We start from the raw sequence: 125000 nt of genomic DNA, 5'->3' as shown, positions 1-125000 counted from the left end.
GTTAGGGTCGCAGGTGTGAGGGGGAGGGTAACAGGTGTGAGGGTGGCAGGTGTGAGGGGGAGGGTAACAGGTGTGAGGGTGGCAGGTGTGAGGAGGGAGGGTAATAGGTGTGAGGGTGCCAGGTGTGAGGAGGGAGGGTAACAGGTGTGAGGGGGGAGGGTAACAGGTGTGACGGTGGCAGGTGTGACGGTGGCAGGTGTGAGGGGGAGGGTAACAGGTGTCAGGGTGGCAGGTGTGAGGGGGAGGGTAACAGGTGTCAGGGTGGCAGGTGTGAGGGGGAGGGTAACAGGTGTGAGGGTGTCAGGTGTGAGGGGGGAGGGTAACAGGTTTGAGGGTGGCAGGTGTGTGGGAGGAGGGTAACAGGTGTGAGGGTGGCAGGTGAGAGGGGGAGGGTAACAGGTGTGAGGGTGGCAGGTGTGAGGGGGGAGGGTAAGGTGTGAGGGTGGCAGGTGTGAGGGGGAGGGTAACAGGTATGAGGGTGTCAGGTGTGAGGGAGGAGGGTAACAGGTGTGAGGGTGGCAGGTGTGAGGGGGAGGGTAACAGGTGAGAGGGTGGCAGGTGTGAGGGGGAGGGTAACAGGTTTGAGGGTGGCAGGTGTGTGGGAGGAGGGTAACAGGTGTGAGGGTGGCAGGTGTGAGGGTGGCAGGTGTGAGGGGGAGGGTAAGAGGTGTGAGGGTTGCAGGTGTGAGGGGGAGGGTAACAGGTGTGAGGATGGCAGGTGTGAGGGGGAGGGTAACAGATGTGAGGGTGGCAGGTGTGAGTGGGGAGGGTAACAGGTGTGAGGGTGGCAGGTGTGAAGGGGGAGGGTAACAAGTGTGAGGGTGGCAGGTGTGAGGGGGGAGGGTAACAGGTGTGAGGGTGGCAGGTGTGAGGGGGGAGGGTAACAGGTGCGAGGGCGGCAGGTGTGAGGGGGAGAGTAACAGGTGTGAGGGTGGCAGGTGTGAAGGGGGAGGGTAACAGGTGTGAGGGAGTGGCAGGTGTGAGGGGGTGGCAGGTGTGAGAAGGGGCAGGTGTGAGGAGGAGGGTAAGAGGTGTGAGGGTGGCAGGTGTGAGGGGGGTAACAGGTGTGAGGGTGGCAGGTGTGAGGGGGAGGGTAACAGGTGTGAGGGTGGCAGGTGTGAGGGGGGAGGGTAACAGGTGTGAGGGTGGCAGGTGTGAGGGTGGCAGGTGTGAAGGGGGAGGGTAACAGGTGTGAGGGTGGCAGGTGTGAGGAGGAGGGTAAGAGGTGTGAGGGTGGCAGGTGTGAGGGGGGTAACAGGTGTGAGGGTGGCAGGTGTGAGGGGGAGGGTAACAGGTGTGAGGGTGGCAGGTGTGAGAGAGGGTGGCAGGTGTCAGGGTGGCAGGTGTCAGGGTGGCAGGTGTCAGGGTGGCAGGTGTCAGGGTGGCAGGTGTGAGGGTGGCAGGTGTGAGGGTGGCAGGTGTGAGGGTGGCAGGTGTGAGGGTGGCAGGTGTGAGGGTGGCAGGTGTGAGGGTGGCAGGTGTGAGGGTGGCAGGTGTGAGGGTGGCAGGTGTGAGGGTGGCAGGCGTGAGGGTGGCAGGCGTGAGGGTGGCAGGCGTGAGGGTGGCAGGCGTGAGGGTGGCAGGTGTGAGGGTGGCAGGTCTGAGAAACTCACCCACACACTCCCCTTATATATATATAATTTCTTCCACATTCCATTTTTTCTGACTTAATTTCCACCATTCTGAAGACTTTTTATATTACATTGATCTTTGTGTTAACTTTCAATCTTTCTGAACCCTCCTACACCAGCCTCCCACCAACCTCCCACCAGCCTCCCACCAGCCTCCCACCAGCCTCCCACCAGCCTCCCACCAGCCTCCCACCAGCCTCCCACAAGCTGTATCATCAACAAAGAAAAACCGTGACAATTTCCACCTTATATCAGATTTCATGTTTACAACATCATGGAGAGCCCCGTCCATAAAGACGTCACATATGTCTGTTTTTGACTAAATCCTACTGGAAAGCATTTCTTTTCTCTCTTTCATACCCTAACTGTAGCCTCACTGTCACTTCCACATATATGCAACACCTGCCACATCTCTTCCTTATCCACCTTACAGTACGTATTTTACTAAATCCATAGCTGTAAAAAGGTGAATACTTATTCTGATCTCATTGCTGGTGCCTAATTTGTTGTAGTGCAAACACTTGACATACACATACCCCTCTCTTCCTAAATCCATCTTGTTCGTTTGTAATCCGGCTTTTTGGTCTTTCCCGTAACTTCGGAGAATATTTTTTTGCTGTACACTTTAGCCAGTATACGTAGCAGATTTGCTCATTTTCTCAAAGTGTTGTCTCTGTGTCTGATAGCCGATATGCAAAACAACCACAGGGAAAGTTGAATGATAGTTTTAGGCCTTTCGTGTTGCAATCAACATATCAAGAGGTTGTAATGTTGTAGAAATGAGTAGGAAGACCATGCAGATCCGTTCAGGGGAACGTTTTTGCTCGAAACGTTCATCTACCCCTGTCGTTGTTTTGCATCTTGTATCGCTTGTTACTGATTATTGCATAGCTGATATACACCAGCTATGTTCAAAGGATTTTAATAATTCGTTTCAGTAATTTGTCCTCTAACTGCTGTTTCCCCTCCAAGTCTTTCTCTTCCTTACCATTCTTTCTTCCCTCATGTAACCCCTTCCCTCTTATTCACCTTCTGGAAGATCTTAAGATGCGTCTGAAGTTCGGCCATTTCTTGTTCCATCTGATCTTGTAGCTGTCGCTTCTCCTCCTCGCTCTCCTGCCTCGCCTGCTGCTTCGCCTTCTGCTCCACCTTCGCCACCTGGTCTTCGATCTCGTTTTCTAAACTCTTAAGGGCAGTTGCATGGTGCTCTCTCTCCCTGAGTGTACAAAAATACGCGATTAACACGCCATCTGTGTTCACTTCCTTGTATAAGGAAACACCAAGATACTAAAGACTACCTCGTGTCATCATGCAATCAGAATACATGTTAACTGTGCTAGAAACTCACTGAACAGAGGTTCAGAATCATTGTAAGCCAGTTCTAACATTAGCAGAACAGCGCGATATCCACTGCACTAAAAACTTAATTTCGTACTTGTCAGTAATTTTTTTTATCAGGAGAAAACTGGAACACGGAATGAAATACAGAAATAGCATATGATGTATAACTCCTACGAATAAAACTGGAACTGAAATAGAGTGATAAAAAGTCACATGAGCTATACTCTGAATCTTCGAAATATGAAATAAAATATTTTAGCACATTTTTCTTATTGTTTTTAATGTTTCACCAGTGTTATATTCGTCTGCAATCGAACTGAAGAAGCCTGCGGAGCAGGCGAAATGTTTCGACAATAAAAATACCCGAGCGTTACACATGTGTCATATTTATCAACTTGTAGGTAATTGTACCATTATATTACGAAATGGAGTGAGGTAGGCGGTGTGTGGCTGTGGTTCCAGGACTTACTTCTTGTAGAGAGTCTCGAGACTGTGATGGTGGGACTGCAGCTGCTGGATCTCTGCCAGCAGTGTTGAGAGCACCGTGCTCACACGACTTGCAACATCAATGGGTGCTGGGGAAGCCTCCAGGTCCTGCAGAAGCTCACGGATCTGAACACCGCTGAGGACACAATTTAGTTCGGTGGATCATGACCTGTCGACTGCAAGTAACCTGTACACTAGTATTAAGAATATTAGCGTACCTGATTACCTTTTACTGTCTTCACTCGCCCACTCAGAGCCCACTTAGAGCCCACTCTTTGCTTGAACCACTTAGAACTGAAATAAATCATTTCAATTCTTATACTCTTAATAACATGTGATTGAAAAACGGACCCCTTACAACATTTATGCAATTAAAAACATGGAACTGAAGCAAGCCTTTACAATACATGTAATTTTAGGTCAGTTTAAAGTGTTTATAGCACATGACGTTGTCCATATCGAGTCTCATTTCATTATAAACACTGAGTAGACATCTGTCTTCGGGGAAGAGAAATAGGACAAGGATATTGCGAACAAGTAAGGACAGCATACGGCAGAACAAAGTCATATAACAGGTAAGGACGATCTGTGGTAGAACAAAGTCACGAATGCCAATTAAGAACCTGCTATAGTAGAACAGACATATAAAAGGTATGGACGACCTGTAGTAAAACAAAGTCACATATAGGTAAGAACGACCTATGGTAGAATAGTCACATATACCAGGTAAGTCCGACCTATAGTGGAACACAGTAACATATAGCAGGTAAGGACGACCTGTGGCGGAACACAGTAACATGCAGCAGGAAAGGACGACCTATGACCACAGCTATATAGACAGTGAATCTGGGGCGAATCTAAACACTTCCACAGGTGTGTTCTCTTTCATGTCAAGGACTCTCCTGTGTGACGCTCAGACGTCATTCTACCAGAGATTTATAAATCTGGATGAGTAACACTATTTCTGGGTTGCTGCTAGATTTTTTATTACATATGAACGTATATATAGTAAGATTTACTTCAAGTGTTCAGAGTTCAGACGGCAGATGAGAGGAAAATATATCAAAGAAAGATTTTGTCATATAATGAGGCATGCTAGCGTGTATATCAGCTTGCGCGCATTCATTCTTGTCTTCCTAAATACACTTATTTTCTCTTACATAAATACATATGTAGATGTACTCTTCTATACATTCAGGCATACACTGGTTTCTATGAATTTTTTTTAATTTATCCTTGTATTGGCCTATTTTCTTGCACTCGCGCTCACCAGTCATACACAAGTAAGCATGTATATATATAGATATATATATATATATATATATATATATATATATATATATATATATATATATATATATATATATATATATGTCGTGCCGAATAGGCAGAACTTGCGATCTTGGCTTAAATAGCAACGCTCATCTTGCCATATAGGACAAGTTAAAATTTGTGTATGCAATAATTTCGCCAAAATCATTCTGAACCTGACGAAAAAAATATATTTCACTGTGTTTGTTTAGTATTAAATTATTGTAAACAAATCTAAAATATATTTCGTTGGGTTAGGCTTAAATAAATTGTTCTTGTTATAATAAGGTTAGGTAAGTTTTCTAAGTTCCTTTTGGTTGAAAATTATAAATTTTTACATCAACATTAATGAAAAAAATATATCTTTGAACGTATAAGAGAAAATTTTAGAAAAGATTTAATTTTAAATGAGTTCTTGCTAATTGACCAGTTTTACATATTCGGCACGACATATACATATATATATATATATATACATATATATATATATATATATATATATATATATATATACATATATATATATATATATATATATGTCGTGCCGAATAGGCAGAACTTGCGATCTTGGCTTAAATAGCAACGCTCATCTTGCCATATAAGACAAGTGAAAATTTGTGTATGCAATAATTTCGCCAAAATCACTCTGAACCTAACGTAAAAAATATATTTCACTGTGTTTGTTTAGTATTAAATTATTGTAAACAAATCTAAAATATATTTAGTTGGCTTAGGTTGAAATAAATTGCGCTTGTTATAATAAGGTTAGGTAAGTTTTCTAAGTTCCTTTTGGTGCAAAATTATAAATTTTTACATCAACATTAATGAAAAAAATATATCTTTAAACGTATAAGAGAAAATTTTAGAAAGGACTTAATTTTAAATGAGTTACTGCTAATTGACCAGTTTTACATATTCGGCACGACATATATACATATATATATATATATTATATATATATATATATATATATATATATATATATATATATATATATATATATATATATATATATATATATATATATATATATATATATATACGCAGATATTGAAAGTGTATCGAATAGGTGATAGGTTACTGAAAGTAATTAAGAGTTTTTACGAAGATATTGAGGCTCAGGTTAGAGTATGTAATAGAGAGGGAGATTATTGCCCATGTAAAGGTAGGCCTTAGACAGGGATGCATAGTGTTACAATGGTTGTTCAATATATTTATAGATGGGGTTGTAAGAGAAGTGAACGCTCGGGTGTTAGCAAGAGGTGTGGGATTAAGAGATAAAGAATCTAACACTAAGTGGAAGTTGTCACAGGTGCTTTTTGCTGATGACAATGTGCTTTCGGGACATTCTGAAGAGAAGTCGCAGTGGTTGATGTACGAATTTGGAAGGGTACGTAACAGAAGGATATTAAAAGTGAACACAGGAAAGAGTAAGATAAGGATAACAAAAAAAATTTGGTAATGAAAGATTGGATATCAAACTGGAGGGAGAAAGTATGGAGTAAGTGAATGTATTCAGATATTTGGGAGTGGACTTGTCAGCAGATGGATCTATCAAAGAGGAGGTGAATCATAGAATTGATGAGAGGGAAAAGATGAGTGGAGCACTGAGGAGTCTATGGAGACGAAGAATGTTATCCATGGAAATAAAGAAGGGAATGTATCATAGTTTAGTGGTACCAACACTTTATAAGGGTATGAAGCATAGGTGATGAATGTTGCATCAAGGAGAAGGCTGGAGGCAGTGTAGATGTCGTGTATGAGGGCAATGTGTGGTGTGAATAGCATGTAGAGAATCCATAGCTTGGAGATTATAAGGATGTGTTTCTAAAATTATTATCCAGAGGACTGAGGAGCGGTTTTTAATGTGGTCCGAACATTTACAAAGGATGGAGCGAAATAGAATGACTAGGAGGGAGTATAAATTTGTAGTGGAAGAAAGGCGGGGTAAGGGTAAAGGAGGTTTTGTGTGCGAGGGGCTTGAACTTCCAGCAAGCGTGCGTGAGCGTGCTAGATAAGAGCATTTGGAGGCAAATGGTTTTTTATGACTTGACGTGCTGTTGGAGTGTGAGCAAAGTAACATTTATGAAGGAATTCAGAAAAACCGGTTAGTCGGGTATGAGTCCTGGTGGTGGAGAGTACAGTGCCTCGCTCTGAAGGGCGGGGTGGAGATATGATAGCTTTATAATTGTAGTACAGACATGCCTCCGCCAAGACAGTGATGGAGTGAATGATGATGAAAGTTTATTCTTTGTCAGGTCACACTGACTTGGTAGGAAGAGGCCGATGTCTTAATAAAAATGTCATTTTAATATTAAATAAATTTAAACTGAGCTATGACATATTTAGTAGAATTTGGCTAAAAAAAATACTAAGTTTAAATTAGGTTAAGTGAAGTTTCTAAGTTTAGTTTGCTCATAACAAGAAAAGGAAAAATATTACATCATTCTTAATTAAATTTTTTCTATCAATCTGTAAATTTTGGAAGAAAAGGATTTATTTATAAGGACGTTCGGCCTATTCGGCGCGATATATATATATATATATATATATATATATTATATATATATATATATATATATATATATATATATATATATATATATATATATATATATATGTTTATATTGCCAAACAATATCATATTCCTTATCACTGTCAACTGCCTCAAATGTTCTATTGAAGAACGTCAGTAAGTTTGTCAGGCAGGAACGACCTCTCGTGAATCCATGCTGAGATTCATTTATCAAGTTATGCTCTTCAAGGTGACTTCTGATAATTTGCAAGAGGCGTGGAGTTAAAAGATAAAGAATCACACACAAAGTGGGAGTTGTCACAGCTGCTCTTTGCTGATGACACTGTGCTCTTGGGAGATTCTGAAGAGAAGTTGCAGAGATTGGTGGATGAATTTGGTAGGGTGTGCAAAAGAAGAAAATTAAAGGTGAATACAGGAAAGAGTAAGGTTATGAGGATAACAAAAAGATTAGGTGATGAAAGATTGAATATCAGATTGGAGGGAGAGAGTATGGAGGAGGTGAACGTATTCAGATATTTGGGAGTGGACGTGTCAGCGGATGGGTCTATGAAAGATGAGGTGAATCATAGAATTGATGAGGGAAAAAGAGTGAGTGGTGCACTTAGGAGTCTGTGGAGACAAAGAACTTTGTCCTTGGAGGCAAAGAGGGGAATGTATGAGAGTATAGTTTTACCAACGCTCTTATATGGGTGTGAAGCGTGGGTGATGAATGTTGCAGCGAGGAGAAGGCTGGAGGCAGTGGAGATGTCATGTCTGAGGGCAATGTGTGGTGTGAATATAATGCAGAGAATTCGTAGTTTGGAAGTTAGGAGGAGGTGCGGGATTACCAAAACTGTTGTCCAGAGGGCTGAGGAAGGGTTGTTGAGGTGGTTCGGACATGTAGAGAGAATGGAGCGAAACAGAATGACTTCAAGAGTGTATCAGTCTGTAGTGGAAGGAAGGCGGGGTAGGGGTCGGCCTAGGAAGGGTTGGAGGGAGGGGATAAAGGAGGTTTTGTGTGCGAGGGGCTTGGACTTCCAGCAGGCATGCGTGAGCGTGTTTGATAGGAGTGGATGGAGACAAATGGTTTTTAATACTTGACGTGCTGTTGGAGTGTGAGCAAAGTAACATTTATGAAGGGATTCAGGGAAACCGGCAGGCCGGACTTGAGTCCTGGAGATGGGAAGTACAGTGCTTGCACTCTGAAGGAGGGGTGTTAATGTTGCAGTTTAAAAACTGTAGTGTAAAGCACCCTTCTGGCAAGACAATGATGGAGTGAATGATGGTGAAAGTTTTTCTTTTTCGGGCCACCCTGCCTTGGTGGGAATCGGCCAGTGTGATAATAAAAAATAAAAAAATATATATATATATATATACGTATATATATATATTTATCGTGATGAATAGGTTAAATTGGTCAATTATCAAGAAATCATTTAAAATTAAGTCCTTTCTAAAATTTTCTCTAATACGTTTTAAGATATATATTTTTCATTTATGTTAATGTAAAAATTAATAATTTTGTACCAAAAGAACCTTAGAAAACTTACCTAACCTTATTATAACAAACGCAATTTAATTTAGCCTAATCTAACTAAATATATTTTAGACAAGTTTACAATAATTTAATAATAAACAAACACAATGAAATATATTTTCTCGTTAGATTCAGAATGATTTTTGCGAAATTATTGCATGCACAAATTTTTGCTTGCCTTATTCGGCAAGGATAGCGTTGCTATTTAAGAGTCTACCTGAAGGTTATTCCTTGGATCAACGCCCCGCGGCCCGGTCCACGACCAGGCCTCCCGGTGGATCAGGGCCTGATCAACTAGGCTGTTACTGCTGGCCGCACGCAGTCCAACGTACGAACCACAGCCCGGCTGATCCGGCACTGACTTTAGGTATCTGTCCAGCTCTCTTGAAGGCAGCCAGGGGTTTATTGGTAATTCCTCTTATGCTTGGTGGGAGGCTGTTGAACAGTCTTGGGCCCCGGACACTCATGGTGTTTTCTCTTAGTGTACCAATGGCGCCCCTACTTTTAATTGGGGGTATTTTACATCGCCTGCCCAGTCTTTTACTTTCGTGGGGAGTGATTTCTGTGTGCAGATTCGGGACCATTTCTTCCAGGATTTTCCAAGTGTAGATTATGATTTATCTCTCTGTCCTGCGTTCCAACGAGTACAAGTCAAGTGCTTCCAAGTGTTCCCAGTAGTTAAGGTGCTTGACAGAACTTATACGTCAGTAAAAGTTCTCTGTATACTCTCTAGATCTGCAATTTCACCTGCTTTGAATGGAGATGTTAATGTAGAGCAGTATTCCAGCCTAGAGAGAACAAGTGATTTGAAAAGGATCATCATTGGCTTGGCATCTCTCACTTTGAACGTTCTCATTATCCATCCTATAATTTTCTTTGCACTTGTGATCGTGGCACTGTTGTGATCCTTGAAAGTGAGATCCTCAGACATTACCACTCCCAGGTCCCTTACATTATTTTTCCGCTTTATTGTATGGCCAGTGTTTGTAGTACACTCTGTTCTAGTTATTATCCCCTCCAGTTTTCCATAACGGAGTAGTTGGAATTTGTCCTCATTGAACATGATGTTTTTATCCGTTGCTCACTGGAAAACTTTGTTAATATCTTCTTGGAGGTTAACCGGGTCCTCAATAGATGACAGTCTCGTGCAGATCCTAGTATCGTCTGCGAAGGATGATACGGTGCTGTGGGTTACATCTCTGTCTATGTCTGATATGAGGATGAAGAACAGGATGGGGGCGAGTACTCTGCCTTGTGGAACAGAGCTCTTCACTATGGCAGCCTCCGATTTAACTCTGTTGACCACTACTCTTTGTGTTCGATTGGTTAGGAAGTTGAAGATCCATCTCCCCACTTTGCCAGTTATTCCTTTAGCACGTATTTTGTGTGTTATTACGCCATGATCGCATGTTGCCCTGGATTGTGCAGTTTTGAGGAATCAAGGTGGTTTGCAATCCTGCTTCTTAGCACTCTTTCAATGATTTTTATGATGTGGGACGTTAGAGCTATTGGTCTATAGTTCTTAGCTAATGCTTTGCTGCCACCCTTATGGAGTGGGGCTATATCTGCTGTTTAAGCCAAAATCCCACGTTTGACCTATTGGGCAAGAATGAATATATATATATATATATATATATATATATATATATATATATATATATATATATATATATATATATATATATATATATATAATCCTAGGTAGTAGGTTGGTAAACAGCAACCACCCAGGGAGGTACTACCGTCCTGCCAAGTGAGTGTACAACGAAAACCTGTAATTGTTTTACATGATGGTAGGATTGCTGGTGTCTTTTGTCTGTCTCATAAACATGCAAGATTTCAGGTATGTTATGCTACTTCTACTTACACTTAGGTCGCACTACACATACATGTACAAACATATATATACACACCCCTCTGGGTATTCTTCTATTTTCTTTCTAGTTCTTGTTCTTGTTTATTTCCTCTTATCTCCATGAGGAAGTGGAACAGAATTCTTCCTCCGTAAGCCATGAGTGTTGTAAGAGGCGACTAAAATGCCGGGAGCAAGGGGCTAGTAACCCCTTCTCCCGTATAAATTACTAAATTTAAAAGAGAAACTTTCGTTTTTCTTTTTGGGCCACCCTGCCTTGGTGGGATATGGCCGGTGTGTTAAAAGTTGAATAATCACAAAAATACACACATGTACATGACATTAATGTACACTCATGTACAAAAACATAAATGAGCTCACTGACACATACACACTGACACATACACACGGACACATACACACTGATACACACACACACACATACACGCACACACGCACGCACACACACACACACACACACACACACACACACACACACACACACACACACACACACAGAGCTTCACACCCTCCTACGTAATCCATTGTATAACTGCTACCCTGCAATTTGCGTTTTTATTATTCAGATTACTCCCCGTCCGCTTCCCCACTGTTACTCAGGTACCAGGTTCACTCATTCAATCTGCCTTATACTACCACCTTGTTCACTCTTCCTTGAATACCAGCCCCCAACCTGTTTTGTACTACCATTCCCTGAATACCAACCTTACTCCCTCAACCTGTCTTGTACTACCATTCCCTGAGTACCAACCTCACTCCCTCAACCTGTCTTGTACTATCATTCCCCGAGTACCAACCTCACTCCCCCAACCTGTCTTGTACTACCATTCCCCGAGTACCGTGTACCAACCTCACTCCTCCAACCTGTCTTGTACTACCATTCCCCGAGTACCGAGTACCAACCTCACTCCTCCAACCTGTCTTGTACTACCATTCCCCGAGTACCAACCTCACTCCTCCAACCTGTCTTGTACTACCATTCCCCGAGTACCAACCTCACTCCCCCAACCTGTCTTGTACTACCATTCCCCGAGTACCAACCTCACTCCTCCAACCTGTCTTGTACTACCATTCCCCGAATACCAACCTCACTCCTCCAACCTTCCTTATACCTGTGTTCAGGGTGTCCTAACCACACACACACTGCTGCTCTGGTTACAGTGTTAACTTTCATTTAATGCTTCAGTCTCAGAGTTAATCGGGGTTACCTGCCTGAAACCATGATCAATAGATAGAGAGAGAGAGAGAGAGAGAGAGAGAGAGAGAGAGAGAGAGAGAGAGAGAGAGAGAGAGAGAGAGAGAGAGAAAGAAAGAGAGAGAGAAATGAGTTAATTATTGATTAAAAAATTTAGATTTGGCATTAGAAAGTTCCACTTCTCGATAATAATAATAATAATAATAATAATAATCATAATAATAATAATAATAATTATTATTATAATTTCCAAAATGTACATAACAATGGGAATTTTTTTTTACCTTTCAGAACCAAAATAATTATTCAGAGTATTTTCGACAAACGTCATGTCATGCAGATTCACGACCTCCGCATAATGAAATTCTTACAAGGATGTAAGACCAGTTACAAGCTCCTCTCCGTGTGGAACACCTGTGTACAATGTGGCGTAACCTCTTATGTGGACATAATTGAAAAATTTACTGAAGAACATGTATGTATGTAGTATGTATGTAAATGTCATGCTGGATAGGTAAAACTTGCGATTTTCGCTTAAGTAGCAACGTTCTTCTTGTCGAATAAGGCAAGTGAAAATTTGTGTATGCAATGATTTCGCAAAATTCATTCTTTTTGTAGACTAATATAAAATATATTTAGTTAGATAAGGGTAAATTAAATTGCGCTTGTTATAATAAAGTTAGGGAAGTTTTCTAAGGTTCTTTTGGTACAAAATTATTAATTTTTACATTAACATAATTGAAAAAAAAGTATTTTTAAACGTACAAGAGAAAAATTTAGAAAGGACTTAATTTTGAACGAGTTCTTTCTAATTGACCAATTTTACCTATTCGGCACGACAGTAACATTATTGAAAGTTTGTTCTATCTTTGTGCCTATAAATTAATCTTTCTTGTCTTCCTTCTTCTTTCATCTCTCACTCAACCAGTATCCACTCGCTCATTATCTTCTGTTTCCTTACAATCTTTATTTCTTCTATCCACACTTACTTCCCTCCCTCCCTCCCTCCCTCCCTCCCTCCCTCCTCGCCATCATAACCTGAGCCCCCATGTAGAGCATTAATTAACATACCTGGAGGTCGAAGCTACACAGGTGAGAATGACAAACTCTTACAACAATATACAAACAATGATTTTTCTCTGTTACGGTAGATGGCGTTGGAATAAATATTTAATCATAAAAGCATTGAAATTATTTAAAACACACGCACACACACACACACACACACACACACACACACACACACACACACACACACACACACACACACACACACACACACACACACACACACACACATCCTATCCTCTTCTTATATTTCCCTCTGCACTTCAGTTCACCATTCTCTCTGTCTCCTTGTTTCAACTCGGTGGTTCCTGTGTTTCTTGGACTTCTCTGACGATCCCTGTGTGTGGGGGGGAGTGGTCGGGGAGTATAGATGTATGCAGGCATGTACAGGTGTGTACAGGTGTGTACACAGATGTTACATCATGTTTGGCTTAACCTACATACCTACTCTCTTATCACCACCATGTTTGTGTTGTTGTGTCTTTCCCTCCGCAAAACAATTATCTCTTCCTGTGTTTCCTTGATGTTTAGTGTTATGTATGTTTGTGTTTCTATTTGTCTTGTGTGTTTTCTTATTCTTGGGTTCTGTTATTGTGTTCATTCGTGTTCTTCTGTGTTATCGTGTTCGTGTGTTTTCAGTGTTCTTGAGTTCTTCCGTTTTCTAGTATTTTCTCTGTCTTTCTCTGTCTCTTTTTTTTTTCACAGGGTTTGACAAGGTTAAGGATCCCTAGCTTTATTGACAAGCTATTTACAGGTTAAGGATCCCTAACTTTATTGACAAGCTAAGAGCTGTTACCTACATCAGCTCATTTGAAAGCATTTTTATTGTTATGAAACATACAAGTAGGGAACAGGATGAAGTTGGAGCCATCTGTGGGCCAGCATTTTCATTTGATCAACTGACTTTATCTCGTTGACATCATTATGCTGTACGAATGTGTTCCATACTCGAGTCATCCTGGGTATGTATGATCTCAGATGGAGTGATGTTCTCTGTCTCTCTCTCTCTCTCTCTCTCTCTCTCTCTCTCTCTCTCTCTCTCTCTCTCTCTCTCCCTATCTATCTCTCTATCTCTCTTTCTCTATCTATCTATCTATATTACTCCTCTCTCACCTCTCAGCAGCTACTGAGGTGTTTGTGAGCTGAGCAAGACTGGAGGTGAGACAGCTCCATGCTTGATACACACTCTCTCTCCTCCTCAGTTCCTCCTCATCTACTCTTCTCTCCACTTCCTCCTCATCTTCCTCCTCCGCCGCCGATCCTGTGCTGTTATGACAAAAGGAAATTTGTGTAAATTTAAGTATATAGAAGCGTGTGTTTGTGAAGTCACTTATTTGTAGTTGCAGGGGGTCGAATCTCCGCTCCTGATCCTACCCCGTGACAATAGTGTGTGTGTGTGTGTGTAGCAGAACTTTTTTCTGAAATTAATGATGGGGGTTGTGGTTGATGGGGGGGGGGAGGTTAACTCACCCTATGGAGAACCGCCTGTTGGCTCTGGCCTCTGTGTCGGGGTTGAGGAACTCGCTGAAGCCCTTGGAGAACTCCCAGTAACTGATCTTCCCGTCCTGGTCCTCGTCCAGGTCACTGAAGATCACGTCCGAATCCTCAGCTGTGATGCCTAGCCCCAGACACAGCTCCCTCAGCTCCTGCTCCACGATGTAGCCCTTGCCTGTGCTCCATGCAAGGAATCGCATAGTTACTTCTCTTATATTTTTGATCTTTGATTAAAGTAGAAGGGGAAGAATCTTGGAAGGCAAAGGAGTCTTGTTAATTATTGTGAAATTATTGATAGAGGTGTGGATGGGAGGGAGGTGGGTGTTGATGTAGATGGGATGGAGGTTCGTCTCCGAGATGTGTGATGGGTTTTAAGTAGGGTCTTAAAAATGAACTCTGACCGACTACCAAAGACTTCATGTATGAGGAAGTACTGCGCCACTAAGGGAGGATCAGTGTAAGCATGGGAACATGATGCTCATATGATTCAACCTTGAACCTTACAAAACTGTTACAAGATATCATTGTCGAAATTTTAAAGAAGACTAAAACCCCTCAGGATTAACCTTATGCTGACCTTGGCAGGAACGAGTGGACTTAGTGGCCATAGTTCATATGAGAAAATCCGTAACTTGTGGAAGAAATAAACGAATATGAAAAATGGAAAATGGCAGAAAAGTTAAAAAAAAAAGAAAAAGAATGTAGAGAATACATTTTTTTAAAGAAATGGTTATGTTTACGCCTCTTTTATTCATTCATTAGTTTGTTTTCGAAAACTGAGAAATTTGTTTTAAGGCGTGATGGGATCTGTCGTTACTTTTATGAAATTAAGAGAGGGGTAAAAGGCCCAACGGATCATTAATGGAGGTGAAACAGGCACACCAGATCATCAACAAAGGTTAAACTGTACAGTGTAAAATATGTTTTTACTTCGCGGATAAAGGAGACATTGGGAAATCTGAATACAAGGGACTGGGACAAGTGAAGGAGGAAAAATGTAGCTTTAAAATGTGTTCTGTCTGCATGAAACTGGCACGAATATCTGATTCCAGTAGACCCGCTGGTTTGACCGTCTGAATCCACTACCTCAGCTGGTCCTAACGTCTGAGTCCACTACCTCAGCTGGTCCTACCGACTGAGTCCACTACCTCAGCTGGTCCTACCGTCTGAGTCCACTACATCAGCTGGTCCTACTGGCAAAGTCCACTATCTCAGCTGATCATACATACCAAAGCCACAAGCCTGGCTGACTCACCTTCCTTGTCGCATGTCCTGAAGAGCTGCTGGAGTTGGCTGCCAGCGCCGTTCTGGCCAGCGCTTGGAACACCATTCATGGTGATCACCTCGGTGTTCCGTCACACCTGAGTGTTCTCTCTCACCCAGAAGGAAGTTTATGTGGTGTGTGCTCTCACCATGTAGACACAAGGTGTGTGTAAGCAACTGGTTAAAATTAACACCGGGGCACGAACCTCACACAATATTGGCCGATCACACGTTAAACTGTAATTCTTATCTTCAGTAAAACGTCAGCAGGTTTAAACGTGGAGAGTTTATATACACAAATGAAATCACTGAGTCAGATCAACTGCTTATCAATGTTGCTCTCTATGTATATTATTTTCACCACTGTCTGTTATACACACTAATTTTCATAGATTTTTTAATACAAATTTTAATTTTTTTCTAGTATGATTTAAACCTAAATTTTTTTTCGAGAGTTTTTAATTTTATTTACCCTCATAACGAAGGAGGTTCAAGTCAAGATAATTTAGCGTCGTACAGAGTAACACGTGAGTTTTTCTCGAAATGTTAATCATATTAATTATCTGCAATAAATAATAGCGGTTAAAAGAGGGTTAGCACATAAAATATCCAATAGGTAGATATCCCCACAGGTAGAGGACCAGGGCCAGGAGCTGAAACTCGGCCCCTGCATCCAAATATAGGTAAGTTGATATTGGTAAGCACAGGGAGAGAGAGAGAGAGAGAGAGAGAGAGAGAGAGAGAGAGAGAGTGGTGAAATATATTTATTTCAATTTCCAATTTGTGGGTTAGTTGTTAATTCATCAATATTACTAACAACGTTAAAATTTGCTAAGTCAGTATTACTAAAAACATCAGTATTAACAAGTCACTCCCCTTCCCTGGAATGCCAACCACCACAGCCTACTGGCACATAGGTACCTACTTCCTGCTAGGTGTACAGGGGCAGCAGGTATAAGGAAACATGTCCAGCTTTAATACTCATACCGGAGATCGAACTTATAGGAATCTCAACACTCACTGCACGATAATAGGGAATTCTTGGGAAGCAGTGGATAGCGTCCCCCGGTACATGAAGATGTCAGGTTATATCATGCACTGGAGGTCCTGACGCCGACAACCAGGTGACCTTCTTGAAATCCAATTTGGTTAACACGCAGGTGATGGTTGAGTTGAGAGGCGTCAATTGTCACACACACACACATACACACACACACACACACACACACACACACACACACACACACACACACACACACACACACACACACACACACACACTCGTGGAGGAGTCACGCGGTTTGAGCTCGTGTTTTGGTGGTAATTTCTGACTGTGCCATAAGGAATAGAGTGTGGGATATAGGCGTGTGCACGCATAAGAGTGCATATAATCACTTAAGCCCCGAAAAAAGGAAATATAAGTGATCACAGAAAAGAAAACAAAGGAAATAGTGATTAAGTGTCTAGTGGGGGCCGGGGTGTTGCTATAATAATGCAGTGGGGTATTTTGAAGAATAAGTGCGACTCAAGACCAGGGAGATAAGAGATATGTATAGATGTGTCAGTAAATACAGTGAGTGAGTGAAAAAATTAGGTGAGCTAGAGACTATAGTGCATACAGGAAGTTAGTGGAAAAATTACCGAGAAGCATCAAGCATCTTCAACTACTGAGACACAGGACAGACCCGCAACGTTACTCCACTGCCAGCCGCAAGTAATATTCACCTAGTTTGAGTTGCATGGGGTCAGTAGTACCTGTCTCTAGCTGGAATTGGGGGTCACTCTCCTCGAGCTATCAGAATTAGAATAAGCATCATTTAATGGCATTTAATAGAATTTAGAGGTAGCGGCATACAGGCGACGCCTAGTGTATTTATTTTTGAACGTAATTTTAAACACAAGACAGTACAGTGGGAACCAAGAGATCGGGTACATATGCAATACAAATGTAGTACATACGTGGGAAATAAGGACTGCTTACATAAACATATGCACACACACTAGGTGAGAACAGCCTCTGCTGTTAGGCACTTGAATAGCTGCAGCATGCACACACACACACACACACACACACACACACACACACACACACACACACACACACACACAGACACACACACACACACACACATGCACACACACATGCACACACACACACACATACAGACACACACAAATACAGGATTTCACACCTTCCTGTGAAGTGACCCTCTAACCCTTCCTTCCCCCCCCTATCTCTCTCCCTTTCTCTCATCCTCTCTCTCTTCCTCTCTTCCTCTCTCTCTTCCTCTCTCTCTTCCTCTCACTCTTTCTCTCTCTCTTCCTCTCTCTCTCTTCCTCTCTCTCTCCCTCTCCCTCTCTCTCTTCCTCTCTTCCTCTCTTACTCTCTCTCTCTCTTCCTCTCTCTCTCTTCCTCTTCTCTCTCTCTCTCTCTCTCTCTCTCTCTCTGTCTCTCTCTCTTCCCTTGTCAATCCCCCCTCTCTCTTACTTTTTCCCTCTCTCTTACTTTCTCCCCATTTTCCCTTCTTTTCTCCTCTCTCCTTCTACCTCCCCTTCTCTCTCTCCCTCTCTCTCACTCTGTCCCCTTTTTTCTTTTTCTCTTTCTCTCTCTCTTTCACTCAAAAAAAAAAAAAACGGTTGGGACTCGCAGGAATCAGGGATCAGATGACAATGGGACTGGTAGGGAGGAATGGATGGAGGAGCAGTGGAAAAGGATAGAGCAAGAATGGGAGAGAAAATTAGAAGAGCTTTCTGAAAAAATGGAGAAAGAGCTCTCTGTGAAATGGGAAAAGAGGTTGGAGAAGGAGACGAAGAATTTTGAGGCACAAGTCGAAACTGCAGTAGCCATGGTAAAGGTCCTAGAATTTGAGGTAAACAGGCTGAAGCAAGTCTCAGGGGTAGTGACCAGAGAAGACACAACATACGAAGCTGAGAGGCTGAACAGGAAGGAAGGAGATATGAATTATGCTAAGGTCATATCAGCCTGCAAAGAAGGGCCAGGGAGTGGAAGGGAAGAGCAGATGAGTGCAGATGGAGAGAGACATAGGTCGAATGCTGAGGCACAACCATGCTACCAAGAGCCACTGGAAAAATCAAGGGAGAAAATGACCACATAGAGACAGGAACCAGAGTCACAGAGGGAGAGGCAATGGGAGGAGGAAAGGGGAAAATCAGTGTTTATCCATGGGCTTCGGGAGAGAGAGGAAAGGACACACACTGAAAGACGGCAGGAAGAAAGAAAGGAGATTGAGAAAATCATCACAGAAATAGGGGGAGAAGACATGGACGAGATTGTAAATTTTCAGAGAATAGGGGGGTACTTGAAGGGGAGAAACCGACCGATCAAGCTGATTCTCAGAACAGAAACAGTGCGGAACAGGATCCTCCAATAGAAGCCACGGTTGAAAAGCTTGGAAGAGTACAAGAAGGTGTTCCTAGACAGAGACAGAACACAGAGAGACAGCAGCTGAGGGAGAGGACAAAAAAGCGAAAGGAGCTAGGAAAGGAGACAAGGATGGAACCAGCAGAGGTCAGTCAGAGCAGAACAGAGCAGCAAGGGAAAGAACACACACAACTATCCTCAGAACCCCACAACCTATCACACCATCCCAACACACAATACAATCCATACCCACAGCTTCCACCCAACCCCCAACCATAGAATCCCACAGTATGCTACCAGGTCTCCCACCCCCACAGGCCCCCAAACCACAGTGTTGGAAAGGAAACTGAAGGTATGGTACACAAACGCTGATGGAATAACAAACAAGTGGGAGGAGTGTCACGAAAGAGTCAAAGAGGCATCACCAGACATCATAGCGATCACAGAAACCAAGCTTACAGGTATGATAACAGATGCCATCTTTCCAACGGGATACCAGATCCTGAGGAAAGACAGAAGGAACAGAGGGGGTGGAGGAGTGGCATTGCTGATCAAACACCGATGGAATTTTGATGAGCTGGAGAGAGGAGACAGCGGAGAAGAAAGTGAATGCATAGTGGGAACGCTTCACTCTGGAAGTCCCAAGGTGATAATTGCAGTGATGTGTAACCCACCACAGAACAGCAGGAGGCCAAGGCAAGAGTATGACGAGAGCAATAGAGCGGTGGTTGACACACTGGCTGCAGTGGCCAGAAGAGCTCATGAATGCAGGGCAAAGCTCCTGATCATGGGCGACTTAAACCACAAGGAGATAGAATGGGAGAACTTGGAGCCATATGGGGGACAAGAAACATGGATGGCAAACTTCATGTACCAACACTTCATGTACCAACACGTAAGGGACACTACAAGAGAGAGAGGAGAGGATGAACCAGCAAGACTGGACTTAGTATTCACCTTGAGTAGTGCAGATATTGAGGACATCACATATGAAAGACCCCTTGAGGCCAGCGATCATATGGTTTTGAGCTTCGAATACACAGTAGAGCTACAAGTGGAGGGGGAAGCAGGAAGGCCAGGACAAATGAAACCAAACTACAGGAAAGGGGACTACGCAGGAATGAGGAACTTCCTGAATGAGGTTCAGTTTGACAGAGAACTGGAAGGGAAGCCAGTTAATGAGATAATGGAATATGTAGCAACAATGTGCAAGGAGGCTGAGGAGAGGTTTGTACCCATGGGTAACAGGAATAATGAAAAAGCCAGGATGAGCCCATGGTTCACCCAAAGATGCAAGGAGGCAAAAACCAAGTGTGCTAGGGAATGGAAGAAATATAAAAGGCAAAGGACCCAGGAGAATAAGGAGAGCAGTCGTAGAGCCAGGAACGAATATGCACAGATAAGAAGGGAGGCCCAACGTCAATATGAAAACGACATAGCAGCGAAAGCCAAATCTGACCCGAAGCTGTTATACAGCCACATCAGGAAGAAAACAACCGTCAAGGACCAGGTAATCAGGCTAAGGAAGGAAGGAGGAGAGACAACAATAAATGACCATGAAGTAAGTGAGGAACTCAACAAGAGATTCAAAGAAGTGTTCACAGAGGAGACAGAAGGGGCTCCAGAAAGACGGAGAGGTGGGGTACACCACCATGTGCTGGGCACAGTACACACATCCGAGGAAGAAGTGAAGAGGCTTCTGAGTGAGCTAGATACCTCAAAGGCAATGGGGCCAGATAACATCTATCCATGGGTCCTGAGAGAGGGAGCAGAGGCGCTATGTATACCCCTAACAACAATATTCAATACATCTATCGAAACAGGGAGATTGCCTGAGGCATGGAAGACAGCAAATGTGGTCCCAGTCTTTAAAAAAGGAGACAGACATGAAGCACTAAACTACAGACCAGTGTCACTGACATGTATAGCATGCAAAATCATGGAAAAGATTGTCAGGAGAAGAATGGTGGAACATCTAGAAAAGAATGATCTCATCAACAGCAGCCAACATGGTTTCAGAGACGGGAAATCCTGTGTCACAAACCTACTGGAGTTCTATGACATGGTGACAGCAGTAAGACAAGAGAGAGAGGGGTGGGTGGATTACATTTTCTTGGACTGCAAGAAGGCGTTTAACAAGAGATTAGTGCAAAAACTGGAGGACCAAGCAGGGATAACAGGGAAGGCACTGCAATGGATCAGGGAATACTTGTCAGGGAGACAGCAGCGAGTAATGGTACGTGGCGAGGTGTCAGAGTGGGCACCTGTGACCAGCGGGGTCCCACAGGGGTCAGTCCTAGGACCAGTGCTGTTTCTGGTACTTGTGAACGACATGACGGAAGGAATAAACTCCGAGGTGTCCCTGTTTGCAGATGACGTGAAGTTGATGAGAAGAATTCATTCGATCGAAGACCAGGCAGAAATACAAAGGGATCTGGACAGGCTGCAGACCTGGTCCAGCAACTGGCTCCTGGAGTTCAATCCCACCAAGTGCAAAGTCATGAGGATTGGGGAAGGGAAAAGAAGACCGCAGACGGAGTACAGTCTAGTGGGCCAGAGACTACAAACATCACTCAAGGAAAAAGATCTTGGGGTGAGAATAACACCAGGCACATCTCCTGAAGCGCACATCAACCAAATAACTGCTGCAGCATATGAGCGCCTGGCAAACCTCAGAACAGCATTCCGACATCTTAATAAGGAATCGTTCAGGACCCTGTACACCGTGTACGTTAGTCCCATATTGGATTATGCGGCACCAGTTTGGAACCCACACCTAGCCAAGCACGTAAAGAAACTAGAGAAAGTGCAAAGGTTTGCAACAATACCAGTCCCAGAGTTAAGAGGTATGTCCTATGACGAGAGGTTAAGGGAAATCAACCTGACGACACTGGAGGACAGGAGAGATAGGGGGGACATGATAACGACTTACAAAATACTGAGAGGAATTGACAAGGTGGACAAAGACAGGATGTTCCAGAGACTGGACACAGCAACACGGGGATGCAGTTGGAAGCTGAAGACACAGATGAATCAAAGGGATGTTAGGAAGTATTTCTTCAGCCACAGAGTAGTCAGGAAGTGGAATAGTTTGGGAAGCGATGTAGTGGAGGCAGGATCCATACATAGCTTTAAGCAGAGGTACGATAAAGCTCATGGTTCAGGGAGAGTGACCTAGTAGCGACCAGTGAAGAGGAGGGGCCAGGAGCTTGGACTCGACCCCTGCAACCTCAACTAGGTGAGAACAACTTGGTGAGTACATACACACACACACACACACACACACACACACACACACACACACACACACACACACTAACACACACACACATACACACACACACACACACACACACACACACACACACACACACATCAGTATCTATAACTGTAATTACAGATCTCTATGATATGTTACTAATATTAATTATATTAATTATAAGGTAATTTCTTTTGGAATTATCAATAATTACTTTCCGTAGATCATCTGTTTTAATGCGCACTGACGATTATATTGACTGAAAATGATACCTATAATTATTAAATGCTATAATATTTTAATATTCCACAGACTAATACATCACAGCATAGTGTATTATGTCACATATAATGCACCGATACAGTACATTGTAACACTAGACAAAATAATTGAATATGACATAATATATCACAGATTACGGTGTGTAACAGCGTATAATTAAGAATCGCGATTGTCGCCAGAATTGCAGTGTAGCCAGGAAAAAATTACCAGCGAACACGAGAGTCACTGTTGCCACAGCCGCCACCTGTACTCAGCTGTGGAGCAGCGTAGCCAGATCAATCCTGTCGTAAATGTAAAGGGTGGTGTTATAGTTTTACGACTATCATTACCCACTAGCACACTTATTATAACTGCGGCCAACAGTAACAGCCTGGTTGATCAGGCCCTGATTCACCGCGAGGTCTGGTCACAGACTGGGCCGCGGGGGCGTTCACCACCCCCCCCGCGAAACCCTTTCCAGGTATCATCACCACAATCACCACCTCTACCATCACCATCACCAATCACCACCATTATCGCCACTGCTACCAGCACTAACCACCACTACCACTGACGCTTCCACCGCCATCAGTTGCCTATGATACAACACAGGTGAGTCACTCTGGTTGATCAGGTGGTTGGTGCTCTACTTCGTAAACATCTAGGTGAAGGCCAGAGCAGGTGAGGTTTCCTGGGTGTCGGGGAGGGCAAGCGAGTGCATCAGAGTACATGGGAGTTCCCGAGCACATATGGGAGTGCATGAGAGCATATAAAGTTCCATGGAAGTACATGAAGTTGATGAATGTAGATGAGAGTGATGAGAATTAATGATAATTCATGGGAAGACATGAAAACACATGGACTTACAATGAGTACATTGAGTGTGTAGTGAAGTATAAGAGTACATGGGATCACAAAAATATTAGAGTATAATGGCGTGCATGGGAGCACGCGAGTACTAGGGCGTAAATAATTCATGGAGCACATGAGCACAGAGGCGTACATGAGGGTACAGGGTCAAGTCAGAGAGAAGCATCCTTCAGGAATGTGAACAAGGAGACAGTCAGTTTACAAGAGAGACATAAGTCAGAGCCCCAACTGAAGGTCGGAGTCACCAAAATAATTCTCGTCACATGACGTATAAAGCGAAAGTTTGATAATCTTAAAGACTTGCTACAAAACTTATCCCTGAACCACGAGGGATAGAATATGAAGGCCAAAGAGTGAGAGGAGACATGATCGCGACTTACAAGATACTCAGAGAAAATGAGGAAACAAAACTGTAAAAGCTGAAAATTGTAAAAACACAAAAACAGAGGAACATTAGGATTAACAGTAATGTCTTCGGAGTTAGTGGCCCCAGCGGAATGCACCGGGAAGAAATGGACTGGAGACCATCTCATTACAAAGATTCACAACAAGGAATGACAGAGGCTGCAGGAGGGCGGAGGGTAAACTACACCAGATGACTCAAGTTTAAAGGCGAGAAGCGTCAGCAAGAATTCAAACCCCAGAGATACAAATATGTGAATACAACTGGGTAAATACAGTAACAGCTTTAACACATTTAGTCCTAACACCTTTCACACAAACACCTTTCGCCCTGACACCTTTCACCCTGACACCATTCACACTAACACGTGTTATCCTAGGACCTTCCACTCTAACACCATTGCCACTAACACCTCTCACCTTAACATATTTTATACAATCACATGACTGTCACTTCTTCTTACTGATAAATTACACTGAAGTATTTCTTAACGCACCTCACACACACTCTTCAGGGCGCCTGAACACCTTCATTTTCTTGAGAGGTTAACCAACTGTAAGATGTCATCAACACCTGGAGACAAGACGCTGCAACCCAACTCTCTCTCTCTCTCTCACTCCCTCTCTCTCTCACTCTCTCTCTCTCTCTCTCTCTCTCTCTCTCTCTCTCTCTCTCTCTCTCTCTCTCTCTCTCTCTCTCTCTCTCTCTCTCTCTCTCTCTCTCTCTTTTACACAGGGTTTGACAAGGTTAAGGATCCCTAGCTTTATTGACAAGCTATTTACAGGTTAAGGATTCCTAACTTTATTGGCAAGCTAAGAGCTGTTACCTACATCAGCTCATTTGAAAGCATTTTTATTGTTATGAGACATACAAGAATGGAACAGGATGAAGTTGGAGCCATCTGTGGGCCAGCATTTTCATTTGATCAACTGACTTTATCTCGTTGACATCATTATGCTGTGCAAATGTGTTCCATACTCGAGTCATCCTTGGTGTATATGATCTCAGATGGAGTGATGTTCTGGAGAAGGGTACAGCCAGAGTGAAGTTGCTGCTTTCTGCCCGTCTTGTGGCATAAAAGCTTGTTTCACAATGTCCTCGAAGTGGATCCAAGTGTGGCACTTTGACAATATTGGCCTTGTACATAACAGTAAGGCCACCCACATCCCTCCTGTGTTGAAGGCTCTGCTGAAATGCCAGATCTATCCAGGATGGGTCCAGGCGAGAGATGAGACGTCTTGCTCTGTTCTCTGCTCTGTCAAGCAGTCGCAGATGAGAGGGGGGGGGGCAGGCAAACCAAGAAAGTGGAGCATATTCAAGGTGTGAGCGTACTTGTGCCTCATACAGAATCTTGCAACCCCTACTGTCAAGCAGATGCGAGATACGGTGAAGTGCTGTAAGCTTCCTGGCTGTCTTGTTTGCAAGATTTACAACATGGTTCTTCATGGTTAGTTTGGAGTCAAATTTCACCCCAAGGATATCAACTTCTTCTCCAGGTGCCAACACCCTCCCATTCATCCTTACTACTGCACCAGCATTACCATCATGGTGCCTAGAGACGATCATCATTTGCGTTTTCTCAGGTGCAAATGTTACTTTCCATCTATTTCCCCAAGCTGGTATAGCTCTTAGCTGGTGATTGGTGTAGCTTAGAACAGCTGGCATTTCTTCTCTTGGATAAGTGAATGTCAGTGTACAGTCTTCTACATATGCATGTGATTCTGGGATGAGATGAAGAAGGTCGTTGAAGTAGACATTCTATAACAATGATTCCAGCACGCTTCCTTGTGAAACACTTGCCCCAATAGGATGTCTTGCTGATTCCGTTCCATTGAGAACTACACTTAGAGATCTACCATGAAGGTAATCACTGAGGAGACATAGTGTAGAGCCTGCAATTCTCAGTGCTTGAAGTGTTGCTAAGAGGCCCTGGTGCCACACCCGGTCGAAAGCGCCAGCAATGTCCAGTACTACCACACAGCTGACTTTGGATTCATCCAGTGACTGGTGCCACTTAGTGGAGAGGTTTAACAACAGATCAACAGCAGAGTAACCTTTCCTGAAGCCATATTGACGATCACAAAGTAGTGAGTGGTAGTCAAAAAACTCTGTCATTTGTCTTGAGATTGTTGTCTCAAGGATCTTACCAGTGATTGACAGGAGTGACACTGGTCTGTAGTTGATGATTTCTGCTCTGCTCTTCTTTTTGTGAACAGGGACTACTTTTGCCTCTTTCCACAAAGAGGGCCATTTACACTGTACTAGGCAGTGCTGAAAGATGCGAGTTAGAGGTGCTACTAGCTGGTCTGCACATCTTCTCAGCAATCTTGGGCTCAACTTGTCTGGGTCCACAGCCTTTTCTTGGTCAAGCGATTTAAGAAGGAAATGCACCTCCTCCTGCCTTATTGTCACCACTAACAGTTTTGACAGTTCTTGCAGCTAGCCAAGGAGGGTCTCTTGCTGGATCAGGAACTTGCATTTTGGTAGCAAAGTGTTCAGCAAAGAGGTCCGCCTTCTCTTGACTACTAGTAAAGGTGGTCCCATCCTGTCGATTTAGAGGTGGAATGAGTTCATCAGGCAGATAACCTTGTCTGTCTTTGACCAGGGACCACCAGGTTTTGGAGCTTACCCTACCTGATGCTAGCTTTCTTTTAGTGTCCACCTTCCATTTAGCAATGACCCACTTTTGAACGTCACCCATATGCCTACAGGCTTGCCTGTGCAAGCTCCTGTTATAGGTGGTAGGATGTCTCTTATACCTTCGCCATGCTTTGTACTTAGTAGTAGCAGCCTCTCTACAACGAAAGCCAAACCAAGGCTGATCTGTAGGCTTCGTCACATATTGCCGGTGATGAATGTGTTCTTGTTGTAGATTAAGGATGTGTCCAGTGAAGGCTTTCACTTGGTTGTCAACATCCCCTTGGAGAAGAGCATTCCAATCGGTGGTGGCGAGCTCAGAGCAAAGGGCTGGCCAATTACCTCTTTCCCATAGCCAGGTTGTGCGTGTGGACTCCTCACCTCGTTCTGTTGGGATCTTAAGTGTCGTAAAAACAGCCTTGTGGTCAGACGATCCAACGTAGTCGAGGGGTTGACAAGTGGCTATGCGTTCTGCCAGATCACTCACTACTGGGTCAAGGGAGGAGCCAGAGATGTGAGTAGGGAAATCAACAAAGTTTCTCATATCAAATACTGCAAGAAGGTCATCAAAGTCCCTCTGTATAAGGTGTTGGTTGAGGTCACCAACAATTATGATATGTTGACAGTTGTGTTGTAGCAGAAGGGAGTCAATATTTTCCATTAGGAAGTTGATGGGGTCTGCATGTTGCCACTGAGGTCTGTACATTGCACATGCTAGTACAGAAGTACTAGTGTTTATACAGAGCTTGAAGAACATCATTTCAAGATGTGTAGGGGTGGCAACATCAATGTGCTGGGCATGAACACTTTTAGAGAAGCACACAGCAACACCTCCTCCTTGCCCTTGCCTGTCTCTTCTCGTCCATGAGGTGTAGCCAGCAATTCTTGCAAAATTTTCTGGAGTCCTGTCATCCAAAAATGTTTCAACAACAGCTATCATGTCGGGACGTCGAGTGTTCACAAAACTATGTGTGAGCTCTCCAACATTAGTAATGAAACCTCTAAAGTTGGCCGACAGGATGCTGATAGACTGGCTCCTCATGATGTGGTCAGCTTGAGGTGATGGGTGTGTAGGGCATGTAAGGAGCCTGCCCTTGAGAGAGGTAGGGTACAGAGGCAGCTGCAGGGATGTAGGTCTGTGGTCTTGTATAAGGCGCAATACCACCTGCTGGGCTGAGATAGGAGTAGCTGAGTGGGTGACGTGTGAGAGTGTTCACCAATTCAGAGATCCTGCTGGTTTGTTCTGAGAACAGGTCTCTAAACAGGTGGTCCTGTCTGTCAAGTTCCTTTTTCTTCCGACACTGGTCCTCCTGATGTCCTTTCTTGTAGCAGTAATTGCACCTGGTATCTCGCAGGCAGTTGTTGGCGGTGTGCCCCTTCCGGTGACAGCGAGAGCACAGTCTAGGTGCCTGGGAGGGTGAACTATGATTTGTTGCACCTCCTGTGTTTTGCAGATTTGTCCTCAGGTTCTGCCGCTGGAACTGTGTTAGTGGAGGGTGAGACGGCTGTAGATGTCTTCCTCTTCCACGTCCTCTGCCCCGTCCTCTACCAGTTCTGACAGATGTGTCCCTGCTGTTAGTACTTTGGCGCAGTAGGTGATCAGGTGAAGTGATAGTTCCCTGATTATTAACTGCACCAATCTCTGGTGGAGAAACTCCTGGCTCAGAACTTGCTGATGAAGCACTGCTGCCAGATTCTGGAATAGTGTCGGCAGGTGTGCTGACAGGTGTAGGATCAGAGATGGTATGTGCACTGTCAAGTGGACTAGCAGTGGCTGAAGCAGAGATGTCAGGTGTAGGAGAATTAACAGATCCAAGGCTTCCTTCGTTGCTGGGAAGAGGATTTGTTCCCTCTGTGGTGGTCAGAGGGAACAAATTCCCAAAGGTAGTGTTTTGAACTCTGTCAGTCTGTGGGACCTTAGCGATGACAGAATTCCACCAGTTATTTACCCCTGAGTTAAGCTCAGTGTGAGACTTCCAGTCTTTGTCAATAGTTTCACCATCAGCTGAGCAGCTTACGTCACTTGATGTAGGCTTGCACTGGCCTTCTACAATAGCTTGAAGGTTATCTAATGATTTGAGGAGCTCATGAAGAGCTTCCCTGTGATGGATCATCTTAGCTGCAACTTTACAACACAGCCCAAGAGGGTAGTCTTGATCTTTGGACAGAAGTCCCTGAGGTAGGACTTTTGAACCTTCCTCCTGTAGCTCCAGGCTTGTATCCGCATACACCACAGGATTATGGATATCCTTCAATTTTCTGAAATTTTCAACCTGGCTGCAACAAAATTCTTCTTCTGGAATGCAATCTGTGTGGCAGTAGTTGGAACAAGTAGGTTCCTTACATCTAGGAAGAATTTTGTCCCTTGTGGTATATCCACAAACACTGCAGTAACTACTGGGACAATAGCCAGATAGCGCAGATATTCTTGCTATTTTGCGATGTGGAGTCATCCCAGAGGAGGCTTGTAGGTTTGTAATGAAGTTCACAGGAGAAAGAGAGTGGGTGGTGGTATCGTGGGTGGGGTGGAGTATCCTGGGTGGGGGTGTTTATTGCGGGGTGGGTAGTGAGGGTAGGCAGTGGCCGACGAGCTGGAAGTGTTGCCTTCTCACTATCACTTAATAAACACTTCATAAACTCTCTCTCTCTCTCTCTCTCTCTCTCTCTCTCTCTCTCTCTCTCTCTCTCTCTCTCTCTCTCTCTCTCTCTCTCTCTCTCTCTCTCTCTCTCTCTCTTCGCCTATACATACCTGGTCTCTTCTCATTGCTTTGTATCTTTTGAAGAGAATCTCATATATAGGATTTCCTTTCTCTCTCTCTCTCTCTCTCTCTCTCTCTCTCTCTCTCTCTCTCTCTCTCTCTCTCTCTCTCTCTCTCTCTCACTCTATATATATATATATATATATATATATATATATATATATATATATATATATATATATATATAAAATATTTATATATATATATATATTAATATATATACACGTGTATATATATATACATATATATATATATATATATATATATATATATAATATATATATATATATATATATATATATATATATATATATATATATATATTAAATGTATATACATGTAAATGTATATACACGTATATATATATATATATATATATATATATATATATATAATATATATATATATATATATATATATATATATATATATATTAAATATATAGAAAGAGAGAGAAAAAGGAAATACCTATTCGTGCCGAATAGGTAAAAATTGGTCAATTAGCAAGAACTCATTTAAAATTAAGTCTTTCTAAAGTTTTCTCTTGTACGTTTAAAGGTATATTTTTTCCATTTATGTTAATGTAAAATTAATAATTTTGTACCAAAAGAACCTTAGGAAACTAACCTAACCTTAATATAATAAGCGCAATTTAATTTAGCCTAATCCAACTAAATATAGTATAGATAAGGTTACAATAATATAATAATAAACAGAAGGATTTTTTTTTGCGACATTCTTGAATATATATAAATTTTTGCTTGCCATATTTGGCAAGAAGAGCGTTGCTATTTAAGCCAAAATCGCAAGTTTTACCTATTCGGCACGACAGACATATATATATATATATATATATATATATATATATATATATATATATATAGATATATATATATATATATGTCGTGCCGAATAGGCAGAACGTGCGATCTTGGCTTAAATAGCAACGCTCATCTTGCCATATAGGACAAGTGAAAATTTGTGTATGCAATAATTTCCGCCAAAATCATTCTGAACGTAACGAAAAAAATATATTTCACTGTGTTTGTTTAGTATTAAATTATTGTAAACAAATCTAAAATATATTTAGTTGGGTTAGGCTAAAATAAATTGTTCTTGTTATAATAAGGTTAGGTAAGTTTTCTAAGATTCTTTTGGTGCAAAAAAAAAATTTTTACATTAACATTAATGAAAAAAATATATCTTTAAACGTATAAGAGAAAATTTCAGAAAGGACTTAATTTTAAATGAGTTCTTGCTAATTATTCATTTATATTCATTTTGACATATATATATATATATATATATATATATATATATATATATATATATATATATATATATATATATATATATATATATATATATATATATATATACAGAAAGAGATGGACGTGCATTTTTTATAAAGCCGACACAGTCTTCCTAAATCACTTTGAACATTAATATATTACTATGATGGACATGAGTTCTTATTGTTGTTGGTTCACTGGTTAAGAAAAACCTGGTAGGATGATGCCATGAATGATGTTCTAGTGTTGAAGAGCCTGCGAGCAGCTCCTTTTATGTCTCATCACAAAAATACTGTTCAGCTTTGTTTTCTCTTGTTATACGTTATAGATTAGCCATATGTATCATAGTTTTCATTTTATGGATTGTTAAAAGTGAATCCAAACAGTCGTTATTTCAACTTAAGAGCGATTAAGAACCACCTGCTCCCAAATCTGCAGCAACACTGTTTAGCATCTCATTTTCTCACGTCTTCTGAGTAGCAGTTAGGGTTATCTGATTAGTTACTTGAGGATGATAGTGAGTTTCCCTATTGGTCAGAGACACTTCCAATAATTCCAACTGTCCATTTTGGGCTATTTTACCTTTCCAAATGTGGGACCCTGACCAACCAGCGAGGAAGAAGAAGGATGAGCTGTGTAAGGTTTAAAGGACCCGCACAAAAGTGGGACAGCCAGTAGTCAACAAAATATTGAGATTTCAAGAAATTTTTCCCTTAAAATTGAGCTCCGAGAGCGAAGTTCATTAAAAATTATGATAATACGTTTGTGTGTGCCTACGAAAACGTTAGTATATTATTAAATGCAGATTGAATCAACCAGTGCAGATATTTCAAAGAGTAGTGCAAACCGTGCTGCATTGCAAAATCATGAGGAGTGTTATTTAGAATGAATAAGATACATGCATAACACTTAGGTGTATATGCTGCCTTTCTGCAATATACACATGTGTTTGCAATCGTGACATTACGATTTCATGGGTCATACACCAGTAATATAAGGATTAAATATGATTAGAGGCTTCTATGGGTCTCTGAGAACGCTTTTGACACTTCCTCGTATCACTGATTTCACTTAGCATTTCTACACTTATCACAGATATAATATATCTTTTTGTCAAACTTACACACCGTCGCTACAGAAACAAAAAATAGAATTCCCCTGAAAAAGTTATTACTTCAGAAGAGAATGTATATGTTTCCACTAACTTGATTCATATCTGAAGTACGATGGTGCATTGATGGTACAATGATGGTGCAATGATGGTGCAATGATGGTGCAATCATGGTGCATTGATGGTACAATGATGGTGCAATGATGGTGCATTGATGGTGCATTGATGGTGCAATCATGGTGCATTGATGGTCCAATGATTGTGCATTGATGGTGCAATGATGGTGCATTGATAGTGTGTAGACAGCCTGTACTGGCAGAGCACACAGCCTAGCCGTCTGCTCTGACTAGTTCATATTTCGCGGCATTCAGTGCTGCCCTCTGTAGGCCTACCTAGGTCGGTGGGACACACAGTCCACCCTCTCTCACTCCCGCTTCGACCGACTTGAGGTACACAGGTACTCCCCCTCCACGGACTGGCTTGCGGTCACTTCCTCACACTGCCCGTTGTGTACTCACTCCTACCCGATTAAAGCCAATCTAGTCCACGGCCGTATCATTGCTACCTACGCTACCTTCATCGGCACTAAACCGCTGTTCAACAGTAAGAACAGCAATAACAGTGGTGGCAGCGGTGGGATGCGGGCAGCAGACCACAGCATGAGGCCTGGGATATCTGGTAACTCACGTGGCTTTGTAGGTCTACGTGACATCGGCCACACCCAACGTGGTGTCGATCCACGTGGTGTTGTGATCTACGTGGGATGCTGATCCACGCAGCTTCGAGTGGCCTCGGGCACTCGGATACACAGCACTGGCAATGAATTCATACGAAAAACAGCAGAAAACACAGCAGAGGGAGTGGGCAGTGGTGAGTGGTGTATGGTAGGCTAGCGGCGAGGAGCGTGCGTGTGTATGGCAGGGCGGGCATGGGCAAGGTGAGGAACAGCCACTTCCTCTCCTCTCCTCCCCCACCCACAAACACGTGGAGAAGCTCACACTGGACGCAGAAATCACCACAAAACTCACCTCTGGCTTGCTGAAACAGCTGTGCTGAGCTGAACAACAACAGCAACATACAAGTGACGCTGAACACGTGACTTGAGAAACAGCGTGGGGTCACTGGGACGCTGTAGCGTGGGGTCACTGTGACGCCACTCACATTTCTCGGAGAATTTCGATAAATTTCGGCTGGATCCTGCTTGTACCTGTGTCAGGATGCTCAAACGTGCAGACACGACATCAGGATAACTCGTTGAGAGACGGATGCTTCTTGTGTAGGGTGATGAAGTGAAGGTGACTTCAAGTGCAATGATTGTGCATTGATGGTGCATTGATGGTGCAATGATGGTGCAATAATGGTGCATTGATGGTGCATTGATGGTGCAATGATGGTGCATTGATGGTGCAATGATGGTGCATTGATGGTGCAATGATGGTGCATTGATGGTGCAATGATGGTGCATTGATGGTGCATTGATGGTGCAATGATGGTGCATTGATGATGCATTGATGGTGCATTGATGGTGCAATGATGGTGCAATGATGGTGCATTGATGGTACAATGATGGTGCATTGATGGTGCATTGATGGTGCATTGATGGTGCAATGATGGTGCATTGATGGTGCAATGATGGTGCATTGATGGTGCAATGATGGTGCATTGATGGTGCAATGATGGTGCATTGATGGTGCAATGATGGTGCATTGATGGTGCAATGATGGTGCATTGATGATGCATTGATGGTGCATTGATGGTGCAATGATGGTGCATTGATGATGCATTGTTGGTGCATTGATGGTGCAATGATGGTGCATTGATGGTGCAATGATGGTGCATTGATGGTGCAATGATGGTGCATTGATGGTGCAATGATGGTGCATTGATGGTGCAATCATGGTGCAATCATGGTGCATTGATGGTACAATGATGGTGCAATGATGGTGCAATGATGGTCCATTGATGGTGCAATGATGGTGCATTGATGATGCATTGATGGTGCAATGATGGTGCATTGATGGTGCATTGATGATGCATTGATGGTGCAATGATGGTCCATTGATGGTGCAATGATGGTGCATTGATGGTGCATTGATGGTGCAATGATGGTGCATTGATGATGCATTGATGGTGCAATGATGGTCCATTGATGGTGCAATGATGGTGCATTGATGGTGCATTGATGGTACAATGATGGTGCAATGATGGTGCATTGATGGTGCATTGATGGTGCAATCATGGTGCATTGATGGTCCAATGATTGTGCATTGATGGTGCAATGATGGTGCATTGATAGTGCAATGATTGTGCATTGATGGTGCATTGATGGTGCAATGATGGTGCAATAATGGTGCATTGATGGTGCATTGATGGTGCAATGATGGTGCATTGATGGTGCAATGATGGTGCATTGATGGTGCAATGATGGTGCATTGATGGTGCAATGATGGTGCATTGATGGTGCATTGATGGTGCAATGATGGTGCATTGATGATGCATTGATGGTGCATTGATGGTGCAATGATGGTGCAATGATGGTGCATTGATGGTACATTGATGGTGCATTGATGGTGCAATGATGGTGCATTGATGGTGCAATGATGGTGCATTGATGGTGCAATGATGGTGCATTGATGGTGCAATGATGGTGCATTGATGGTGCAATGATGGTGCAATGATGGTGCATTGATGATGCATTGATGGTGCATTGATGGTGCAATGATGGTGCATTGATGATGCATTGTTGGTGCATTGATGGTGCAATGATGGTGCATTGATGGTGCAATGATGGTGCAATGATGGTGCATTGATGGTGCAATGATGGTGCATTGATGGTGCAATGATGGTGCATTGATGGTGCAATCATGGTGCAATCATGGTGCATTGATGGTACAATGATGGTGCAATGATGGTGCAATGATGGTCCATTGATGGTGCAATGATGGTGCATTGATGATGCATTGATGGTGCAATGATGGTGCATTGATGGTGCAATGATGGTGCATTGATGATGCATTGATGGTGCAATGATGGTGCATTGATGGTGCAATGATGGTGCATTGATGATGCATTGATGGTGCAATGGTGGTCCATTGATGTTGCATTGATGATGCAATGATGGTGCATTGATGGTGCAATGATGGTGCATTGATGGTGCATTGACGATGCATTGACGATGCATTGACAGTGCGATAATGATGCATTGAGACAACTCACCATATGCTTGTATGGTACATCACGAAAACTTAAATCATGGAACTGGGATAGTAATGGTTGATCCGAATGACTTATGGTATGGTAGCAATCGGGGTGGAAGTAAGCGCTATATTACCAATGGTAGGGGTGGGATGTTGACGCACTCACAAGCACACTACTGGCGCGAGCACTGCGACCGGCGACCCACTAGTGAGCATGACACAGGTGAGCTACCACAGGTAAACAGGTGGTATGTGACGTCGATCTGCAGGTGAGGACCTCAATTTACAGGCGGAGGAATGGGAGTGAAGAGGTTGAGGAGTGAGAGAAAGAGAGGAGGAGGAGGAGGAGGAGGAGGAGGAGGTTGAGGAGTGAGAGAAAGAGTAAAGAAGGGGAGTGGAGCTGGGAGGGTGAGAGAAAGACAGAATGGGTCAGGGAGAAGCAGAAGGACTAATAACATAAAGAGACTGATAGAAAATGAGGATTACGTTATCATTTATGTATAGGGAAGCGCTAAACCCTTGAGGAATGAGAGGGAATCAGGTTAGATTCACAGAGAGGAAGAGTTCTTTGGATTAGGAACCCCTCACCGGCGTCAGGGAACCTTCCTTTATGAGAAGAATATGAGGAATATAAGGGAAAAAATGAGGAATATAAATGAATATAAGGGAAAAAAGAAAACAGAGTAAGAATCAGTTGAAAGATGCTAGAACAACGTTTGCTGTTATATTAGAAAAGGAAACTGGAAGGAATACTGTAGGTCTAAGAAGTAAGTAAAGAGGAGGGAGGGTGAAGACGAGTCAGTAAAGTAGGTGGAGGACACTGGTAAATAAAAAGATTGAAGGCCAACGCAAAAAGCCCTCACTTTCCCACCTTCCCCTCCCTCAACACCTGCCAGAGACCATACATCAACGCTACCTTGCCATGGCCGTACAAAATCCCATTTGCATCTAATTTTGTGTTTTTTTCTTTGTGATTTAAAACATCTGAGTCAGGTGTTAGCCAGACAAGGACCTGCTCAGTGGCTCGGTAGCACTGGCTGACCCGTCTTGGGGAGACTTATTTCTTACAAATTACAGAAATAAAATGCATTGTGAAAGGTTTCCTACAGTGTTTTCAAGATATCTTCATCACAAATCATCACGTGTGGCCTTTCTGTATATTTTCTGTTTGTCCTCGAAACTTGCCGTCCTACTTTGCTCACTACACACTGTAAGTTGGTAACTATCGCACGCTAAACTCATTACCAGATATCCTAGGCTCTCTACACATATGCTGCTGTGTATGATAATCTATGTAACTGTATTTGTGTATACCTGAATAAACTTACTAAGTTATCAACTTGCTATACACTCATTGTTACTTAAATTACTGGGAACGTTTGAAGGTCTTTGATCTGTATTCCCTGGAACACAGGCGAGAGAGATACATGATAATATACACTTGGAAGGTCCTGAGGGATTGGTACCAAACCTGCACACGAAAATCACTTCCCTATGAAAGCAAAAGCCTCGGCAGGAGATGCAACATTCCCCCGATGAAAAGCAGGGACGCCACGAGTACATTGAGAGACAACACATAAGTAAGTAAGTAAGTTTATTCAGGTATACACAAATACAGTTACATAGAATTATCATACATAGCAGCATATGTGTAAAGAACCTAGGATAACCCAAAAAAGTCAGACACAGTGACTTATTTCCATTGGGGTCCTTTTACCTTATTATTATAATATAAAGGTTATAATATTTTCTTATTATTCTACAATGAAGATAACATCTTATTATCATACTAAAAAGACTATCTACTACACCAAGGTCATTAAGACTATCTACAATACGAGGGTCATTACTAGGAATAAGGTAAAATTTACACGTATGTTAGCTAAAAAATAGAAAATCATTCCCCTCCCTTTCTGTAGCTACATTCATCAGACACCTTTTGGCACTCTTCTTGAACTGGTTCATGCTATGACTGGCTTTGACATGTGCGGGCAGTCTGTTCCATTCCTTTATTGCTGTACAATAAAAGGTGTTTGAAGCCTGGCCACTGACTGTGGGTACTACAAAGTTGTGCTCTCTCCCCCTAGTACTATGATTGCTTTGGTTCCCAACCTTGACAAAATTGACAGCAAGATATTCTGGACATTGTTTGTGAGCAATTTTATAAACATGATTTAGCTTCAGTTGTTTTACTCTGTCTTCAACATTCAGCATATCCAACTGCTGTAATTCATCTTGGCCTACATGTTCTCTTGGTCCCAGCCCCAGGATGAATCTTACGATTTTGTTCTGGGTGATTTGCAGTCTATCTTTCAGTTTTTTTGTCAAGGCAGAGTACCAAGAAGAGCAAGCGTAATCCATATGGCATTGTATAAGGGCCTCCTGCGAGTCAGTAGGTAGACACTGTGCTTGTCTATACAGGAACTTCAGTCTGGCATTCGCTTTCTTTACTACACTGTTCCCTATCAATTCTCCTGACATGCATGGGTCAAAGGGGATTCCCAAATATTTTACTGATGAAACCAAAGTGATGGGCTCCCCATTACATTGAACATTAAAATTATTTACCCTTCTCAGTTTATGTTTCGTGCCAAAGAGAATGGCTTCAGTTTTCCCTAGGTGTAATGATAGTTTGTTGTCTACTAACCATTTGCTGCAGGACTCCAGTTCCAGTGTTAAAACATTAGCAATATCTTGTGGGTCTTTACCTGACACTAACAGAGCACTGTCATCTGCATACAGTAGGAGTTTGCACTTGACACTGATAGGCATATCATTGACATAACATAAGAATAATAAGGGACCCAGAATACTACCTTGGGGAACTCCACATGTTATCGGCAGGGGTTCTGATTCTGTTTTGTTGATTTTGACTATTTGTCTCCTGTTGCTAAGGTAGGACTTAAACCAGTCTACAGAACCTATACCGATAGCTTGAAGTTTATTACATAATATATTGTGGTTGACAGTATCGAAGGCCTTTTGCAAGTCTAAGGTTACCATACCTATGAGGTTCCCCTTTGACATTTCAGTTCTCAGGTAATCCATCAGATTAATAAGGGAGGTGTCGGTTGAGTAGGATCTTCTAAAGCCCGATTGATAGCTATGGAGAATGTTGTTGTCATTAAGGTACTTAACTACTTGAGAATACACCGCCCTCTCTAGAATTTTAGATATTATACTGAGTATACTAACAGGCCTATAGTTGCTTACATCAGACCTACTATTTTTCTTGAAGATAGGAGTAACTCTGGCCTCCTTGAACCCCTCCGGTACAGTATTAGTGGTGATTGATAGATTTATTATGTGAGCAATAGGGATTGACAGTTCAGAAGCACCATCTTTTAGGAACTTAGACGGGATGTTATCAGGGCCTGTGCTCTTAGTTGGGTTTAACCTGCTTAGTTCTTTTTGAATAAAGTCATGAGATACACTTACTAGTTGACAACTGTTTGGGGTTACCCCTTTATTGGTATAGTATGTTTGAAACTTATCAGAGTCTGTGTTAAAGGTATTTGATGCAGCTGGTAGTTTACTTACTAGTGTTGATGCAACAGATGTGTAGTATGAATTAAAGCAATTTGCCACCTTAGATGTTTCGTGGCATACCTCATTATCGATAGTGAGTACTATGTTAGACCTATCTACTGGCTTATGGCTATACCCCAACTGTTTTAGTTGTTGCCAGAGCTTTCTGGGGTTATGCTTATACTCTTCAATTTTTGAGCAGTAGTGCTTTGCCTTTGCTCCTTTTATAAGTCTCTGTACTCTGTTCCTCACCCTTTGGAATTCATTTAGTGCTGCAATATCCTGTCTGTTTGCTTTAAATCTTTTTAGCAGCTGGTCTCTGAATTTCATATTATCTAATATCTCAGTATTCATCCAGGGTTCAGTTCTTCGTTTAATCCTAACCTCTTTAACTGGTGCAATATTATCAAGGATGGTAGTGAACATTGTTTTGAATTTTTCCCAGGCATCGTTTACGTCCGTGCAACTTGTTATCTCTGTCCAGTCACAATTGTGTAGCCTATTTACCAGTGTTTCTTTACTGTAGTTTCTAGTTGACCTCATTTTTATTGTCCTGTGTAGGCCTATCCTATCCCTAGTGATTTTCCTGGTGCAGTAAATGATGAAATGATCACTAAGACCTGTGGTAATGACGCCTGACTGACTAATGTTCTCAGAGCGGTTACAAAGTATGTGGTCAATTAGGGTGGCTGAGAACTGTGTGATCCGGGTTGGAGTATTAATTAGTTGAGTGTAACTATTTAATCCTAGAATTTGCTTATACCTTTTGCATAGCCCGTTATTTTGCTGCTGAAAACAGATATTGAAGTCGCCCAGTATTATTGTCTCGCAATTGTTTTCAACTCCGGACAAGACTCTGGAAAAGTCTTCTAAGAACTGGTCCTGGGTAGGAGGGCGGTAACTAGTTCCTACTAAGATGGGTTTGGTCTTAGGAAGCAGCACTTCAAACCATAGAATCTCCAGTTTATTGTTATTTAAATCAGGTCTTGGGTTGTAAGCTAAGTCATTTCTAATGTAGGCACATACTCCACCACCCTTTCTGTTCCTATCTAAGCGTTTTATATTGTAACCATCTATTTTGACCTCGTCGTCAGTCACCGTATCATCCAACCAAGATTCAGAGATGGTTATAACTGCCGCCCTAATTTTGTTAGCTAGAATCCTAATCTCTGCCAATTTAGGAAGAAGTGATCTTGCATTGACATGAATAAAGTGAAGGCCTGTTTTCATTTAGGAAGAAGTGATCGTGCATTGACATGAATAAAGTGAAGGCCTGTTATCATAAAACAATCATAATCATCAATATATGGCAATGGGTCATTTGTATTAAAATTAGGTAAATCAATGTCATCACTGCTAAAGGGTAACTGTGCCAAAGTGCATTTGTTACACACAAAATGAATTCTGGCACCGTTGCTATAATTGTACATACATCCATCATGCACCCACCCCTTACACATTTTACATAAGGTGCCTTTTCTGTTTTTCATGCGTACTTTAGTACAGTGTATGCACCTGTTTGGTAGTGTTTGAGATAATAATGGCTGTATTGTCTCACATTGACCTATGTATGCATTACATATGGAGTTAAGGTTATCATTCCTAGCTACTAGACCGTCATTATCGCCGTCATTTATCTGTCTGTTTTGCCTCTGCACAATAGTTTGAGGTCCTGGATTAATTTGGATATCACCACTTAAGAGCGCTACAATAAGAGCTGTGTGCCACTGTTTTTGTTTGGGTATGCAGTGTTGCCATACCTTGCGGCGATAGTGATATTTACTTTTCTGGTAGGATGGCAACTGTTGGGCTTTTACTGTCCAGGGCGCTGTTACTCCATTCACCTTTTCCAGCCCCCATGACTGATTTCTTTCTTCATGGAATTGAAGAAGAAATATAAATATAATTATGGCAGCCTGTAACCCCCTAATGCCTGCCATTTTCACTCTTCGCTCTTTTACTCATATACAATAATATTTATTTCTCTTTTCCAGTCCCTAGTACACTTAGTATCTGCTTTAGCAATCACCACTGAATTACTAGTAAAATTTCCTCTTCAAAACCCTCTTCACTGCTCACTTTTCCCTTAACTTCACAAAACCCTTACAGTTAACCCCTTATTACACACTCCCCTTCCCATCTCACTTCACAGTCTGGCTTCCCCAATTAACTTCTAACTCCTTTCCATTCTGGTAGATCAGAAAGGTTTAATCCATGGTTTTATCCTTCCAAATCCCCCTCAATTCCATTTATCGGGGGTTGTGTGGTGTTGTTGACTGCCTGACCTGTTCTGCTGACTCAGCCATTTTTAAAACACTGAGGGGAGTAACGCCACCTACAACCTGACTTTCCTTGAGTTTATAGATATATTTGGCGTTTTCTGCTATGATTCTCTCACTGTACACTGGTCAGCTGAATATAGGTCAGCTACTAAAACATTAACCTTGACTGTTTAACTATTCACTTCTTTCTCACGACTGGCACTGAGGGATATCCGACCTATAACCTTGGAGTTTTGTACTGTTGATTTGACGATGTCTCCTGTGTTTCCCTCTCGTTAGCACTGGTACAGGTGATATGATGGTGGTACAGATATGATGCTACTGTCAACAGATGAACGTCAGTAGTTAGTTTAATATGTTTATTATGCACCCCATACCCATCCTGTGGGCGGTAGTCAAAAGATTACAGAGGTACATAATGGGTCCAGGGACTGGGCCTCAAAGTTTTGATAGCTGAGCAAGTTACAGAGGTAATGAATTCACAATTTACAAAGGTAATGAACTCACAATTTACAAAGGTAATGAACTCCAGGTAGGTCTAGTCACAATCATTACAAGTTACAAAGGTATTTACAGATTACAGAGGTACACAATGGGTCCAGGGACCGGGCTCCAAAGTTTTGATGGCTGAACTAGGTACAAGGTAATGAACTCACAAGTTACAAAGGTAATGAACTCACAAGTTACAAAGGTAATGAATACTGTAAGAATGGTTACTTACGTTTATACATGGCTGCAATCATGAACAAATTTTAGAGTAATGAGCAATTCACACTTCCACACCCGGTCACAACTGTAGTGAGTTATTGGTGCAAATGTTGATTGCTGAGTCTCTCTCTCTCTCACACACACACACACACACACACACACACATATACAAATACACACATACAAATTCATACACACACACACATAAACACACACACACACACACACACACACAAACTCATACACACACGCACACACACTCATACTCACACACACTCATACACACACTCACACTCATACACACACACACTCATACTCACACACACACACACACACACACACACACACACACACACACACACACACACACACACACACACACATGCACACATGTGGTAATGCTTTATTTACAGCTAGCAAAGTCAGGGTATTTCTCCAGAATGGTCTGTAATATACCACTGTGGATAAAATACTTAGCCATTTCTTGAACACTTCTGAGTGAGTTGTTTCTAAATTCATTAATTTTATCGCACTCCAGTACATAATGACGCAGGGTGTGACAATAATCCATCTGGCAAAGTTTACATTTCGTTTGGTCTACATCTGGTGGTGGTGATTTAACCTGCCAAAGATACTTGTAACCCAGCCGGAGCCGGGCGGTAGTGACATCCAAGAGTCTGCTTATTTTGTTGGATGCACCATAGACATGTGGCTCCTCCTGCATGATAGAATGATGATAGATGGACTCACTGGTGTCAATCTCCCTGAGCCTTAAGTCCATAAAATTCAGCTGAAGTTCTTTTCGTATTATTGTTCTCAAACTACTACCTGACAAGCCAAGATTGTAATCTACTCCCTCTTTGAAAGCATACAGCTTAGCCAATTTATCAGTTCTATCATGCATCTGAAGACCAATGTGAGATGGAATCCACAGCATGTGCACTCTGACTCCACTGTCCACAATCCTACCATACCTGTGTCTGGCTTCTGACACAAGCATGCCACAATTTATGCTTAATGAGTTGAGAGCATTTATGGATGACAGAGAATCAGTTACAATTAAACTGTCAATCTTTGATACATAGATGCATTTCAGTGCAAGGAGTATGGCAAACAGTTCTGTCTGAAGGGTAGAGGCCCAATTATTGATGCGTGCTCCAATTTCTTTAAGAGAGCCATCACTCTGTACGACAACAGCAGCACTACCAGCTGCACCAGTGGATTGGTGAACAGAACCATCAACGTAAATAATTTGCGAGAGTGTGTGCTGTGTGACTAAGTTATCAATACAGCTTAAGGCCTCATGTTTGGCTTCAAGGCGAAGTTTTGGTTGTGATTTAAGAAGTAGTTTGGGGGGAAATGGAGGAATGGTAGTTTGGAATGGGGTAATATTCCATGGAGCGGAGAAGTGCCGCTGTTGCCTTACTTGACATAGATCATGTATCTGATTCATGCGGAGGTCGGTTCCAGTCTTTTCGATCCATCTGGAGGAGTGTTCACCAGTGCTGAGGAAAGTTTGGAGGGCTTCTGTGCAGGGGTTTGAATGAGCTTGCCTGAGCATATTAACCCCAATTAGGATATTTCTTTCAGTAACACGATCTCTGATGCTTGGAATATCAAGTTCTTTTTGCATATTTAAAATTTTGGCAGTACGAGGGCATCCTAGGATGATCCTCATTGCTTCGTTCTGCAGTTTTTCCAGCCCTCCAAGCTTCCAGTCAGACACAAGAGCAAGTAGTGGCGCAGCATAATCAACCAATGATCTAATATAAGCAAGATACATCATTTTCACAATTTTAACATTAGCACCATACCTGGGGTGAAGCCCTGCCACAACTCTAAGTGCTCTTAGTCGTTCTTTGTATTGGCGACAAAGTCTTGTTACAACAGGTCCAAGTAGTGGAACCTCAAAGCCTAGATACCTGTATCTGCTTACATATTCTAGAAGAGACCCATCATGCAATTGGATCTGACGAACTGTGCCTCTCTGTCGAGGAGGACGCCTATTGAGTATCTTTGTTTTATCAGTAGAGATTATCAACCCCAGGTCCTGACACGAGGCTAGTACATGATTAAGAATGTTTTGGGTGTTGGAGAATCCGGTGGTGTGAATCATTATATCATCAGCAAAACTAATCACATAATTATGGAGCTGACTAGGCATAGCATTAAGTAATGCATTAATTAGAATATTGAACAGTGTGGGACTGAGCACACCTCCCTGTGGGGTTCCTAATTCAAAGTCTTTAGTTACACTTCTATGTCCCTGGAACAACACAGACGATTTTCTGTTGGACAGGTAGCCTTTAATCCAGCGGAGAAGCCATCCTCCAACATCCATTCTGGCAAGTTCACTAATTATTACATGTCGGTTGGCTACATCGAAAGCGGATTTAAGGTCAAGGAAGGTAGTGTAGGAACTGTCAGTGTGCAGGGTGAGAAAGGTGGCTATGCAATGATGCACGCTCCTTCCATGCATGAAACCATGTAACCGGGGAGACAAAAATTGTTTGATTCTGTACATGAGACGATTAAGAATCATTCTCTCAAATGTTTTACACAAGCAGCTAGTAAGAGATATTGGGCGAAATGCATTTTGTTGATTGGGCTTAGGAATTGGAATGATGAGGCTGTTGGTCCAAGATTGAGGGAGCTCCCCAGTTACATAGCTCATGTTATATAATTCAAGTAATGGATTACCTGGTACTCGACACAGCAATCTGAGTATGTTGTAAGTAATACCATCCTCACCAGGCGACGTGGAGTTGCCCTTAGTTAGCGCTGCATCAAGTTCATAATTAGTGAAAGGAATGTTGCAATCATCTGCCTTACTGAGCATAAAGCAAACAAGTCTCTCCCTTGCATCATATTTATCATTTAATTTTGCCTGTGTGGTACTGGGAAGATTGTCATAGCTAGATGTAGCAGCCCAAGCACTGACTAACTCATTCGCCCTATGCAAGGGATGAGGGTGCGCGATCTGCCCAGTTCGTTTACCCTTAATTCTATTTATGTCCCTCCATGCCCGGCTAAGTGGGGTGTGAGCATTAAGACCGTTGACAAATTTTTCCCAGTCGGTTTGCCGCAGCTCTGTCATACGCTCTCTGGCAGCAGCAAGGGCAGTTTGGAAGAGCCTCAGCATTCCAGGGGTACGATGTTTTCTATAGGCTAGGCCTAGTCTGCGAGCAGTACGTTTCAGTGTACGAAGTTTAGAATCAGATGCCGGTCAGCCATGTTTAAATGCTCAATTCTTTCCCTCGTTTGGCACTGAAGAAAAAAGTCCTACAGACCTGTCATTTCCTTGGAGATTTAGTTGATCAGGTTTTCTGCCATGTTGTCTTCCCGTTAAACACTGGTGCAGTTGATATGGAGGTCAGTTATTTCATTGTAGTGGAAAACGTCTCATGTCTGGTTCACGTCTGGCAGCAGCAGGTCTGGTACTTGTACCAGAGTACTTGTAGTAAATGAAGATATTATTATTATAATACTATCGATAAGGTAACAAAAGGACCCCAGTGGAAATAAGTCACTCTGTCTGGCTTTTCTGGGTTATCCTAGGTTCTCTACACGTATGCTGGTATGTATGATAATCAAGTAACTGTATTTGTGTATACCTGGATATACTTACTGCAGTAGCTAAACATTTCCACCGAGAAACACAGTGATGGATGTTATGTTGGGTCAGCCTCTGGAGCCATATGTTGTTTTCTTCAAGGTACCGAACAAACACTCTTCAATTTGTGAAGGAAATAAAAATGTATAGCCTCTAAGAGGAGGTGACCATGGTCATGTCTAATATACAGAAGGTGGAAAAAGAATCTACAGAACAAAAAGCTTGCTGAAGAAGTAATTAAACAAAAATGATAGTGATATTGTTTAGTGCTAAATGAGGGAGAGGATTTAAATGGGAAGATACTTCATAAGATAGAGAGGTCACTTTCAAAGGAAGACCCTGTATATTTCAGAGGGGCTGTATAGTTTACAAAGAAATATAGTGAGGTAGAGAGAGATCAAGAGCCCTTCACCAGATTCAAGGTGGCTTCTTGAGTGAAATAAACCTTGCACAGTCCATTAATCCATTTCAAATGTAAAATACTCATGCGAGAATGTTTGTAATTAGTGTAATAATTCTTCTGTGAATTTCAGAGGTAATCACTAGTGAGTTTTGACAGGCAACTTGCAACAAATGCAATTAGGCAGGTAAATTATTATTATAACTAAGCACTAAACTCACAAGGGCTATACAGCACTGCTTAGGTAAGTAAAAAGTTGCCTGCCTAGACATTTCAGTTTGGGTCCATCACAAACCAAATGTGAACCCAGAAATGTTTGGTCTTGGGTTAGCAATTAGACTTGCTACTGTTATATTCTCATAAAGTACTAAATTCAAAAAGTCATACAGCATGAAACTGCAGGGAATGGGAAGTGCATAAGGGAAAATAAAAGGTGGAGCAATAGTTTCATCCAATATATGAAACATCAGATTCTACACTGAGTGTGAGGAAAGAAAAGCTTGAGCATGCAGGTATTGAACAGGAAGGTAATGATCAATACAGATCCTTTGACAAATGTGTGGTCATCACTCTATGTTGATGACTTCGCTATTGCCTGTGCAGGCGCTGACTGTCACCTCATTACAGTTTCTCTCCAGCATGCTGTCGACCGTGTTTCCAATTGGGCCACCACACATGGGTTTAAATTTTCCAGTACCAAAACTCACCAAATTACTTTCACTAGATGCTCTGTCATCTCCGATCATCCTTTGTACCTCTATGGCTCCCGTATCCCTGAACGTGATACAGTCAGGTTTCTAGGCCTCCTCTTTGACCGTAGGTTATCCTGGAAACCTCACATTACCTCTCTGAAGGCAACTTGTCACAGCCGGCTGAACCTTCTTAAAACCCTTGCTCATCTTTCATGGGGAGCTGATCGCCGAACTCTCCTTCGCCTACATTCCACCCTCATTTTATCAAAACTTGATTATGGTGACCAGATCTATTCAGCGACCTCTCCTGCTACTCTCTCTAGCCTTAACCCCATTCATCACCAAGGATTACGTTTATGCCTTGGTGCTTTTCACTCTTCCCCTGTCGAGAGCCTCTATGCAGAAGTGAATGTTCCATCCTTATCCGATCACCATGATCTCCATTGCCTTCGCTACTATGTACGCTCTCGTGATCTCCACAATCCTTCCATTTACAGAATGATCACCGATATTAGATGACATTATTTGTTCGCCACCCCTGTTTGCTCTGTCCCTTCTCTCTTCGCCTACATTCGCTCTTGTCTTCTCTTCAATTACCACCTTTCTATGTTCACGTAGCATCTCACTTTTCCCTACCCCCCCTGGGAAGTTCCAGCTGTTCGAGTCTGTTCTTTCTCACTCCCTTGCTCGAAAGTCCAACTGTCTATGGTAGCTTCCCACTCTCTTTTTCTTGACCACTTCCACTCTCATTCTCATGCCATTGCAGTGTACACAGATGGCTCTAAGTCTTCTGACGGCGTAAGATTCGCAGCAGTGTTTCCGGACAGCGTCGTACAAGGGCATTTACTATCTTCGGCTAGTATTTTTACTGCTGAATTGTATGCCATTCTTGCAGCACTTATCCATATTGCATCTATGCCTGTGTCATCATTTGTGGTTATCTCAGACTTCCTTAGTGCTTTACAGGCTATACAGAAATTTGATACACCTCACCTCTTAGTCCTCCGTATCCAACTTTGGCTACGCCGCATCTCTACCAAACATAAAGATATTGTTTTCTGTTGGGCCCCTGGTCATGTTGATGTACAGGGCAATGAACAGGCAGACACTGCTGCGCAGTCAGCAGTACATGACCTACCAGTTTCATATAGAGGTGTTCCATTTACAGACTATTTTACTGCAATAGCTAACCACCTTCACACCCGTTGGCAACAACATTGGTCTACTCTGCTCGGTAACAAACTTCAATCTATTAAACCGAGTATAGGTTACTGGCCGTCTTCTTGTCACCAGTGTCGAGGTTGGGAGACTACTCTCTCCCGTCTTCACATTGGCCATACTCGTCTTACTCATGGATATCTCATGGAGAGGCGCCCTGCTTCTCTCTGTGAAAATTGTCAGGTTCCATTATCGGTCAGCCACATTCTGTTAGACTGCTCACTTTATCAACGAGCACTCAGAATATACCTCCAACGTCGTCTTCGCTCCGCTGCTCTCTCTTTACCTTCCCTTCTTGCTGATGGACCCACCTTTCATCCGGACTCTCTCATTGACTTTTTTGACAACAACTGACTTACTTCACAAACTCTGATGATACCTTCAGCCCTTTCTACCTCAATCTCTTGCTACCTTCTGCCCCCGCACTATCCCCTGCCCCGCTGTTTTCTGTAACCTACTGATCATCCCTCCCCCCATTCTGCCGCCCAATATCCTCGCTTCCTTCCCTACCCTGCAGCGCTGTATAGTCCTTGTGGCTTAGCGCTTTTTTTATTATAATAATAATTTGACGAATGTGTAACACCTCAATCAAATTGTTGGACTGTCAATAAGAGACGGCAAATCTTGCAGAGACGGCATTTGATTAAAAGGAGCTCGTTGCTCTGATACACCAACGATGCTGTCAACAATCAATGCATTTAGAGAAGACAGGATTGTATTTATGAAGTGCTCAACCCATAAGAGTCATAAGCATATGTGAAATGGGAAGCAATTACATTTAGCTCCTATCCCTTGGATGAAAAGCCTTCACAAGCAGCAGGCAATAAGGACAAGTTACTTGTAAGATGAAGGACTGGGTTTAGCGCTTAGTTCCGATTATAATAGCTATTTTTGAGGGGCTTGCACTTCCAGCAAGCGTGCGTGAGCATATTTGATGGGGGTGAATGGAGACAAATGGTTTTTAATACCTGATGTGCTGTTGGAGTGTGAGCAAAGTAACATTTATGAAGGGATTCAGGGAAACTGGCAGGCCAGACTGGAGTCCTGGAGATGGGAAGTACAGTGTCTACACTCTGAAGGTTGGGTGTAATGTTGCAGTTTTATAATTGTAGTGTAAAACACCCCTGTGACAAGAGTGATGGAATGATGGATGATGAAAGTTTTTCTTTTTTGGGCCACCCTGCCTTGGTGGGAATCGGGCAATTTGTTAAAAAAAAAAATTTCATGAAGTGCTAAACCCGTAGGGATTATACAGCACCTTGATTATAATATGAAGGGTGCCAAACCACAATGAGCCGAGGAGTTTACAGGATCATTACACCAGATTTAATCCGCAGCATATACAGCAGCATGGGAAAGCTGCCATATCCACTCAACAGTAAGTACAAGAACTGGTCATGGTAGTGTTTGCATGATTAATTTTCCCATCTAGGATCTACATGTGGATGAATTCAGTGTTAAGATGTAAACACTTGATCATATTTAGTCTGCATGACACAGCAGGCACTAGCCCTAGCACCCCCTCCTCTTTGAATTCAAGCCTTTCTCACTATTTAACTAATTCTGTTGGTATCTTCATATACTAATTAACCTCAATCTCTTGCTACCCTCTACCCCCCGCCCCGCTGTTTTCTGTAACCTACTAATCATCCCTCCCCCCTTCTGCCACCCTATACCCTCGCTTCCTTCCCTACCCTGCAGCGCTGTATAGCCCTTGTGGCTTAGCACTTCTTTTTGATTATAATAATACAGTGGACCCCCGCTTTACAATCAGCTCCCAATGCAACCAATTATGTAAGTGTATTTATGTAAGTGCGTTTGTACGTGTATGTTTGGGGGTCTGAAATGGACTAATCTACTTCACAATATTCCTTATGGGAACAAATTTGTTCAGTGCTGGCACCTGAACATACTTCTGGAATGAAATAATATCGTAAACCGGGGGTCCACTGTAATTAAGTTCAAGCAGTATTTAATTTCCCACTTTACTGACAGGCAATATGATTACTGGAGGTGGATCAGTCATAGACCTCAAGACTTTGTGATGTTCTTTATTGATTACCAACAATATTTAAATTTCTCTTCTTTTTCTTCATCTGTTTGTTTACTGCCTCTTGAGCCACATCCATGTCTCCGTTCACTTCCTTTTCTTCTCCATTTTCTTTTGCACTTTTCATTAACTTTCTTTTTCTGCTTTTCATCACCATTTCCCTGAGGAGAGAATGTTAAACTATATCAGAAGACAATCAACATGAAATAATAGGCATAATGACAACCTATAAGAGGAATTTAAAAACAGAATTTATACAGCAAACCCTCCATTTAATGGACCATGATGAGAAAATCTATTGGGTCGACCAATTCAGAAAGAATTAACAAATTCATTTTTATAGTTTTTTTTTGCTATGACTGTAGTAACAAACAAAAAAAAAAAAAAAAAATCTCATCTCAAACCCTCAAGAACAGAATAATGAAGGGGGGATTACTACAATAGATCCACATTTATATAGAGTATTTCCAATGTTAGGTATATTTATTCTCATATTTATACTGTACTGTATACATACAAAAGGATAGTGGTTTTAAAAGTTATTTGACAAATAATTCTATATTCTGCAATCAAATCATAAGTGCCAGCAACAATTAGGAGTCTTACTTTCGTTTACGCTTGTTGAACTGCTCATAAAGAACCCCTTGTGAGACGTGACCTCGTTTTGGCTGCTGGGTAGATAACCTCTTCTTTTCATTTTTCTTTGGTTTCTTAAGTGTAAGCATCCAACTCGGAACATCTTGACCAGAGCTCTTAATCACATGTGCAACACTGTTTAAATAAAAACATTTCTCAATGAAATTTTACAAGAAAATTATCATTTTCCACAATTAGCTGTAAGCCAAAGGGATCAAGGATTTACCCAGGATATCTAATGTACAACTCCCTTGTAAACAATCAAAAAATTTCTAGAAATCGAATTCAATAAATTTATTTCTGCCTCATCGTTCATGGATTTTAATGCATTTGCTATTTCTTACCAATAAACAAAACCCCCACTAGAAAAATGTTCATCACTTTTTCTCAAGCCATCTTTAATGACCTGCATTTACATCACAATTCAAATGACGAACTGGAATGCAACATTATCATCCATCCCTCAGAGTAAAAGTACTACTGTACTGAACTGTAATGAGAGTGCCCTTCTAGCAAGAGTGATTGTATGAGCAAAAGTGTTTTCTTTGTCAGTCACCCTACCTCGGCAGGAGATGGCTGGAGAGCTAAAAAAAAAAAAAAAAAAAAGCTTTAGAGAAACTGGGAAGGAAAGTTAAATGTATACCTGATGTTAGTTGAAGTTTGTAAGATTTATTTACTATCTTGCTTATTCATGAGACATTATTATTATCATTATAATCAAAACTAAGTGCTAAACCCACAAGGGTCATACAGCACTGTATCCGTGAGACAGAAAAGATCTGCAATCCTACCAGACTGTCAAGTATTTAACATACTTCCATTGCACAATCATATGACAGGACAAAAGTGCCTCCTTGGATGGCTGCTGTCTACCAACCTACTACAGTGGACCCCCAGATATCATACCTTTGATATACCTTTACCTTTGAAGAATTTCGAGAGTATATCTACTCTCTGAGCCCGGCCATGGGCCAGGCTCGTCTAGTGCTCGCCTGGTCAACCAGGCTGTTGCTGCTGGAGGCCTGCTGTCCCACATATCCATCACAACCTGGTTGATCTGGCACCTGGTGAACATACTTGTCTAGTTTCCTCTTGAAGGCTTCAACACTTGTTCCAGCAGTGTTTCTGATATCTTCTGGTAAGGAGTTGAAAAGTCTGGGACCCCGGATGTTGATAGTGTTCCCTTATTGTCCCCACCGCACCCCTGCTCCTCACTGGGTTTATTTTACACTTCCTCCCATATGTTGTTATGGCAGTGTGCAGATTTGGGACCAAGTCCTCGAGTACCTTCCCGGTATATATTATCATGTACCTCTCTCCTCCGCTCGTAGTCATCAGATTTCGTAATATTCAGTAATTGTAATGTTTTTTTGGTCAAAATATTGGCTCGGTGATGGTCAATTAGCTCGGAAATAATCGTTTGTCCCGAATGCGTACGAGCGGCCCCACACACCATTCACAGTCAGTCTGCCATTGTTTATCAGCAAGTGGCCGTCACCCCATGCGTTCATACAATACATTTCATAGTATTCCATTCTTTTTAGTGCTTGCAACTGCCAACATGGGCCCAAAGAAAGTTCCTAGTGCCAGCCAGCCCTTTGGTAGAGGGCTGAGAGAGAGGGGAGAATGTGCCTTCTTCAGTGATTCTGCAATATGTACATACTAAAGCAGCAGTAGTCGATAAAGGCTATAGCGCCAGCCAGTGATAAAGTGTAGCATTAACAGTGTAGCAAATAAGTTTAACAATTAATCGACAGAAAAAGGACAGCATGAAACTGACTCCTCCAATGTTCTTGGAGGTATATAGGGTGACTGACAACACTGCCACCTCTGCTGCCGCCATCAGCACCACTATGTAAGGCCCTTATACACCCAACAACAAAACACCACTTGTCACATACTTAATGACATATTTTATTTATTCTAGAGCATATATCATGTTTCTATGTTATTAACATTGTTTATGTCATATCAGATGAATTGTGCTAGATAAATAAGCCGTAAAGTTGATATTAGTGTCATATTGAAGGACTATCTAGTCCCGACGCTAAACACACCCCCTCGCCGCTTCCACAATTCCTAACATACTCAAGAAACAGACTTCTCTGGAACACTTTTTTGAGCAACAGGGGTCCAGTGACTCTCAAGCCGGTCCTAGTGGCATTAAAAAACAAAGAAGTAACCACGGAAAAGGACTTGGCACCTGAAGTCTTTATGGAAGGGGATTTCCCTTCCAAATAGTAATTTCTCCATCCTCTCCCCTCTTTCCATCTTCAATACACTAAGAAGAGTCTTCAATAAAGTTAAGAGTCATTGTTGTTATTGTTTTATTCTTCGTGTCTCATTGTTTTCTGTGTAGGTAAATGTATATTTCATGAAAAAAAAAATTTTTTTTTTTTTAAAACTTTTGGATGTCTGGAATGGATAAAGTGGATTTACATTATTTCTTATGGGGAAAATGATTTTGGAAATCATCAAATTTGGCTTTAGTCACACTCTCTGGAACGGATTAATTATGATAAACGGGGTCCACTGTACTAGTGAAGTAAAGGGTAGTCAGGTTTTCACATTTTTTACCTTCTTAGGTAAGGCTTGTCAGCCATTGTCCAGAATGTAATTGCATGCCCTTGGTGATGAGCTCTTCCTGTTCGTCCCACTCTATGGATGTAACTGATTGCTGATGGTGGGAAATCATAATTGATTATGAGATTGACACCCTTGAAGTCGATACCACGGGCCATGAGCTCTGTACATATCAAGACCCAAATTTTTCGTTCTCTAAATGCTCGAACGACATTGTCACGCTGGAAAAAATTAATGATTTATTTTAGTGTTATTTTAACTCATGTACTAACAATGGTGTAAAAATATTTAGTTCTTATAAATAATTAACAACTGAGCAAGTAATAATCTTGAGACACTGCTGTGTGGCCAGCCTTAATATTTTTAAAGGGAGTGGAAAGCCTACCATCTCATGTATGCCAGTAAATTTTGTATAAATATTTGAATTTCATTTTGTGATAATTATTATGTTTCTTAAATAAAATTCATAAAAAGTACTGATGTGCCCATTCTTACCTGCAGTTGTGTGCGATCTGAATGGATAGCATCAACCATAATATTGTCATATATCAGCTCCTTAAATAATTCCTTTGCTCTCTCTTTGGTTTGTACAAACAACAGCACTGGAGGCTCATATCCCTGAAGCATAATTAACTAATATCACAAATTCTGTTTAAAAAAATCCTTCCTGAAATATTTATATATACACAGTACAGGTCTCCCTCAACATTTGCGAGGATTAGGGGATCAAGAGCCTCGCGAATGTTGAAAAACCGTGAATGTTTGGTGCCCCAATATATTGTAGGGAAATATAATCCAATACTGCTTCTTGTTGAACCATGAACAATCATAAAATACATGAAAACGTCGTAAATTGTACTAAATATATACATGTTATGTTTTACTAACATGTATGTTATTAAATACCACAGACTCCTCCACTGCCTCCATCAATGCCTCCACCACTTCCTCAACCACTGCGAGTCCCTACTACCCTCCCTCCGAGCCCCGCAACTGGCAGCCAGCCCTCCCACCACTCAGTGTGGTGAGTGTTTTGTTTGTTCATTATTTGCTATTAAACTACAGTATAAATAATGTAAACCCATTCATGACTGCATATTGGAATGGCTATTCAGAAAGGTATTGGATGGTGACATCATGTGTTTACTCTTGAACACAGCAAAGAATCAAACATTTCTGCTTCTGCTAATAATAACAATAGTAGTAGTAGTAATAATAATAATAATAATAATAATAATAATAATACGATATAATTGAAGAAGGAAATTGTACAAAAATACGAGGGAGTGGTTGACACATCGTCAGTGTGGCTTTGTTTATGCTGGAGTGAACATTAGTCTCCCTGCTCTTCCAAACATTTCACAATAATTCAGCAGTTGAGGCAGTGGTATTTAATAACATATATGTTATAAATAATAATAGTACATATTATTAATAACATGTATTATTATTATTAATAACATGTATGTTATTAAATACCACTGCCTTAACAGCTGCCTCAACCACTGCCTCAATCGCTGCCTCAACAGCTGCCTCAACCACTGCCTCAATCGCTGCCTCAATAGCTGCCTCAACCACTGCCTCAATCGCTGCCTCACCCACTGCCTCAATCGCTGCCTCAACAGCTGCCTCAATCGCTGCCTCAACAGCTGCTTCACCCACTGCCTCAATCGCTGCCTCAACAGCTGCCTCAACCACTGCCTCAATCGCTGCCTCAACAGCTGCCTCACCCACTGCCTCAATCGCTGCCTCAACAGCTGCCTCACCCACTGCCTCAATTGCTGCCTCAACAGCTGCCTCACCCACTGCCTCAATTGCTGCCTCAACAGCTGCTTCACCCACTGCCTCAACAGCTGCCTCAACCACTGCCTCAATCGCTGCCTCACCCACTGCCTCAATCACTGCCTCAACAGCTGCCTCAACCACTGCCTCAATCGCTGCCTCAACAGCTGCCTCACCCACTGCCTCAACCGCTGCCTCAACAGCTGCCTCAACCACTGCCTCAATCGCTGCCTCAACAGCTGCCTCAACCACTGCCTCTATCGGTCTCAACAGCTGCCTCACCCACTGCCTCAATCGCTGCCTCAACAGCTGCTTCACCCACTGCCTCAATCGCTGCCTCAACAGCTGCCTCAACCACTGCCTCAATCGCTGCCTCAACAGCTGCCTCACCCACTGCCTCAATCGCTGCCTCAACAGGTGCCTCAACCACTGCCTCAATCACTGCCTCAACAGCTGCCTCACCCACTGCCTCAATCGCTGCCTCAACAGCTGCCTCAACCACTGCCTCAATCGCTGCCTCAACAGCTGCCTCAACCACTGCCTCTATCGGTCTCAACAGCTGCCTCACCCACTACCTCAATCGCTGCCTCAACAGCTGCCTCACCCACTGCCTCAATCGCTGCCTCAACAGCTGCCTCACCCATTGCCTCAATCGCTGCTTCAACAGCTGCCTCAACCGCTGCCTCAATCGCTGCCTCAACAGCTGCCTCAACCACTGCCTCAATCGCTGCCTCAACAGCAGCCTCATCCACTGCCTCAATCGCTGCCTCAACCACTGCCTCTACCACTCCAGTCACACTCAATCTACAAGCACCAAACACAATGAATTATTGTGAAATGTTTGGAAGAGCACGGAGACTAATGTTCACTCCAGCATAAACAAAGTCACACTGACGATGTGTCAACCACTCCCTCATATTTTTGTACAACTTCCTTCTTCAATTATATCGTATTTATTATTATTATTATTATTTTTATTATTATTATTATTATTATTATTATTATTACTATTGTTATTATTAGCAGTAGCAGAAATGTTTGATTCTTTGCTGTGTTCAAGAGTAAACACATGATGTCACTGTCTAATACCTGTCCGAATAGCCATTCCAATATGCAGTCAAGAATGGGTTTACATTATTTATACTGTAGTTTAATAGCAAATAATGAACAAACAAAACACTCACCACACTGAGTGGTGGGAGGGCTGGCTGCCAGTTGTGGGGGTCGGTGGGAGGGTAGTAGGGACTCGCAGGTGGCGGGAAACTTGAATATGATTTGGCGGCTGGGAATTTGGTGGCTGGGAATTTGGCGGTTGGGAATTCGCGAATGTGTGAAGCCCGCGAAAGCTGAAAACGTGAATGTTGAGGGAGACCGGTATTGTTAAAGAAACAAAAAAAAAGAAATGATAATGTGTATGAAAAAGTTTATTACTTGGTGGAACTATGAATAATTAACATTTGATTACAGAGTATAACAAAAAATTTTTTTATAATACAAGCTTGGAATGAAATTTTCAATGAATTAACAGATATTTCCATAAAGCCAATAACATGCACAGCATTTAGGGCAGAAATATTACAAATACCTATACAAATAATTCCCTGCCTTGGTGGGAAACGGCTGGTGCATAAAAATAAAAATACAATGGTATCTTGAGTTACGAACTTAATTAGTTCCAGAAGGCTGTTTGAGTGCCGATACCGAACAAATTTGTTCCCATAAGGAATAACATAAATTAGATTAATCCATGTCAAACCCCCAAATATACACTTACAAAAGCACTTACAAAAATACACTTACATAATTGTTCGAAGTGGGAGCTGTTCGAAACTCAAGGTACCACTGTATAATATTGTGTAACATACCAGTGCTGTATGACCCTTGTGGGTTTAGTGTTTAAATATGATTATAATAATGTGTAACATACCAATCGGATTTTAGGAACACGTTAAAGTTATACAGAGCAAGTTTGTACGTATAGCAAAAAAATTGCCCTCAACATAAAATACGAATTGAGGCAAAATGTTTGTAACATATATGAATATATTAAATGCATAAAATAGGGTGGATAAGGTAGCAATGTGGCAGGAGTGGCAAATGTGTGGAGTATGTTGCATATTATTAAATGCTGTGAAGAGCTTTTAAGAGAAGAGCAAGTCTTGGAACACTGTTCATTATACAATAGGGAATTATTTTCCAGAAAAGTAGGCCTTAGACTGAGATGTGTGATGTTGCCTTGCTTTCACACAAACTCTCACAATCACTCGATTACAAAGGCACACTATGAAAAAGGATACCCAGAGATGTAGAATCCTTGACTCAGCACTCGACATATTCATCATTTTCAACCAGGACAACTACGTTCACAACATAACTGAGCTGCTTGCCATGAAGTTTCTAGATCATCTTCCCATGTAGCAACATCTCAGAGGAACACAGCAACAGGTATGTCAACCCACACTCAGCACTTGCCTCTTAATCTCCACCTCCCAGTACTCACCTATATATGCTCAACCTTGCTCTCCAGGTCTATCTGTTTGTGACTTGATAATTGTTGGGTGGCATTTGGTAGGCCACTGATATAAAGGAGGAACAGAAGAGAGCCTAGAATACTACCTTAAGATAACTATACATAATATTTGCTGGTCATGCCTCATATTGAAGACAAGAGGAGAATAGATAATGATTTTATATCAAATTGTATCAAATTTTGCTATGCTAAAGTGATTTAAAAAATGAACTATGAAGATGTAACATGGAATAATTAAAAAGTTTCAATTAAAAAAATAATAAAATATTACTTATATGAATTTAATCAATTAGTGTTACATTTCAAATGTTACAAAAGAAGCGTATTGTTCAAACCTTTCGGAAAATATCTCGAAGAGCTAAGAGTTTTCCACTTTCATCCCCGCAGTACATTAAATCTTGCTTCACATCCTCTGATGCAGTATTTCTGAAAGATAATATAACACATTACAGGCTAATTCTAATATTACATGAGTTATTTCAAAGAAACCAATGTAGACTAAATTTAAACAGCCTCCAGGATGAATGTCATCTCATAGTATGGCAGTAAGATCTGTAAAAATGCATGCATGAAACATATTAAGCACATAAGATATTTTTAAAGATTTGATAAGAAAATCAGCAAATCTATTTAAACATAGCAAGTCAAATATTATGTGAAGCAACTGGTCTTTGAGATGTCATAGCAGTCATTAATCTTACATGTTCAAATGGATGTAATGAATGTCAATGTACACTGTATGTACAATATTTAAAATAATATGAACACATATTCCTAGGTAGTAGGTTGGAAGACAGCAACCGCCCAGGGAGATACTACCGTCCTGCCAAGTGAGTGTAAAACGGAAACCTGTAATTGTTTTACATGATGGTAGGATTGCTGGTGTCTTTTTTCCGTCTCATAAACATGCAAGATTTCAGGTACGTCTTGCTACATCTACTTACACTTAGGTCACACTACACATACATGTACAAGCACATATATACACACCCCTCTGGGTTTTCTTCTATTTTCTTTCTAGTTCTTATTCTTGTTCATTTCCTCTTATCTCCATGGGGAAGTGGAACAGAATTCTTCCTCCGTAAGCCATGCGTGTTGTAAGAGGCGACTAAAATGCCGGGAGCAAGGGGCTAGTAACCTCTTCTCCTGTATATATTACTAAATGTAAAAGGAGAAACTTTCGTTTTTCCTTTTGGGCCACCCCGCCTTGGTGGGATACAGCCGGTGTGTTGAAAGAAGAAGAAGAATATATATATATATATATATATATATATATATATATATATATATATATATATATATATATATATACAGTGGACCCCCGGTTAACGATTTTAATCCGTGCAAGAGGGGTAATTGTTATGCGAAATAATCGCTATGTGAATGAATTTTCCCCATGAGAAATAATGGAAATAAAATTAATCCGTGCAAGACACCCAAAAGTATGAAAAAAAAATTTTTTTACATGACACTTACTTTTATTGAAGATCTGGTGATGATTGATGGGATGGGAGGAGGGGAGAGAGAGTGTTAGTGTTTAGAAGGGGAATCCCCTTCCATTAAGACTTGAGGTGGCAAGTCCTTTTCTGGGGTTACTTCCCTTCTTCTTTTAATGCCACTAGGACCAGCTTCAGAGTCACTGGACTTCTTTCGCACAACATATCTGTCCATAGTGGCCTGTACCTCTCGTTCCTTTATGACTTCCCTAAAGTGTTTCACAACATTGTCAGTGTAATAATCACCAGCACGGCTTGCAATAGCTGTGTGAGGGTGATTTTCATCCATGAAGGTTTGCACTTCAAGCCACTTTGCACAGATTTCCTTTATCTTTGTAGTAGGCAACTTCTTCAATTTCTCTCTCCCCTCCTCTGAACCAGTTTCCTCAGGTCTGGCCTCTTGCTGTTGAAGTTGATCTATCAGCTCATAAGTGGTTAGTTCTTCATTGTCCTCCTCCACCAACTCTTCCACATCCTCCCCACTAACCTCCAACCCCAAGGACTTTCCCAATGCCACAATGGATTCCTCAACTGGAATAATCCTCTCAAGTTTAGCCTCAAACCCTTCAAAATCCCTTTTGTCTACACATTCTGGCCACAGTTTCTTCCAAGCAGAGTTCAAGGTCTTCTTAGTCACTCCCTCCCAAGCCTTACCTATAAGGTTTACACAATTGAGGATATTAAAGTGCTCTCTCCAAAACTCTCTTAGAGTCAGTTGAGTTTCTGAGGTCACTACAAAGCACCTTTCAAACAGAGCTTTTGTGTACAGTTTCTTGAAGTTGGAAATGACCTGCTGGTCCATGGGCTGCAGGAGAGGAGTGGTATTAGGAGGCAAAAACTTCACCTTAATGAAGCTCATGTCCCCATAAAGTCGCTCTGCCACGTCTGTAGGATGACCAGGGGCATTGTCTAACACCAGGAGGCACTTAAGGTCTAATTTCTTTTCAGTTAGGTAATCTTTCACATTGGGGGCAAATGCATGGTGTAACCAGTTATAGAAAAAGTCCCTAGTGACCCATGCCTTACTGTTTGCCCTCCACAGCACACACAAATTATCCTTGAGGACATTCTTTTGCCTGAACGCTCTGGGAGTTTCAGAGTGATACACTAATAAAGGCTTAACTTTGCAATCACCACTAGCATTGGCACACATCAACAAAGTAAGCCTGTCTTTCATAGGCTTATGTCCTGGGAGTGCCTTTTCCTCCTGAGTAATGTAGGTCCTGCTTGGCATTTTCTTCCAGAACAGGCCTGTTTCATCACAATTAAACACTTGTTCAGGTTTCAGTCCTTCACTGTCTATGTACTCCTTGAATTCCTGCACATATTTTTCAGCCGCTTTGTGGTCCGAACTGGCAGCCTCACCATGCCTTATCACACTATGGATGCCACTACGCTTCTTAAATCTCTCAAACCAACCTTTGCTGGCCTTAAATTCACTCACATCATCACTAGTTGCAGGCATTTTTTTAATTAAATCCTCATGCAACTTCCTAGCCTTTTCACATATGATCGCTTGAGAGACGCTATCTCCTGCTAGCTGTTTTTCATTTATCCACACCAATAAGAGTCTCTCAACATCTTCCATCACTTGCGATCTTTGTTTCGAAAACACAGTTAAACCTTTGGCAAGAACAGCTTCCTTGATTGTCTTTCTGGTGCCCACAATAGTAGCGATGGTTGATTGGGGTTTCTTGTACAACTTGACTAGGTCGGCGATATGCACTCCACTTTCATACTTATCAATGATCTCTTTCTTCATTTCAATGGGAATTCTCACCCTTATTGGTGTACGGTTGGCACTAGAAGCTTTCTTGGGGCCCATGGTCACTTATTTTCCAGAAACAGCACCGAAAACACTGTAATAATACGAAATATTCCGAGTGTATGCTTGGATGTTACCGCGGAGGCAGGCTGGTAAACAATGGGACGGGCGGCACATGTGAGGCTGGCTGAGGGCGCACATTGGACGCGTCTCGGACGAAAATCGGTGAGCGGGTTTTTAATCGGTATGCGCGGCAAAATTTTTGCGATTAAAGTAAGCGGTATGCGGATTAATCGCTATGTGATGCCATCGTTATGCGGGGGTCCACTGTATATATATATATATATATATATATATATATATATATATATATATATATATATATATATATATACATACATATATATATACACCCCTCTGGGTTTTCTTCTATTTTCTTTCTAGTTCTTGTTCTTGTTTATTTCCTCTTATCTCCATGGAGAAGTGGAACAGAATTCTTCCTCCGTAAGCCATGCGTGTTGTAAGAGGCGACTAAAATGCTGGGAGCAAGGGTCTAGTAACCCCTTCTCCTATATAAATTACTAAATTTAAAAAGAGAAACTTTTGTTTTTCTTTTTGGGCCACCCTGCCTTGGTGGGATACGGCCAGTTTGTTGAAAAAAAATAAAAACTAAAAAAAATAAACACCTATTATACAGTATTTACATATGTAACAGAACAAGTATTTCCTTTACATATGCACACCTCCATACACAACAACACACAATACGTACATTTATTTTTCACATATATAAAGTTATATCCAAATTACACACAAACGTAACTTTTTTTTTTTAACACGTCGGCCATTTCCTATCGAGGCAGAGTGACCTAAAAAGAAAGAAAAACCAAAAAGAAAGAAAAAACTTTCATCATCATTCAAAACTTTCACCATCACTCATACATAATCACTGTCTTTGCAGAGGCTCTCAGATACGACAGTTTAGACATCCCTCCAAACTGCCAATATCCTAAACCCCTCCTTTAAAATGCAGGCATTGTTAGCAGGGCTCAAGTCCTGCTAACCAGTTTCCCTGAATCTCTTCACAAAATATTACCCTGCTCACACTCCAACAGCTCGTCAGGTCCCAAGAACCATTCGTCTCCATTCACTCCTATCTAACATGCTCATGCACGCTTGCTGGAAGTCCAAACCCCTCGCCCACAAAACCTCCTTTATCTTCTCCCTCCAACCTTTTTGGGGATGACCCTACCCTGCCTTCCTTCCCCACAGATTTATTTTTTTTTTTTTATTATCACACTGGCTGATTCCCACCAAGGCAGGGTGGCCCGAAAAAGAAAAACTTTCACCATCATTCACTCCATCATTGTCTTGCCAGAAGGGTGCTTTACACTACAGTTTTTAAACTGCAACATTAACACCCCTCCTTCAGAGTGCAGGCACTGTACTTCCCATCTCCAGGACTCAAGTCCAGTCTGCCAGTTTCCCTGAACCCCTTCATAAATGTTACTTTGCTCACACTCCAACAGCAAGTCTCCATTCACTCCTATCAAACACGCTCACGCATGCCTGCTGGAAGTCCAAGCCCCTCGCACACAAAACCTCCTTTACCCCCTCCCTCCAACCTTTCCTAGGCCGACCCCTACCCCGCCTTCCTTCCACTACAGACTGATACACTCTTGAAGTCACTATATTTCGCTCCATTCTCTCTACATGTCCGAACCACCTCAACAACCCTTCCTCAGCCCTCTGGACAACAGTTTTGGTAATCCCGCACCTCCTCCTAACTTCCAAACTACGAATTCTCTGCATTATATTCACACCACACATTGCCCTCAGACATGACATCTCCACTGCCTCCAGCCTTCTCCTCGCTGCAACATTCATCACCCATGCTTCACACCCATATAAGAGCGTTGGTAAAACTATACTCTCATACATTCCCCTCTTTGCCTCCAAGGACAAAGTTCTTTGTCTCCACAGACTCCTAAGTGCACCACTCACCCTTTTCCCCTCATCAATTCTTTGATTCACCTCATCTTTCAAAGACCCATCCGCTGACACGTCCACTCCCAAATATCTGAATACATTCACCTCCTCCATACTCTCTCCCTCCAATCTGATATCCAATCTTTCATCACCTAATCTTTTTGTTATCCTCATAACCTTACTCTTTCCTGTATTCACTTTTAATTTTCTTCTTTTGCACACCCTACCAAATTCATCCACCAATCTCTGCAACTTCTCTTCAGAATCTCCCAAGAGCACAGTGTCATCAGCAAAGAGCAACTGTGACAACTCCCACTTTGTGTGATTCTTTATCTTTTAACTCCACGCCTCTTGCCAAGACCCTCGCATTTACTTCTCTTACAACCCCATCTATAAATATATTAAACAACCACGGTGACATCACACATCCTTGTCTAAGGCCTACTTTTACTGGGAAATAATTTCCCTCTTTCCTACATACTCTAACTTGAGCCTCACTATCCTCATAAAAACTCTTCACTGCTTTCAGTAGCCTACCTCCTACACCATACACCTGCAACATCTGCCACACTGCCCCCCTATCCACCCTGTCATATGCCTTTTCCAAATCCATAAATGCCACAAAGACCTCTTTAGGCTTATCTAAATACTGTTCACTTATATGTTTCACTGTATACACCTGGTCCACACACCCCCTACCTTTCCTAAAGCCTCCTTGTTCATCTGCTATCCTATTCTCCGTCTTACTCTTAATTCTTTCAATAATAACTCTACCATACACTTTACCAGGTATACTCAACAGACTTATCCCCCTATAATTTTTGCACTCTCTTTTGTCCCCTTTGCCTTTATACAAAGGAACTATGCATGCTCTCTGCCAATCCCTAGGTACCTTATCCTCTTCCATACATTTATTAAATAACTGCACCAACCACTCCAAAACTATATCCCCACCTGCTTTTAACATTTCTATCTTTATCCCATCAATCCCGGCTGCCTTACCCCCTTTCATTTTACCTACTGCCTCACAAACTTCCCCCACACTCACAACTGGCTCTTCCTCACTCCTACAAGATGTTATTCCTCCTTGCCCTATACACAAAATCACAGCTTCCCTATCTTCATCAACATTTAACATTTCCTCAAAATATTCCCTCCCTCTTCCCAATACCTCTAACTCTCCATTTAATAACTCTCCTCTTCTATTTTTAACTGACAAATCCATTTGTTCTCTAGGCTTTCTTAACTTGTTAATCTCACTCCAAAACTTTTTCTTATTTTCAACAAAATTTGTTGATAACATCTCACCCACTCTCTCATTTGCTCTCTTTTTACATTGCTTCACCACTCTCTTAACCTCTCTCTTTTTCTCCATATACTCTTCCCTCCTTGCATCACTTCTACTTTGCAAAAACTTCTCATATGCTAACTTTTTCATTCCACCAATTGCTCCTCTTCCCTCCAGCACCCACTTTCCTGTAACCACAAACTTCTGCTGAACACTCTAACACTACATTTTTAAACCTACCCCATACCTCTTCAACCCCATTTCCTATGCTCTCATTAGCCCATCTATCCTCCAATAGCTGTTTATATCTTACCCTAACTGCCTCCTCTTTTAGTTTATAAACCTTCACCTCTCTCTTCCCTGATGCTTCTATTCTCCTTGTATCCCATCTACCTTTTACTCTCAGTGTAGCTACAACTAGAAAGTGATCTGATATATCTGTGGCCCCTCTATAAACATGTACATCCTGAAGTCTACTCGTCTTTTATCTACCAATACATAATCCAACAAACTACTGTCATTTCGCCCTACATCATATCTTGTATACTTATTTATCCTCTTTTTCTTAAAATATGTATTACCTATAACTAAACCCCTTTCTATACAAAGTTCAATCAAAGGGCTCCCATTATCATTTACACCTGGCACCCGAAACTTACCTACCACACCCTCTCTAAAAGTTTCTCCTACTTTAGCATTCAGATCCCTTACCACAATGACTCTCTCACTTGGTTCAAAGGCTCCTATACATTCACTTAACATCTCCCAAAATCTCTCTCTCTCCTCTACATTCCTCTCTTCTCCAGGTGCATACACGCTTATTATGACCCACTTTTCGCATCCAACCTTTACTTTAATCCACATAATTCTTGAATTTACACATTCATATTCTCTTTTCTCCTTCCATAACTGATCCTTCAACATTACTGCTACCCCTTCCTTTGCTCTAACTCTCTCAGATACTCCAGATTTAATCCCATTTATTTCCCCCCACCGAAACTCCCCTACCCCCTTCAGCTCTGTTTCGCTTAGGGCCAGGACATCCAACTTCTTTTCATTCATAACATCAGCAATCATCTGTTTCTTGTCATCCGCACTACATCCACGCACATTCAAGCATCCCAGTTTTATAAAGTTTTCTTCTCTTTTTTAGTAAATGTCTACAGGAGAAGGGGTTACTAGCCCATTGCTCCCGGCATTTTAGTCGCCTCATCCGACACGCATGGCTTACGGAGGAAAGATTCTTTTCCACTTCCCCATGGACAATAGAAGAAATAAGGAAGAACAAGAGCTATTTAGAAAAAGGAGAAAAACCTAGATGTAAATATATATATGCATGTGCGTGTTTGTGAAGTGTGACCAAAGTATAAGTAGGAGTAGCAAGATATCCCTGTTTTCTAGCATGTTTATGAGACAGAAAAAGAAACCAGCAATCCTACCATCATGCAAAACAGTTACAGGTTTCTGCTTCACAGTCATCTGGCAGGACAGTAGTACTTCCCTGGGTGGTTGCTGTCTACCAACCTACTACCTACTACAGATTTATATGCTCTCCAAAGTCATTCTACTTTCTTCCATTCTCTCTAAATGACCAAACCATCTCAACAGCCCCTTTTCAGCCCTCTGACTAATACTTTCAATAACTCCACACCTCTTCCTAATTTCCACACTACAAATTCTCTGAAATATATTTACACCACACATTGTCTTTACACCCAACATCTCTATTGCCTCCAGCTGTCTCCTTGCTGCAGCATTTACAACATATGCTTCACACCCATATAAGAGTGTTGGTACCACTATACTCTCGTACATACTCTTCTTTGCCTCCATCATTAACGTTCTTTGTCTCCACAGATACCTCAATGCACTACTCACCTTTTTTCCTTTATCAATTCTATGGATAACCTCATCCTTCATAAACCCATCTGCTGACAAGTCAACATAGATATATTTAAGATGTTTTATAGTGTATTTTATACTTCTGTTTTAACATACTCATTCAATATAATTAACCTATTTATAAAAAATGGAACTAATTTAAAGCACTGCAATAATTTAAGTACTGAGGGAAGAATTTGATATGTATAGTATTTCAGTTACACCAGCAAATTCTTAAACAGTGGCAGGGGCAGTAGGAACTTCAACTTTAGCCAGCTGCTTAATCAATATTTCAGAGAATATGGAAGAGGTGAATGTATTCAGATATTTGGGAGTGGACGTGTCAGCAGGTGGGACTATGAATGATGAGGTGAATCATAGAATTGACAAGGGAAAAAAGGTGAGTGGTGCACTGAGGACTTTGTGGAGACAATGAATTTTATCCATGGATGCAAAGAGAGGAATGTATGAGAGTATAGTTAAACCAAGGCTCTTAAATGGGTGTGAAGCATGGGTGGTGAATGCTGCAACAAGGAGAAGGGTGGAGGCAGTGGAGATATCGTACCTGAGGGCAATGTGTGGTGTGAATGTAATGCAGAGAATCCGTAGTTTGGAGATTAGGAGGAGGAGCAGGATTACCAAAGCTATTACCCAGAGGGCTGAGGAGGGGTTATTGAGGTGGTTCGGACATGAAGAGATGATGGAACAAAATAGAATAACTTGGAGGGTGTATACATCTGTAGTGAAGGGAAGGTGGGGTAGGGGTTGGCCTAGGGAAGGTTGGAGGGAGGGGGTAAAAGTCTTGTGCGCGAGAGGCTTGGACTTCCAGCAAGCATGCATGAGCATATTAGATAGGAGCGAATGGAGACAAATGGTTTTTAGGACTTGACGTGCTGTTGGAGTGTGAGCAAAGTAACATTTATGAAGGGATTCAGGGAAACCTGCAGGCCGGACTTGAGTCCTGGAGATAGGAAGTACAATGCCTGCACTCTGAAGGAAGGGTGTTAATGTTGCAGTTTTATAACTGTAGTGTGAGTGCATATCTGGCAAGATGGTGATAGAGTGAATGATGATGAATTTTTTTTTTTTTTTTGGGGGGGGGGGGGGGGCCCCCTACCTTGGTGGAAAATGGCCGATGTGTTTATAAAATAAAAAAAAACTAACTGTATATTAATTTTCAGGGAGAGGAATTAACTGCTTGAAAATATTAATTTCAACAGAGCAAGAAGAAAAAACTACTACAAAATAAGGATACAAATAAAATGTTAAAATTTTTCACTAACTTACCTGAGGCCTACTGATACCATAGCAACATTATCAAGGTTTAGTTTGCACCAATGTTGAACTTCGTGGGCAAACGTCGCAGAAAACAAAGCTCTTTTAATATTGGGTCCAGTGCAGGCTTGGTACACTGCTGCCAACTGGTCTCTGAAGCCATGCACTCCTGCTTCGAATAAACGATCACTCTCATCCACGATAAGCCATTCCACTCTTTTAGAAAAATAATAGGACAGAGATGAAATTCCACAATTTTTTTTGTTTTTAATATAATATAAATACAACAAATTTCTCAAAACCTCTTAATAGCTCAGTGACTACAGGTTTTAATAAAAAAATTCATTTTAAAGTTTAATAACTGGAAACTTGAATAATAGCAAAATCTCAATTCTTTCTCCTTTTTAAACAGTGTTAAGTCCCTTGCATGTTCATTAGGTATACTGTATTCATACAGAATACATCTTTCAATGTAGTCCAGCTTTCTCTGAATGTATCCTGTACTGCACAATTTTTTTCATTACCCCAGCAATCGTATTCCACCATGGCAGAGTGGCCCCAAACCAGGAAACACATCCAGGTTTCATTCTTATCAACTTTCAACAAATAAAATTAAAAGAAGGAGAAAGGAATAAGGGAAATATTACAAGACTGAAAGTAAGACTGTGATTAAAACAGAAAAATAAAGGAGATAAAGTAATAGAGACAACAAAAGTATGTTTGGTCTGCTACTGAAATAAATGTAGATGTACTTCTGTAATATGAACATGCTAATTACAAATATAAAGTTGAAAATGAGCTAGTATGTCTGGATTTTTGGTTATTGGAAAATATAATTTCAAGAAATGTTTATTCATAAATCATGTTCCATCAAAATTTATAACACAGGTAACATAACGAGTCATTAGAAACTTATTTCCTATTATAAAGTACCTACTAAAGAGTGCCTCAAGGACTTTAAATATATTCTCACTTTAAGCAGAAAATACAGTGGACCCCTGGTTTACGATCAGCTCCCAATGCGACCAATTATGTAAGTGCGTTTGTATGTGTATGTTTGGGGATCTGAAATGGACTAATCTAATTCACAATATTCCTTATGGGAACAAATTCGGTCAGTACTGGCACCTGAACATATTTCTGGAATGAAATAATATCATAAACCAGGGGTCCACTGTACTTAAAAATGTTTTAAGCATTGGCTTTATGCTTATGACTAACAGTGGGAGCTCTCTGAAGAAACCAACAGTAGTTGGTTGCTGGGACCGAAATGCCCCTGATAGCATACCTCTATTGTACTGACATTCAGATGAAGCTTTTCACCATGCTCATCACTAACACCACCAAGACTGGATGGAAATAGGTTCAGGAGTGTATGAATAAAGTGCATTTTCAGGGAGCAACCCAGTGCTCTACAGGCCTCTACCATATTTTGCACTGTGTATTCTCTGCCTTCCTAGAAAGTTTTGGACAACATGTCTGAAGGCTTTTCATGCAGCCAGCTCCAGTGGGTCACTTTTGATAAGACTGGGTCGGATAGCAGTTCATGTATATGTGGCCCAACAAATACTCCTGTCTAGAGTTTTGCGTTGGTTAAAACTCCTCTGAATTATTCCTTATGGTAAAGAAATCCTGCACCTTCACCATCCACAGCTTTCACAAGGTTTTTCACGTAACATAAAACCACAGGTGTTGTCAATATGTTACATGATGGGTTAATTCTGACTTCAGATTTCTTTCAGCATACTAAAATAATCTAAAAGGCTTTCATTCACTAAAGTAGCAAATTTATTGTTGTCCTGTGTGAGAATACTCTTTACTCACTGTCAACACTTACTTTGATAAACTGAGCGGTAGACCATCATGTTCCTGCAGGAGGTATATTAAACGGTTTGGTGTTGTGACAAGCACATCTGAAAATAAATTTATTACTAATGACCCTGTTCTTTCCTTCACTGTATTTCATGGTGAAGTTACTCACACAAAAATAAATGATCATATGAACATATGAGTTTTATTTTAAAAAAGTCTTGTATAATACAAGTAATGTATACTGGATATAATGTGTTTGTTCAATCTTTATGATTGCCTAGATTCCTACTTTCATTAAATGGGAAGGCACAAGTCCCTCAAGAAGAATGAATAACTGTGGTAGAATGAGAGAGTCCAAAATTCAATAGTACTTAATCTTTCTTTCTTTCAACATACCAGCCATATCCCACCGAGATGGGGTGGCCCAAAAGAAAAAACTAAAGTTTCTCCTTTTAAATTTAGTAGTATATACAGGAGAAGGGGTTACTAGCCCCTTGCTCCCGGCATTTTAGTCGCCTCTTACGACACGCATGGCTTACAGAGGAAGAATTCTGTTCCACTTCCCCATGGAGATAAGAGGAAATAAACAAGAACAAGAATAAGAAAGAAAATAGAAGAAAACCCAGAGGGGTGTGTATATATATGCTTGTACACGTATGTGTAGTGTGACCTAAGTGTAAGTAGAAGTGGGAAGACGTACCTGTAATTTTGCATATTTATGAGACAGACAAAAGACACCAGGAATCCTACCATCATGTAAAACAATTACAGGCTTTCGTTTTACATTCACTTGGCAGGACGGTAGTACCTCCCTGGGCGGTTGCTGTCTACCAACCTACTACCTACAATAGTACTTAATATAAGGACATTTAAAAAATTTACTTATCTACAACAATTTCAAATATGAAACAGAATTATTTAAGAACAAAAAAGGTTGACATACTACGAGTTTATGCTTAGTAGATTCAGCAATGGATTACAGTAATTTTATTATTATTATTATTATTATTACATTAATGGGAAGTGCAAAACCTGTAGGGGGTCATACAGCACCTGAAGAATGATCTAAAGAAGGAGAGAGCAGCTTCAATTCCCTAGAACAAGAGCTTTTCACCAGTATCAAATTACCCCCTTGAGGGTACAGTAACTGTTAAGAGTTCAACAGACTTTGCAGTTTTGAAACTCCTCAAAGGACATTCCTTGAGACCAGAGGTTCTTGATCTAAGAAATCAGACTTGTGGTCTCCTTCCTAGGATCAAACCTGAAAGTCTCCCATTACCCCCCCCCCCAAGTCCTGTATGACCCTCTGAGTTTAGTGCCCCCCTACAAATATAATAATAATACTAATAATAATCTGTGGTTTTATCAGTCTCATCTACACCTCTAAACAAGCCAAACAAAGGAGATTGTCTCATGGTTGCATTTTATCTGCACGTCAGCACACCTACCATTATATATAGAATAAGGCAAATTAGATGTGCTTCAGTCGCTTGCATGACCTTGGAGGAAAAAATTCTGTTCAACATTCACAATAATCCCTTAGGAGATATCTACATATGATCTGCTGGTAAAATAAAAATGAATTTAAGAGCTACTTACCAAACTTCTGAGAAGACTGAGGGCCAAATTTCTCCCGGGCTTTGCTGACATTACTAATGATGAATGCACGTATTCCCAGCCCTTCAGCAAGCCTCACACATTCCCTGGAAATTCAATAACGTCAGACACACTAAGAGCTGTACTACAGCTTACATGGTGTGTATGTTCCTAGGTCCCATGCATATAAAACATTTTTCTCTTACAATTTGAAAAAATCTACTTTATTTTTTTTTTTTAACAAGTCGGCCATCTCTCACCGAGGCAGGGTGACCCAAAAAGAAAGAAAATCCCCAAAAAGAAAATACTTTCATCATCATTCAACACTTTCACCTCACTCACACATAATCACTGTTTTTGCAGAGGTGCTCAGAACACAACAGTTTAGAAGCATATACATGTACATATAAAGATACACGACGTATCCCTCCAAACTGCTAATATCCCGAACCCCTCCTTTAGGGTGCAGGCATTGTACTTCCCATTTCCAAGTCTCAAGTCCGGCTATATAAAAATAACCGGTTTCCCTGAATCCCTTCACTAAATATTACCCTGCTCACACTCCAACAGATCGTCAGGTCCCAAATACCATTTGTTTCCATTCACTCCTATCGAATATGCTCATGCACACCTGCTGGAAGTCCAAGCCCCTCGCCCACAAAACCTCCCTTACCCCTTCCTTCCAATCTTTTCAAGGACAACCCCTACCCCGCTTTCCTTCCCCTACAGATTTATACGCTCTCCATGTCATTCTACTTTGATCCATTCTCTCTAAGTGACCAAACCACCTCAACAACCCCTCTTCAGCCCTCTGACTAATACTTTTATTAACTCCACACCTTCTCCTAATTTCCACACCCCGAATTTTCTGCATAATATTTACACCACGCATTGCCCTTAGACACGACATCTCCACTGCCTCCAACTGTCTCCTTGCTGCTGCATTCACAACCCAAGCTTCACATCCATATAAGAGTGTTGGTACTACTGTACTATACTTTCATACATTCCCTTCTTTGCCTCCATAGATAACGTTTTTTGTCTCCACATATACCTCAATGCACCACCTTTTTTCCCTCATCAATTCTATGATTAACCTCATCCTTCATAAATCATCCACCGACACGTCAACTCCCAAGTATCTGAAAACATTCACTTCTTTCATACTCCTCCCCAATTTGATATCCAATTTTTCTTTATCTAAATCATTTGATACCCTCATCACCTTACTCTTTTCTATGTTCGCTTTCAACTTTCTACCTTTACACACACTCTCAAACTCATCCACTAACCTTTGCAATTTTTCTTTAGAATCTCCCATAAGCACAGTATCATCAGCAAAAAGCAACTGTGTCAATTCCCATTTTGTATTTAACTCTGCATAATTTAATCCCACCCCTCTCCTGAACACCCTAGCATTTACTTCTTTTACAACCCCATATATAAATATATTAAACAACCATGGTGACATTACACATCCCTGTCTAAGACCTACTTTTACCAGGAAGTAGTCTCCCTCTCTTCTACACACCCTAACCTGAGCCTCACTATCCTCATAAAAACTCTTTACAGCATTTAGCAGCTTACCACCTATTCCATATACTTGCAACATCTGCCACATTGCTCCCCTATCCACTCTATTATATGCCTTTTCTAAATCCATAACTGCAATAAAAACTTCCCTACCTTTATCTAAATACTGTTCACATAAATGCTTCAACGTAAACACTTGTTTATTTTGTTTATTTTTATTTACAATTACTACTCTGTAGTTACTTTCTTAAATTCTTCTTTCTTCAACAAACCAGCCATATATAACTGAGGCAGGGTGGCTCAAAAAGAAAAACAAAAGTTTCTCTTTTTAACTTCAGCAATGTATATAGGAAAAGGGGTTACTAGCCCCTTGCTCCTGGCATTTTAGTCGCCTCTTATGACACGCATGGCTTAACCCTTTGACTGTTTTCGACGTATAAATACGTCTTACGAGCCAATGTTTCTGACGTATATATACTCAATAATTCTAGCGGCTTCAAATCAAGCGGGAGAAAGCTGGTAGGCCCACATGTGAGAGAATGGGTCTGTGTGGTCAGTGTGCACCACATAAAAAAAAATCCTGCAGCACACATTGCGTAATGAGAAAAAAATAACTCTGATCGTTTTTTTGGAGTGTATTTTCGTATAGTATTTATCGTTGTATTCGCGTTTTCATGGTCTTAGGTGATAAAATGGAAAACATATTACAGAAATAGAGATGATTTTCATTACTTTGACGATGAAAACGACTTTAAAACTGAGCTCAAAGTAGCGGAAATGTTCGATTTTTACCAATGTTCAGGAGTAAATAAATCACACCACACGTCCAATACACGTAAACTGGGGAGTCTAATATTCTTTCACTAGTGCACTGATATTATTTATACCATTTTTACAATAATGCAGTAGTCTGCATAACAGTAAATTTTGTATTTTTTTGTATGAATAAAAAATCAAAATAGAAAGCAATAATAATATAAGGGGGGCCTAGAGATGTGACTAATGAACAGAGCATATGTTATTTTAGTGCCACGAATGTCTACCTTGTTTATTCTGGACCCTATTTTGAAATTGGCATCTTTTTTAGTTTGCGTGAAATTGGCCAAATTGCCAATTTCTGACCACTATATTGGGTAGTCCAAATTAGTAAATGGGAGGTTTCTTGTACTCAGCTGATAGATAAAATGGAGTTCTAAAGAAATAGCTATGAGTTTGGTCAACTGGAACAATGGAATTGGTTGAAAATAGGGCTCAAAGTCGGCGAAATCGCCGATACGCATATGTCGCCGAGACCGCTAACTTCGCGGGAGCATAATTCCATGAGTTTTCGACCAAATTTCGAACTTTTGGTGTCATTACCATCGGGAAAAGATTCTCTATCATTTCATAAGAAAAAATAATTTTTTTTTTTTCAAAAATTGAGCTACATAGAATGACAGTTTCAGAAAGGGGCCTGAAACAGTCAAAGGGTTAAGGAGGAAGAATTCTGTTCCACTTCCCCATGGAGATAAGCAGAAATAAACAAGAATTAATAAGAAAATAGAAGAAAACCCATTATTCTCTGCAAATGGTGAAGAGTAAGTCTGAAAACTGAGAACGATCTGCCTATTATTTTATTTTTGGCAATTGATGAATAAGGTAAAAAAAAAAAAGCAGCTAAATGCTATAGAGGGTAAACAGATAATGACAACAAAAATACAATGTACATAATGAAGATGCACGTTCAGCGGGGAATAACTGTACTATGATACTCATGAGCAGAGTTGCTTATAATACTGCAGACAGTTTATACCTTAAGGCTAATCATTTATGGATATACCTTAAGGCTGATCATTTATGGATATACCTTAAGGTTGATCATTTATGGATATATGTACCTTAAGGCTGATCATTTATAGATATATGTACCTTAAGGCTGATCATTTATGGATATAAATTTCTATGATTATCTTTTATTAAGTGATTGAAAGAACTGTAAGGATGTGCTGATGCCCCCAGAATTTTTAAAATGATGGGCCATTTACTAAAAAAAAATGACTGCACATGAAAAGTACCTTGATAAGAATTAGAAATTTAATGAGCCCTTTTTTTTTATTTGAACTCTATGCATCCTCACTGTCTTACCATATAGCCATTTTCAACAAATTTTACAGAGAATGAGAAAAAGTTCCAGAGTCTAATAAGTAGAGAAAATCTAGGAATCATATAGATTTAGCAATTAAAATCAAAAGAAGGGAGATGTTAGATGAGAAGGTGGGGGTACTGGGATGATAAGAGAAGTATTCTGAGGAATTGTTAAATGTTCATAAAGAAAGGGAGGCAGTGATTTCATGCATTGGGCAGCAAGGTGTAACATCTTGTAAGAGTTCAAAAAGGACAGATCTGAGTGTGGGGGTAGTGCATGAGGCAGTGTGTAGAATGAAAGGGGGTAAAACAACTGGGTGAGATAGAATAAAAAAAGAAATGTTAAAAGCAAGTGACGATAGAGTTTTGGAGTGGTTGATGTGTGTGTTCAATATATGAATGAAAGGAAAGAGGGTACTTTGGGAATGGCAGAGATCATGCATAGCTCCTTTGTATAAGGAAAAGGGGCTAAAAGAGTGTACAAATTATAGGAAAATAATCCTGTTGAGTATACCAGGTAAAGGGTATGGTAAAATTATTACTGAAAGAATTTTGGGTATGACAAAAAACATAGGACTGCAGAGGAACAAGGAGGTTTTTAGGAAGGAGAGGGAATGTGCAAATGAAGTGTTTACATTGAAGTATTTCAGTGAACAATACTTAGATATATTTAAGGAACACTGCTGTATTTATCCCCTGGAAGGCCTGGTCATGGACTTGGCCATGGGGGTGTTGATCCCTAGAATACCCTCTAGGTAGAGTTCAAGTAGTGGAGCTATGTGGCATGCTGCAAGTGTATGGAATAGGTGGTAAGTTACTGAAACTGTGAGGCTTGCGTTAGGGTATGCTGGAGAGAGGGGGTTTATATTCCAGTAATAATTCGTTAGACAGGGATGTGATGTCACCATGACTGATTAACATCTTTATAGATAAGGTAGTAGTAAAAGAATGGAACTCTAAGGTTTTGTAGTGTAGAATTAAAAGATAATGAATCTGATACAAAGTGGGAATTGTCACAGTTACTCTTTGAAAATGACACAGTTCTTCTGGGAGATTCTGAAAAGCTGAAAAGGTTGGTGGAGAAATCTGGGAGGTTATGTAAGGAAAGGAAATTAAAAGTGAACATAAAAAAAAGCAAGGTGATGAGAGTAAAAAAAAATCTAGGTAATGAAAGATTTAATATCAGCTTGGAGGGAAGTAGTATGGAGGAAGGACATGTGCTCAGATATCTGTGAGTGGGCTTTTTGGCAGATGTCTCTATTAAAGACGAGGTGAACCACAGAATTAATGAGGGAAAATAAAAGATGGGTGGTGTACTGAGTCCTCTGTGGACACAGAAATTCATCCATGGAGGCAAAAAGGGGAATGTACCAGAGTATAGACATACAGTGGACCCCCGCTTAATGATCACCTCCAAATGCGACCAATTATGTAAGTGTATTTATGTAAGTGCGTTTGTACGTGTATGTTTGGGGGTCTGAAATGGACTAATCTACTTCACAATATTCCTTATGGGAAAAAATTCGGTCAGTACTGGCACCTGAACATACTACTGGAATGAAAAAAGTTCGTTAACCGGGGGTCCACTGTACTAATATTATTATATGAGTGTGAAGTATGGGTTATAAAATTCAAACTTTTCTATAAAGCAACAATTTTTTAACCTAGCAGCCATTTCACACCGACCGAATACAGACTATTAACTACTAGTCCTTTGAGTCAAGCATTTCAGTGGCTTATGAGGGAAGAACTCTAGCTCGTCTTCTATGGAATTTTGACTTGCATACATAAATAAAAACTGTACTTACCTGTGTGTTTGTCTGGCAAGCTCACGTGTAGGAGAAAGCACAACAGCACGAAATCCTTTCCGCTGCGGACCACCCAGCTGATGCAATATAGGAACCAAGAAGGCAGCAGTTTTACCTATGAGAAAATTCATATTTTGGTCACTGTACCTCAATGAGAGATGGTCAGTGTGTTAAAAATAAATAACACAGCAATAATATTATGTAAAAAAATGATCTTTTCATACATACAATAATTTCAATGCATGCAAAATTTATATTTATTAAAAGATTTCATTAACAAAATAAAAGAATTTACAAATGAAAATACAGACTAAAAAATATATTTAAAATAAAAGAAATATTACAAGTGTTATTTATTAAGCTAGAGGAAAATCATCGTTATTAATATTTGAAGCTAAACTCTACATGGTCTTTCATCTTGAGGACTTGTGGAAGCTTGATTCTAGCAGAAGGAATACTGTATTCAACCAACATGTTAAGAAAAAAATTCAGATGACATAAAGAAGGAATATTCAGTGGACAAAGAAATACCTGTATTCAACTGATCAGGGAAGGCATACTGCTTGACATGGAGGATGTGTACCCAACATAGGGTACACATACATCCTCCAAGTGTAGTCTGAGAATAGAACCACCAGTGGGTAGAGACATGCACATTTTACACCTCTTTGGATAACCAAGGTCAATCCAGCAGTCACCTCATTCAATCAAATACATACTCATTTCAGATGTTCTTTCTGTTTGTAAGTTTTACCTGAGAAGGAACAAAATAATTTAAAGAAATGAAAATAAAAAATCAATTCAAATTCTCCAAAATGGAAGTAAGAGTATTACCTGATCCAGTAGGTGCACAGCCAAGTACTTCCCGACCTTGAAGCATGAGAGACCAAGCCTGCATTTGAATGGGTGTTGGTTCCGCAAAGCCTTGATTTTGAAGGTTGTTTACAATCGTCTTGTTTACACCATAACGATCCACCAACTGTGCAACAGGAAATTATTATTTCTATTATTATTTTAATTTTTAAATAAAAAAATAGCAAATAAAATGATAAGAAATGTGAGGGGTAGTCTGTGGAAGGGAATAACTTCAGCCTACTTTGATATGTATTTGAAAGTGAAGCATGGGTACATCACTGAATAAATATTCAAAGTATAAGCAGTAGATTTAAAAAAAAAAAAAAAAAAAAATTGAATGTGAGCTGAGAATAGTGAAGAATGAAGATGTAAAAGAAGTATATAGCTTAAATAAGGATAACAATCTGGTGATCCCAAGTTTCAACAGCCACCGAGGAAACAACACACCGTATCTCCCCACTTACAATGTTAAGTTTATTCCTAAAAACTCAGAACTCAAAATTTTATTTTCCCATAGACACCCACGTTAGACTTGGAGATGCTAAAATATTCTGTATCTAATTTTGCTTAGTTTTAACAATGAAATTAAAAAAAACATACAGTACTCAGAGGTGTCAGTCTCTGCTCCCTTTCCTTTCCCTCACTCCCATTACTCTCTCTCTCCCTTTCTCTCTCTGTTATTCTCTTATTTCCCTTCTCTCACATTTCCTCCCTCTCCCACTGTATCTGGTACAACACTTTACATTTGTCCTCCAGTCCCCCTCCTTGTATTCCAACCCCACACTATATTCCAACCCCTTAATGCACTCCCCTAAAACACCATAACTCCTCCTTCTGCTCTTCCATTTGTGTAAGGTACAGCAGACCTCAATATAATGGAACTTGGCATAACTGAATTCAGTATAATGGACTTTCAAAATAATGGGCAAAATCCACTGGGTAAACTGTGCTTTTAATACTTTTAGTTTATTTTTATTATTTTTTTTTTTTGCAATATAACTATAAATCATGTGTACATTATTTATTAGGTATAAAGTACCAATGTACTTTTTTTGCAATTTTACAACATTCTTCTGATTTAATGGATACTTAAATAATGCTCCCTAATAGCCTATTATATTGAGGGTTCACTGTAGGTCCATCATTTCCCTATGCTCTTTTTCACTGAATAAAACAGCCAGTTATTTTACATCATCCTCCACCTGACTAACTCTGGAAATTTTCTGACTCTCACAGCCTGGCCTGAGACCAGGGTTTCCTAATGACTTCCTAATTGACCATTTAGTGATTTTATATAGTAACCATCATGTAAAATGAATTAAATGATGCTTCAAATCACTGCAACAATTTTTTACACTAAGTATTGAAGAAAGTTCATGGAAAATTTTAAACATGCTCACATATAAAGCTCTGTAGGAAACAAGACAAGAGGTGCACAAGCATATGCAAATATGCAAAGTGAGAAACCACTTGGACAGAAAAAAAAAAAAAAAAAAAAAAAAAAAAAAAAAAAAAAAAAAAAAACAGGCAAGAGAGCTATATATTTCAGCCTTAGTTGGAGACCATCTGTTGATGAGGGGTCTCTGACCAGGGCTAAATTATACAGATATCACTTACCTGTGTTTCTTGTTTCTGTCCAACTGATTTCTCAGTTTGCACTGATCAATGTTGATGACACTTTAATTCAAGTATGTTGAAAAAACTTACAGATAGGAAATGCATTTTATACAATGAAATGAACATAAGAGATAATAATCACCTTTTCAAATGAATCCAGAGGTTCAGGTATATCAGCTCCCCATACATGAATTCCATTTTTCTTGCGCATGTGGTTCACCTACAAAATTAAAAAAAAATTTGTATTTGTAAATATAAATAATTAAATAATAACCATAATAATAACCATATTAGCAGTTTGGAGGGATATGTTGTGCATCTTAATACGTATATGCTTCTAAACTGCTGTGTTCTGAGCACCTCTGCAAAAACAGTGATTATGTGTGAGTGAGGTGAGTGTTGAATGATGATGAAAGTATTTTCTTTTTGGGGATTTTCTTTCTTTTTTGGGTCACCCTGCCTTGGTGGGAGACGGCCGACTTATTGGCAAAAACATAAACCACCCAGGGAGGTACTACCATCCTGCCAAGTGAGTGTAAAACAGAAACCTACAATTGATTTACGTGATGGTAGGATTGCTGTTGTCATTGTTCTGTTTCATAAACATGCAAGATTTCAAGTACATCTTGCTACTTCTACTTACAATTAGGTCACACTACACATGCATGTACATGCATATACAGTGGACCCCCGGTTAACGAACTTTTTTCATTCCAGTAGTATGTTCAGGTGCCAGTACTGACCGAATTTTTTCCCATAAGGAATATTGTGAAGTAGATTAGTCCATTTCAGACCCCCAAACATACACGTACAAACGCACTTACATAAATACACTTACATAATTGGTCGCATTTGGAGGTGATCGTTAAGCGGGGGTCCACTGTATATGTACACACACCCTAATGACTTCCTAAGAGGTATGATAAAGCTCACGGTTCAGGGAGAGTGACCTAGTAGCGACCAGTGAAGAGGCGGGGCCAGGAGCTAGGACTCGACCCCTGCAACCTCAACTAGGTGAGTACACCCCTCTGGGTTTTCTTCTATTTTCTTATTATTTCTTGCTCTTGTTTATTTCCTCTTATCTCCATGGGCAGATAAGAGGAAGCCGTGTGTGTCGTAGGAGGTGACTAAAATGCTGGAAGCAAGGGGCTAGTAACCCCTTCTGTATACATTACTAAATTTAACCCTTAAATGGTCCAAATGTATATATATGTTTTTTCAACATCTTAATGTAAAAAAATGTAATTTTTTTTTGTTTTACATGTGAAAACGTGTAAAAAAAACTTTTATCAACATTTTTTTTGTTATATTTGAAAGTATATAAAAAAAAGTAGATCTACTTTTGTAGCACTATGAATCTGAACGTCGATCTGTTTGGACCGTTTAAGGGTTAAAAAGAGGAATTTTTGTTTTTCTTTTTGGGTCACCCTGCTTCAGTGGGATACAGCCAGTTTGCTGAAAGAAAGAAAGAAAGAGAAACTTTTGTTTTCATATTTAGGTCACCCTGCCTTGGCGGGATACGGCCGGTTTGTTGAAAAAAAAAAATAATTTTTAGTTACAATATAAATCTTTTAATATGTATGAAATCTTTAAAAGGAAGTCACAGGTAGACAGCAGCCACAACCACCCAGGGAGGTATTACCATCCTGTCACATAAATGCAAGACTGAAACCTATTAGATGTGTAACACTGACAGGATTGTTCATCTTTTCTTTCTGTCTCATGAGCACACGGCAAAGTGGGTTAGAATCCTTCCTCCATACGCCATATATGTTGGAGAAGGCGAATAAAATACTAATAACACCTTCTGTTATAATTACTAAAAAGATAAAGAAGGCAATTTTGAAGTTGGATTGTTTTAATGTACGCTGTAGTAAGAATGATAAGATATGAATGAAAAGGTTGATGTACAAGCAATGAGTTAAATGAAGCTGAAAGGAGTGGAGGAGTTTCAATGGAAAATATTGGCAGCAACATGAGCAGGTGGCAGTATCAACAGTAGCAACAACAACAGTATCTGATAGCAGCATCAGTATTATGGTGCTGGTGATGACAAGTGTTATAGTTCATTTGTTACAGTCCAAACCAAGTCACAGGCTATAAGCCACATCAAATTAAGACAAATGAGTTATTATCTCTGCTATTTATGCCAGAAGAAAAGGAAGGGATGGAGCATTCAGATTCAGTCCAAGAAAAAGGAAGAAAGTTCTGACTTTATGAACTAAGAGCCCTTCACTTTGGCAAAACTTCCCTTTGAAGGATGGCATTTACAAGATTCTCTTAAAGTCTGCAATTCAATTTACAGTGTAATTTCTCAGAGAACCCACAACACCAACATTGTTTGAACAGCAGTCTCACACCATGGATTAGAAGAAAGCAGCAATTATTGTTAAGGAACCGCACGAGCCTAGGAGAATTTTGGAAGCAGCAGCTACTGATTAGTCATAGAAAAGAACAAATACTTGCTATTGTACCACTTGACTTCATCTATGAGGGGTACAATCATGAGGAAATCTACTTAAGAGGTGACTATCACCCTGGACAAAACAACACCCTACACGACAGCCCTACATCCTGAAAAAATGATGCCAACACAGTGTTCCCTCCACTCTGCCAAGTATATAGTCATACCTGTGATTTTCTGTACAATAAACAGACTTAATGAAAATCACTTTAATGGACTTCAAAAAAGGCAAGACAAAATACGCTGCATCAACTGACTGGGAAACAAACAAAATCCGACATTAACAGAATTGTTTATTATTATTACGATCACAACAAAACAACCGCATTTGTATTCACCATAATCACCAGTACTGGCCATTTGTTCTCCCTTATTAGTCTGTTAAATCAATAGTTTACTATACAGTGCAGTATAGCTAATATCAAGTTTATTTTCTACCCTACAGGTATCTTATTTAGATGTGAATTAATTGTATTGTGCTCATAAGAATTAAATAAGGACAAAAAGAGATATATCAAAGAGTAGAACAGATATACAATATCAGTTAACCATTAAATATAGGGTCATAAATACGTTTAACAAAATTTTTTTGAGAATCTGAAAAATGCAACTGAAACTTTTTCCTTTACCTGTTCTTGATGTAATTCAAGCTGTTTCTGCTTGCTATCTTTCTTCTTTTTCTTCTTTCTTCGGTCAGGTGCAGCTTTTCCAAGCTGAACATCTGTCAGCATGCTGAGATGACCTTCTTCACCCTCACTGCCATCTGTAACAAGATTATAATGATAAAATGAAAATAAGGTTACAAAGCTCATAATGCTGATGGCCACTTAGACTTCTGGTTTGTTTATAGAACTAAGAGCCTGACTGATCAGGTCATTAACATGAAATCCAGTCTAGGGCTGGGCCATGGGACAATGATCCCAGAATCATCAGGTAGGAAGGCAAAAAAAAAAAAAATATGAACTTTTTTGCTGTCAACATTTTAGCATGGAAATAATAAATATGGTCAATATTCTGTAAGTGTATTACCACCAGTGTTGATACATTCACTACCAGTGCTCACACACTCAACACCAGTGTTCACACAGTCACCACCAGTGCTGATACCTGTTTGTATAAGGGATTTTAGAAACGAAGTTACCAATCCTGAAGTAATCTGAATGGATACCAAGGAACTGTATTTGCATTGCTCAATAGTTAATAAATGTAAGTCATAAAATTAAAATGACACTCTTAGGTACAAGGCAGGGGTGAGTGTAGAAAATTATGAGTCAAAATGCTTCCTTCAACACTGAATCCAGTTGATTGCAAAAAGTTTTCTTGGGATCTACAAAAAATATACTTTTCTGAATGTGCAAGAGATCCTTTTGTTTACTGACAACACACTGAATATGCCTATTATAAAATTTATTTATGGAGTTACTGTATTGATCTGTCAATTTACATCACTGTACATATTCTTGAGGAAATACAGTGGAACCTAGGTTTTTGTTTGCCCTGGTTTTTGTTGAATTCGGTTTTCCACGATTTTTTTTCATCAAAATTTTGTCCCAGTTTTCATTCATCACCTCGGTTTTCGTCAGTCCGTCGTACCAAACACGTCCACCTGCCCACGCCCACACAAAGCATCCCAAGCGTTCTGAGTCAGTTTGGCTTTGTTTCTCGTCGAGTGAGCATTACCCAGCGCATTCATCCGAAACATTTTGTGATAATCTATTGTTTTTTGTGCTTGTTTATTGAGTGCGACTGCTAAACAACCTACCATGGGGCCAAAGAAAGTTCCGAGTGCCAGCCCTTTGATAAACAAGGCGAGAAACGCAATAGAATTCAAGAAAGAACTCGTAGCAAAGTACGGGGTTGGATGTGAGTGGCTAGGATGTGGAAGAGTTGGTGGATGACCACAAGGAAGAGTTAACCACTGAAGAGTTGCAACACCTTCAACTGGAACAACAACAGATCACAGCTGAGGAAATTGCTTCAGAGGAGGAAGAGAGAGGGGAGAATGTGCCTTCAGGAAAGGTTACTCTGCTGCTGATCTGTTGTTAAACCTCTCCACTAAGTGGCACCAGTCACTGGATGAATCCAAAGTCAGCTGTGTGGTAGCACTGGACATTGCTGGCGCTTTCGACCGGGTGTGGCACCAGGGCCTTCTAGCAAAACTTCAAGCACTGGGAATTGCAGGCTCTACACTACATCTCCTCAGTCATCACCTTCATGGTAGATCTCTAAGTGTAGTTCTCAATGGAACGGAATCAGCAAGACATCCTATTGGGGCAAGTGTTCCACAAGGAAGTGTGCTGGGACCATTCTTATCGAATGTCTACTTCAACGACCTTCTTCATCTCATCCCAGAATCACATGCATATGCAGACGACTGTACAATGACACTCACTTATCCAAGAGAAGAAATGCCAGCTGCTCTAAGCTACATCAATCACCAGCTAAGAGCTATATCAGCTTGGGGAAATAGATGGTAAGTAACATTTGCACCTGAGAAAATGCAAATGATGATGGTCTCTAGGCACCATGATAGTAATGCTGGTGCAGTAGTAAGGATGAATGGGAGGGTGTTCGCACCTGGAGAAGAAGTTGATATCCTTGGGGTGAAATTTGACTCCAAACTAACCATGAAGAACCATGTTGTAAATCTTGCAAACAAGGCAGCCAGGAAGCTTACAGCACTTCGCCGTATCTCGCATCTGCTTGACAGTAGGGGTTGCAAGATACTGTACGAGGCACAAGTACGCTCACACCTTGAGTATGCTCCACTTTCTTGGTTTGCCTGTCCCCCCTCTCATCTGCGACTGCTTGACAGAGTAGAGAACAGAGCAAGACGTCTCATCTCTCGCCTGGACCCATCCTGGATGGATCTGTCATTTCAGCAGAGCCTTCAACATAGGAGGGATGTGGGTGGCCTTACTGTTATGTACAAGGCCAATATTGTCAAAATACCACACTTGGATCCACTTCGAGGACAGCGCGAAACAAGCTTTTATGCCACAAGACGGGCAGAAAGCAGCAACTTCACTCTGGCTGTACCCTTCTCCAGAACATCACTCCATCTGAGATCATACATACCCAGGATGACTCGAGTATGGAACACATTCGTTCAGCATAATGATGTCAACGAGATAACGTCAGTTGATCAAATGAAAATGCTGGCCCACAGATGGCTCCAACTTCATCCTGTTCCCTACTTGTATGTCTCATAACAATAAAAATGCTTTCAAATGAGCTGATGTAGGTAACAGCTCTTAGCTTGTCAATAAAGTTAGGAATCCTTAACCTGTAAATAGCTTGTCAATAAAGCTAGGGATCCTTAACCTTGTCAAACCATGTGTAAAAAAAAAAAAAAAAAAAAAAAAAAAAAAAAAAAAAAAAAAAAGAGAGAGAGATAGAGAGAGAGAGAGAGAGATAGAGAGAGAGAGAGAGAGAGAGAGAGATAGAGATAGAGATAGAGATAGATAGAATATATATATATATATATATATATATATATATATATATATATATATATATATATATATATATATATATATATATATATATATATATATATTTTTTTTTTTTTTTTTTCAACAAGTCGGCCGTCTCCCACCGAGGCAGGGTGACCCAAAAAAGAAAGAAAATCCCCAAAAAGAAAATACTTTCATCATCATTCAACACTTTCACCACACTCGCACATTATCACTGTTTTTGCAGAGGTGCTCAGAATACAACAGTCTAGAAGCATACACATATAAAGATACACAACATATCCCTCCAAACTGCCAATATCCCAAACCCCTCCTTTAAAGTGCAGGCATTGTACTTCCCATTTCCAGGACTCAAGTCCGACTATATGAAAATAACCGGTTTCCCTGAATCCCTTCACTAAATATTACCCTGCTCACACTCCAACAGATCGTCAGGTCCCAAGTACCATTCGTCTCCACTCACTCCTATCTAACACGCTCACGCACGCTTGCTGGAAGTCCAAGCCCCTTACCCACAAAACCTCCTTTACCCCCTCTCTCCAACCCTTTCGAGGACGACCCCTACCCCGCCTTCCTTCCCCTATAGATTTATATGCTTTCCATGTCATTCTACTTTGATCCATTCTCTCTAAATGACCAAACCACCTCAACAACCCCTCTTCTGCCCTCTGACTAATACTTTTATTAACTCCACACCTTCTCCTAATTTCCACACTCCGAATTTTCTGCATAATATTTACACCACACATTGCCCTTAAACAGGACATCTCCACTGCCTCCAACCGTCTCCTCGCTGCTGCATTTACCACCCAAGCTTCACACCCATATAAGAGTGTTGGCACTACTATACTTTCATACATTCCCTTCTTTGCCTCCATAGATAACATTTTTTGACTCCACATATACCTCAACGCACCACTCACCTTTTTTCCCTCATCAATTCTATGATTAACCTCATCCTTCATAAATCCATCCGCCGACACGTCAACTCCCAAGTATCTGAAAACATTCACTTCTTCCATACTCCTCCTCCCCAATTTGATATCCAATTTTTCTTTATCTAAATCATTTGACACCCTCATCACCTTACTCTTTTCTATGTTCACTTTCAACTTTCTACCTTTACACACATTCCCAAACTCATCCACTAACCTTTGCAATTTTTCTTTAGAATCTCCCATAAGCACAGTATCATCAGCAAAAAGTAACTGTGTCAATTCCCATTTTGAATTTGATACCCCATAATTTAATCCCACCCCTCTCCCAAACACCCTAGCATTTACTTCCTTTACAACCCCATCTATAAATATATTAAACAACCATGGTGACATTACACATCCCTGTCTAAGACCTACTTTTACCGGGAAGTAGTCTCCCTCTCTTCTACACACCCTAACCTGAGCCTCACTATCCTCATAAAAACTCTTTACAGCATTTAATAACTTACCACCTATTCCATATACTTGCAACATCTGCCACATTGCTCCTCTATCCACTCTATCATATGCCTTTTCTAAATCCATAAATGCAATAAAAACTTCCCTATCTTTATCTAAATACTGTTCACATATATGCTTCAATGTAAACACCTGATCTACACATCCCCTACCCACTCTAAAACCTCCTTGCTCATCCGCAATCCTACATTCTGTCTTACCTCTAATTCTTTCAATTATAACCCTACCGTACACTTTTCCTGGTATACTCAGTAAGCTTATTCCTCTATAATTTTTACAGTCTCTTTTGTCCCCTTTCCCTTTATATAAAGGGACTATACATGCTCTCTGCCAATCCCTAGGTATATATATATATATATATATATATATATATATATATATATATATATATATATATATATATATATATATATATATATATATATATATATATATATATGCAGCATAGGGGAATCTTTATTCAGGAAACGTTTCGCCACACAGTGGCTTCATCAGTCCAATATAAAGAGGAAGGCATAAGGAGAGGAGGAGTATGAGGTAATCAGTCCCTCAGCCTGGAGTCGATGTGTTCAGTCCATCAATCTTGTAGAATGTACAGCATAGGGCCGTAGACGTGGCTTATATACTGTAGTGAGGTGAGGTGAAGCAGGCGGAGGCGGGGTCATAGTGGTACCATCCACTAGTCGAAGTAGGTCTTCGTCCAAAGGTTGAACAAGTGTTGAAGAATTCTTTGTAACAAGATCCCATGATGCTGCAGTGTCTGACAGTTGTGATGAATGGTTTGAAAAACCGACAAGTTGAAGATTGAGACACTTATGCAGCATATGGGAATCTTTATTCAGGAAACGTTTCGCCACACAGTGGCTTCATCAGTCCAATACAAAGAGGAAGGCGTAAGGAGAGGAGTAGTATGAGGTAATCAGTCCCTCAGCCTGGAGTCAATGTGTTCAGTCCATCAATCTTGTAGAATGTACAGCATAGGGCCGTAGACGTGGCTTATATACTGTAGTGAGGTGAGGTGAAGCAGGCGGAGGCAGGGTCATAGTGGTACCATCCACTAGTCGAAGTAGGTCTTCGTCTTTGTATTGGACTGATGAAGCCACTGTGTGGCGAAACGTTTCCTGAATAAAGATTCCCATATGCTGCATAAGTGTCTCAATCTTCAACTTGTCGGTTTTTCAAACCATTCATCACAACTGTCAGACACTGCAGCATCATGGGATCTTGTTACAAAGAATTCTTCAACACTTGCTCAACCTTTGGACGAAGACCTACTTCGACTAGTGGATGGTACCACTATGACCCCGCCTCCGCCTGCTTCACCTCACCTCACTACAGTACATAAGCCACGTCTACGGCCCTATGCTGTACATTCTACAAGATTGATGGACTGAACACATCGACTCCAGGCTGAGGGACTGATTACCTCATACTCCTCCTCTCCTTACGCCTTCCTCTTTGTATTGGACTGATGAAGCCACTGTGTGGCGAAACGTTTCCTGAATAAAGATTCCCATATGCTGCATAAGTGTCTCAATCTTCAACTTGTCAGTTTTTCAAACCATTCATCACATTATATATATATATATATATATATATTATATATATATATATATATTATATATATATATATATATTATATATATATATATATATATATTATATATATATTATGTATATAATATATGTATTATATATATATTATGTATATATTATATATTATATATATATGTACATATTATATATATATATTATATATATTATATATATTATATATATATATTTATATATATATATATATTATATATATATATTATATATATATATATAAATATAGGGAGGTACCACCTCTAGAACTGTTATGGGGACCCTCATCCTCAGAGAAAAGAATAAACTTGCTTCTGGGAAAACTCAAGATTCTCCCTGAAGCTGTTTGAGAATTTTCTCCTACCACCCCCTATATTATGTATATATATTTTATTTAAAGACAAAATACATTGACAAAACATTCACAAAAATATGATACAAAGTAAAACAACATAGGTAACTCAGGGCTACATCTCGAATACTTCGTCCAGCTCCCCTGCGGTGGGCCGCGTGCCCAGAATGCTGCAGGCATTTCCTCTCTGGATCGCAACACTGAGTCTCTGAAAGAGGAAGCTGGTCGCCCTGTGGTCCTTGGTTTCTATGATGAGCTTTTCACCCAGCTCTTTGAGGAACTTTAGAGCACACTTGCCCCATGCTCCAAGGGTCTCCGACCCTATTGGAATGAAGTTATAGCAAGGGGGAAGGTCTTCATATTTTCGGATCTTCTGGGTCTCCCTGTGGCTGGCAGCTCCACCCCCTTCCACTACAGAGTATGGCAAGTAGGTGTCTGCCAATGTGGCAGCACAGGTGTAGTCCCAGGCAATCTGCTTTCCATCCTTCCAGGGTAGCATAGTGGCTCCATCAGGACGCTTTTGACTTCCATCAGACCTCTGTACTTGGGGTTCCCGTTGAGCTGGGCAACGGGCTGTGGCGAGGCTTCTCTTTATTATGTCATTGATCTCCTCATGTCTGGCATACTTCCCTTCTGCTGTGTGGCACACGAGACCATGGAGTCCGAATTGATCAGCTGTCGCCCTGCCGCAAATACACCTATGTTCGGTGAGGATGGGGGCGGCTAGGCGAAGAGCAACACCAATCCGAATGGCCTGTGGGTCGAGACGGGTGCCCAGGGAGGAATTGGGAACAGCTAACAGGAAATCTCCTGAGTGTGGTGCCTTCACTGCCAGGAGACGAGCTTTGTTCTTTCCTGAAGCATTGGAGAGCATTGTGTTGGCGATTTTTTCCATGATCGGTTTGTCCCAGTGGGACTGTTTGTGCTGTTTGGGAGGAGCTGGTCTACTGGAGGAGTCTGTAAGGGTGTCCCACCGAATTGCTGCTTCAGTAAACCTGGGGTCTTGAGCTCCTACCAAGTCTCTCAAGCGTTCGGGCACTATCTTCTTGACTAATGCACTGGAAGCCAAACACGAAGACAGAAAAGCAGGTAAAGCAACATGCGTTGCTTTACGCACCCCTATACCTCCCAGTCGCACTGGGAGGGTTGCCTGATCCCATTGCTCATCCTCTAGTGACAGGTTCAGTGCCTTCTTAAAAGTTGATCTCAGGTGTGCATCATATTCATCAAGTGTTGGGTTGTCAAAAGAGGGTGCACACCTCAAGAAGTAAGTGAGTCTTGGCATAGTAAGACACCTTGCGAGGAGATACAGAGCATCATGGGCATCAAGATCGCTTATTCTCTCCTCCATTCTCATAAGGTCATTCAATTTGTCCCTGAGGACAGTATCGATGGCCTGGTGACCCAGTGGTGCCCCCAAGAGGGTACTGTTGGACGGAGTTGTAGTTGAGATTTCCGGGAGGATTCTTCGAACAGCATTGATTATTTCCTGGTTCGCTGTGATGATTTCACACTTAGAGGGATTGAGGATGAGTCCCAAGCCTTCTCCCTGTGTTTTCACCAGTTGTAGGTCCTCCACGAGGGACTGTTCAGTACCTGCCAGAGTGCCGTCATCCAGGTACCAGATATTGAGCTCACTGCGTAGGCTGGAAGTTAGTTCTCTTACTGCCAAGCAGAAGAGAAGTGGAGCAAGTGGGTCACCCTGCTGAACACCCTCTGATGATTGAATTTCATGTTCTCCAAACAAAAGAATTGAGGGTTTGCTGTAGCCGGCTGAAATGAAGGGAAAGAGACTGGGGAACCGAACCCGAACAGCTGGCAAAACAGCATCTCTCCTCACCATATTAAAGGCATTTCTAAAATCAAGTTTGACTATGGCCTTGTCTTCTGGTAGGTCCCTGATGTAGGCCCTTGCCGCATGAGCTGCAGCTTCACTGCCTTGAGAGACCCCAAAGCCCAGTTGGTGTGGCTGGAGTAAAGTGGCAGCTTCTAGGCGAATGTTTCTCACTGCTGCTTTGGCAACGAGACGGCGGAGAGTGTTTCCAACTGCAATGGGTCTGATTCCCCCATCCCTCTTCTTCAAAGCACATAGTGAGGCTCCAAAAAATAAAAGGTTTAATTTCTTCTGGGATTCGCCCAGCCAGGCAATTGTTGACGAAAGTTGTTAATTTGGTGAGAAGAATTGATGCAGATTCACCGAGTACATATATATATATATATATATATATATATATATATATATATATATATATATATATATATATATTCTATATGAATATTTATTAATAAACAGAATACATTTACAGAAAACACAAACATGAATACAATGGTACAATGTATTAAAGATCATGAATTTCCTCCAGCTCCTCTGAAGCCAGACGCGAGCCAAGTATGCAGCAAGCATTTCCCCTCTGGATGGCTACGCTGAGGTGCTGGAACACGAAAGTGGCTGCCCTTGGGTCCCTGGTGGTGTCGATGAGTCTGGAACCCAATTCTTTGAGGAAACGTGTGGCAAAATTAAAAGACGGGTTTCTTACATCAGGTAATGCGCAGTGATCATCAAAACTTTAATCATTAATTTTTCATATGCATGGTAAAAATATGGAAGACTGGCTGGATGAATAAGATAACCACTCTTACAGAACTTTACAAAAAAAAAAAAATTCCCATTCTTGTTGCCATTTTTTAAAGAATGAATACATATACAGTACAGGTGGCCCTCCACATTCGCGAGTTCCACTTACGCAAGCTTTGAACATTCACGGATTCCCAGCCACCCAATCATATTTATGCTTCCTGCCGTGTCCCTACTACCCTCCGTCTTACCCCTTCAACTGGCAGCCAGCCTGCCAGTCCGCCACTCAATCAGTCATTGTCCAGTTACTCTTCCCGTTGGTCTGTGCTGTTTGTGTGTCCTACCGTACACGTGTGTTTGTGTGGTGGTGCAAGTATGGCCCCCAAGCGAGCAGCAACCACTATTGATGAGCCAACCCCTAAGCGCTCATAGAAAGTCATGACTCTGAAAAAGGTGAAATTGCTACACAAGTGTAGGGCAGGTTATTTGAGCAGTTCTGCCATTGGAAAATTATTTATTGTAAACAAAAGCACAGTGAGCTCTATCAAGAAAAATAAGGTGAAGATAAGGGCGGCACTAGCATCTGCTGCTCCTCCCTCAGCCAAGCAAGTGTCACAAGTAAGAAACAGTGTGATGTCTAAGATAGAATCAGCATTATTTGTGTGGATTTCAGACCAAAATAGAAAAGGAAATCCCCTAGACAGCAATGTGATTCGTGCAAAGGGAAAGACTTTGTATGATACGTTGGCTAGTGATGAGGCTAGCACCAGTGCAGAACCAGGATGTTCCACCATCACCTGCCTGACTTCCTAGCAAGTAAAAGATGGTTTGATAAGTTTAAGAGATGGTTCTCCCTGCACAACCTGAAGATGAGTGGAGAATCAGGTTCGGCAGATCACGCTTCAGCAGCTGCAGCTGCATTCCCTGGTGCTTTGAAAAAATCATCGATGAGAAGAGATACAGTCCTGAGCAGATGTGGAATATGGATGAAACAGCCCTGTACTGGAAGAAGATGTCTGCCAGGACCTTCATCACCAAGGAGGAGAAGTGTGCGCCAGGGTGTGCGAAAGACCAATGCACATTAATGCTATTTGCTAATGCTGCTGGGCACATAATAAAGCCAGGCTTTATTTATAACTCTGCCAACCCCAGACCACTGAAGGGACGCAACAAGACTCTCCTTCCAGTATTCAGGATGCACAATCTGAAAGCATGGACCATCAACGTCATCTGCATGGACTGGTTTCACCAATGCTTCCTGAAAGAGGTACAGGCGTACCTACGAGAAGGGCCTCCCAAACAAAATCCTCCTGCTTCTTGATAATGCTCCAGGTCACCCACAATCACTGGAGGGAATGTGAGACAATGTTGAGGTTGTGTTCGTGCCGCCAAACACAACCTCCTTGATACAACCTCTTGATCAGGGTGTGATAGCTACATTTAAAGCCTACTACACACGAAGGTCAATGCAAAGGCTCCACGCTGTGTTGGAAGCAGATCCAGATATGAGTGTCACTCAATACTGGAAGAAATTCACCATCGCTGACTGCCTCTCAAGAGTGCATGAGTGTGTCAAGGGTTGTTGGAGGGCTTAGTGGCCTCTGTGTGTGTGTGTGTGTGTGTGTGTGTGTGTGTGTGTGTGTGTGTGTGTGTGTGTGTGGTGTGTGTGTGGTGTGTGTGTGGTGTGTGTGTGGTGTGTGTGTGGTGTGTGTGTGGTGTGTGTGTGGTGTGTGTGTGGTGTGTGTGTGGTGTGTGTGTGGTGTGTGTGTGGTGTGTGTGTGGTGTGTGTGTGGTGTGTGTGTGGTGTGTGGTGTGTGTGTGGTGTGTGTGTGGTGTGTGTGTGGTGTGTGTGTGGTGTGTGTGTGGTGTGTGTGTGGTGTGTGTGTGGTGTGTGTGTGGTGTGTGTGTGGTGTGTGTGTGGTGTGTGTGTGTGTGTGTGTGTGTGGTGTGTGTGTGGTGTGTGTGTGGTGTGTGTGTGGTGTGTGTGTGGTGTGTGTGTGGTGTGTGTGTGGTGTGTGTGTGGTGTGTGTGTGTGTGTGTGTGTGTGTGTGTGTGTGTGTGTGTGTGTGTGTGTGTGTGTGTGTGTGTGTGTGTGTGTGTGTGTGTGTGTGTGTGTGTGTGTGTGTGTGTGTGATTTTGTTGGATTTGGTCCTCAGGATGAGGTTAACAAAGCCATAAGGAAGACTGTGGAGTTAGCAAGGCTAGTTGGTGGTGAAGGGTTCGAAGACATGCAGGAGGGAGAGGTGAGAGAATTGGTTGAAGAACATGCGCTGGGCCTAAATGATGAAAAGTTGTTGGTTATTTATTTTTTATTTTTTTATTTATTATCACACCGGCCGATTCCCACCAAGGCAGGGTGGCCCGAAAAAGAAAAACTTTCACCATCATTCACTCCATCACTGTCTTGCCAGAAGGGTGCTTTACACTACAGTTTTTAAACTGCAACATTAACACCCCTCCTTCAGAGTGCAGGCACTGTACTTCCCATCTCCAGGACTCAAGTCCGGCCTGCCGGTTTCCCTGAATCCCTTCATAAATGTTACTTTGCTCACACTCCAACAGCACGTCAAGTATTAAAAACCATTTGTCTCCATTCACTCCTATCAAACACGCTCACGCATGCCTGCTGGAAGTCCAAGCCCCTCGCACACAAAACCTCCTTTACCCCCTCCCTCCAACCCTTCCTAGGCCGACCCCTACCCCGCCTTCCTTCCACTACAGACTGATACACTCTTGAAGTCATTCTGTTTCGCTCCATTCTCTCTACATGTCCGAACCACCTCAACAACCCTTCCTCAGCCCTCTGGACAACAGTTTTGGTAATCCCGCACCTCCTCCTAACTTCCAAACTACGAATTCTCTGCATTATATTCACACCACACATTGCCCTCAGACATGACATCTCCACTGCCTCCAGCCTTCTCCTCGCTGCAACATTCATCACCCACGCTTCACACCCATATAAGAGCGTTGGTAAAACTATACTCTCATACATTCCCCTCTTTGCCTCCAAGGACAAAGTTCTTTGTCTCCACAGACTCCTAAGTGCACCACTCACTCTTTTTCCCTCATCAATTCTATGATTCACCTCATCTTTCATAGACCCATCCGCTGACACGTCCACTCCCAAATATCTGAATACGTTCACCTCCTCCATACTCTCTCCCTCCAATCTGATATTCAATCTTTCATCACCTAATCTTTTTGTTATCCTCATAACCTTACTCTTTCCTGTATTCACCTTTAATTTCCTTCTTTTGCACACCCTACCAAATTCATCCACCAATCTCTGCAACTTCTCTTCAGAATCTCCCAAGAGCACAGTGTCATCAGCAAAGAGCAGCTGTGACAACTCCCACTTTGTGTGTGATTCTTTATCTTTTAACTCCACGCCTCTTGCCAAGACCCTCGCATTTACTTCTCTTACAACCCCATCTATAAATATATTAAACAACCACGGTGACATCACACATCCTTGTCTAAGGCCTACTTTTACTGGGAAAAAATTTCCCTCTTTCCTACATACTCTAACTTGAGCCTCACTATCCTCGTAAAAACTCTTCACTGCTTTCAGTAACCTACCTCCTACACCATACACTTGCAACATCTGCCACATTGCCCCCCTATCCACCCTGTCATACGCCTTTTCCAAATCCATAAATGCCACAAACACCTCTTTAGCCTTATCCAAATACTGTTCACTTATATGTTTCACTGTAAACACCTGGTCCACACACCCCCTACCTTTCCTAAAGCCTCCTTGTTCATCTGCTATCCTATTCTCCGTCTTACTCTTAATTCTTTCAATTATAACTCTACCATACACTTTACCAGGTACACTCAACAGACTTATCCCCCTATAATTTTTGCACTCTCTTTTATCCCCTTTGCCTTTATACAAAGGAACTATGCATGCTCTCTGCCAATCCCTAGGTACCTTACCCTCTTCCATACATTTATTAAATAATTGCACCAACCACTCCAAAACTATATCCCCACCTGCTTTTAACATTTCTATCTTTATCCCATCAATCCCGGCTGCCTTACCCCCTTTCATTTTACCTACTGCCTCACGAACTTCCCCCACACTCACAACTGGCTCTTCCTCACTCCTACAAGATGTTATTCCTCCTTGCCCTATACACGAAATCACAGCTTCCCTATCTTCATCAACATTTAACAATTCCTCAAAATATTCCTTCCATCTTCCCAATACCTCTAACTCTCCATTTAATAACTCTCCTCTCCTATTTTTAACTGACAAATCCATTTGTTCTCTAGGCTTTCTTAACTTGTTAATCTCACTCCAAAACTTTTTCTTATTTTCAACAAAATTTGTTGATAACATCTCACCCACTCTCTCATTTGCTCTCTTTTTACATTGCTTCACCACTCTCTTAACTTCTCTCTTTTTCTCCATATACTCTTCCCTCCTTGCATCACTTCTACTTTGTAAAAACTTCTCATATGCTAACTTTTTCTCCCTTACTACTCTCTTTACATCATCATTCCACCAATCGCTCCTCTTCCCTCCTGCACCCACTTTCCTGTAACCACAAACTTCTGCTGAGCACTCTAACACTACATTTTTAAACCTACCCCATACCTCTTCGACCCCATTGCCTATGCTCTCATTAGCCCATCTATCCTCCAATAGCTGTTTATATCTTACCCTAACTGCCTCCTCTTTTAGTTTATAAACCTTCACCTCTCTCTTCCCTGATGCTTCTATTCTCCTTGTATCCCATCTACCTTTTACTCTCAGTGTAGCTACAACTAGAAAGTGATCTGATATATCTGTGGCCCCTCTATAAACATGTACATCCTGAAGTCTACTCAACAGTCTTTTTATTGTGTACTGTATATCAGTACAGTAGAACCTCTGGTCACGACCATAATTCATTCCAAAACTCTGGTTGTGACCCAATTTGGTCGTAACCCGAATCTAATTTCCGCAATGGATTATATGTAAATATGATTAATCCATTCCAGACCCATACGAACTGCGTGTAATTTTTTTTTTTTTTTTAAGATTTTTAAGCACAAAAATACTAGTTAAATATACCAAAGAATGCACAGTGTAATAGTAAACCTTGAACAACAGAGAAAACTAACACTGCATGAGTCCGTTCTACACCCCTACGAACCATTCGCTATAAAAAAACTATGGCAAGCAATGAGAATGACAGCACAGCTCAAACAAAGGCAAGCAATGAGTGACAGCACAGCTCAAACAATTTTTTTACAACACAGACCCATCGATGTTGAGGGCTTAGAAGGTGAGAACGACATTGATAAGAGCATAATTCCATACAAAACTGTTTATAGATATGAAGAGGAAATAGTCTCAGTTGCCCATCACAATGTTCTTCACAAGGAAGATTGCCACTACTCCCGATGTTAACTCTGATTCTAGCGATGCCAATGATCCACCACGTATTATCGGCAGTGACGCTGGCAGTGAAGAGTTAGAATCCACACACCAGACTCATCATGCCATGCAGTTACACTCCATATAATCACCTCCATTCAACTGTCATCAATAACTGCATGGCAACTATTATCACCATCATCATCATTGTCATCATCATCACAAGTCATCAGAGCATGTCTGCCTAACCTTACAAGTGGTGAGTGTTTTGTTTGTTCATTATTTTTTATTAAACCATAACACGTATATACAATACATATATGTATTTTACGATGTTTTCATGTGTTTTATGATTGTTCATGGTTCAATAGGTTAAGGAAGCAGTATTGTTAGGCTAAGTAAACGCTATTATTATATTTCCCTACAATATATTTGTGCACCAAACATTCGTGAATTTTTAACATTCACAAGGTTCTTGATCCCCTAACCCTCGCAAATGTGGAGGGCCACCTGTATATCAGTACAGTAGTACCTCTGGTCACAACCATAATTCATTCCAAAACTCTGGTCGTGACCCAATTTGGTCGTAACCCGAATCAAATTTCCGCAATGGATTGTATGTAAATACGATTAATCCATTCCAGACCCCTATGAACTGTGTGTAAATTTTTTTATTTTTTTTTTAAGATTTTTAAGCACAAAAATACTAGTTAATTATACCAAAGAATGCACAGTGTAATAGTAAACTAAATGCAAAAACCCTGAATAACACTGAGCAAACCTTGAACAACAGAGAAAACTAACACTGCATGAGTCCCCTACGAACCGTTCACTGTAAACAGTTTTTTTTTTTTAAGAGTTTTAAGCGCAGAAAAAACAATCAAAGTTTGAAAAATCCTCAATTATATGCAATAATGCACAGTTTAATAGAGAAAAAACCTTAAATGACAGGGAAAAAAGCATACCGTAAACAACTACAAGTGTAGAAGCCTTCAAGAGGAAACTGGACAAGTATCTTCACCAGGTGCCAGATCAACCAGGCTGTGATGGATATGTGGGGCCACGGGCCTCCAGCAGCAACAGCCTGGTTGGCCAGGCAAGCACCAGACAAGCCTGGCTCATGGCCGGGCTCAGAGAATAGATACTCTCTCAAAACTCTTCAAAGGTATATCAAAGGTATAACCAAGAAAACAAAATGAATTCAAAAACACACAAAATAAAACACAAGGAGTTCACAGTGAATGAATGCAGGTCTGACCGAGACCGACTACAAGGCGAGGGTCTTTGTTAGGTGTACACAAACAACAGAAAGTGGGGAAAATTGGAGCGTGAAAAACAAATGGTGCGGAATGTGAAAATTGGCCTGTCTGTGTCTGTTCGGCACCCAATTCTGTGTTCATGATCAGATGCAAAAATTTGGCGAATTTTTTGGCCGTGAAATGATTTGCTCATGTTTGGAAGCGTTCGTGACCAGAGGTTCCACTGTATAGTGAAACCTCGATTTAACAAAATAATAGAAGCGAGCAAGTGTTTGTTAATGCTGCTTATTGTTAAATCCAAATGATGATGATGTTTTTCCATGAACTGAACAATAACGGATTTTGTCTATTAAATCCAAAATATATTTATTCAGCGGACTGTAATAATAATGGACAATTCTGGTTTTAAAGGACTTTCTCCTAAGTTTCTGGAGTCCGGTCATATATTTTTATCATTAAATTTGAAATCTGTTTAATTGGGGTCCATTAAAATGAAGCCTTACTTATATACCCATTATTTTTATTATAAAAAGATTGGAAAAGGTATCACTGCAAAAATTAATGGATTCTGTATTAGGAATTATGAAATGCTGCTGAAAGAAAAAGACAGTATACAGGAGGGCCCCACTTATATGGCAGGTTAGGTTCCAGGCTACCGCCGTAAAGCGGAAATCGCCGTAAAGTGGAACACCCTTTTTTTCCACTTATAAATGCATACAAACACTAGATAACAAGTTTACACTAAAATATATTAAGTTAGCAATAGAACCAGGCATCAAAAAACAATAAAAAAGTACAATACACACATAGTGCACTCATTACTTACCTTAAAATATTTATAGTCTTAATCTAGGGTGAGACAAGTAGTATTTATTGTAAGAAATCAAGTGTGGTACGTATGGTAATAGCCAGGCTACCTTACCAGGCCACCCCACCCACACATACTATTCTATGATATTTAAGCATCCCAGAGCGATAAAATGTATATACAGTTCACTCATTACTTACCTTAAAATATTTGTAGTCTTAATGTAGGGTCAGGAGTAAGTAAATGAGATAAAACGAATAAATGAGAGAGAGAAAGAATGAGTACATGAGAGGGGGCAGGCGCAGAGTTATGTAAACAAACCAGGCGAAGGTAAGTTTTGTAAACAAACGAAGTGTACACATCTGGTTTGTGTACAAGTTACATTGTGTACAGGTTGTCTCTACATTGATACGGTAGAATTAATAAAGAAGAACACTCCCATTCTCATGTAACATCATTTTGAGAAGAAATGAAGCTCTGAGTGAAGGCAATGGAAATAAGTCACACTGACTTTTTTGGGTTATCCTAGGTTCTCTACACGTATGTTGTTATGTATGATAATCTATGTAACTGTATTTGTGTATACCTGAATAAACTTACTTACATACATACGAAAGGAATAATTTTCTACAGTTACCCCCAGTAACACATTTTCTCTTATGTTAGATTAGAGAAAATGTTATTCTTGCCGTCACTTGTACAAGTTATGTGGCTCCCACATCTTATATTTATGTTTATTTATTCTATTGTGGGGTGTATTTATCATCTTTTTATGTTATGTATCGTGTTTATTATATAATTTAAAAAAAAATATCATGGATGGATTAATGAAAATGTGTATATTAACGTAATATACGACATTTAAATGACTCGATGATTATTATTATCATTACTAATATGACGTCTGGAGACATAAGACACTTACCAATTTTAATGTGTACCTGCATGCCAGCACAGTATGTAAGTTTAGTTAGGTACAGGTATACATAAGTATAGTTATCAGAGTATATATAAAATATGAAATAACTTTTAAAAACATTTGAAATTTTGGAGTTTCCAGACAAAATGGAGAGACTTAGTGCTTACTGAGCTCATGGAGAATGTAAACAAACAGGGTGGGGCACGGTGACCGTATTAGAAAGTCAGGTGGGGGGAGCCGTATAGCGAGTTTTGGTCATAATTTGAAATGTCCGTATTAGCGGAACGCCGTAAAGTGAAACGCCGTAAAGCGGGGCCTTCCTGTATAAGCAAATCAATTAAATAGAACAGCGTAGCTAGTTAACCCTAGAGAGGTATGCTTCTATAAAGTCTTCGTTCATTATACCCAGGTATGCTGTACCTGGTGAGGGCAAATATTCAAATATAATTGTTGTAATCAGAAATTATTGTAGACACTGAGGGACATAAAAAGTAATAAGCATTGATGCAAATGTATGGGTTATCAGAATTCTGTTTCATTACCCACACTCGTGAATTCCTCACTAGGGTTAAGTACATTAACCCTCTAACTGTCCAAACACAGATCTACGTTTGCATGCATAGCGCTCCACCCTTGATTTTCTCCATAAGAAAGAATGTAAAAAACGTAGATCTACATTCGGAGCGCTATGCGAGCAAATGTAGATCTACGTTTGGACAGTTTAAGGGTTAAAGATAAATCATGCAATCACATGCAGTACCCAAACTATTAAATATACTATTTTACCATCTAATCTGGTGATGTCTTTTTGTGTTATCAATGTTTCATCAGCTCCAGGTTCTGTAACATCAGTTGTATTGATGACTTTATTCCTCAGCTCTTGGAGTGGTTCCTTGGCCTGTGGAAGTAACACAATAGAGCACTTACTCACTTGGAATGATATGCACAGTACACAAGTATTTTATGCAATTTTTCACCAATCTCTGTATAAGAGTAAAATCTAGTTCACTCTTCGAGTGTCCACAAGTCTACATGGCAGAATATAATAAAAAAAATAATAAAGGCAAAACCTATGAAGAGTACAGCTAGCATATGTTTAGGAGACTAACTTATGAAGTTGGTGGTTAATTCCACAGTGAGCAAAAATTTGTATAATATAAAGACAGTAATTTGAGTTAATAGTGATGATATCTATCTGATCTACATAAATACAAGTGATATCACCAATGTTCCCAAGTCACTGATCAGTCAGGATTACTATTATTATATTCATGAGAGAATGCTAAGCCCAAAGGGGTCATACAGCAACTGGGAGAATTGATGGTATTCAAGCTCGATCCAAGAATGGGGAGCACATATTCAACTCATTAGATCAAGAGCCCTTCAGCAACATCAATGAACCTTCCTTGAGGAGTGATCAGTCAGAAGGGCACTAATCTAATACATATATCCAAACTTAACCCAAATTACATTGCTGCATAATTCATGATTATATTTAGTTACATTTTAACAAGTCACCAAACCTGCCGACTGGATAACTCACTGACGTCTGAGATTCAAAGTCAGTGACTGCCTGACACCATCTGCATACAACAGTGTTGGTAAAATACTTTAGGGACTAGCATATTAAGAATAAATGAATGAAATGATACCTGGGATGAAGGTTCTGACTCCAGCAAATCTTTTATGATAAAAAATAAATATTTTAAGCCACATTAAAATTTGTTTATAAATTTTAATGTGGAGGAAGAGCTAAATCCATAGGAGTAATACAGCACAATCAGGTTCGCATCAAGGAATGGGAGATAAAGTCCCACTCCTTGGATCAAGATCCCCCACTTGCATCAAGGAACTATCCTTGAGGGGCAGTTCAAAGATAAGTCACCTCTTAGAAGAAGAAAAGGAAGTACATGAGGTTCAGTAATATAGAAGTAGCTGCCGCTGCTTCTATATTATTATAATCGTGGGAAAGAGCTAAACCTGTAGGATTATACAGTGCCTGTAGGGGGGGGTAGAATGGAAGGTATTCAGGCTTAATTCAGGGAACTGGAGCACAGATCCAATTCCCTAGATCAAGAGCCCCTCACCAGTATCAAGGAACCTTCCTTGAGAGAATGCTTCTACAGCCCCACAGAACTATATAACCCCTACGGGTTTAACACTTCCTGCTAAATATAAAATAACCACCATATCCTGATTACTTACACCCAACTTCTGAAAGTCACTTTTAAATCTCTTGTGGTCAAATTTAATTCCCTTTGTAAGTTTTCTGAATATATCATAGGAATTCATTTTGTAAGAAAAATTAAAATTGTCTCGGTTATATTTCTTAATTTGCGCCGCGCAACCGCGAATTCATAACTATTCTTTACGATAAATGCGATATGCGTGAAGATTTCTTTATAAAGTCACACAATTCTTTAATATATAAAAGCCTGGAAGTAGCTGTTTCTGACAGGTTTATTTATTGTCGAAATATGATGTCGTCAGTGAGGCAGAGGCTCTCCATCACTTCTCCATTACACGCTCGCCATCAAAATTTTTTGAATCACCATACAATAAACTTCTTCTCCGTAAGTGTAACTTGCTCAGAGCTTCCTCCTGATGCCGCTAACTGCACAATAAAAGTTTTATTCCTGGTGTAAGAGAGAGAACAGCAGCAGCAGCAAGAGCCACCACACGTTGTTTACCTGCACTACGAGCCTAAACTCACCTCTGCTGCTGCCTGGGCTACATGCATACTCTCTCTTCAACTCTATTTGCTCTTTTTCTAAATACGTATAAATACGTATGAGGTACAGTATAAAAATACACAATATATTGCACATACCCATGCAAATATAACGCTACTGCACTATGCAGTGCCTCATGATTGTGTAGCCAAATTATTTAAGATTGAATTGCATCCATTTTCCAATAAACTGTACATACATGCATACATACATACATACATACATACATACATACATACATACATGCATATATATATATATATATATATATATATATATATATATATATATATATATATATATATATATATATAATATATATATATATATATATAATATATATACCTGGAGTTTACCTGGAGAGAGTTCCGGGGGTCAACGCCCCCGCGGCCCCGTCTGTGACCAGGCCTCCTGGTGGATCAGAGCCTGATCAACCAGGCTGTTGCTGCTGGCTGCACGCAAACCAACGTACGAGCCACAGCCCGGCTGGTCAGGAATATATATATATATATATATATATATATATATATATATATATATATATATATATATATATATATATATATATATATATATATATGTCGTGCCGAATATGTAAAACTGGTCAATTAGCAAGAACTCATTTAAAATTAAATCCTTTTTAAAATTTTCTCTTGTACGTTTAGAGATATATTTTTATCATTAATGTTGATGTAAAAATTTATAATTTTGCACCAAAAGGAACTTAGAAAACTTACCTAACCTTATTATAACAAGCTCAATTTATTTTAGCCTAACCTAACTAAATATATTTTAGATTTGTTTACAGTAATTTAATACTAAACAAACACAGTGAAATATATTTTTTTCGTTAGGTTCAGAATGATTTTGGCAAAATTATTACATACACAAATTTTCACTTGTCCTATATGGCAAGATGAGCGTTGCTATTTAAGCCAAGATCGCAAGTTCTGCCTATTCAGCACGACACATATACAGTGGTCCCCCGCTTTTCGTAGTTCCCGGCAATCGTAAAATTCATCAATCATAGAGGTATTTTCGTATAAACATGGACTCGCTTTTCATAGGTTGACTCGCGAGCCATAGTTCGTCCGGGACGCGTACCCACGGCGTGAGCCAGGGCGGCAGCCAGTCTGGCATTGTTTACCAGTGAGCGAAGGTCCCCTCACGTGCTCCAGCGAAATATTTCATAATATTTCATTTATTTTAGTGCTTGCAAGTACTAAATAAGCTACCATGGCTCCAAAGAAAGCTCCTAGTGCCAAGCCTGTGGTAAAGAAGGTGAGAAATACGATTGAATTTAAGAAAACCATCATTGAACAATATGAAAGTGGTACAAGTGTGGCCAAGCTGTCCAGGATGTATAAGAAACCCTACACAACCTTATGTTCCATAGTGGCCAAGAAAAATGAAATAAAGGATGCTGTTGTTGCAAAGCGAGTAACTATGCTGACAAAAATGAGATCACCAGTACTGGAAGAGGTTGAGAAGTTATTATTGGTGTGGATAAATGAGAAACAATTAGCAGGAGATACTCTTATGACTTCGTTTATTTGTGAAAAGGCTAGGCAGTTGCATGAAGATTTGGTAAAGAAACTGCCTGCAAATAGTGGTGAAGTGAGTGAATTTAAGGCCAGCAAAGGCTGGTTTGAGAGATTTAAGAACCGTACTGGCATACACAGTGTGGTAAGGCATGGTGAGGCTGCCAGTTCGGACCACAAGGCGGCTGAAAAATATGTGCATGAATTCCAGGAGTACATAGAGGCTGAAGGACTGAAACCTGAACAAGTGTTCAATTGTGACAAAACAGGCCTCTTTTGGAAGAAAATGCCAAAGAGGACCTTCATTACACAAGAGGAAAAGGCAATGCCAGGACACAAGCCTATGAAAGACAGGCTGACGCTAATGTTCTGTGCTAATGCTAGTGGGGATTTCAAAGTGAAGCCATTACTAGTGTACCATTCTGAAAATCCCAGAGTGTTCACGAAAAACAATGTTATGAAGAGTAAATTGTGTGTGTTTTGGAAATCTAATAGTAAGGCATGGGTCACGAGGGAAATTTTCGTCGAGTGGTTCAATGAAGTGTTTGGCCCTAGTGTGAAGGAGTATCTCCTGGAAAAGAAATTGGATCTCAAGTGCCTGCTAGTAATGGACAATGCACCTGCTCATCCTCCAAACTTGGATGACCTAATTTTCGAGGAGTTTGGGTTCATCACAGTAAAGTTCTTGCCCCCGAATACCACTCCTCTCCTCCAACCCATGGACCAGCAGGTTATTGCAAACTTTAAAAAACTCTACACAAAAGCAATGTTTCACAGGTGCTTGACTGTGACCACAGACACTCACTTGACCCTAAGGGAATTTTAGAGAGAACACTTCAGCATCTTCCACTGCATAACCCTTATAGGTATGGTTTGGGAGGGAGTGACTACCAGGACTTTGAACTCTGCCTGGAGAAAATTGTGGCCAGATTGTGTCGACAAGAGGGATTTTGAAGAATTTGGGACTGACCCTAATGAGCCTACGTCTGTTGTAAAATCAATTGTGGCACTGGGGAGTTCCATGGGGTTGGATGTGAGTTTGGAGGATGTGGAAGAATTGGTGGAAGACCACAATGAAGAGCTCACCACTGAGGAGCTGTAAGAGCTTCAGCAGGAAGAGCAACACATCGCAGCTCAGAATCTTGCTGCAGAGGAGGAGGAAGAGAGATGGAAGAAGGTGCCTTCTTCAGAAATTAAAGAGATTTTTACTATGTGGGGTAAGATGGAAAGCTTTATGGAGAAACATCACCCTAACAAGGTTGTTGCAAGCCAGGTTGGCAACATGTACAGTGACAAAGTCTTGGGCCATTTTAGGGAAGTGTTAAAGAGATGCCAGAAACAGAACTCTCTCCACAGTTATTTTGTGAGACAGGACTCCAGTGACTCTTAAGGTGGTCCTAGTGGCATTAAGAAACAGAGAAGAGAAGCAACCCCAGAAAAGCAAATGGTACCTGAGGTGTTGATGGAAGGGGATTCCCCTTCCAAACTATAAACAATCCACTCTCTCTCCTCCTCCAGTCTCCCATACACTAAGAAGAATCTCCAATAAAGGTAAGTGTTATGCTGTTAATGTTTCATTCATCATTTCCCATTGTATTGTTTATGTACTACATGCATATTTCATGTTAAAATTCTTTTTGTTTTAATACTTCTGGGCGTCAGGAACGGATTAATTGTATTTACATTATTTCTTATGGGGAAAATTGATTCGTAAATCGTAAATTTCGTTTATAGTAACGGCTCCAGGAACGGATTAATTACGAACAACGAGGGACCACTGTATATATATGTCGTGCCGAATAGGCAGAACTTGCGATCTTGGCTTAAATAGCAACGTTCACCTTGCCATATAGGACAAGCGAAAATTTGTGTATGCAATAATATCGCCAAAATCATTCTGAACCTAACGAAAAAAAATATATTTGATTGTGTTTGTTTAGTACTAAATTATTATAAACGTATTTAAAATATATTTAGTTGGGTTAGGCTAAAATAAATTGCTCTTGTTATAATAAGGTTAGGTAAGTTTTCTAAGATTCTTCTGGTGCAAAATTAAATTTTTTTACATTAACATTAATGAAAAAAATATATCTTTAAACGTATAAGAGAAAATTTTTGAAAGGACTTAATTTTAAATGAGTTCTTGCTAATTGACCAGTTTTACATATTCGGCACGACATATATATTATATATATATATATATATATATATATATATATATATATATATATATATATATATATATATATATATATATATATGTGTGTGTGTGTGTTAGGTTAGGTTACGTTAGGTTACGTTAGGTTACGTTAGGTTAGGTTAGGTTAGGAACCTGAGCACTCAAAGTACACAGTACTTTTGCCAGACCCCAAATAATTAAGGGCGCCAAGCCGAAACTGGGCAGTACATCCCACACCTCGGAGCTATACTATACAAAATTATAAATGAGCACACACACACAACCACATATAGTGGAGTTCATAGGTAAGTACACACACATACACACACACACACATACACACACACAACTATCCTCAGAACCCCACAACCTATCACACCATCCCAACACACACTACAATCCATACCCACAGCTTCCACCCAACCCCCAATCATAGAATCCCACAGTATGCTACCAGGTCTCCCACCCCCACAGGCCCCCCAAACCACAGTATTGGAAAGGAAACTGAAGGTATGGTACACAAACACTGATGGAATAACAAACAAGTGGGAGGAGTGGCACGAAAGAGTCAAAGAGACATCACCGGACATCATAGCGCTCACAGAAACCAAGCTTACAGGTATGATAACAGATGCCATCTTTCCAACGGGATACCAGATCCTGAGGAAAGACAGAAGGAACAGGGGGGGTGGAGGAGTGGCACTGCTGATCAAACACCGATAGAATTTTGATGAGCTGGAGAGAGGAGACAGCGGAGAAGAAAGTGATTACATAGCGGGAACGCTTCACTCTGGAGGTCCCAAGGTGGTAATAGCAGTGATGTATAACCCACCACAGAACAGCAGGAGACCAGGGCATGAGTATGACGAGAGCAATAGAGCGATGGTTGACACACTGGCTGCAGTGGCCAGAAGAGCTCATGCATGCAGGGCAAAGCTCCTGATCATGGGCGACTTTAACCATAAGGAGATCGACTGGGAGAACTTGGAGCCACATGGGGGCCAAGATACATGGAGGGCTAAGATGATGGAGGTGGTACTGGAAAACTTCATGTACCAACACGTAAGGGACACTACAAGAGAGAGAGGAGAGGATGAGCCAGCAAGACTGGACTTAGTATTCACCTTGAGCAGTTCAGATATTGAGGACATCACATTTGAAAGACCCCTTGGGGCCAGCAATCATGTGGTTTTGAGCTTCGAATACAGAGTAGAGCTACAAGTGGAGGGAGAAGCAGGAAGGCCAGGACAAATGAAACCAAACTACAGGAAAGGGGACTACACGGGAATGAGGAACTTCCTGAACGAGGTTCAGTGGGACAGAGAACTGGCAGGGAAGCCAGTTAATGAGATGATGGAATATGTAGCAACAATGTGCAAGGAGGCTGAAGAGAGGTTTGTACCCAAGGGAAACAGGAATAATGAAAAAGCCAGGATGAGCCCATGGTTCACCCAAAGGTGCAAGGAAGCAAAAACCAAGTGTGCTAGGGAATGGAAGAAATATAGAAGGCAAAGGACCCAGGAGAATAAGGAGAGCAGTCGTAGAGCCAGAAACGAATATGCACAGACAAGAAGGGAGGCCCAACGACAATATGAAAACGACATAGCAGCAAAAGCCAAATCTGACCCGAAGCTGTTATACAGCAACATCAGGAGGAAAATAACAGTCAAAGACCAGGTAATCAGGCTAAGGAAGGAAGGAGGAGAGACAACAAGAAATGACTGTGAAGTATGTGAGGAACTCAACAAGAGATTCAAAGAAGTGTTCACAGAGGAGACAGAATTGGCTCCAGAGGGACGGAGAGGTGTGGCACATCACCAGGTGCTGGACACGGTACACACAACCGAGGAAGAAGTGAAGAGACTTCTGAGTGAGCTAGATACCTCAAAGGAAATGGGGCCAGATAACATCTCTCCATGGGTCCTGAGAGAGGGAGCAGAGGCGCTATGTGTACCCTTAACAACAATATTCAATACATCTATCGAAACAGGGAGATTGCCTGAGGCATGGAAGACAGCAAATGTAGTCCCAATCTTTAAAAAAGGAGACAGACATGAAGCAATAAACTACAGACCAGTGTCACTGACATGTATAGTATGCAAAGTCATGGAGAAGATTGTCAGGAGAAGAGTGGTGGAACACCTAGAAAGGAATGATCTCATCAACAGCACCCAACACGGTTTCAGGGACGGGAAATCCTGTGTCACAAACCTACTGGAGTTCTATGACAAGGCAACAGCAGTAAGACAAGAGAGAGAGGGGTGGGTGGATTGCATTTTCTTGGACTGCAAGAATGCGTTTGACACAGTACCACACAAGAGATTAGTGCAAAAACTGGAGGACCAAGCAGGGATAACAGGGAAGGCACTACAATGGATCAGGGAATATTTGTCAGGAAGACAGCAGCGAGTCATGGTACGTGGCGAGGTGTCAGAGTGGGCACCTGTGACCAGCGGGGTCCCACAGGGGTCAGTCCTAGGACCAGTGCTGTTTCTGGTATTTGTGAACTACATGACGGAAGGAATAAACTCTGAGGTGTCACTGTTTGCAGATGACGTGAAGTTGATGAGAAGAATTCATTCGATCGAAGACCAGGCAGAACTACAAAGGGATCTGGACAGGCTGCAGACCTGGTTCAGCAATTGGCTCCTGGAGTTCAATCCCACCAAGTGCAAAGTCATGAAGATTGGGGAAGGGCAAAGAAGACCTCAGACGGAGTACAGTCTAGGGGGCCAGAGACTACAACCCTCACTCAAGGAAAAAGATCTTTGGGTGAGTATAACACCAGGCACATCTCCTGAAGCGCACATCAACCAAATAACTGCTGCAGCATATGGGCGCCTTGCAAACCTCAGAACAGCATTCCGACATCTTAATAAGGAGTCGTTCAGGACCCTGTACACCGTGTACGTTAGGCCCATATTGGAGTATGCGGCACCAGTTTGGAACCCACACCTAGCCAAGCATGTAAAGAAACTAGAGAAAGTGCAAAGGTTTGCCACAAGACTAGTCCCAGAGCTAAGAGGTATGTCCTACGAGGAGAGGTTAAGAGAAATCAACCTGACGACACTGGAGGACAGGAGAGATAGGGGGGGACATGATAACGACATACAAAATACTGAGAGGAATTGACAAGGTGGACAAAGACAGGATGTTCCAGAGACTGGACACAGAACAAGGGGACACAGTTGGAAGCTGAAGACACAGATGAATCACAGGGATGTTAGGAAGTATTTCTTCAGCCACAGAGTAGTCAGGAAGTGGAATAGTTTGGGAAGAGATGTAGTGGAGGCAGGATCCATACATAGCTTTAAGCAGAGGTACGATAAAGCTCATGGTTCAGGGAGAGTGACCTAATGGCGACCAGTGAAGAGGCGGGGCCCAGGAGCTTGGACTCGACCCCTGCAACCTCAACTAGGCGAGTACAACTAGGTGAGTACACACACACATAAACACACACACATACACACACATACACACATAAACACAAACACATACACACACACAAAAGACATACGATAAAGCTTATTAATGGAGCAGGGAGAGAGTGGACCTAGTTGCGACCGGCGAAGAGGCGGGGCCAGGAAATGTGAATTGACCCCTGCAACCACAAATAGGTAAGTACAAATAGATAAGTACTCACTGGGAATCTAAGAATAGCTTCTCGACACCTCAGTTAAGAGTCATTCATGTCAGGCCCATACTAAAGTATGCAGCACCAGTGTGGAACATACACCTGATCAAGGATATCAAGAAATTGGAAAAAGTGCAGACGTTTGTAACAAGACTAGTCCCGGAGCTAAGGAGTATATCTTATGAGAAGTTAAGGGAACTCAAATTGATGACAATGGAGGACAGGAGGGTTAGGGGGGATATGATAACGACGTACAAAATGTTGAGATGAATTGATAGGGTGAACAGGGTTTTTTAGTTTAATATGTTTATTATGCACCCCATACCCATCCTGTGGGCGGTAATCAAAAGATTACAGAGGTACATAATTGGTCCAGGGACTGGATTCCAAAGTTTTGATAGCTGAGCAAGTTACAGAGGTAATGAACTCACAATTTACAAAGGTAATGAACTCCAGGTAGGTCTGGTCACAATCATGACAAGTTACAAAGGTATTTACAGATTACAGAGGTACATAATAGGTCTAGGGACTGGGCCCCCAAAGTTTTGATAGCTGAACTAGATACAAAGATAATGAACTCACAAGTTACAAAGGTATTTACAGATTACAGAGGTACATAATGGGTCCAGGGACTGGGCCCCCAAAGTTTTAATAGCTGAACTAGATACAAAGATAATGAACTCACAAGTTACAAAGGTAATGAATTCTGTAAGAATGGTTACTTACGTTTATACATGGCTACAATCATGAACAAATTATGGTGAACAGTTCCAGAATGTTTTAGAGATAGAAAATAACAACAAGTGGGCACAGCTGGAAGCTGAATACTCAGATGAGTCATAGGGATGTCAGAAAGTGTTTCTTCAGCCTTAGCATGTTCAGGAAGTGGAACAAGCAGCGAAACTAGTCCCAGAAAGACCGGAGGTGACATGATTATGACATACAAAATACTCAGAGGAATTGACAGGGTGAACAGGGAGAATCTGTTTGAGAGACGAGTCTCAAGTACACAAGGTCACAGCTGGAAGTTCAAAGTACAGACCATCCAATGGGATGTTAGGAAATACTTTTTTAGCTTTTGAGTGGTCAGGAAGTGGACCTAGACAACGAAGTGGTAGAGGCAGTACTCATACAGAGCTTTAAGAATATGTATTATACGGCTCACGTAGCCAGGAGTAAATGAAGAAATACCGATACTGGAACAATACACGAATATACCGCACATACGAGAATGACACTTATCACAACGTTTCGCTCCGACTTGGACCATTAAAGGCATATAATACCGACAAGATGAAATCAAGACACATGCGCAACACCCGGGCACCCCCATCGTAGACGTTTCGCCATCCAGCCAGCCGGTATTATATGCCTTATATGCGGTATTATATGCCTTATATGCGGTATTATATTGTCGGTATTATATGCCTTTCTTGTACTACTACTACTACTACCACCACATCTTCCTGCCTATATATAGCCGTCCTGCTCCACTTCTGGCTAGTGTGACTTTGTAAATGGTCCAAGTCGGACCGAAACGTCGTCGTAAGCTTCTCTCTTTTATGTGTGGGTTTTTTGTGTATCCTTCCAGTCACGGTATTGTGCCTTTTTTTTTTTTGTTATTTATTGGACGATTAAATGTGACTAGATAATGGTCTAAGTCGGACAGAAACGTCGTTTTAAGATTCATTCTCTCATGTGCGGGTTATTTGTGTAGTGAGTGAAACTAACAGTGATCCAGCAGGGAGGTGGAGCCAGGAGCTGAGACTGGACCCCTGCAACCACAATTAGGAGAACACACACACGCACACATACACACACACACACACACACACACACACACACACACACACACACACACACACACACACACACACACACACACACACACACACACACATTACTGGGATATGTGCTGAGAGACGAGGAGGAAAGAGGGAGTAGCCCGGTTAAATAAAACTTAATTAAAGCCCAAATGGAGCCAAGTAGTTAAGCCAACTGCACACGTTGACAATGTAAACAAAGGTAATGACCCAATGAGGCAGTTGAGACGATTTTTTTTTTTATAATATGACGTCAAGGACTGGCGACACTTCCAGACCCCCGAGTTTACGTCCTCCCTGGCAACGCTGTCCCCCGACTGCAACAATGACTGCAATTATTTGCAAGAGCGCCACTTCTTCCCCTGGATGAAACAGCGTATTGCAGACATGCATGAAGACAAAGACGCAAGTTGCAGGACAAGATTTCGTTGGGACAATGTTTCGCAATGCGTAGAGTCCTACCAAGCTTCATCAAGCTCCAAGCTGGCTCAATATTTCTTGTGAATAAAAGATTGTTCTTCAATTTGCGTATTGTATAATTATTGGTATAATACCGACGATTTTTTAGGTAAAGGTACATGAGAAACTAATGAGAGATATATTACAGCTACGTCTCGCTAGACAAAACGAACAATGGAAGGAGACAGAAGGTATATAGTACTAGTAATAGTAATAGTAGCAGTAGTAGAAGTGACTTGTTCTTGGGTAATAACGGGGTCTATCATTTTAAGATGGATTTGTGCTCATATTTTAGAGATAAGAAAGCTGCCTTTGATTTTAGTAACTATCTGAAAAGATTCTTGCCGCTTCTAGGCATTTTCATTTGTGGATGTCTGGTTCGTTAGTTACTAAACAGACGTCATTTCATATCGTCAAGTGACTAGTAGTGTTCAGGTGTTGTACCCAGGCGCTGCCCAAGGTGTCGTGTCTTCATGTGTAGATGAGTTTGTCTAGAAATGCCATTAGGTTCATAGTTTTTATCCCTGTTTATCTTGTAATAGCCACCACACAGGATAATGTAAACCCCATTATTGACTATTTCAACAGCAACCTCTGCAAGTAAACATATGGAAGGGTACAGGTGCTCCTTTCATCGCTCTCGGCAAATCTATAAATGAAACTCCTAGACGCTGAATGCTAGAGAAACATTATCTGAAGCAAATTTAAAGATGCATGAATGGGGTCCTCGTAATCCCTCCCTAACGATTTGGCATCCATAACCTGCAAAGAAGACTCATTGATGTTAGACTGGCAGTCTGGTTCCCACTGGAAGGGAAGACCAGTTATTATTATTATAATCAAAAAGAAGCGCTAAGCCACAAGGGCTATACAGCGTGGGAAGACCAGTTACTGGTCCTCATTCCTTGATGTCCTCATCTGGAAAGCAGATAACACTTCAGAATTCCAAGTGTACAGAAAGACTGTGAACAAAAATACTGAAATCTTACACCCTTCTATTCCAGTTAAGATACTGACACTAAATGAGGTATCATCATTAACATTTTCTTGAGAGCATAGTGCATCTGAAGACCCGAGTTTCTACACGAAGAATGCTCCAGATATTAACACAGATAAGGTTTTACTGACTAAGAGCTGTCTTTCTAAATCACCTTATCTCAAAGTCCAACCTCATCTAAGGTATTCTACCGCTCCCCCCAGGATGCCACCCAAAATAGTCGACTAACACCCAGGTACCTACTTACTGCTAGGTGAACAGGGGCAGCAGGTGTAAGGAGACATGCCTAGCGTTTCCACTTATGCAGAGGATCGAACCAGGGACACTCAGTATGTGAGCAGAGTGCGATACCAAGCGAGCCACGGAACATACCATCAAGCTGCAATTTAATTTCGTCTTCACCAGAGACTGCAAGAAACGAGCCCTTCATATTAACTCTCTACGACTGACACTAATTTGAACAATGGTTATCATCCTTCCCAACAGACCTCCCAACAGACCTAGCAACAGACCTCACAACAGACCTCACAACAGACCTCACAACAGAGGACTTTGAACCAGTCAATGCAAAGGTTCTCATTATCCCATGCAAAGGTTGTGACAATGTATAAGTCTAAAAGAACACATTTATGAGTAAAAATAAGAGCCTTAACTACGCGTGTGTGCAACAACGTTGGGACAACACAAGTCATTTGATAAAACAGAACGATGCTAGTGTAGTGATTAAGGAAGCAGACTCTCACAACCGCAAATGCCTAAAAGTCGCATTAATCTTCATATTAAATAAATTATGCGGAACAAGATCAGCTTCGTCATCCCTGAATTATTAACATGAAGCCTTCCTAACACCATAGACTCGCCATCACAATACTACCAACACTACAACTACTACTACTGCTACTACTACTACTACTACTACTACTGCTACTACTACTACTACTACTACTACTACTACTACTACTACTACTACTACTACTACTACTACTACTTCTATTAACAGTCCCATCAGTACTGAGTCTTGATTAACCCTGCCTCCCACAGCTCACTTTATATATCCACTGTCTTTGTCTTCATTCTGTGCCCCTTGCTTTTGTCTTCTTCCCCCTCGTCTTGTTGATGTCTGAGACGAGGGGACTCAGCGATTACCCTCTTGATTTTCTTTTGTTTATCAGACTATTTTTTCTTTGTGTCTGTGTCTTCATTTCTTTTTTGTCTCCGTTTAATTGTCATTTTATGTATGTGTCTCTCGTGTGTCTCGTTCTCAAGAGAGACCCGAGACATGGGATTGTTCATTCCAGCGTCGACACATACATTCCAGCGAGGTCACACCCATTCCAGGGAGGTCACACCCACCCCAGCGAGGTCACACCCATTCCAGCGAGATCACACCCATTTCAGCGAAATCACACCCATTCCAGCGAGGTCACACCCATTCCAGCGAGGTCACACCCATACATGCGTCGCGTTAAACTCGTCTGGGTCACAGCGCAAGGAAGGCTGGAGACCCGATCCTCCTTCCTGTAACTGCGAGAGCTTGAGTATATGCACAAAGAGAGGTATATACAGTATCTCAGTGTATATACACGTAGAGTTGACATAACTCTCTGTATTGTGTATTAAGGTACACTTGACTGGCGATGTGCAGGTAACAGGCAGCCTTACTGACCCTCGTGTAGTAGACAGGTTTTAAATCTAATTAGTCATTAGCCAGCCATTCTTGTCGTGCTCTCCCCCCCCCGTCTCTAAACACACACACACACACACACACACACACACACATACAAACACAACTACCGGAACAAAACAAAAAATAATTACCGTAGCAGTAGTAGCAGTAGCAACAATAAGAGCAACAACAGCAGCAGCAACAACAGCAACAACGCCAACAGCAACAACAGCAAACAACAACAATAGCAACAACAACAGTAAAAGCAACAACAGCAACAACACAGAGCACCAACAATGGAGAAAGGGAACAAAATACTGAGACAGCCCAGACAACATACTCTCGGGGATACTGAGAGGTGCGGCTGCTGCCCTAAGCAAACCATAACTATAACAATTAGATAATATAAGCAGATACGTGACCATTAGTGCTAAATATAACATCAATATTATTTACAAGCTTAGCAATCAGTATTATTAGTAGGTATATTTCGACCTCCTGCTGAGGTCCTCTTCAATAGATATCTGTTAAAGTATTTTTATCATATATGAAGTGCTAAGTCTGTGTGGGACATGCACTGTACAAATAATGGAGGCTCGATCCTTCGTTCACTAATCGCAAGGTAGAAATGTTATTCTTTACAGCTAGGCTCTTTACGCTTTAGTAGAATAATACCTTCGTCTCAAAACGGTAATGAATTCAGAGACTACGTCCTGTCTTATATATGCGACTGGAACGCTGTTAGCGAGTCTGTAACTTTAGTGTCTCACGGACGGAGAGACTGTCTCTAGGCACCTAGAGACCGCAAGTAGAGTGTCTCAGGATAGAGAAACTGTATCTAGGCACCTGGAGACTGCAAGTATAGTGGCTCAGGGCACAGAAACTGTCTATAGGCACCTGGAGACGACAAGTATAGTGTCTCAGGGCAGAGAGATTGTCTCTAGGCACATGGAAACCGAGAGTATAGTGTCTCAGGGTCGAGAGACTGCCTATAGGCACCTGGAGACGGCAAATATAGTGTCTCAGGGTAGAGAGACTGTCTCTAGGCACCTGGAAACCGCAAGTATGGTGTCTCAGGGTCGAGAGACTGTCTCTAGGCACCTGGAGACGGCAAATATAGCGTCTCAGGGTCGAGAGACTGTCTCTAGGCACCTGGAGACGGCAAGTGTAGTGTCTCAGGGTAGAGAGACTGTTTCTAGGCACCTGGAGACCGCAAGTATAGTGTCTCAGGGTAGAGAGACTGTCTCTAGGCACCTGGAGACGGCAAGTATAGTGTCTCAGGATAGAGAGACTGTCTCTAGGCACCTGGAGACCGCAAGTATAGTGTCTCAGGATAGAGAGACTGTCTCTAGGCACCTCCAACTTTAGCTCTCACGTGGACTTCATAACTTCTTCCGGAGGGAAATAATCAACAATCTTCTAGCCATCTTTAATAAGCTCATCGAGCTTAAAAACACCCAAGATTCATTAAGATAGACACCAAACCTCTGCATACTACGCCGTCGAGCTAAACATTCATACACCGCTGACATTCATACACCTTCATACAACTCTGAGGGGGTTAAATTGCTGGCAGATTTAATACAAATAGTTTGCAATAACACTTCCTTTATACTTACTCATCCGCTGAGTACTGTGGAAGAGAGGGAAACTACGACAACAAGGAACAAACAATGCCCAACAAGGACTGACACATGCAGCAACCAATAAAGACTGACCTATGCAACAACCAATAAAAACTGACCTATGGAACAACCAATAAAGACTGAGCTATGCAACAACCAATAAAGACTTATCTATGCAACAAACAATAAAGACTAATCTATGCAACAAACAATAAAGACTGACCTATGCAACAACCCACAAAGACTGACCTATGCAACAACCAACAAAGACTGACCTATGCAACAACCAACAAAGACTGACCTATGCAACAACCAACAAAGACTGACCTATGCAACAACCAACAAAGACTGACCTATGCAACAACCAACAAAGACTGACCTATGCAACAACCAACAAAGACTGACCTATGCAACAACCAATTCCGAGTAAAAAGATATTTTTTTGCAACTGTAAATCTTTCCGTGAAAAAAAAAAACACAAGAAGAAGATGTATTTGGTTATTTGTAAGCGTCCACTGATGCGTGACATATACATAAAACGCGCGATGATAATAACAGAAAATGGTAAATAATAACGGGAAACGGAACCTGTTTGGAAAGGAATGAGAGAGTAATTAGACCTAGAAAATCTGGTCTCAGAGACAGAAAACTTGGGTAATGGTTTTTTGTATTACACAGCACGAAATATTGTTTATTTTCTTGCTATTGCGAATGATAAGGTGTTGCGTAGGTGGTGTTGTTGTGTTGGTGGTGTTGTGTTGGTGGTGTTGTGTTGGTGGTGTTATTGTGTTGGTGGTGTTGTGTTGGTGGTGTTATTGTGTTGGTGGTGTTCTGTTGGTGGTGTTGTGTTGGTGGTGTTCTGTTGGTGGTGTTCTGTTGGTGGTGTTCTGTTGGTGGTGTTCTGTTGGTGGTTTTCTGTTGGTGGTGTTCTGTTGGTGGTGTTCTGTTGGTGGTGTTCTGTTGGTGGTGTTATTGTGTTGGTGTTGTTATTGTGTTGGTGGTGTTGTGTTGGTGGTGTTATTGTGTTGGTGTTGTTATTGTGTTGGTGGTGTTGTGTTGGTGGTGTTGTGTTGGTGGTGTTGTGTTGGTGGTGTTGTGTTGGTGGTGTTATTGTGTTGGTGTTGTTATTGTGTTGGTGGTGTTATTGTGTTGGTGGTGTTGTGTTCGTGGTGTTGTGTTGGTGGTGTTGTGTTGGTGGTGTTGTGTTGGTGGTGTTATTGTGTTGGTGGTGTTATTGTGTTGGTGGTGTTATTGTGTTGGTGTTGTTGTGTTGGTGGTGTTATTGTGTTGGTGGTGTTATTGTGTTGGTGGTGTTGTGTTGGTGGTGTTGTGTTGGTGGTGTTGTGTTGGTGGTGTTGTGTTGGTGGTGTTATTGTGTTGGTGTTGTTATTGTGTTGGTGGTGTTATTGTGTTGGTGGTGTTGTGTTGGTGGTGTTGTGTTGGTGGTGTTGTGTTGGTGGTGTTGTGTTGGTGGTGTTATTGTGTTGGTGGTGTTATTGTGTTGGTGGTGTTATTGTGTTGGTGGTGTTATTGTGTTGGTGGTGGTGTTGTGTTTGTGGTGTTATTTTGTTGGTGGTGTTGTTGTGTTGGTGGTGTTATTGTGTTGGTGGTGTTGTGTTGGTAGTGTTATTGTGTTGGTGGTGGTGTTGTGTTTGTGGTGTTGTGTTGGTGGTGTTATTGTGTTGGTGGTGTTGTGTTGGTGGTGTTATTGTGTTGGTGGTGTTGTTGTGTTGGTGGTGTTATTGTGTTGGTGGTGGTGTGTTGGTGGTGTTATTGTGTTGGTGGTGTTGTGTTGGTGGTGTTATTGTGTTGGTGGTGTTGTTGTGTTGGTGGTGTTATTTTGTTGGTGGTGGTGTGTTGGTGGTGTTATTGTGTTGGTGTTGTTCTTGTGTTGGTGGTGTTATTGTGTTGGTGGTGTTATTGTGTTGGTGTTGTTGTTGTGTTGGTGGTGTTATTGTGTTGGTGGTGTTATTGTGTTGGAGGTGTTGTTGTGTTGGTGTTGTTATTGTGTTGGTGGTGTTATTGTGTTGGTGGTGTTGTGTTGGTGGTGGTGTTGTGTTGGTGGTGTTATTCTGTTGGTGTTGTTGTTGTGTAGGTGGTGGTGTTGTTGTGTTGGTGGTGTTATTGTGTTGGTGGTGTTGTTGTGTTGGTGGTGTTATTGTGTTGGTGGTGTAGTGCTGGTGGTGTTATTGTGTTGGTGTTGTTGTTGTGTTGGTGGTGTTATTGTGTTGGTGGTGTTGTTGTGTTGGTGGTGTTATTGTGTTGGTGTTGTTGTTGTGTTGGTGGTGTTATTGTGTTGGCGTTGTTGTTGTGTTGGTGGAGTTGTTGTGTTGATGGTGTTGTGTTGGTGGTGTTGTGTTGGTGGTGTTGTGTTGGTGGTGTTATTGTGTTGGTGTTGTTGTTGTGTTGGGGCGTTATTGTGTTGGTGTTGTTGTTGTGTTGGTGGTGTTATTGTGTTGGTGGTGTTATTGTGTTGGTGGCGTTATTGTGTTGGTGTTGCTGTTGTGTTGGTGGTGTTGTTGTGTTGGTGGTGTTGTTGTGTTGGTGGTGTTATTGTGTTGGTGGTGTTGTGTTGGTGGTGTTGTGTTGGTGGTGTTATTGCGTTGGTGGTGTTATTGTGTTGGTGTTGTTGTTGTGTTGGTGGTGTGTTGGTGGTGTTATTGTGTTGGTGGTGTTGTTGTGCTGGTGGTGTTATTGTGTTGGTGGTGTTGTTGGGTTGGTGGTGTTGTTGTGTTGGTGGTGTGTTGGTGGTGTTATTGTGTTGGTGGTGTTGTTGTGTTGGTGGTGTTGTTGTGTTGGTGTTGTTGTTGTGTTGGTGGTGTGTTGGTGGTGTTATTGTGTTGGTGGTGTTGTTGTGTTGGTGGTGTTGTTGTGTTGGTGGTGTTAATGTGTTGGTGGTGTTGTTGTGTTGGTGTTGTTGTTGTGTTGGTGGTGTTATTGTGTTGGTGGTGTTGTTGTGTTGGTGTTGTTGTTGTGTTGGAGGTGTTGTTGTGTTGGTGGTGTTGTTGTGTTGGTGGTGTTATTGTGTTGGTGGTGTTGTGTTGGTGGTGTTATTGTGTTGGTGTTGTTGTTGTGTTGGTGGTGTTATTGTGTTGGTGGTGTTATTGTGTTGGTGATGTTGTTGTGTTGGTGGTGTTATTGTGTTGGTGGTGTTGTTGTGTTGGTGTTGTTGTTGTGTTGGTGGTGTTATTGTGTTGGTGGTGTTATTGTGTTGGTGGTGTTGTTGTGTTGGTGTTGTTGTTGTGTTGGTGGTGTTATTGTGTTGGTGGTGTTGTTGTGTTGGTGTTGTTGTTGTGTTGGAGGTGTTGTTGTGTTGGTGGTGTTGTTGTGTTGGTGGTGTTATTGTGTTGGTGGTGTTGTGTTGGTGGTGTTATTGTGTTGGTGTTGTTGTTGTGTTGGTGGTGTTATTGTGTTGGTGGTGTTATTGTGTTGGTGATGTTGTTGTGTTGGTGGTGTTATTGTGTTGGTGGTGTTGTTGTGTTGGTGTTGTTGTTGTGTTGGTGGTGTTATTGTGTTGGTGGTGTTATTGTGTTGGTGATGTTGTTGTGTTGGTGGTGTTATTGTGTTGGTGGTGTTGTTGTGTTGGTGGTGTTATTGTGTTGGTGTTGTTGTTGTGTTGGTGGTGTTATTGTGTTGGTGGTGTTATTGAGTTGGTGATGTTGTTGTGTTGGTGGTGTTATTGTGTTGGTGGTGTTGTTGTGTTGGTGGTGTTATTGTGTTGGTGTTGTTGTTGTGTTGGTGGTGTTGTTGTGTTGGTGGTGTTGTTGTGTTGGTGGTGTTACTGTGTTGGTGGTGTTGTGTTGGTGGTGTTATTGTGTTGGTGGTATTGTGTTGGTGGTATTGTGTTGGTGGTGTTATTGTGTTGGTGTTGTGTTGGTGGTGTTATTGTGTTGGTGGTGTTGTTGTGTTGGTGGTGTTATTGTGTTGGTGTTGTTGTTGTGTTGGTGGTGTTGTTGTTTTGGTGGTGTTATTGTGTTGGTGGTGTTGTTGTGTTGGTGGTGTTGTTGTGTTGGTGTTGTTGTGTTGGTGGTGTTATTGTGTTGGTGGTGTTGTTGTGTTGGTGGTGTTGTGTTGGTGTTGTTGTTGTGTTGGTGGTGTTATTGTGTTGGGGGTGTTGTTGTGTTGGTGGTGTTGTGTTGGTGGTGTTGTTTTGTTGGTGTTGTTCATGTGTTGGTGGTGTTGTGTTGGTGTTGTTGTTGTGTTGGTGGTGTTGTTGTGTTGGTGGTGTTGTTGTGTTGGTGGTGTTGTTGTGTTGGTGTTGGTGTGTTGGTCGTGTTGTGTTGGTTGTGTTGTGCAGGTGGTGTTTTTGTGTTGGTGGTGTTGTATTGTTGGTGGTTGTGTTGGTGGTGTTGCATTGTTGGTGGTTGTGTTGGTGGTGTTGTTTTGTTGGTGTTGTTCATGTGTTGGTGGTGTTGTGTTGGTGTTGTTGTTGTGTTGGTGGTGTTGTTGTGTTGGTGGTGTTGTTGTGTTGGTGGTGTTGTTGTGTTGGTGTTGGTGTGTTGGTGGTGTTGTGTTGGTTGTGTTGTGCAGGTGGTGTTTTTGTGTTGGTGGTGTTGTGTTGGTGGTGTTGTTGTGTTGCTGGTGGTGTGTTGGTGGTTTTGTGTTGGTGGTGTTGTTGCGTTGGAGGTGTTATTGTGTTTGTGGTGTTGTTGTGTTAGTGGTGTTGTTGTGTTGGTGATGTTGTTGTGTTGGTGGTGTTATTGTGTTGGTGGTGTTATTGTGTTGGTGTTGTTGTTGTGTTGGTGGTGTTGTTGTGTTGGTGATGTTGTTGTGTTGGAGGTGTTATTGTGTTGGTGGTGTTGTTGTGTTAGTGGTGTTGTTGTGTTGGTGATGTTGTTGTGTTGGTGGTGTTATTGTGTTGGTGGTGTTGTTGTGTTGGTGGTGTTATTGTGTTGGTGGTGTTGTGTTGGTTGTGGTGTTGTGTTGGTGGTGTTGTGTTGGTGGTGTTGTGTTGGTGGTGTTGTGTTGGTGGTGGCGTTGTGTTAGTGGTGTTGTTGTATTGGCGGTGTTGTTGTGTTGGTGGTGTTGTGTTGGTGGTGTTGTTGTGTTGGTGGTGATGTGTTGGTGGTGTTGTGTTGGTGGTGGTGTGTTGGTGGTGTTGTTGTGTTGGTGGTGGTGTGTTGGTTGTGTTGTGTTGGTGGTGTTGTTGTGTTGGTGGTGTTGTGTTGGTGGTGTTGTTGTGTTGGTGGTGGTGTGTTGGTGGTGTTGTGTTGGTGGTGTTGTTGTGTTGGTGGTGTTGTTGTGTTGGTGGTGGTGTGTTGGTTGTGTTGTGTTGGTGGTGTTGTTGTGTTGGTGGTGTTGTTGTGTTGGTGGTGTTGCGTTGGTGGTGTTGGTAGTGTTGTTGGTGGTGGTGTTGTTGTGCTGGTGGTGTTGTGTTGGTGGTGTTGTTGTGTTGGTGGTGTTGTTGTGTTGGTGGTGCTGTGTTGGTGGTTTTGTGTTGGTGGTGTTGTTGTGTTGGTGGTGTTGTTGTGTTGGTGGTGTTGTGTTGGTGGTGTTGTGTTGGTGTTGTGTTGGTGGTGTTGTGTTGGTGGTGGTGATGCTGTTGTGTTGGTGTTGTGTTGGTGGTGTTGTTGTGTTTTGGTGGTTTTGTCGAGGTGGTGGTGGTGTTGTGTTGATGGTGTGGTGTTGGTGGTGTTGTGTTGGTGGTGTTGTGTTGGTGTTGTGTTGGTGGTGTTGTTGTGTTTTGGTGGTTTTGTCGAGGTGGTGGTGGTGTTGTGTTGATGGTGTTGTGTTGCTGTTGTTGTGTTGGTGGTGTTGTGTTGGTGGTGTTGTGTTGTTGTTGTTGTGTTGGTGGTGTTGTGTTGGTGGTGTTGTGTTGTTGTTGTTGTGTTGATGGTGTTGTGTTGGTGGTGTTGTGTTGTTGTTGTTGTGTTGGTGGTGTTGTGTTGGTGGTGTTGTGTTGTTGTTGTTGTGTTGGTGGCGTTGTGTTGGCGGTGTTGTGTTGATGGTGTTGTGTTGGTGGGGTTGTTGTGTTTTGGTGGTTTTGTCGTGGTTTTGGTGGTGTTGTGTTGATGGTATTGTGTTGGTGGTGTTGTGTTGTTGTTGTTGTGTTGGTGGTGTTGTGTTGGTGGTGTTGTGTTGGTTGTGTTGTTGTGTTGATGGTGTTCTTGTGCTGATGGTGCTGTGTTGTTGTTGGTGGTGTTGTGTTGGTGGTGTTGTTGTGTTGGTGTTGTTGTGCTGATGGTGCTCTGTTGGTGGTGGTATTGTGTTGATGGCGATGTGTTGGTGGTATCGTGTTGGTGTTGTTGTGTTTTGGTGTTATCGTATTGGTGGTGGTGTTGTGTTGATGGTGTTGTGTTGATGGCGTTGTTGTGTTGGTGGTTGTTACAAAAAACGCGATTCTAAAAGCTTAGAGATGTCCAGTGAATACTAGAAAGGACTGCCCTTCTAGCATCCAGCTTGTTACTGGATTTTCGTAACAATTAGTCAGTATCCTTGTCCAATTATCCATTAGAATTCAGTATGATTCAATAGTGCTTCAGGATTACAACTGGTGGGCTACTAACTAGAGAAATTAAAATTTAATAAATTTATTGAGTATCGTTTAGAGGTATATTATCAAATTAAATTAAATTAATAATAATCAAAATAATAATAATCACTTCTCTCGTGTGCAATAGTATTGTGCTGTAGGCACATATCACATTTATAAGTCTTAAGTACCGTCTGGTACATTAACATTTAATAATACAATATACAAATAAGTTTATGTGTATGAGTGTAGTGTTCTAAGTAGTTCGTTGTGTCTCACGACTCGACTAGACTTAAACAAGTGACTGACAAAGTCCTCACTTAAACTAACTTCTTGACAAACTGGCAATCAGAACAGTCTGCTTGAACAATAAAAAGAATGCTAAGCCCAATAGCAATATAACAAGCAACTGAGACACAGAATCAGGAACAAGGAGATAATATAACGACACTAAGTAGGGACCATCAGCAGATCCTCCACAAAAGTCACAAAACTCCCATACTACTGAATCTAAGTTCAGCATAAGAAAATACCCGACTGTGATAATACACAGATACCAGTACAAGTTAAGTCAGAAGCTACAGCTCAGGACCTGAGTTGCTCAGAGTGTCTAAAAGACACACAACCTCAGTACAACGTTGAAAATCAATAAGTCTATACAATGTTCTGTGAACAGAGTCTCCAGAACTAACAATAATAATGAGACAAGAGACGATCTTCCAACAAGGGCCAACAAGGGAGATTTAGGCACTTGTATAGAATACATCCAACCACCAAGCGAGTCTAGAACAGACTGAATACTTCAGGCGAGGTGAGGACACCCCCCCCCCTCGATCACGTGATAGCTCCATGGACAGCTGCAGCTCAGCAACAGAAGCCGGCAGAATAACGAGCAAAGAGCGATAATTACAGTAGTTAGACAATCAAGACTTGAACTGAGCACATAATATGTTACATCCTACCTAACAAAAGGAAGCTAAGTCAAATAATAATATAAAGCAATACATTTACGATTTAGCTATTATCGCAAATATAAGCAATATAAAATTATATGAAAAGGTAATAATTATATATATACATATTAATCATTGCAACCCATTCAGGGGTTGCAACAGTGGTATTGTGTTGCTGGCAGTGTTGTGTTGTTGGTGGTGTGTTGGTAGTGTTGTGTTGGTGGTGGTGTTGTGTTGGTGGCTGTGTTGTATGGGGGTGTTGTAATGGTGGTGGTGCTGCACTGGTGGTGGTATTGTGTTGATGGTGTTGTGTTGGTGGTGGTGTTGTGCTGGTGGAAGTGTTGTGTTGGTGGTGTTGTGTTGGTGGTGTTGTGTTGGTGGTGTTGTGGTGGTGTTATGTTGGTGGTGTTGTGTTGGTGGTGGTGTTGTGTTGGTGGTGGTATTGTGTTGGTGGTGTTGTGTTGGTGGTGGTATTGTGTTGGTGGTGTTGTGTTGGTGGTGGTGTTGTGTTGATGGTATTGTGTTGGTGGTGGTATTGTGTTGATGGTGTTGTGTTGGTGTTGAGTTGGTCATGTTGTGTTGGTGGTGGTATTGAGTTGATGGTGTTGTGTTGGTGGTGTTGAGTTGTTGGTGGTATTGTGTTGGTGGTGTTGTGTTGGTAATGGTGTTGTGCTGGTGGTGGTGTTGTGTTGGTGGTGGTGGTGTTGTGTTGATGGTGGTGTTGTGTTAGTGGTGGTGTTGTTTTGGAGGTGGTGTTGTACCCACCTAGTTGTGGTTGTAGGGGTCGATTCACAGCTCCTGGCCTCACCTCTTCGCTGGCCGCTACTAGGTCACTCTCCCTGCACCATGAGCTTTATCATACCTCTTCTTAAAGCTATGTATGAATCCTGCCTCCACCTCATCGCTTGCCAAACTATTCTACTTCCTGACTACTCTGTGACTGAAGAAATACTTCCTAACATCTATGTGATTCATCTGAGTCTTCAACTTCCAACTGTGTCCCCTTGTTGCTGTGTCCCATCTCTGGAACATTCTGTCTCTGTCCACCTTGTCAATTCCTCTCATTATTTTATATGTCGTTATCATGTCCTCCCTATCTCTCCTGTCCTCTAGTGTCGTCAGGTTGATTTCCCTTAACCTCTCTTCGTAGGACATACACCTTAGCTCTGGGACTAGTCTTGTTGCAAACTTTTGCACTTTCTCTAGTTTCTTTACGTGCTTGGCTAGGTGTGGGTTCCAAACTGGTGCCGCATACTCCAATATGGGCCTACCGTACACGGTGTACAGGGTCCTGAACGATTCCTTATTAAGATGTCGGAATGCTGTTCTGAGGTTTGCTAGGCGCCCATATGCTGCTGCAGTTATTTGGTTGATGTGCGCCTCCGATGTGAGGGGTGTTATACTCACCCTGAATATCTATTTTCTTGAGTGAGGTTTGTAGTCTCTGGCCCCCTAGACTGTACTCCGTCTGAGGTCTTCTTTGCCCTTCCCCAATCTTCATGACTTTGCACTTGGTGGGGTTGAACTCCAGGAGCCAATTGCTGGACCAGGCCTGCATCCTGTCCAGATCCTTTTGTAGTTCTGCCTGGTCCTCGTCCGATTGAATTCTTCTCATTAACTTCACATTATCTGCAAACAGGGACACTTCGGAATCTATTCCTTCCGTCATGTCGTTCACAAATATCATAAACAGCACTGGTCCTAGGACTGACCCCTGTGGGACCCCACTTGTCACAGGCACCCACTCTGACACCTCACCACTTCCCATGGCTCGCTGCTGTCTTCCTGAAAAGTATTCCCTGATCCATTGTAGTGCCTTCCCTGTTATCCCTGCCTGGTCCTCCAGTTTTTGCACTAATCTCTTGTGTGGAACTGTGTCAAACGCCTTCTTACAGTCCAAGAAAATGCAATCTACCAACCCCTCTCTCTTTTTCTCTTGTCTTACTGCCGTCGCCCTGTCATAGAACTCCAGTAGGTTTGTGACACAGGATTTTCCGTCCCTGAGACCGTGTTGGCTGTTGTTGACGAGCTCATTCCTTTCTACGTGTTCCACTACTCTTAACCTGATGATCTTCTCCATGACTTTGCACACTATACATGTCAGTGACACTGGTCTGTAGTTTAGTGCTTCATGTCTGTCTCCTTTTTCAAAGATTGGGACTACATTTGCTGTCTTCTATACCTCAGGTAATCTCCCTGTTTCGATAGATGTATTGAATATTGTTGTTAGGGGTACACATAGTGCCTCTGCTTCCTCTCTCAGGAACCACGGAGAGATGTTATCCTGCCCCATCGCCTTTGAGGTATCTAGCTCACTCAGCAGTCTCTTCACTTCTTCCTCGGTTGTATGTATTGTGTCCAATACTTGGCGGTGTACCCCAACTCTCCGTCTTTCTGGAGTCCCTTCTGTTTCCTCTGTGAACACTTCTTTTAATCTCATGTTGAGTTCCTCACATCGCGGTTGTTTTGTGTTGTCTCTCCTCCTTCCTTCCTTAGCCTGATTACCTGGTCCTTGACTGTTGTTTTCCTCCTGATGTGGCTGTATAACAACTTCGGGTCAGATTTGGCTTTCGCTGCTAAGTTGTTTTCATATTGTCGTTGGGCCTCCCTTCTTATCTGTGCATATTCATTTCTGGCTCTACGACTGCTCTCCCTATTCTCCTGGGTCCTTTGCCTTTTATACTTCTTCCATTCCCTAGCACACT

The 125000-nt window shown here is 41.3% G+C and overlaps 2 protein-coding genes across 2 annotated transcripts in view; both read right to left on the bottom strand.

Annotated features, from left to right (window-relative positions):
* LOC128687779 (ras and EF-hand domain-containing protein homolog) overlaps positions 1 to 16271 on the bottom strand; it is a 44409-nt gene extending 28138 nt beyond the window's left edge. Inside the window, exons 1-5 of the mRNA XM_070083678.1 lie at positions 15707 to 16271; positions 14428 to 14626; positions 14071 to 14223; positions 3442 to 3594; positions 2661 to 2847 (exon numbers count right to left, since the gene is read on the bottom strand). Of these exons, the coding sequence (XP_069939779.1) occupies positions 2661 to 2847; positions 3442 to 3594; positions 14071 to 14223; positions 14428 to 14626; positions 15707 to 15785 (771 nt within the window). The 5' untranslated portion in view covers positions 15786 to 16271. The remainder of the gene's footprint in view (positions 1 to 2660; positions 2848 to 3441; positions 3595 to 14070; positions 14224 to 14427; positions 14627 to 15706) is intronic.
* Positions 16272 to 49361: 33090 nt separating this feature from the next.
* On the bottom strand, positions 49362 to 100911 carry ais (DExD-box helicase 52). Its single transcript, XM_070083676.1, has 14 exons — positions 100420 to 100911; positions 99001 to 99112; positions 81040 to 81173; positions 78089 to 78166; positions 76309 to 76453; positions 75475 to 75589; positions 70013 to 70116; positions 68439 to 68514; positions 66614 to 66817; positions 57243 to 57333; positions 53091 to 53213; positions 52590 to 52816; positions 49983 to 50147; positions 49362 to 49537 (listed from the first exon to the last, which is right to left on the bottom strand). The coding sequence occupies exons 1-14, from the start codon at positions 100504 to 100506 to the stop codon at positions 49378 to 49380; spliced, it is 1821 nt and encodes a 606-aa protein (XP_069939777.1). The 5' UTR covers positions 100507 to 100911; the 3' UTR covers positions 49362 to 49377.
* Between the last annotated feature and the right edge of the window lie 24089 nt (positions 100912 to 125000).

Source organism: Cherax quadricarinatus, chromosome 10 (genome assembly GCF_038502225.1).
Source record: "Cherax quadricarinatus isolate ZL_2023a chromosome 10, ASM3850222v1, whole genome shotgun sequence".
In the NCBI taxonomy this organism is placed as follows: Eukaryota; Metazoa; Arthropoda; class Malacostraca; order Decapoda; family Parastacidae; genus Cherax; species Cherax quadricarinatus.
This window is presented reverse-complemented; position numbering and strand designations above follow the sequence as displayed.

Excerpts from the sequence above, each read along its gene's own strand:
- ais (XM_070083676.1), bottom strand. The coding sequence starts at position 100,506 with ATGAATTCCTATGATATATTCAGAAAACTTACAAAGGGAATTAAATTT. Across the intron at positions 70,117-75,474 it reads CTTGCCAGACAAACACACAG|GGAATGTGTGAGGCTTGCTG; the intron begins GTAAGTACAGTT and ends TTGAATTTCCAG. Across the intron at positions 57,334-66,613 it reads ATGGTATCAGTAGGCCTCAG|AAATACTGCATCAGAGGATG; the intron begins GTAAGTTAGTGA and ends ATTATCTTTCAG.